This window comes from Seriola aureovittata, chromosome 11 (assembly GCF_021018895.1).
Source record: "Seriola aureovittata isolate HTS-2021-v1 ecotype China chromosome 11, ASM2101889v1, whole genome shotgun sequence".
Lineage (NCBI taxonomy): Eukaryota > Metazoa > Chordata > Actinopteri > Carangiformes > Carangidae > Seriola > Seriola aureovittata.
In genome coordinates, this window is record NC_079374.1 from 27,308,779 (window position 1) to 27,436,602 (window position 127,824).

Genomic DNA, 127,824 nt, shown 5'->3' on the forward strand with positions numbered 1-127,824 from the left:
TTGTGATCCCGAGTAAGAGCAGTGTGCGAGATATTCTTCTTTTCAAATATAAAGAGAATTCAATTAAACTAAATTTACTGTATCTGCCTTTATAATATAATAATGCCTTAATATTTTTTTTTCAAGCAGCTCCTCTATGTGCATCTAAATCTAACACTCTGAAAATCGTAATTTCATGCAGGCTGTTACCGACTGGCTCTAGGCCGGCAACAAAAAGGAAAATTGCTAAATTGCCAGCACCACTAAGTAGGAAACCTCCCTAAAGGGCTTTAAGTGTTGATGACCACTGGTCTTATAATGCAAGTCATCTACAATGTGACAATGTTGAAATTATTTAGTTGTTTAGGTTTTTATTATTATTTAAAAATTACACCGATTTTCATGTTCTTTTTATTTTTAAAATCCTATTAACGTGAACATCTGGAATTTAAAAAATATCTGTATATTCATACATTTGGTTGGTGTCAGATTATTTATTAGGGGAGAACAGGGATAGTTGTAACATGAGGAATCACCTGACTATCTCTATACCTGCTCAATTCAGTCCTTACTCCATATGTGACGAAGTAGCTCAATGTGACAGACACAGACAGTGTTTTTTTTCATTCATGTTTGTAACAGCACTGTCTGTCGGTAGTGAAACTCTTCAAACTTATGTCATGTTTATCGTGTGTCTATGTAGTGTTGAATAAAAAGCTTTCAATATCAAGTTTTTGTCATAATCCTTATGTTATACAGTTACATTTCACCCCAGGATATGTTACAACTCAATTGGACTATGAGGTGAATTGTAACATTTCACTGCTGGTGTTTGAGACTAAAACACAGACATGTTCTATAACACCTCCACCGTTTAACAGCAGACACACGCAACTAGTTTCTATCACATTTTGAACACACTGCAGTGAAAGATACAGACAGAAATGTCAAAACTGTTAACTACCATCCCTGGTCTCCCTAGGTGATGAACACTGATTGGAGGGGCCCTTGGCTATTTGTTTGCCCAGGGGCCCAGTGGACTCTGGAATGGCCACTGAATATGAGCTTCCTGCATCAATAATCCAAAAAAACACATGATAAAACTGTCAATGGTTTCTTCTCTGTGACGGATAAATGCAGCGGTACTCATCTTCCTCATGCAGATGTTAATTGTCTCCAGTTGTTTTCCTCCAGCTCCATTATCAGACCGGAGGTAGGGCCGCCGGAGCCACCGCCCACAGGACCGTCCCGGCCAATGAGAAGCGGGCTGAGCGACGACCACTGATAGGAGCGGAGCCGCACTTCACCTCCGTCTCCTTCCCTCAATGGAAAAAGGTTTTCCTCCTTGAGTGTGACCGAGCCGATCCGCCAATGGGACAATAATCCTGAGAGACAACAAACAGAGAGCGAAGAGACTTTCTGCAGCGCCTCGGGACCTGAGCCGCTCTGACAGCTGGAACCTCTCTGCTCAAGTAAGTGCTTTGATTTGAGCTGCAGCCGGAGCGCGGTCAGGGATCAGCCCGGCTTCTGAAGGAGAGTCTCAGTGGACAATGGTCCAATAGAAATCTCTTCTAAAATCATTGTGTTCAAACACCCGCAGCACCAGTGCAGGCAGGGGGGGGGGGGCTGCTCTGTGTGACCCATTTTGACCTCCTCACCAGCTCCATCACATCCACACCGAGCTCTCAACATGAATAAATCATTCAGTGGCAGCAACAAAATCCAACACAGCCCATCTATATTTCTTTCTTTCTTTCTTTCTTTCTTTCTTTCTTTCTTTCTTTCTTTCTTTCTTTCTTTCTTTGCAGAAAAGAACCTCAAAGGATTTGAAGCTTTTATTTAATAACTGATTTTTGTGATGAAGCCTCACAGACAAAGAGGGATCCTGCTCATGAATCACAGTCTCTCTGAATGTGTTTACTTGTATTCAATGATTATAATGCGAGAGCATCAGTGTTGATCTGCTCTGTCTCTGAATGTTTCCATGAAGCTTCAGTTTCACGTTTGGACAATTTTCGAGTGCTTGAACACGGTGTCTGTGTGTGTGTGTGTGTGTGTGTGTGTGTGTGTGTGTGTGTGTGTGTGTGTGTGTGTGTGTGTGTGTGTGTGTGATAATGAGTAGCAGGCGGATCATCGCCTCACCTGGTATAACGTGTGTCATGAGGCCATATAGAAGATGTTTTGGGGGTGGGTGCCATCAGAGGCGACACCTCCACACTACGGCGGCTTTGTTTTGCAGGCTCAGTCTTTCTATCAGTGTTCGTGTATTTGTGTGGGAGCAGTGTGTGTGTGTGTGTGTGTGTGTGTGTGTGTGTGTGAGTGTGTCACTTAGTGTCCTGCTGCCCTGCATGGAGCTCCTGTCTCTCTGCCCTCTGTCACTGCAGCTCAGTGTGTGGATGAGGGCTGAGGATCAGAGTCCAGTCCTGAAACACGGCGTCACATTCATGAACTTGTTCTTTGATCATTTGGATCCTGCTGGAGAGGAAAACTGCGTCCGTTTCAGACAGCTGTAGTGAAGCTTGAAGTGAGTGATCCTGTTGGTGTCAGGACATAGGCTCACACATATCATCTGTGTTAGTGTCTTGAATGTTTGAGACAGGCTGGAGCCAATCACAGAGAGGCGGGGTACCAGTAGTCTATCACAGGGCTGACATATGGACCATTCACACACACATTCACACCTATACAGACAGTTCAGAGTCACCAGTTAACCTGCGTGTGTGTGGACTGTGGGAGGAAGCTGACGCACCTGGAGAGAACCCTCACAGGTACAGGGAGATCCGAAAATCACTACACTGATGGAATTAAACATTAAGCTGAAAAGCAATTCTGAAACTGCATGTGATGTTTTAAAGGTCACTTCATGAAAACTATGAGGTGATGTAGTAAATTAGTAACAGCATCATTAAGTTATAATATTCTACATGATATTATATCTATATATAACTATATATTAGTTATATTATAAACAATCAGCCACCTTTAAATGGACTTGGTTGCATTTTTCTTTTCACACTCAGTTTGTAAATTTACCATTGACCTGATATCAGTTCATGTTTGTTGCCTTCAGGCTCAGACTGAATTATATTATTACTAATGATAAAGATATTTTTGTCCCTGTAAATGCTGGATGATCAAAGTGGTGTCATACTGTTTTCATCTGATTATTACTGAATTTACCAAATCAAAAATATATCAGTGAAAGTTTTTCAACACACGTGAATCATTTTATCTCTTATAACAACCTTTCTTAGTTCACACTTTGTTTTGTCTTAAACTGATTTTTTCATTACAGATAAATAGATGCCTAAATAAAAAGTCATTAATATTCATTAAATGCACCACAAATAATATTGAAAATAAATACAGATATTTATTCATTAATAAAATGTGATGAACTGATAGTTTTAATTTTCTTAATTTATTTAGCTTTGTATTAATTCCCCTACTTATTTACTTTCCCATTTGAATTTTTATTTTATTTATTTATTTGTTTATTATTTATTTATCTATCCATTTATTATTTTTGCATTTGTGTTTTCCCCCTACTTATTTCCCACCAACTTATTTATTTCTGTATTTTCTTTTTTACATGCATTTCTGCTTCATTATGCAAATGAGGGGAAAATAATAAATGGATAGAGAAATAGATTGTAAATAAATCAATAAACAAATAAATAACTGAAATGTTAATTTAAGTGAGAAAGTAAATAAGTAGGGGAATTAATACAAAGCTAAATAAATAAAGAAGTACATTAAAACAGAAATGAGTTTATTACTTACTTTTTTATATTAATATTATGTTTGGTCAATTTAATGGCATTTTAATTTATTTATTGAGTCATTTCTTTATTTATATTTGATTTGAGCAGCTTCAGTCCTCCATATCGCAAAACGTTTACTGTAACAATAGATGATGCGTGTGTGTGTGTGTGTGTGTGTGTGTGTGTGTTGCCAGCCTCAGACCTCACTTCTGAACCTTGTGTCTTGTGTGAAGAGGCTGTAATTTGCTGTGAAGTGAAGTTCTCTGTGTCTCTGTTCGATCAGCATCACAATAAAGTTTCAAAATGGAGACTATGAACAGCTCTGCTGTGGCTCCAGGTCCGGGTCCAGCTAGCCCCCACTGCGGGGCCCCATCCAGCTGATGGGCGTTCTTTAAGGATTAATTCAGATGAAGCTGTGTACCCTGTGTACTGGATCAGGACTGTAACACCTGCAGGCTTTACTGTGTGACTTACTGCTGTATTTTGTTTGTGGTTAAAAAGCAAAGCAAGAAGAAACTTAGAACCAAACCAAGACATTTTTAATTCATTTCTAGTTGTCTCGTGTTTTCTGGTATGTGAAGCTGGCTGTAGGTCACTATGGTAACCTGCTCTGGAGCAGGTTCATTTCAGAGGATCAACAGCCTGCCTACTGACCAATCAGATCACTAGAAACACATAGTCATTATTCAGAGAGGATCGAGTTTACTATAGAGACATTAGTAATACAGAGTATAGAAACACTGCACCATGATAGAAACAGGACTTCACCAGGTCTCTATCAGTTCAACTATTCAATGGGGATTTTATTTAAATTTAATTTTGAATGCGCCATAAACGTAATCCTCCTCTGTTGTATTGTGGAGGCAGAAATCTACATCTTTATTTGTATGAATATCTGTTTATCTCACCATCATTTACATCCAGTCCCTGCTGCTTGTGGCTCTGTGAGGCTGATGGCTCTGTGTATAAATTGTGTTAGTGTAGCAGTAGTGATGGATGGGGCCTGGGAGCCACCAGCCCTGCTGTGTGATGGATGAAGGCTGGAGCTCTGACACTGACAGGGCTGAGAAATGGGCCGTGGCCTGTTAGGGAAACTGTTCACACTCATTAGAGCAGACACTTTCCATTATGGAGCCTTGTGATGGGGGAAACCCACATCTGTGGCTGCCCGCTGTGGGAGGGGCTGCTCCCAGGTGTGTGATGAAAAGGTGATGAAGGCCATTTTCCTCAGTCAGTGCAGGAGCACATGATGCCTGTGATATTCAGACTGTGCTGGTTTCAAGACTATTATACATGCTGACACCCCCTCCTCATTAGCTCTGACCTCTGTGTGTCAGAGCTGATTCTCATCTGAACACTCTGTAGACTGATGTGGAAGTCTACATTGGGTCTGTGTTTGAGTACAGTTAGTTTAATGTCAGAGACGTGGTTAACATGGAGGAGTCCAGTTATTTACTTGAGCTGTGCAGTAATAACAGAGTTAGAGGTGGGAGCTGAACCCTGCTCCTGAAATTCATTATCAGTAACCCAAAGAGGTCTGGAACCTGAACTCTGGTCCACACATCACAGATCAACTTTAGTTAAAACATTTTCATCATGTGAGTTGTAATGTAGTTCAGTTGCATGTTTGTCAATGGTCAGGATCATGTCATTTGTTTTTGCTCCAGAAGCAACAACCTGCAGGAGCTCAGGACAGTTGGAGTGTCTTCAAAGCAGCAGGTGTGTATCAGTGTGAGTGAGCAGACAGAGGGTGAAGCAATCGGTCAAAGACTAAAACACAAAATAACTTTGTCAGTCAGCTATACATGATGATCATGCTTTTGAGCGACCAGATGTGTGTGTGTCCGTCCTTCGAGCAGATCCAGCTGCTGGCGGAGGTGTGCAGTCCAGAGAGTCATTGACGTTCTGAAATAAAGTGGAATTTAGCAGTTTCTGTTTCCTCTTGAAACTGCATGGCACACAGCAAAATGAACCGGTTCCAGCAGCCAACTACATCTACAGCAGATGGACAGGACTTGGTTATCTTCAATAAACTGGGTCCAGTGGTAATGTAAGGAAACAGGTGCTGTGTTCTGCAGAGCAGAGAGAGGTCACTGTGAGCCGTGGCTCAATGAAGATTACATCACAGGTCACCAGGTTACCCAGAGTGCTAATTATACAGTGACAATCAGTGGGGTCAACTATTTCTCCAGGGTGAAAGGGAGCTCAGTTGTTGGGCACACATGGATTTTAATGTTGTTCAATGACCCAACCGGTAAAACCCCTGAATTCCTGAGTGAAAACAATGATGGACACAGCCACACAAAGACTACTAACAGGAAGTAACAAACTCCTGAAACACGCTATCTGCTAGCTAACTTTTGTTAGGTAAACTGTAACTTAAGGCAAAAGTTAGAAACTCGCTAACATTAACATTCATCCATAGATACTTGACACAAGTCACTGATGGAGTGAAGCAGAAATGCTACAGTCCACTTCCAGAAGATCCTTTCACAAGATTCTTTCAGACATGAACATGGGAAATATATTGTAATATTTACAATTACAGGTAAGAGGATTATATAAATGTTTCAACAGGTCAGACATGACTCTGTTGTTGTACTCATGAATTACTGCTTCAGAAAAGTACATTAGACTCAATATATCAGGAGGTAACATGGAGGAAGTGTGGCGTAAAGAAAACATGTTCCTGTCAGCTGTGAAACGTGTCACTGATCCCTCTGGTTCACGGAGGACGCTTGACAGAGAGAAACAGATTCTGATGCAGCGTCACGTGTTTCCTCTGTGACAGCCTTGTCACCACTGAGATGTTTAATGGCTCATGACAGTTTGAGGGTCACTGATTGGTGGCTGAGGTGAGCTGTTCCAAACCAGTCCAAATGAGTCTAACCCTGACCCTGACACCAGATACATGGGGGGTAATTCGGGGTTCAGTATCTTCTGTACCATGCTGTACTACAACAGTTTAAATCAGCTGGCTGCTGCCAGGCTACTGTCAGGAAACATGTTCATAGTTTTTTGTTCTGAGCATTTGCTTTAATGGGAGCAAATAACAAAGTGAAAGAGACTGACACAGAGCAGTAGTAGCATCCAGAGTGCTAAGCTCCAATAATACTTAACCATGAGGGTCATGTGACAGAAATGTGGTCATCACCTCAATGCATCATTTCACGCTCTCTTCATGCCACTGTGATCACATACTGGAGGTTGTGTCAGCAGCCACTTTATATTGTATATGTTGTTTCTGTGTGAATACTCGTCAGACATATACATCTGTATCTATATCTACACCATGTCTGACTGTTGATTCATTTATTCACAAAGTAGCAGCAACACATCATCACGTCACTGAACCCAGTCTTTCACAATATATTTGCACAATTCATCTATAATAGTGAAAATATTGTAAAGTATATCACGTGTATAGCTTTTGATTTAATTTATTCAAATCTGTTATCTGTTGTCTGACGCCTCAGCCTGTTTCAGCACAAAGTACAAAAACAACTAAACAACAAAAATGACCCCCACCTCCATGGATCATCATTTATGTGTTAGGTTGTTATCGGTGTATATAAATGTAGGACTGTGGATCCTGTTGGCAGGATGTTGGTCTGGTTCATGTGCAGTGATGGACAGTAGCACAAGCCACTGAGTGAATGTGATGTATGAGAGAAGCACAGATGACTGTATGTGATGTGTCCACACAGCAGGACACATGCTCGTCCATGTCCCACAGTCTGGACCCTGCTGCCAGCCGTCTGCTGCTCTGCTCTCATGTCAGGCCTGAAAGCTTCATTTACACAATCTCTTATAACATTTAGTTCTCATACCGAGCTTTTTCTTGCTCTTAGTTCACATGTTTGAGATTGTGTTGACCCACAGACATGGGAGGAAAGATAAAAACCTTTCAGAGGCTCTGAGGAAAATTTTGAGTTATATTTTTCTTCAAATGTTCACATGTAGATGAAATCCGATTGTACTTCATAACTTTTTTCGTATGATGACAGAAGGTAAAATACTCTCTATCTCTGTCTGTGTCCTTCCTCAGTGTTAAAATCCTGACATGGATTAACATGTGTGTAGTGACCTCCTCTGTGTTAGCATTCAGACGAGGCCTCAGCCTCCGAGAGTCAGGAGTCTCTGGAGACTTCTGCTTTGAAGTTTTGCACTTTACAACATGTGTAATTCATGTCTGAGTCAAACCAGTAGAGGTTGTAGTAGGAACATGGAAAAGATGAGTGTGTGTTTCTAACACACAGGTCTGCCTTAGTGTTTCCGAGGAGTAAATGTCTTAAGATGTATTTTATATTACCACTCAGTCACACTGAATGTTTCTAACTAAAAGTTTTCTCCTAAATCCTCTTCACAAAGCTTTTACTAACAGCTTTTACTAGCAACTCTGTTGCTATGGCTGACGTCAATTCTCATGGACGAGCTTGTTTACAAGAACCACAGTGATTGGTTGATGAAAGACCGGTGTGTGCTAGTGAAAACACACTCGCAACATCCTGCAGTAATAATAAAATAAACACTGAGAAATAAACAAATACAAACGAAATAATAAGGGATTATGTGCTGTTTACAAAAGTAGTGCATTCTCCAAAATGCATCTGTATGATAAATTAAATCAAATTTATTTATAAAGCACATTCAAGAACAGCAAACAGCTGACCAAAGTGCTGTACAACACCAGGAAAACACAAACAACACAGAAACAACAACATCAACAGACAATAACAACAGCATGACAGAACAAGCAAGCAGACTGAAACTAGGGAGACAACTGATCTTGGCTCGAATGTTTATGGGTATAAAAATGTTTTGAGCTATGATTTGAAAGAGTGGATGGATGGAGCAGATCTGATGGATATGGGCAAGCTATTTCAAAGTGTGGGGGCTATGACTGAGAACGCCTGATCACCTCTGTGTTTAAGGTTAGTACGAGGGACAGTGAGGGGGCCCATGACAGATGATCTGAGGGGCCTGGCTGTAGTGTAGGGGTTAAAAGGTCTGTGATTGAGGGGGGAGCTCATCCATTGAGGGCCTTAAAAACAAACAATAGAACCTTGAAATCAATTCTAAAGTGAGTTGGGAGCCAATGGAGAGGCCAGGATAGGGGTCATGTGATCCCTCCAACTGGAACCAGTCAGAAGCTGAGCTGCAGCACTCAGGACCAGTTGCAGGCGAGACAAGGACAACTAAAAGAGACTACCTAACTAACCTATTAGCCACCTGTGTGAGAAGCCATGCCTTACATGGATATCCACTGTCCTCCACCAGGTGACATCCAGCTGGAATATGATCCTTTCATCAGGTCACTCTCTATTCAGATCCATGAATCCCGTGTAGCTCCTGGACACTGTACAACAACGTCTACAGCTGTACAGGCAGCATCCAACAAATACCTCCTCGTCCTCTGATGGTGCAATCGTTTTTACATCTATCTCTGGCACCGTTCACAGCGGGTAGACCGACCATGAAGCTGCTTTATTTCTCTTTAGTTGTTGAACATCTAAAGGAAATGGTATTGTTCTATGATGTCGGGTCGGAGCGCATTTGCTGTTGGTGAGTAGATCGGCCTACAGATGGCTGGTAGATCTCCAAGTTGTCTGCATTGTAAAGTTGCGTTTTCACTGTTGCCAAGTAACGCATCGTTGCCAAACACTTAATTTCTGCACTGAGGTTGTTTCAGTTGGTAGGAGATGTTATTGCATCCCTCACAAACTCCACAGTGACCATTATTCTCTCCTGATTGAGTCGTTTCTTTTAAGTGATTCAGCATCATTTAAGGTTTCCAAAACACTGCGATGTAGAATGACGGCATCTCTTTAAGATTGGTCTTCGTGCGTGAGTCCTATCAACTGGCACAGGACTGACACACCCATTATTTTTAGGAGTTCCTCCAAAATTAGCAAGTTAGGAGCTACTTTTAGTCTTAAGATGGAGGAGGATCTGACAGAATTGCTGGTGGAACAGACCAAAAGCACTCTGAGAGGGCAGCTCTGGGAGTTTGAACTGGAAGATTTCGATGATGCTGATGCCAGGCCTCTTCTAACGCTGGTGTGGGAGGTGAACACCAGCATGAAGATGAGAGACATTGGATTTGAAGCCATGAATCTGCTCAACTCTCCAGAGGCCATGCCTCCATGTTTCCAGCATCCGCAGATTCTTAAAGGGGCTGAGGATTACACCAGGATCCTGACAGAGCAGCAGCAGGAGGCGCCCAGCAACAAGCTGCCTGGCCCACGGGACGTGGTGATCCATGTGTTTTCCAGAGTCCTGCAGGACTTCCAGGTCCCTCCTCAAAGCACCTACTTAAATATTCCCTCCCACCGGCTCAGTGACATGGCTGTCAGCATTACGAATGCTGTTCTGGACCAGGTCTCCGCTGCTTTGTCCACTATGCTCCAACAAATCAGCTTCTCCCCCCCAACCAGGGACTAACCTGGTCCTGTCTATCAGCACCAAGGTGAGACAGGCTCACGCTGACGATGTCAGACCCCCCCCCCCCCCCCCCCCCCCGGATCAACGTGCTGTCATCACTGCAGTGCAGGATGATGCGACCACCAGCCAGGGTGACACAGAACAGCAGAAAGAGGTGGAGAAAACCTTCAACGCCACAAGAGAGGTGAAGAAAAGGAGTCGAATCCGACGTGTCTATGCCTGGCTTCAAAGAACAGTCCAGCATGCTCGAGGAAGAACACACTGACATTCATTCTGGTTGTCTATACTTTAGATTTTTTGTTTTAACAAACAATTTCCATTGTTTGTTTCATTATTTCATTCATTATTTAATTATTTAGTTATAGTATAATTATTATTTTATTCATTATTTCATTTTTTTGTCATTCATTATTTCATTATTATTTCGTTATTATTTTATTCATTATTTCATTAATTGTTTCATAAGTATTTCATATATTTTTTCATTATTATTTCATTCATTATTTCATTAAAATATTATTATTTTATTAATTATTTCATTAGTATTTAATTGATTGTTTCACTATTATTTCATTAATTATTTCAATATTATTTCGTTATTATTAAATGTATTATTTAATTAATGGTTTCATTAGTGTTTTATTAATTACTTCATTATTATTTTATTCGTTATTTTATTCATTTTTTTATTTATTATTTCATTGTTATTTCATTATTATTTCATTATTATTTCATTTTTATTTCATTATTATTTCATTCATTATTTCATTGTTATTTCATTCATTATTTCATTGTTATTTCATTTATTACATCATTTATTATTTCCAAACATATGAATAATAAATTTGTTGTTTCATTGCAAAAAGGTTTGATATTATTGTTGCATGAGTTCGTGTAGAATGAAGAAAGTAAATCCACCAACAAGGCTCAGAGTTTCTGCTAATGGATAACAGGAGATATGGAGGATAAAGTGTCCACTACAGTAAAAAACAAATACATTCTGTTTTATGATGTATTTATATCAGAGCAGATGACTCTTTTAACGAATAAACTTTTTAAAACTTTTATCATATGGTCTGGAAAATAGAAAATATTCAACTCATTAATATATACTTACCTCCATATACACTGTTGCCCATAAAGTTGTAATAATTTTGTTTTCAGACACAGTCCTCTGTTTATTCCTATTTAAATGCATCAGTAATCACTTTGGAAGAGATTGACTACTAAAGTTTTGAGAAGATATACACTTTATCTGTCAAGAATAAATCACATTGCCACAATCATTTCATGTAAAGAGGTAAAAAATATTTTATTCCAACTTTATGAGCAACAGTTTATATATAGTGAAAAAGTACATAATACAGTATATGCATATATATATACATATGTATATACAGCTTAATTCTAATAAAACGTAGACTAATATTACATAAGCCAAAAACAAACAAAATGCCTGTATTCACAAAGTATTTTATCTTAGCACTAAGAGTACTCCTTGAACTAAAAGTTTTCTAAATCCTCTTCACAAAGATGCTGAGAACAACTTTTACTAGGGAAAAGTGAAAAGTCCTGAGCTAAGAGTGCGACTCTGCTGCTATGGCTGACGTCAATTCTCATGGATGAGGTCATTTACAAGAACAACAGTGATTGGTTGATGAAAGACTGTCTGTGCCAGTGAAAACACATGCTTAACAAATAAACAAATACAAATAAATAATAACGGATTAGCCGCTGTTTACAAAAGTAGTGCATTTTCCAAAATGCATCTGTATGATAAGGTTTGTGTTGACCTGGGAGAATTCAATTTTAATAAAGAAACTTACATTCAATTCTCTCAACGGAAAAAAAATATCTGATGATAATAGCATCAGGGGCAGTTTGGGGGTCAGTGATTTGCTCAAGGGTACTTTGACAGGAGGGTATACTCACTAGAGCACTGGATGTGGATTAATCCGCTGCTGAAAATAGTTCCAACAGATGCTCTGTTTCCTCCTGTCTGAGTGACGTTTGACAAAAACCTTTTATGAAATTCATTTTAATTTTACTTTTAAGTGAATCTACAGTTTCTAAAAGTTTGGGCACCTGGAGTCAAATTTCATGTTTAGTTGATTGTTGAAGTGAAAGGAAGAAAATCCACATTAGAAATAAACCTTCTTCTTCTTCTTCTTCTTCTTCTTCTTCTTTTTGCTTCTTATTTCATGAACTTAAAAATAATAAAAAAATTAAATGTGGTTTTATGAACCAGATAAAGTAAACAACACTTTTCCATGTTGCTATGGATACTGGCTGTAGTGATGGTTGCCTTCAGTATGGCTTGGCATCATGTCAGAACCGTATGGAGACAACATGGACTGAGTGTGTCCACACATTGTCCTGGTCTGCCTCAGATCAGTGAGGAGGCTGGGCCTTCGGCTGCGGTTGTCAGACTTACTTTCTGTCCTCAGCCTTGAATCTGTCTGAGAACATGCTAATTGGATTTGTTAACAGACAAAAGATGTGCGTCCTGTGTGGATTTCTGGAGCTTTTCAATGCAGCCTGAATGTTGGCCACATAATCTGAAGTGATCTGAGTGTATCACAGTTGCTGTAATCTGTGTTCAGTGAACTGTCTCCTCTACTGCAGATACACCAGACTGATGTGAGCCTGATAAACACACTGTGATGGATCAGACGACGTCCGCTCTACATTGTCATTCTAAAACTGTTATTTTAGCTCTGTATCAGAAATAATTTACTACTTAAATACATGCGCCCTTAATCATCACATTTCGGTCTTGTTTTTATAAATCATCTGAGTCTAGTGTCACATGCATCGAATCTATTGGGACATAACTAGTTTTCTTTGTCTAGAAAAAGTAGGTGATGAGGTTATAAAGGTTCTGTAAATGATCGTCACTGCCACTGGCTGTCACACTAGACCACCGGCATCTCAGACAACAAAAATGCTTCATCGGTCACACCTCCCCCTCCGCTCTCGTCACTGTCTCAGTCAGCAAGGTGTTATGAAGCTCAGTGAAATAATATATATGTAATAAACACAACAAGAAGCTCAACTGAATAAAATGACCCTGTGAACATGAGAGCCAACCATAAACAATCCAGCTACAACCATTAGCACACGCTAGCATTGCTGCAATATGCTCCAAAGCAATGCTGACAGTTAGCCAGCTAGCGATAGCAATATTTACCAAACACATAAATAATAAGGATAACAGCAGGTTAGCTTATGTTATCATGTCTGCTGTAGCTGTCACTAATGAAAACAGACATGTAACATTATGAACCACCAAGTTACTGACACATGGAGGAGAAGAAAAGACTGAGTCCAGCTGGACCCTTTAGTAGCTCGCAGGGTTCTTCTCTCAGTAAACCCAGACCAGTATCAGCACCACGGTAGGACTAAGACAGAAATTCAGCCTTGGACTGATCCACTGATGGAGCCGGTAAAAACTTAAAAACTTTATGGGTGTTTTGACGGTCCACTGGCCTACCAGGATTTGAGCTGGTAGTCCTCATGTCCAGTCCTCCTGTGCTCTGCTCTCATCTCTTCCTTTGCTTTAGATGTTCTCAGATGAAAACAAGGTTTCTTGTTCCTTGGAGGAAATTCTGGAAGGTCACTCTGACCTGAACGCTGCACTGTGACATCTGACCTGTGGGCAGAGCCTGTGTGTTTATAAAGGTGGGGAGAACCAACGGTTTAACAGGAGGGACTCATATGCACTAACATGCACATATACATGCACTAACATGAAACATAGAACGGAGAAATTCAGATTACAACACACACACACACAGAGGGTGTGACTTTGTCCTCTGCTCAGGACACCATAACTCCACTATGTCTTTATATAGAAAATAGTTGTTTGCTGCTGTATTATTGTTTAAAAGCACGTTTGCAGATTTTTATTTTATGACAAATAACCCCTTCTGATGGAAATCAAGTGTTTGACCTTGTTAATATCCATATACTTATATAAGACATGATTAGTGAAATAATCAACACCATGACTGAGTGTTTCCACCTTGAACTGCAGTGAACCAATGAGAGTCTCATAGACACAGATTCAGACAGCCAGGGTTTCATACATCACAAACCTAAGGAACCAATCCTGTCAACTTGTGGGAACGGGGGCAGGGCGAAATACACCCAAAACCATGTAAGTACAGAGAGAGAGTTAGCATTAGCACAACCACTAACACTGTGTCAGCCGCTGCCAGTTACAAGCTAACAAACAACATAACCAAATAAAAGATGCTAACTACGCTAACTGTTCTGATACGTCTGCTGGTCTCAACAGACTCCTCATCTGAGTCTGGGTCTGACTGAGGCTCAAACATGTGGCTGAGTCTCTCTGATGTTTCCTCCTCTAACCATCTTGATGCTCTCTGCTCTTTCACCTGTCCACCTGGAGCAAGCAGGCGGTGGGCGGGGCTAAAGGCCTAATCCAGGTTTCTCAATCAGGAAGTAAGAGGAGATGAGCTTCACACCCATGTGTGAAAACCATGTTAAACTAAATATGAATCATAACAGAGGATTTTTAAGGAGTTAAAAAAAATGGAGAGGAACCTTAAATATACACACAGCTCCATTGCTTCACATCGTGTCAAACAAATACCAACCTTAACTGACTAAGGTCAGATCACTCAGGGTTGACAACGTGACTGGTCAGTGAGCACAGTCCCAGCACACACCTGTCAGACACCGACATGGACCAAAGAAACTTTATAGATTTTTTTCATGACCCACCAGTCCATTGTGCTGTAGATCCCTTTTTTTTTTTTTGATAAATTACCATCAGTCTACACTCGATAACTCTCTATGACAAAGTGAAAACATGTTTAGAAATCTCTGTAAATTCCAGTGTTGGCTGTTTGCTTCAAGTCATTGTGGAGCTGAAAGGTGAACCTGGACTCTGTATCAGGTTTTCTTCTGTATTTGGCTGCATTCATCCTACCCTCAGTTTTGAGCAGTCCCCCCATCCCTGCTGCTGAGAAACCCCCCTATAGCATGATACTGACCCCCAATACTTCACTGTAGGGATGTTATTATCCAGGCCACTCTGTCAGTCCATCACTCAGCTCTGTATATGTACTTTGTGCCCTGATCCTAGAGTGAACACACTGGAGACCTCAGATAAAGATCTTAGGTAGGAAACACGATGCAGCGGGGTCAGAGTCCAGCATGGCTGCAGACTGACCTGCTGCTTTATGCACAGGTCAGAAGGTAGTGTGTTACAAGAGACTGTGACTCTGCAGCCTGTGGCTCTGTGGCTGTTCTTGTGACTGATCACTTTTCACCACCACAGGATACTGGCATCAACTTTCGTGACACGATGTTAGCTCTGACCTGCAGTGTGTTGTATTGAGACGAGGCAGAAAAGCCTGAAGAGAGCAGAAGCTAAAGAAAAAGTCAGAGGGCACAAGCTTCGTCTTCTTTCCAGCTTTGTTATAAACTAATAGACACAGCTGTTTCAGGAGCTTCTTTCAACACATTCTCTCAGATAACAAGTTGAATTCATGAGTATTACATGAACCCTTCTTAAGCACACTGTGTTTCCAGGTGTTGGGGTGTATAAAAAAGCCAACAGTGTCTCCAGAGGGCTTCACTTGAATCAGCGTTGGTCTGAAGACACAGGTTTGAAAAGTAAAGAATGTGATGGTGTATAAATGATATTTCTCAAAAATATGACATCCTTCATAAAAAAAACTAGATCAAATAAATTATGTTAGATAAATATATCCTTTACGTAAAATGAAGAACGAATAATCTACAGCTGCCAGTTACTAATGTAAACTGTTCCAGTGCAGGGTCAGTAAAGAAGCCGGGCTGAACACGTCACTTCAATGTCGAGTCGGCATAGTCCAGTCTTCTTGTGTTGTTGCCATGCTCTGACCTGTGCAGCTCCCAGTAAACTACAGCCAGTTTGAGGACCTTTGCAGCTGTAGCCATCTTCCAGGTCCTTCATAATGATCCATAGTATCCTGCCTCATGTCTCTACCATAGACTGTAAATAAAGATGGACTGAGCCTCTTTGAGGTCACCCACAGGTTTCTGAAGGCCGATTTTGAAGCTCAGAGTGAGCTGCTCCACCGTCACCATCTTGGCAGTGCCTGACTCCGCCCCTAACTCCCAAAAATGGGCAAAGAGGAGGGGCATGTGTGGAGCTGGAGTTGTCACTCAAGAGGCCACCCCCCATTTATATATACCCCCACCTCCATCCCCTGTACAGTCTGTCGTGAAGGAGGAAATTAGCTTCAGAGACCAAAACTGTTTTTGTACCAGGCTGTAAACATGTTTATCTCTGCTGTAAAGTTGGACATTTTAACATGGGAGTTTATGGGGATTGACTCAGGACATGGGGACATTCTTTTCTCATACTTGAGCTTTCTCATAGCTCCTGTGTCCTAACGGCCTTCGGCCTGTCAGACCTGTGGAGCTGTGTGGATGCTGGATGTTTTTAAATAAATATCTATATGGAGCTATACAGTGCTCTGATCCAGTCAGGGAGTTCCAGAGATGAATGGGTGGCTGACTGTGTGTGTGAGACAGAGTATGAACCTGTGTGGAGTCTTTGTGAGCTGCTCATTGACTCAGCTCATTGATAATGAGCCCGTCCAGTTTTCAGCAGGGCCTTCAATGCATCTGTCTGTGCTGGAGAAAAGTGCACAAAGGGCCGGAGTCAAGTGCATGTGACAAATGTTCAGATGGCTCCATTTGTTTTCTTCCATGTCAAAGCAGTGTGTTGTCTATAGGACAGGCTTTCCCATGTATCCTGGCTGTTGAATAAGCCAGTGTTCACAGAGGACCCGGTCTGGCCTGACTTTACCTGCAGGGTGATGGATGAACCTGGTCCCAGTCACTGCTCTGTTGGCTGGAGTAAACAAGGATGAAGCCTCCTCCCATCTTCCCATGGGAACCTCCTCAATCTTTAATTTATCCTCAAATTATTATGTCAACAGATAATAGAGGCTAACACTGATGAAACACAACCAACAGTAACTGTGCTGCCGCTGCCCCCACCTCCACCCCACCCACCATCCGCTGTTCTGCCTCTGACTGTCAAATAAAAGCAAAAACTGACAAAGAAGAATCTTAATGTACCTGTGAGTTAGCTGTCAATATCCAAAAGGACAATAAAGTTAGTGCCAGGGTGGGGGTCTGATGGCACGACTACACAGAGAGCGTGTCAGCCATGTTTTTCAGTCATCTGTGTTTGATATAACAGATTTACTGCTCTTTTAATCAACCCACCATCTACAAAGGTTGTGTACTGGGTCATGTTTTACTGGTTCTGATATGTCTTTTAAAATGACAGTGATTGTGTGTTGGGCTCTGAGCACTGCTAAAACGCAGTTGACCTATTGTCCCTACTGTATCTGAACGTCTCATGTATGACTGATGGAGAACTCATGGCGTCCTGCCCACGCTACGCCTGACCGCTGTTTTCATTGGTAAAATGACATCACGGGTCACCAGGTAACCAACGGCACACTGTAAATACTGAGCTCAGTTGGAGCTCAGGTTGGAATCTGATAAGTGGAGTATTGTGGGAATCAATGAGTCAGTGTGGAGGCATGTGATGCCCCTACATTGGCTTTATGCTGCACTCGTACACTGTCAGCAGGTCACAAGGAACAGGAACAGATGGTGACTGCACCGCTAACGTTTTATCACACTTGATCAACAGCCTAAATGATCTGTGTTTATTGTGTCACACTAGCTTTGTATAGCTTTAGTTCAGTGAATGGACTGAATTAGACTTAAAGTTGGATTGTATTATAGTTGTATTTATTTTAGTTTAGTTTATTTGGATGTGACTGTGAGTGACGGAGGCTCTGCAGCTTGTTCTTTCCAGTGTTCTTAAGCACTGGGTGATATAAACATACCTAAAAACAACGTTGAAAGACAAACAAAATGTGAACAAAGGTGGTTGTGTGACTGGAAACACAACGACACCCTCTTAAAATAATGGCATAAGTCATTTTTTCAGGGAACACAAAAAACTTAACAAAATATTGAATATATAACATTTATTAATGATTTCACTCAAAAAGGTCATTACAACAGATGACTGTTGACATACTAATAACAGTGTATGCCAATTATGTAACACAAGAGCAATAAATGACTTAGGCAAATTTTTGAACATGCCTTTGTGACTTAGGCAAAATAACCTTTAACTCTGTCAACAATAAAGCTCAACTAACAAAGCAAGTAAGAATTATGCTGAGGAGACATGCACATTTCCTCACTCCTCCCTCTAGCCCCACTTTTCTGGAATCTCTACTGATTAATGTGGCAAATTGTCTAAGAAGTGATGACACTCCACTGGCATCACATGTTTCGTTGACTGGAAGTCCTGGAACTTTCTCTTCTTAATTGGCAGAGCACACGGAAACATTCTTATCCATGATATTGGTTCATTTGGCATCGCTACCCTCTGTGGCAATGCTTCCCACGCAGAGTCCTCTTAGAAGGACAGCTTGAACTGGATCCTGCCTTCACTGCTGAACTGAAGAGCCCGCAACTCATGCACAGTTGGATCTCCAGCTCTTTTGCCTGGTCTGATGCTACTGAAGTAAGATCCACTCATTTTCAGAAACGCATCATGCTTGAGCACCTTCACATGGTAAGGTGATGGCTTGATTCTTGCAGTCTGAAGTATGACGACGTAGTCTCTCGGGGTGAAGATATCTGCAACTATTTTGCGTTCAAGGGTACAATGCATGCTATCACACTCCATTTGTGTGTGCCCTGCAACAAGGTATTTCTGTATTATTAGTACCCCATATTTCCTTGCAAGCTCAGAGAATGCATTTGACACACACATATTGTGGTTCTGATAACCACAGCCATCACTCCACGTGATGATCTCCTTGAGTTCTGGATGGTTTTGGATCACACCTTCAAAATGGCAGTATTGAAGGTGGGCAAATACCTCACTACTCAGGTTGCCCTTCGTTTCATCCCAAATGTAGCAGTACCCTTCCTTTGATCTCAGGTTGAAGAAGGTAAAGTTATGGACCTGCAGTTTTGTTTCGTAATATAGGCTGCTGGCTTGAGTTCTTGGACACAGCAGCACAGCTTGCAAGTCCATTGACTGACCAAACTGACTTCTCATCATTTGCAGAATTCTTGTCACGGGACTTCTCTTGCCTGTCTTCATCTTTCTGGATGATATGTGCATCATATTCAGCCTTACCTATATTTCTGTGCTTGAATGAAACACAAACATCACACTGATCTTTTCGTGGAATGAATACAGAATAGTTCTCTTCGTGGAACACATCTGTAAAATGTCGTATCCCAACGGCCCTCAATCCAGCAGTTGCAGCTGCCTGTTGATATTCCCGATGTAGTTGGGAGATGGTTGTGCTTGGGTGAAGGAACTTCATGTTCAGGGGCAGAGGACTCATCACAAGGAGGTGTATAGTCTGGATCGATGACGACATCATCACCATTATCATCATCACTGTCATCATCATATATGTCCTCTTCAAGGTGTGTCAGCTTGACATCTTCAACAACTTTATCAGGAGTGTTTAAGGTATTGTCTGCACCTTCAGTAACAGAGTCTTGGTCTGTAATATGCTGCTCCATCTCTTCAACAACAGTCTCGTCAGTTTCAGTAAATGAGGCCTGATTAGTGTCAGCATTGTCAAGTGCATCTCCTACCAAAAAGATGTAGCTACTTTGCTAACAAAAATGCTGACTAAAAGACTGAATTAAAATACTAAATAACTGCAAAATTTAAAGCGTAGCCTAATTTGTAGTAATCCTCATCACTTACCAGTAGGGGATGAGCCCTGAATGATCGAAATAACTTCAGTGGCTGAGTACCGTTTCATTTTTTTTGAAGCAGTCGCCATTTTGAAAAGCTTGTAAAATTGCCTAAATCACATTGTCCTTTGAGTTAGGCAAAAATAATACGGCCTAAGTCACACTTTTGACATAGGCCATTATACAACAGGGGTAGAATTGCATGTTCCCCTCAACTGAGGATTCAGGCGATTTTACCAGAGGTGGCCAGCTTCATGAGGGGGTGATTTAGGCAGAAAATGACTTAGGCCATTATTTTAGGAAGGTGACGACAAGTTACATGAAACATTAAATCCTGATTCTTCCATTTCTGTGTAGGAATACAAGTCCAGACTCCAGAGTGGTCCAGGTCTTTCAGTTTGATCCATCAATGACAACTGCAGAAACAAGCAGTTCTTGTAGGTTTCCTTCACACAATTGAGAAATATAAACCACAACAATAACAGAGCAGGTCCTGTGTCACCCTGTGTTCATACTGTGCCTTTAATGATGAATATAAGTGGAGCTCAGATGATGGAAACGCTCATCACTACTACTCTACTGATGTTTTCAGACATTTGAAAACTTGAATTGTTAGTTCTTTGCTGTGGTCAAAGTGGGATTTAAACACAGGAATAAAAGGATATTGCTATATTTATGAGCATTGGTTATTGATAAGGGCAGTAACAGGGAGGAAGAACAGTTAAATAATGTGTTAATCATGAGCAACAACAGAGACAGTACTGGTTACCATGTTTGTTAAAACACCAGAGCAACGACCAGATACACCACAGATCAATATCAGATCAATATCAGATCAATATCAGATCAATATCCAAACTAGAAATCACCACAGACTATTGGAAATTAAATAACGCAGTTTTTGTTTTATTTCAAGACCATTAACCTAGAGATCTCTGTGTTTTACAGGTGTGTGGTTGATCTTGACCAATCAGAGAGCTGCATGAGGGAAACCAGGAAGCAGCCATGGAGCCCTGGTCTGCAGTGGCCTGGGTCCTGCTGCTGACCATCATGGTGGATCTTCTGAAGAGCACCAACACCAGAGACTTCACTGAACAAGATATTGTATCCCTCCACCCCTCCAGTGAGTGTCCTCTTCACACTGACTGTGTGTTTCAGCCCACGGCAGTGTTACACACATCAGTGTCAGTCAGTCAGAGCTGATTAAAGGCTGAAGAGCTGCTCCTCTCATAACTGGTTATTGTAACATTAGTTATTGTCTCTCTTCATTTATTGATCAGTTATTGTTGCCCTGTATTGATTAAGATGCTGTTAAGCCTACAGGTGTCTGTTCCACTCATTAGTTGGATTGTGTTCTGTTTTATAAACTGTTGGGACTTTTCTTTATAAGCCATCATCACTGTGGAAAAAAACTTTAGACACTGAAGAGTTCTTCATTTTCCTACAACACAGCAGTATGTGGAGTTAACATGAGATGTTCAGTGGCAGTTAAAGGAAGTAAAAAACAAACAATAATCATAATAAAGATGGACCAGTTTGATATCTGGCTGAAGGCCAGATTTACCTCAGTCTTACTGGAGATGTGTATCATTCTATTCTGGTGTATCGTGTTGTATTGTGGTGTATTGTGGTCCAATCACACACATGTACCCAGCTTGGGTAGAGAGTTGTTGCCCTGGCTCACACACACACACTTGTAACACTTGTTAGTCTGTAGTAAGGAGCTGTGGTGAGATATGCTGGGAGTTGAGGGAAGGGACTGTGGTCTTGCAGGCGTTATGGATGAAGTGTTGTCTGACCTGTTGACCTCCCGCTGTCACATGGGAGGAGGTGGGGTACAGAGGAGGGGCCAATCAGAGGTCTGGTCTCGAGCCAAATGGGGAAACAAACATGCAGCCTTTAGATCCCAGCAGATGGTCAACAAGGACGCTCTCCTCCCTGGTCTTCTTCTTTGAGCACGTTCTCCTCCTGCTTCAGTTCTTCCTCTTCCTCTTCCTCTACCTCCACCTCGGCCTCTACCTCTGGCACGGCCTCCACCTCTTCCTCTTCCTCTACCTCCTTCTCCTCCGCCATAGATTCCCCCTCTCACCCTCACTCTTCTTCTTCTGACTCTTTCCATTTTGGTTGAAGACAGGTGAACTCAAGTGCTGCATTTTTATAGTGCTTAAACCTGATTGGTGTGTCTACAATTAAGCAATTATGTGTTTGCGCACCTGATGGTTGTGTTTTACCAACTGGCTCACAGGTGTGGTAATTTAACAGTCAGTGTTTTGGAATTGCAAGGAAGTGACATCATGATATACTTCTGTGTCTAATGTATACAAGTGTGTTTAGTGTTTTTCAAATCACTGTGTGTATTGTTTTGCAAAAAGAGGCTGACATTGTGCTTATATTGGTGCAAATCTGGGCCAATGTTTTGTTCCATGAGTGTAAGGTTTTGATAATTGTGTAATACTTTTGATTTTAGTGTTTATGCAATCGAAAAAATCTGTAATGGTTTGATTTGGTCTTTTCACAGGTACTCCATTTCCTGGTGGATTCAAGTGCTTCACCTGTGAAGATGCACAAGACAACTTTGAGTGCAACCGTTGGGCTCCAGATGTGTACTGTCCTCGTGGTGAGACCACATTAGACGTGAAATCACACGCTGTATATCACTGATATAACCTGTAGCGTACTGTGGCTAATGTTAGCAAACTTGTAGATGCTGCTGTAACTAACTTCACTGACTTTGTCCTCTCTAGTTCATTAAAACCCTGAGACATTTTAGATTGTATATGGCTGATACGACCCAGTTCACCCACCCTCTCAGTATATAAAGCAGGAAATTACCAGTGCTGTTGTTATCTTCATCTTGTGCTTGAATTTTTCCATGTGTTTCAGAAGCTAAATACTGTTACACTCGCCACACAGTAGACGTGGAGGGTGACAGCGTGTCAGTGACAAAGCGCTGTGTGGCTCCAGAGGCATGTCTCTCCACAGGATGCACTGACATGGACCATGAAGGAATAAAGGTGGGGAGCAAATCATTTACTGATTACTTATTAGTTAGCAGGGTCAGAATAACCTAGAAACATCAGGATGTTTAAGTTTAGAGAAACATTGAATACACACACACATCATCTTGTTTCAAACCTTCACTTGATTCAGCTTCATGATAGAAAGGGAATAACACAAAGTTATAATGTAGATTATAATATGACGTAACGCTCGTAAATATAAATGTAAATGTAAATATAAGTATAAGTATAAAGGTAAATCTAGTGTAAATGTAAATATAGATGTAATCCTAGTGATTTTGATAGAGTCCCTAATAAAAGGTCAGCTGCTCCAATCAATGGAGCCATGCCTACATGCTACTTGAGCATGTTAGCACTGTGTTGAGACGTTTGTCTTCCTGTCCAGGTGTGCACAGCCTGCTGTGAGGGAAATATCTGTAACTTACCGGTGCCATGGAACGAAACAGACGCCATCTTCTCCATCACCTCACCTCTCAGCAGCACTGCTGGACATCCACCCACACTGACCTTTTCAATCATCATCACTTCCTTCATCATCTCAAGTGCTGTTTAAAAAGTGGAGTCAAAGTCAAGGTCATCTAGGTGTACTGACGGGACCAGGTGAACCTGTCAGTGGACCACATGACTTCTGGTTGGACTCTTATATGAGGCAGTTTAGTCTAAATTTGACAGAAAATAAATAAATTCATCAAAAACTCAATAGGTTGTACATGTATAGAGAATGTGGCCCCTGCATCAGTTATCACATAAAGAATAATGGTTTTGTTCTTATTTAGAATGATGTTTAATTTTCCCATCATACATTATGTTTCTGTACAGTCGGCCAACCAGCAGGGCAACAGTTAGTAACATTGATGTACCATTGTTACACAAAAGTAAAATTTGTAGGAAACAATAGTTATAAGCTCATCAAAAGTTTCAAAGGGCTGGACTCAAGGTTCTGCATGTATGTTTGTGCTGTTTCTACGACAACGTTAAACACCTTAAAGGGAAGTGTGCAGATGACAGTACTGATATGGCTGATCAGGCATGTTCAATATTAACAGTAGTCTACCAGCAGGCTCACTGAGAGTTATCCTCCAGCTGTTTTACCTCCGTCAGCTCAGCACGCTCATCATCCCAGTAGCAGCTGTTTTACTCACTGACCTGTCGATGATGATCATTTGGAGTTTGCTGATGTGTAAATGTAAAAAGCTCATGTCCCCGTTTTTAAAGTTTGTAATTAAAAACAGAGGTCTAGTGTTACACGTGTTTTGGTCAACAGAGGGGGCTGGGTGCTAACTAAAGCAGATTCAGAAGTGAAGCTAAGACCATCAAAATAGACTTATCCAATCAGATTTGTTGTTGTTGTCTCCAGGCAGAGAAAAGGTTAGCTGGCTCACTCATTGGTTAGGAGTTCATAACCAGGCAGTAAACTAACAAAAACAAGCATACCCAAAGCCCCCAGCCAGAACTTAAAAGAAATGCTTTTAGGTTGGAAGAATTGAAGAAGAAGAAGTTGCCCGGCTTTCTGCAATGGACTTCACGCCACAATATTCATAACCTTTTATGAAAAATGCTTTTAAAGCTTGTAATCTGTGGACCCTTGCGAATTAAAGGAATATAAATAACTGAGAAATAGATACACAATAGGACTTCATGACTGCTTCAAAGGTAGGAAGTCGTCATTTGATTAGACAACCTCCACAATAAATACATGACTGTACCCCTTTTGTATTTCATAGGTAAAATTTTTAACGGTATATATTGAACACCATCTGGTCACCTAAGTAAAGAGGCTTCATCTTGTTTAAATATTCAATAATATTGTATGTCTTTGGATGCATGTACATATATATAGTATTTATTTTTATATCAAGTGTTGTGAGAAAAGTGAGTGTGTGAGTTTGATGATTCAAAATGTCTATGTCATGATGAACCAACCATGAATTGATTTGTTTTTAGGTTCTTGTTGAATCATGTGGTGGAAGAGTTTGTAAAGAAGAGTAGAAATTCCAGTGATACTTCAGAACACAGATTACACAAAACACAAACATGGGACAATCCACTGTTTTAATGGAAATGAAATACTCTCACACACCACACAACCAGAATATCCTTTGAAAACTCTGTCATTGTGATGTGGCTATAAAACATTATGTATGTGCAGGTCCTTGTCCACTGTCATATTTCAGTGTACATAGACCCCTGAGGCCATTTACAAGTGATCAGCTGCAGCATCACTGTGTGCCATGATCCAGCACTCTGCAGCCAGAGTTCAGCTTTGACCTTGTTGTGAAACCTTTAAAGGGGGAGTGAGTGAGACTGAGGCTGTAGTCGAAAAAGTCTTTTTTTCTTAGGAAGGTTGAAAGTGAGTGAAATGAGCTGAAGTATCTGAGCAGCAGCCATGATCAGAGCCGGTCCACTTCTCTAAATGATAAGGAAAGAAGCTTCAATGCTTCCTATCTTATCTCCTTTAGCATAGGAAACACTGGACCTTCCTCTATGGAATGAAAGGAGAAATGCCGTCCCGCAATTCTTTGCTGCAGCAACATTTAAAGGAACACACCATTGTAGTTTCACCACGGCAGACCCACATAAATGTAGAAACATCAGAGCAGCTGTTTTATGTTTGTGACTTGATCCAGAACTGATGGAAATCCTTGTTTGATCGACTGAAGCCCAAATCCATAAATATAGATTTATTCTCTTGAAATCAGTCAGGAGTCATGAAGAACAAACAGATTGAATTTATAGTTAATAATAACATGGTCATAACAAAATACTATAGTCTATACATGTTGTTGTTTCACTACATCCCCTCCCATTGTGGAATGCATAAGGAACAATGGCTTCTGTGTATGAAAATGTCAAAAGTGTTTATGTCAGGAAAATATGTACTTATATCTGAATATAATTTATTCTGATCTCTTGTTCAGTTCCATATTTTCATTGAAATATTATTTTAATGGCTCAACTTTCTCTACATGTATATTTCTTTATATTTATCTTATTTCAACATTTCAGTCCTGTTTGTTTTGTGTTTGGAAACTTATCATCTATGTGTTATAAATAAAGTTAGTTAGAGAAAAAAAATCATAGTGGAAGTGCAGTCAGTACTTTTGAACTCTCCTTCACATCTTTCCTTGACCTAATGACATTTTCCATCAAGGTCGAGGAGAAGTGGTTAGAGAGGAGATTATTTGGACTTTTCGACTGCAGCCTGATATAACTCTGACTCTTTGTTGGTGCTGACAGAAACCTGCGCTACACTGTCTCTGTAGTAACCATGGTTGAGACTGTCACAGGGCTGAAGGGTCTGGTGTGGACAGATTACTTGTTGATGACAGTGACTTCAGTCTGTCACTATGAAACTGTAGCTCTGATGTGACGGAACAGCTCTGAGAGTCAGTCGTTTAACATTCTCTGCCTTAACACCAGACGATGCAAATGCTGACAGAAGATATAGTAGGAGCTTTACCTGGGTTATGGCTGGGGTTAACTCCAACCTGGTCTGGTTTGTCCAGATGATGATGATGCCTGATGTTTTTTTACTGAGTGTTTTACTGTGTTTTCTAAGAAGCTTCCTTTACTACATGTACCAAGGCTGTTAAAGAGAATCATGTTTCCATTGTGACTGAAGTCTGATCAATATGTTTTGAGGTTGCACTGTCTTTCCGACAATGCAATGAAACAACATGTACACAGGAAGTAGTAGTAACATGAAGTGAAGCTGATGTATGTAGATCCCACTTCCTATGTTTAGTCACCTCTGACATGTCTCTCATCCATCTCTCAGTGACAAGATGCTGTGTTAGCATGTGCAGTGTACTGGAGGCTGTAGAGTCTCTTACTTCTTGTCTTTTGTATTTTAGAAGTTTTTGATCTTGTGTCAGATAACATTGTTCAGGCTTTTGTTTTAACTCAATTACAAGTGAAACTCAAACTGTTGCATGCCAGTTTTGTGCCAACTTGTGTTACATTTGTTGATGCGCCACTTGTATGTAAATATACATTTATACATGTCTGTAGAGGTGTGAAATCTTAACCTTTCATGTTACAGATGATTTCTCAATGTGAACATTAACAGAAATCATTCACTTCATGAAAGAGTCACCAGCAGTTCATGTGGTGTCGTTACAGTGTTTGTGAGTATGGAGCCAATAAAGGTGCATGTGTAGTGACTGGAGATGTCTGAGTGGTTCATCTGAACACTGTCACAGGACAATAAGACACTGTACAGTACAATAAAATACAATATGACAAAGTAAAGAACAACACAGTACACTACGCCAAACTACAATACAACACAGTTCAATACAACAAAATACAATGCAACACAGTACAATACAGCACAGTAAAATAGAGAAAAGTACAATATGACAAAGTAATGTACAACACAGTACAATATACTACAAAACAATACAACACAGTACAACACAGTATTATAGAGCACAGTACAATAGAACAAAGTGCAATATGATGCAGCACAATACAACATAGTACAATATAAAAAATACAAAAAATTACAGTAGATCACAGTACAATACTAAAAAGTACAATACAAAGCGCAATACGAAAAAGTACAATGCGACAGTACAACACGACACACTACAATACGACACAGTAAAATATGACAAAGTACAATACATCACAGTACAATACAACAAAGTACAATCCAAAACAGTACAATACAACAAAGTATACTACAACAAAGTATAATATGGCACAGTTCAATACAACCAAGTACAATACGACCCAATACAATACAACAAACTGCAATACAGCACAGTACAATATCACACAGCATAATATCACACAATGTAATACAACACAGTACAATACAACACAGTACACTACTACAAAGCACAATACAACAAAGTACAATAAGTACAATACATCACAATACAATACAACAAAGTATAATATAACAAAGTACAATACAACAAATTACAGTACAACACAGTACAATAGTACAAAGCACAATACAAAACAGTACAATAGGTCAAAGTATAATACGACAAAGAATACGACAAAATACAATACGACAAAATACAGTACAACACAGTACAATGCAAGAAAGTACAATAGACAGTGCAATACGACAAAGTAAAATACGATGCAGTACAATGGAGCACGGTACAGGGGGTGCCAGGACACCACAGCTGTCTGCCGCGTGGGCCCCCGACTGTGGCACTGGGTGGTTGGACTGGGGCCCCCTCGTCTGCTCCTCTGGCGTTCTGGAACGGCCTCTCCCCCACCCTCACTACATGAATATTATAACTACCACCCAGATTGTCATTATTAAATAGTATTACATTATCATTGCACAGTATTCAGTACAATATGACTAAGTACAATACAACACAGTAGAACTCAGTTAATTGTTCAAGTTTGGACTGACTGGTTGACTCTGGGTCACAGGTTAATATCTGTCACTCCTTTCTCTGTTCTGAGGTGGACAAAATGAAGTGGACTTTTTCTGAGCAGAGGGATTTGGTTTCACAGTGTGTTGGGGTGACCAGCCACCTCACTGCTGAGCTAATGTCCTGGTTTGGAAATCACCTCAAAAACAGAGAGAAAAGCTTCTCCCCTCCTCTTTTGCCTTCTCCTCTTTCAGGACGGCCTGCAGCTTTCTCAGGCTTTCTAACCTCAAGTGTAATCTCTAATCCTTTTTCTGAGAAGGGATTAGCTTCCCGCCATGACCTTAGGACCTGTCATGGTGTTCATGTAACAGTGACCAGCTCGCTGATCCATGAGCTACTTGTGCCTTCATGTTCTCTGGAAGCACTTTCAAAGGGAGCTTTAAGGGGAAGGTTACAGCTGCACTGCTGACAAATAACCATTGTCTGGGATTTATACTTATTGAAATCAATCATTATTAATTTGGTTGACCGGTCCAGAAAAGGTTTAAAAGGTTTATATTCTAATTTTGACATTTCATTTAGTTTACTTTGCTGAGAATGAGATCATATTTGATTTATTTTTCATTTCACTTCAGACTTGATTCTTGTTTGTTTTGTTTTGGTGTCATCAGCTAACATCAGGTGTTATCATGTATCATCAGGAACATTAGGTAACATCAGGCATCATCACTGGAACAACACTGCACTGAGATTCAACAGGTGACACTAAGACCACTCCAAAACAGACAAAGAAAACAACAACAATGAAAGCAGGTTGAACAGTAGAAGTGATCATTATAGGCCATGAAGTGTGTGACTGCAGTGAAAGAGCACCACTCTGTTTTAGGGTTAGTAGTAGCACACACTGTTCCCCTTCTCCTGATGCAGACATGTGAATTATGCTGCACATGTGCAGAGTTGTGAAGGAAACACAGGAGTTTAGTCTCTCTCTCTGGAAACATAGCAAAGAATCCCAGTGTAGTGTGATCTCTGAAACAGTGATACAATTAATCCGCTGCAGCTGGAGAAGTGGAGCGACTATGAAATGCTTAGTGTTAAAGGCTGATTTCATGCAGAAAGGGGAGGTGGGGGTGTTATCCTGTTTCTGGAGTCAGCTGTGCCCCCTCTCCTGTTATCCCACTGGAATGTCAGGGGAAAGGGATTAGGAGGGTCAGGGGCCAGGTGAGATTACACAGGCCTCTGACAGTGAGGGACCATCATACACACTGTACTGTGTGTGGGTGCAAGGTGTCCTTTAAAGGTCCCTTATTTTACATATGTCCCATCTTTTCATCCAAAAGGAGATATATTTGGTTTTAAGAACAAAAAACAATCTCAATGTAGTTTTACATCTCTTCTCTCAAGCTTCAGCCAATCAGAACATCAGAGGATCTAAGCCTCTGTTCTGATAAGTTAATGTCATGAGGTGAAACTGTACTTTAAAAAGTGAATTGCTTGCCTGGTGCATACACAGGATTTATGTTGGCCATTGAATATGTGCATTAGTGTTACTCCCATCATGGCTCTGGGCAATGAGAATGACCTGGACCTGGTGCTGCGAGTTGATGGATGCTATGCTAGCAGGCTTCATGGATGTATAAGAATACTTCTTCCCTTGGGACTTGAAACCATGGATTTGAAGAAACAAGAACAACAACCAACAATAAAGATAATGTTCTGAAAGGTAAGATATTAAAGCATTAAACACTAAAACATTATTGTTAATTCGTGTTGAGTTAATTTATTTGTGATGTTCCAGACACAAGTCATCATTCGAGGCTTCAGAGACTATATCACTTTGGAAAAAAACGTAAGAGAAAGAATATCACAATCGTCATGATGCAGGATGAAAGAAAAAAGGCCATTAAACATATATCCAATCCAACAATGGTTTATTATAATTATTTCAACATGAAAAAGGAAGACACACATGGGCTGCGGGTTCTGAAACGACAATAAAGAATAAAGATTAAATTTAACACACCAAATCAAAATAGTCTCATTATGTACTTATGTACTCTCCGAGATGTGAATTGCCGAAGGGCCATGAGGAAACAATCAGTATCCATGTTATTGAGGAGGTCAAGATGCACACATTGGCCCTCATTTATCAATCTTGCGTGAAAACAGGCGCAGATCTGAGCGCAGAATTGGTCGTACGATAGGATACACGTGTGATTCATGAAACTTTCGTATCTGAGCAATCTCAGCGTACGAATGATCGGCTCTTGATCAATGCGGCGGCTGAATTCGATCGTCATTAACATGTTACGCCCTTAAATATTCCTGGTTCGGAGGCCTCGCCCACTAAGGTCAAACATGGAGAGAAGAGTTACTGGCAAAAAACGAAACTTTTCAGAGATGGAGATCGACATCCTGACATCCGAGGTGGCGCAAAATAAGGATGTGCTTTTTGGCAGTCTGAAGAGTGGGATCAAAGGAGCTCATAAAACCGCTGTGTGGAAGAGGGTGACGGAGATGACTTTGGTTCTGCAGTGCCGCCTCCTGCAGCCACGTGCCAACACAGCTGTTTTGAAAAATAAAAGAATCGTGTGTCCCCCGGCCACCTGGCCACCACGTTTAAAAGTGATAGCTTGGCATCACAAATCACCTGTACATTTATAGAGTGGTAGTTTTTGCGATTGATGAATGCGTAATCATTCATGGATGGTTCCTTCAGACGCACGAGTGCAATCAATTACTCCAACCAAATTTGGAAACCCAGCAATCTGGAGATCCCTGCGGTCTCTGAAAACATGCTCACGTCTGACACGCGTGTATTGTTCCTCCAAAACGAGTAAATCTGCCATCGTTATGATTTGATAACTGTCAAAGCATCTGTTTAAATAAGGGAGTGAGTAAACATCTGACCAACCACAGTGCAACAATGATTATCTCACTAGATGCTTTTAATTGTTGTTCCAGTTGTGTCACACCCATCGGAAAAAACAAAAAACAATTACACAATTTTGCCATGAGTTAATTTGCAAACACACATTTCTGCTTGTATTTATTATTATTCCAAATTTTAATGTGCAATAATTAGATGTCATGTTAGGCTATTTAGCCTCTCATATTGTTTTATTGTACAAAAAAGTGGTATCAGTAAAAAACGTGGGCTTTTTTAAAATTCAAATTTTTTTTATCTTGTTTTATTCGTTTTAAGAATCCGTTTTGATCTGTTCTAAATATGTGACTGTTTATGTTGAGGTTTGTTTAATAATTATTTTCAGACTCAGCCAGATTTTGCTGCTGCACCGCAAATCCAGACTCAGATTTGCGTACACGAGCTCAGACCTGACGTGAGATCTGATCGTAGCGTCCGCTCACGTCCAAATTGATAAATGCCGAAGCTTGCGTGGAAATGGTCGTACGCACGGTTTTCTGCCGTACGTTCGTTTGATAAATGAGGGCCAGTGTGTTGTGAGACATTTAAATATGATCCTCCACCTTTGCTTTGATCGGGGCCAATTATGACATCATGCAGTCCAAAACAGTCCATTCCTGTGGAGTAAAAGGGAGGTTTGAGTAACCTGAGACCGGCAGCAGGCAACTCAGCCATCTGTGGGTTGGTTGGTTTCACTCTTCACTTTTGACACTTACGCTGATGTCGGCATACCTTTTAAAATCCAGAATTTCCGACGTATTTCAGCAAAGAGTCTTTCTGAGCCAGTTTGATGCAATTTTCCAACATAATCCTGAATGACCAATTTTGTCGCATTATGAGCACGACCAAGTACATTTGGATCGACCTCCAATGTGAATAAGTCCAGAGGTACTACACAACTCTGGGGATAAGAAGAGTAAGCAACTGTGTGGGGGAAGTGGTTTATGTGATGTGAGTCAGGCTAGGTCCTCACTAAGGCTATCTGTGCTTGTCAGAGGATTTCCTGTTCTGCTTTCAGATAGTCAGTTGCACAAGGATTGCCACTGGTTAGATTGGAGAGAGAACGGGCAGTGACATCCAGAAGGTCTCTTGTAACTGTTTGTGTTTGATACATTAGCAATGGTATTGATGGTACCACAGAAGTAAGACTTTCTCAAATCTGGTTGATCATCATGAGGTTCAGCTGATTGAAGTTTAGGCCAGGTATCAGGATATCCATACAAGAATGGTGGGCCAGTGGTCCATCTAGTTGGATTGAGGAGATTTGGCAAGAATTTGCCTCTTGTAACATCATCAGCAGTGTTATTAGCTGAGTCCATATATCTCCAATCTTGACTGTGAGATTTTGGATTTCTGATCCTCTTGCTCCTGCAAATACTTTAAAGTGGCAAGAGTCTGCTTTAAGCCAGTGGAGTACAGTTGTAGAATCCACCCAAAGTGTAGTGTCTCTGATTGGCAGGCTAAGTTCATTCCTGATTAGGTCACACAGGCGTGAACCGGATAGTGCTGCACATAACTCCAATCTTGGTACTGATAGCTGTCGTTTTAAGGAGACTCATGAACGAGCTAGAATGAAACTCAGCTCTACTTGGCCTTTGTTATCTTTTGATCTCAAGTATGCAACAGTACCATAGGCATATTCAGAAGCATCACAATAGATATGGATGTCTCGAACTGTGCTGTACTTCTCCTTGGAAGTATAACAGCAAGGGATAGTGACTTGAGGAAGGTAATGGAGTTCTTCTTCCTGGGATTTCCAAGCTGTTAGGTGGAAGAAGGGGATCATCCCATTCTTGTTCCTTTCTCAATAGCCGTTGAACCAGAATTTTCGCATGAGTTGTGAAAGGTAGGAGGTACCCTAATGGGTCAGAGATAAGCAAGAACTCTGTAGATGTGTTGCTTTGTTATGGCATGTGCTTCCAAAATTCTGGTTTTGTACCTGAGAAGGTCAGATTTTCAGTTCCATAACAGTCCCAGTGTGTGCTCTTGGGGATCACTGTCTTCAGAGAACCAGAGTTCAATGCTTTCAGGCTTTGCTTCAGATGGTAGATGGCTGATCACAGAGGGATCATTGGTCGTTCAAAGCTCCCTGCTGAGAGAGTAGCTCTCAGTTTGTCAAGGTGTGTTAGAGCTGTCACTGATGAGAGAAGGCTTTGTAAGCAATTGTCAACATAGAAACACTGGGTTACTGAATACTGCACATCTTCATCAGGTTGGTTGTTGTTCACATGTTTTTACAGAGCATAAATTGCACAGCAGGGACTACAAGTGGTACCAAAGGGAAGGACCTGCCATTGGAATGTCTCCTCTCTTCTTTGTTCATTGAAAAAGAGGAATTGAAAAAGAGGTTTATTATGAGGTAGGAGACAGACTTGGTGGAACATGCCTTTAATATCACCAATTATTGCAACAGCATGTTGCCTGAAGCGAAGCAGCAGCATGCCAAGGAGTGATGGCCCAAGGACTTGTCCTGGTAATAGGTACTTATTAAGGCATTGTCTTTGGAAAGTGAATGAGCAGTCGAATACTGTGCGATCATTGTTGTTATGCATTACGATATGATGGGGAATCTACTAAGATTATTTGGTGCTGTGATCCTCTTCAGATGTCATGAATCATTGAGATTCAATGTTTTGGAGTCGTGACATCACTGCAGACTGAGGAATGTTCATGTGGGAAGGATAGTAATGGATGACTGCTTTCTCACTGCGTACAGGTAGAGCACAGAGTTTCCAAAGTTTTTCAACATGGTGGCACAATACATCTGTAGGGGAACTGAAAGATGTAAACAAACACTGGACAAGCGCAGAGGAAGTCTTTGAAAGTCTCTGATAGGGCCTTGGAGTGTCCATCCTAGAAGCGTTTTCACAGCTGCTATATAATAACAGTGATAAGATGAATGTGATCTGAGCCTATAAGCAGCAGTGGTGATGCTTTATTGATGGATTGTAAGGGAATGTACCCTATAGATGCTTGTATTTTCTTTGAAGGGACATTACAGGATAAGAGTGGTCTAACTGGCTCCAATAAAGGCATGATTGATCTTGAAAGTCTTTTCAACTGACCAATGAACCACGAAGAGTTTCGACATCTTGGCGACGGTTCTGAGTGATAATTTCTCAGCTTTATCATTCAGGTGAAGATACTAAGCAACTGACTGCAGAAGAATGGTACATCGTGAAGCATCATCAAGGACTGCATATGTTTTATAGGTTTGCTTCCCATTATGGAGAAGTACTTTTACAACTTTCAGAAGTACACCATTGCAGTCACTTGGTCCATCAAGATATAATGTCCTCACAGCAGGACTAGCAAGTTTGTTGGATTTTTGGTGTACTTCACACAGTATTTGCAGATGTCTTCTTTTGCAGGTGTCACAAGATTTCTTCAGATCACACTTAGGCCAAGCTTGATGTGTCTGAGCACAGTGCCAACAACGTTTGTTCTCCTTTATCTAGTGTACTTTTTCATCCTTTGTCATATCAGTGAACTCAGGACATTTGTTGATATGATGTTGAGGTGAACTGCAATATGCACAGGTTGCTCTGGACCTTGGGAAGAATTCTGAAGATGGAGTGGGTTCACTTGGTTTGTTTGCTCCATGTAGAATTGTTGTCAGAGCAGGTATGGACTTTCTGGGATGTCTATACTGATTTGAAGATGGGATGGAAATCTCCTTTCTGGGATAACACCAAGCTTCAGTTTGCAATCATGCTGAGAACATGAACAAATCATATTTCATGACACCTTGATTCCTATAAACATGCCATTTAAGGTGCCTGGTGAGTTCTGGGCAACTTCTCAAGAGAATATCCACATGAGAGCAACAAAGAAGTTCTGCTTGTCCTTGAGCTAAGAAGACCAACAAGTGTTTCTACACGAAGGGCAAAGGTGTCAAGAGCATGACTCTCACCTACTCTGATAGAGGGAAGATCCATGATTTTCCTGAGCTCCTTCAATGCAAGTTGTCTAGGTTGCCAATAACATTCATCAAGAGCTGCAATGGCTTGGTTGTATGAGTCAGAAGCATAGGAGAAGGTAAGAGCTAGTCGCTGGGCTTGGTCAACTTTCAGATGATCAAGGAGAATGTGATATTTAAAATGCTCTGTCTCAGGGACTGAGGTCTTAGAGGAGAACACTGCTCCTGCTGGGAGGAGGACGAAACAAGAGACTGAGTAGGGTTTTCAGCTGGAGGATTCAAAGGCTGACCACATTAGCTTTGTGGGTGGCCCTCTGGTGGTGCTGCAGCAAAACTTTAAGGTAGCAGGTCTTCTGAAGAAAGGATTGGTTTAGGAAGACCGGGTGAAGGAAGTGCAGCATCAAGGATTGACAAGTGGCTGACAACTGGTGGACAGGAGGATGATTGGTGTTGTGGTGTTTTAACACTTTGAAACTGAACAGCTTGCTGTTTGACATGAAGCACCTTCAACTCTAGGATATTGAACTCCATAATTTTCTAGATGAGTAGGGGGTCAAGTGTCAGGACCAGATCATCAAAGAGTTTCATCTAATGGCTGTGAATCTGTGACAATAGTAGAATCCTGCTCAAAAGACCATGTCAAGTAGGAGGTTCAGAAATGACTCATTATCACTATGGGCATCTCCATATCCAGTCCAACAAAGGTTTATTTTCAAGACACACATGGGCTGCAGGTTCAGAAACTGCCACCCCATGTGAAGGTGAAGAAGCGTGAATGAGTGGAGTGAAGCTCTTAAATAATCTTTTAGTGCCCAGGTAAACTCTATCAGATAAATTAGGCATGGAGTGAGAAAACAAGAGCCAATCGGTGACAAGGAAAGGAAAGGAAGTCGGTAGGTGAAGAAAGGCAGATGAAAATGAAAGAAAATAGGGATATTTACCAGTTTGGTTAAGGTTTGGTTAAAGTTTGGTTAATGTTTGGTTTTGTGGCAGCAGGACGGTGTGTGTGTGTGTGTGTGTGTGTGTGTGTGTGTGTGTGTGTGTTCATAGTAATGAAGGAACATGTAACACAGTGAAACTCACTAATGTGTTTTAACAGTCATATTATTGTTGTCAATAGATTATAAATATTGATAGATAGTGTTAGTAGATACATTCACTGATGGTTTGAATCTGTGCATGTTGATAAGAAGAATCTCAGTTACACACAAGACAATAAAATCAGAGTAGATTAAATGATAAAGTGAATGATGACTGATGGCTGTCACACCTGACACCTGTCCTGTCCTGTCATAATAGCAACACGTGCTTCTCATAATGTCTGTCCTGTCAGTCTAAACCTGACATTAAATGGAAGCTGAACATCTAGAGACGGCTGGACAGGAATGTCCTGCTAACATCCTCTCAGACTTCATGTACACCAGTGCAGAAAGTCCCAGCATTCCCTGCTTCCCCCACCTGCACTCTGCAGCCTGGTTGTTCTGCCTCATTCCAAACCTCAGGCTAGTCTGAGTCAAGACTGAATGGAATTCCTGGTGTGAAGGTCTAACAGGATTAGTGGATGTGGAGAGCTCCCAGCATGGTCCACCAGGGGATTACACAGTGAGAACACGGCACTGAGGCTGCAGGCAGTCACCACCAACACACACATTCACACCTTCACACATTTCACCTGCACTGTGTTCCACATTAACCAGTACTAACAGTTCAGCAGATGTGACAAAGTTGTACAGTGTTCTCATTCTGACTCATACTGAGTGTAAAGATGCACTATCACATGATGATATCAGTTGTGTCTCAATGGAACGTGATGAAAGGCTCTGCTATTTCTCTGAGTGTATACTGACATGCTGAGAGACAGTAATTTGTGTGATTATTCTGCGTCAAGATGGCTGCCATGAAAAAGGACTTAATTTGGATTTGATCCATGCAGTTACACTTAATGATGTTACTTTAAGCTCCTAAGACCCGAACTCTTGCATGGCGTGCATTTTTAATTTCTCTTTGCTATTTAGGCTGATTGGGACCTGAGAAAAATGATGTCCACATATGAGGACATTAGTTTTAAATTTCGATTACTGAGTGGCAGTATAATATCCTCATATGTGCTCACCAGGCCCTTGTTGAGAAAAAGTTAGTATTGTGGTCTAGAGAACCCAAAATATGAGGTCCACATATGTGGAAGCCAGGTCCTAGGAGGTTAAAGGTTCTGTAAGCGATGGTCACTGCCATTAGATGTCACACTAACCCACCAACATCAGACCTTAACAAATGCTTCGTCAGCCACACTTCCAGCCCTCTTCCCCCCTTCTCAGTCAACAAGAGTTCTGCTGCCCATTGATATCATCCATTAAACACAACAAGAAGCTCAACTGTATAAAGTTACCCTGTGTACACACACAAAAACAATCTAACCACAACCATTAGCCCACACTAGCACTGATATGCTCCACAGCAATGCTGACAGTTAGCTATACTCCACAGTAACTGACAGTGGACCCAGGACACAGTGGTCCTTCACAACAACCATGAAGCTTATGATACACACTGTTAATAACCGAGACAGACAGTTGCTGCTATACTGTTTCCTGCCACTAGGCGGCTGCAGTGCACTTCATCTGTGATTTTCCTTCTTATGTTCCATTAACTTTTTAACATGTTTCTATGTTCATTCAGTGTTTGCCATTAATTACCTATATGGTGGCCCAAAGTCTAATCTGATTGTCAGACTCAAACCTGTGCCACTGCAGTTCGGACTTACATCTCGAGGGTACGCGCTATACCCCCTCATCACTTTTTGTTTCTCCTGGAAACACTTCTGTTGTGTTGTGAGTATTTGCAGCTCATGTGTTGTTGAACTGATGAAGATGTTTTTTGAATTTGTGTTTTGTCTGTTTGCATGTGTTTACTTAAGATGTTGAGCTCTCAGGGCCAACATACTAATCTGTCCACCACAGTTTCATTTTTCATAATCACACTTCTCAAAACAATATCAAAGATATCTGACATGTTTGTGCTGTTTCTTCACTGTGGAGCTGTGAGGTGATTCACTCAGTCCCTCCTTGCCCTGCTCTTGAACTGTCAAATTGTGAATGCCATCTTCAGGATACTGTATCACCGCTGAACACTTTCATGTCCTTGATGAAATCTTGCATCCCTCTGCAAGCAGTAAGAAAAATCAGCAGGTGCTGCAAAGCTGTCTCCTTCAGATCCAGAACAGCTGTTTACTCAACCTGCGAGTGAAAGACTTGAAGCCTAGGCTCAAACATTTGAGCAAGATGCTCCTCTTCATCAACTAGTCACAGCTGTGGGAGGAACGACTGTACATAGGACAAAGCAGGGAGGAGCAGAGCAGAGTGAGTCAGCTGTCAATGGAATTTGAGCTACTTGTACTACTTGTACTAGTATTAACAGTATCATTTTACTTCTACCACTCTACATTTAAGAGCCAGATATTGTTACTCATGACTGTTTTATAATTACAAACATATAAGCTGATAAAATTCAACATTGTTAAAGTAGAACCTGTTGGTTCCCAGTCTGATTGGCTTGTTTCCCCATAAATATTAAAAAACCTGTGTACTTGGGGCCCTCTGTCTTGTTTAAGATGGTTTCATTTCAATAACATAAAATATAATATCCAATATTTCACTAAAAAAGCAAATAGCAGGTAAAATGACTTCTACTTTCTTCTCTTAATAATGATGTCACGGCCCATCAGACTGATCCCTTTGGAGGGGCTGGACCACGAGGCTGGGAACCACCAGCCTGAACTATCTATATGAACTGGAGCAGCTACAACAGAACCACATCCAACATAACTGATCTGAACACGTCCTGCACGCCCGCCTCCATCACACTGAAATATACAGGCAGTTGTAACATAGAACAAAAGTGACCAACCAATCACAGAGCAGCTTTAAATGACAAGATACACCAGCTGATGAACATTCACCAGGCATTAGACGTGTGGAGAGGCCACTGTGTCCTTCTATTGTCGCTAAGAGCATGTTACCCAGCATGGCCACTAGGGGGCTGTATGCTCACTGGACACTGCTGTACAGATCTGTTTGTTGTAGAATGGGTGTGAAGGGGTCATAATAGATCAGCGACCAGTTTCACAAAGACAGACTTTGTCAGAGGAGTCACAGTTCAGATAGACTGAGTCTAAATTGATCTGCTGCACAAAGCAGTTCAAATGCACTCTGGGAAATTCAACACAAAATAACTGAAGCCATAAAAACCACAAACACTGTGGCCTCACAGCAAACAGCCACCTGCTCTCCTGTGGGTAACCCCACAACTGTTAACAGTCCCTCACTACTGAGAGGACCTCATGATGTAAACCTGTCTCCACTGACACTGAGCAGCTGAAAACATCAACAGATAACAGACAACAAGCCTGTAAAAAAAGATAAATCACATCTCACAACCAATAATCAATAATCAAAACCTGAGGAATCAATGGAAACATTTGACTCAAGTACGAATGATATAATACAGACAGTGATAATGTGTTGGAACAGGACTGGAGGAGCTTTTTCACACACCTCTGTGTGTAAGAACATCGCACTGTAACGCAGCTTCACTTCAACAGTCCATGAGCGCAGCTTGGACTCTGGTCTTTGTAGGGACCTGGAGTCTGCAGAGGCCTCATCACAGACTCCTTCATCTCCCACTGCTGCACAATGTTCAGGTGACCACGCCACCTGCTGGTGGTTGTTGGTGTTGCTTCAGCAGCCTGCAGACAGCTTCGTGTCCTGCTGTGTCACAGAGACTGAGAGTGTGTGAGCAAACACAGGAGTCAGCAACACTCACAGATCAGTGATGACGGAGCAGTTCAGACTGACAGTGTTTATTCTTCCTGGGGTCATCTTCAACAATTCTTCAATGACAACAGATGGATAAATACACATCCAGATCAAAACACATTCATATCATTCATACTCACAGTGAGACTCACAATACACATCAATCTGATAAATACAAGAACTACTTAATGATTTCATTTCTTAATAACTGAGAAAAGAAACTTTTCACAATTCAATCATCTAAGTCACAAAAAAAGATAAATAAAAATAAATAAGCGGGATGAAATAGCTCCTGTATCCATTTCCAGTTCAGAAAACTTACACCTTGTGTAAACAAATGCAATATGAACTTGTTTTAAAACATATTGTACTATTTTCTGATGTCAAGAAACGTGGGAATGAATTCATGCCACCATTACTCGATATTTAACCGTTCTCTGTATTAAACTACTTCTACATGGTGGCAACAGAAAATGACCCTCTGATACCTGCCTAGTGAAATAATGATGTCAATCTGCGATGAATGATAAGTTACTTTAAGTATTTGTGGGGTTTTAGTTATGATGATATTCCTGATAAAGCGACTAGAGAGTAGTGCAACCTGCTTTTTACACTTCACCAAGCCAGACGATGATTCATCATGCTGACTCTTGTTGGATATGAGCAGTGGAGAGCCATTCATGCTGCTTTATTCTGTGCTGCCTGTAATCTGTTCACCATACTATCTGTTGTGTTGGACCAGATCACTGAACAATAATCTAACTGTGATAACACTAATGTTTGCATGTAGCTACTGGGTAACTTTACCAGTGTATCTGATACAGAAACACAGACAGACATATACACGTATGGAAAACATGTCAAGCTACTGTCTCCTGTGAAGAGTTCTGGTGGACACCAGTGCCCCCCTGTGTAGCAGGTGTCATAAAAATGGCTGACGTTCTGTAGCAGCATGTGTGACGGGGAACCAGGGACCTGTGTTTCATCCTGTAGTAGCTCTTCACTGAATTGTGATGTTGACACTGTGAATGATCACAGCCAAGAGGCTTGATGTATCTGGAGTTCTGTGGGTCTGAACCTCAACGACCATACATGTGGTTTGTCCCGACACTCTGATACAACCCACAGGAGCAGGCGCACTGAACCTTTGTTGTCATGGTTACTGGTTGGTATAACAGACATCACATTCATTTACTGAAGTCAGTGGAGTTTCTTCCTGATCATGTGGTTCGGTTTGAGGAACGGTCAGTCTGCTGGTTTAGGAACAAACACAACGTGGTCTCGTTTAGGAGAGGGTTGTGGTTTTTTCTTCCTTCAGGTCAGAGAACTTTTGTCACCATGGTTACTATAACAATAACCACTTCTATTCATGAGGATTTTTAGAAAGGAGCCCTGGCTCTTGTCCACTTGAGGTTGTGTTTTTACTGTAGTTCCCCCACCTGTCCAGCAGAGGTCCTCCTTGGCTGCAGAACAGCACAGCTGGCTCTGGATCAGTAGGTCTGTCTCCACCACAAACACTCAGCAGAGCACAGGTACAGGCAACCACCTGTACCACCAGCCTTAATTAGATTTAATTAGTATTGATGATGTATTAATATAAAGTGTCTGTTAAACCTGTTTGTTTATTGAAGCAGCTTGATGTGTTACTGACTGATGACTTTATACCCACAGTTCCTAATGTGAGCAGCTTCACATTCATTATCTTCAACAGAGACAAATTCACTTATTCTACAAGTCTCTATGTTTTTGATGAGAGGAGACATTAGCCCAAACACATAAACAGTGTCACAGTGTGATCAAAACAAAAACTAATTTAAAACTGAGACTGAAGTTCATGCAAATTTATTTTTTTGTTTTTATTTATAAGTAACGTTAACTTCATTCAAGATCTGTAAAAATCATATACAAGACATTTTAAGGTCTTAAACTCAGACTATTGGATTTAAGACTTTTTAAGATCTGTGGAAACCCTCAAGTTCCAATAGTCAGTGTGACCACTCCATCAAAACCACCTCCAAGCCCAGGAATCAGTTAGGTCACAGGTCACATGGGCGCTGAGGGCGGAGCCGGACCCACTGCAAGAAGCAGAGACTCTGCAGGATGAGCCCGCTGAAGGTATTGCAGCAAAACCTGGACTCTCATTTCAATGTTGAAAAGAGATGCTCCACCTGAGATTCAGACCCGTCACCCAGTCCCCAGACAGGACCGTAACCAGTACTCTGTACTAACACACTGGTTTCCATGGTAATGGGCTGATTTGAGACCATCACTGATTCACTGCTACATAAACCTTGAGTTAGTTAGAACTGAAGATGCTGCTGCAGAGCACAGGTTTCTTCATACTGTTTGTTTGTTAGTTTTATTAGCCGTCTGGATCCTAGAAGCAGTTCAGCTGCAGGTCCTGGTCAGTCAGTTTGAAGCTGCTGTAGATTCTCCTCCTGCTGACGTCAGTTTTACACTACTCTGAATCAAAGCACCATTTCAGTGAAGAAACACTTTATTGTGATTACAGCATGTTTCAGCCTGTGACATCTGGATCTATAAATATAAATCACTATCAGATAATAAGATACAAACTCTGAGGAGTCCGATAACGATGAACCACTGTCTGAGCAGGTTCTCACACAGTTGTGTTCATCAGCTTCTTCATGATAAGGCTGCTGGCCGGTGCGTCTGTGAATATTGTCCCAACAAAAACGTGTGTACCCCACACAGTGTGTCGGATCACTCTGCAGCAGCCCAGGTCCTCGATCTGGAACCCAAGGTGACGATACCTGTCGTCCGTCTCAAACAGGGTGTTGTTGGTGTAGGAGCCAAAGAACTGGAGAGGAATATACACTGTTATCATCCAGTTTCTCCAGAGGAACAGCAGCAAACTAGTACACTGAGCTGTAGACCACTACACTGAGCTGTAGACCACTACACTGAGCTGTAGACCACTACACTGAGCTGTAGTGTCTGTAAACATGACCTGAGAGTTTGTTATACTCAAGTTTGCGTAGTACATGTATGCGTTTGGCCATGAACAGCTGATGTTCTCTGAATGGTTGCTGGACATTTTACTGGAGGACAGTGTAACAGTACCATGACGTCCATATATGAACAAACACAGGGAGCTTCTGTTCACATCTGCCTCATGACTCCGGAGGTGATCATGGCTCCTCTACACTGAATATCAAACTGGATGCTGGGACTTTGTTTCACAGTAAGTGGACACTACAACTCAGTCAGACAGTGATCTCTGTGCAGGCTGATGAAACAGATGTGTGGAAGGTCATGGAAGCCATGGTCACATGGTCACTGTAGCATTCACTCTTGAATTGTTCATCATGTTGTGTATGTGTGTGTGTGTGACAGTTACACTGAGAGTGGTATCTTACCGCCAGGCCTGAGGAGGGATCGATGAAGTCAGCCCAGAACCCGTCTCTCTGCAGAGCGTAGCAGATCTCTTTGGCTCCATCAACAAACTGCACAGTGGAGGAACAACTGTTATCAATCTGATCCTGCCCCGATCTCTCTCTCTCTCTCTCTTCTCTCCCCCATTCCTCCCCTCTCAACCCCACCCCAAATCTCTATTGATGAACACATTTCTACTGTTACATGGTGTACACCATCATATCACCCAACGCTGTTCAAATCTTCTGACTGGCATCATGTCTTTCACTACCCCTCCCTCCCCCGCAGAGATGTGAGGAACCTGCAGTGTATGTGAGGGCAAAACTAAAAACAAACAGTATGAAGTGTGAGACAGGAGAAACATCTGCTCTGCAGCAGCATCTTTAGTTCTAACTAACTCCAGCTCACCTTCCCAAGCATCTGCTCCCTCTCCTCCTCCACCTCAGCACACCATGCTGTCATATCCTTTTGGGTCTTCTGGGTCACTGTCACCACCATCATACCAGCGGAGGGAGCCTCTGGAAACATGGACTGGAAATCTGTTGATCATGCAATCAGGAGAGAACGAGTCAGACAGAAACACTGCTTCTCATCTGGAGGAGCAACATCCACAGAGTCAAACACCTCGGAGTTATCAGGGAGAGACAGTGACACTCCAGTCTGTAAAAACAGCTTTTACCTGGTTCTTAATAACAAAGAGAAAGAAGCTGGATGTTATTGATGAAAGTGTGACGAGTATGAGCTGTACCTCTCTGTAGTAGCTCAGGACAGGGTTGTACGGCACACTCCACACTGGAGCTGTCAAAGTATTGTTCAGCCCTACTGACTCTCTGAGAGGAGGCTGGGTCGTCATTCTCCTGACACACACAGACACAGACACACACACACACACACACACACACACACAGAAGAACACAGCAGTGATTGAGGAGCTGTTGGCTGTTGGTTCATCCACACAGTTCAGATCTGAGCTGTCTGTAGGAGTCTGCGTGCATCACTTAGTGTGTAGGTCTTACATTGTGTTCCTTGATTGTAAATGAACCAGTGATTGGTCCATGTTTGACATTACAGCTGATATACTGATGTGTGTAGCTTGACTTCATGAGGTTTACATGGCAACACAAGTCTTGACACAGGAGAAGTTATGTACTGAACTGTTGTGACTATAAGACAAAATCAAGTGAGCTCCATAAACGAGGCCTCGTTGTATCACACGTGTGTCAGGGGCGTGTTAAGGTGGTACCGACAGAGATCAGAGCCACAGACTGACGAGTGGAACCAGATCAAGTCTGTAGTGCTGAGTTCTGGATGGGAACTGTTCAAGTGACATCGGCAAGAAGACCCATGAAGCAGACTCCATCTATCCAGTGTACATATCAGTATATATCTGTGTGTGTCTGTAAAAACGAAATAAAAGGAATAATCATTGTTGGAGAAGCTACGTTAAATACACAGCTTTACAAGTTTACAGCTGCTTTGCACTGGAGGAAGTTGAGCTACAGTGAAGTGACACTGTGGAGAAGGTTTATTGAACAAAGCTACTTCAGAGTACTTTGTAAAAATGATCACAGTGTGCATGTGATATGAGATTATTAAAAAACTTCACATGCTGGCAAAAGTCCAAGTGAATGTTTGTATCAAATTTGAGAAAGAGGTTCTGTCACGGTGTTATTGAGATATCGTGTAAACGAGAACGGGACAGACAGACGGACAACCTGAAAACAACATGCCTGGCTCTGACTGTCTCCAGCAAAGAGGAATAAAATATAAAATACCCACTGCTCATGGGAAATCAGCAAGAATCAGCTGTTTATGTCTCTGTCTTGTTGACTGTCCCTTCACTTCCCTGTTAGAACCCTTCTATTTACAACCATGAACAGCAGCAGCTGAGAAGACAAACTAAGTGACATGTTTAATCACAACGCAGCACCTACACACACAGAGCTTCAATGACAGTCAGCTGGTAGCAGTGTGTGTGTGTGTGTGTGTGTGTGTGTGTGTGTGTGTGTGTGTGTGTGTGGCAGGACAAATTAAATATAAATTCAATACTACAATAAAAATAACAATAACAATAATATCACATAGATCACAGCCTCTGACTTTAGACTGAAAAGCGGTCTGAGGGATCCTGGTGTAATTAATTACATCAGAAATTAATATAAAGACTGACCACTGTCAACACAATGTATTTCCTAAGTCTTTCTGTTCTCATGTTAACATCATCACACTTACATAGAAGTCTCCGATGAACTGCGCCAGTATGAAGTCGTGTCTCTCACTACTGGACGGAGCCGACAGTACGTCAGGGACCATCTTATGTGGCAGGCTCCTCTTCTTCTCTGCTAGTCCTTCTAGGTGGCACTCAAAACCCACATTACCTGGCAGCTGGAAGCGTTGGTCCTGGGGCCCAAAAGGCCCCATGCTCTCATCAGGCCAAACTGTCCGCAGTCCTTAAAGTACACGATGTGTGAAAATTCAGGTTTCACACAAAATCCAGGTTTTTGACACACACTATATCACCCATACCAGCTTCATTTTACATCTTATAATCCACTCCAACTACTTCATGTTAAACTGTAAAATAAAAACATGCATGACATACCCATGTCAGGTGGATTGAGGGCTACATGGGGCTCATCAGAGCCTGAGGATCCAGCAGTGAAGGCTCTAGCTCCAGCCACACGATGCACCAACACATGAAGTCCAGGGAGATAAGTGACCAGCCTGGCTCTGCGGCACAGCACCTGAACACAGCACAACACAACACACACATCACACAACTACATAATCTTTGCTGAGTGTCATGTATTCACAGTGGAACAAAACAAGTCAGTGAAGCAGATTGACACACTTTGTGTTCAAAAGTCTAAACGGTGAAAAACAAGTTGTTCTAATCAGGGATGTTCCTAATGACTAATTAGGAAATTTACATTGAGACTTTTTTATGGTAAAGGAACACAATCTGTCACCACCCAGACGTACACTCAGTGATCACTTTATTAAGAACACCACACTAACACTGGGTACACACTTGACTCACACTGGCCATCCTGGTGTGTGTTTGTCAGTCTGCCCGTCAGCAGGGTCCAGTTATTCTGTAGGAGAGGACAAGACGGCAGTCAAGAGTCCAGTCTACTGAAACATCAGAGCCTCAACCTAGAGAGAGACAGAGAGAGAGAGAGAGAGAGAGAGAGAGAGAGAGAGAGAGAGAGAGAGAGAGAGAGAGAGAGAGAGAGAGAGAGAGAGAGAGAGAGAGAGAGAGAGAGAGAGCGCACAACGCATGGCAGTTAAGTAATATCGGTCGGTGTTACGACCCGAAAAGTCTGCACTGTACTTTACTTGTATCGTCACGGAAGCTGTAACTACAGAGGAGCAATAACCTACCTGGTGCCAGGTGGTTCACAGTGACTGACTGTGGGACACAGACGTCCGTGACCCTTTACTCTTCGTACAGGTGTTTACACAGTTCGGGCACAGTCGCGGCTAACGTTAGCACAACAGCAGCTCATTCGCAGCTAACGGTAGCACAACGTTAGCACAACAGCTGCCGCTAAACTTAGAAATTCTCTGATGAAACCAAAGATCCTCTACACAGTCTCTCTACTGTCTCTGATGAAACTCACCTTCAGTTCGCGCATGCGCTGTTGCGCGGCAAAAAGCCAGGGCGCGCATTACCGCCCCCGCTGGTCCGGAGGGCCGAGGGGCCCATCTTCTGCGGTCTCTGATGTTGCCCAGACGCTGTCACTACCTGATGAGGTATCTGACTGGTCAAACATCAGTGTTTGCTGCTGCGACACCTCCTGGCACCTCATGTATTTCCATGTATGTCAGTCAAAGTCCATCCAGACTGTTGTGCAACATACGACAGAGACATAAACAGCAGAGTTGTTATAAGGCAACACCAAGTAAGTGTCACTTCGCCAGGATAGAGCTATGTCAAAGTTTAGACAACTGGTTATTGTGTTGTAAACTTCACCTTCACACTTGCTCTAATATTAAAGGGTCACCACCCTAATTTTACCTGGAAGAAGGTTAACAGTTATGGTCATAAGTGTCATTTACACTGGCTAACTGGGGACGTGTCCCCACCACTTTATGAACTGGCTGATTTAGTCCACATCACTTCTGTTAAACACTTTGTGAAATGTTTGCACCAAGAAATGTTAACTGAGAACACACTGAGACAGATTTATTTAATAAGAAAATACAAAAGTCCCCCCGACTACTGATTCTAAAACAACCCAAATACACACATGTACTGATCAGTAACTTTAATTTCTTCCACAGTTTTCCATTCTGTCTGTGTGAACATGACCAACACACAACAGCACCAGGTTTATATGTAAAAGGTTTAACATATACATACATATAAATGTCATGTTTACAATGAGTCATGATTGGTTGAGCTTGAACTCTAGAGACCTATGTTTCTCTAACATTAAAAGTCTGCAGCATATTGAAACAACAAGTTTAACTTAAGGTCTAAAGGGAAGGTTGATGTATTATCTTTAGACTGACTGCATGAACCTCAGCTTCCTCTGTCCTGGTCTGGGTTGTGTCTGATGCAACATGGCTCCACATGGTGAGGAGCTGCCTGAGTAAGAAACCAGTAAGAAACCAGTTTGTGAGACTTCATAAAGATGGAGCGGGACCAGGACTATCAACAGATCCTGAACCTGAGCTGAACCAGCTGCAGCAGAGGTGAGGAGGAACAGGAAGAGCCAGACAACATAGTTTACTTTATACACAACCTGGTACTGAAGAACACGGTGAAAGCTGATCAGACTCTGTGAAGGAGACTGCATGAAGTCCAAGAAGAAAAACACAGTTCACAGACCAGCAGATTAAAGAACATGAAGAGAAGCTGATGGATGTCGGCATCTCCTTCTCTGCTCAAACCCAAATCCATGAGTCTGGATCATATGTAGTACAGCAAGGAGGTTTACAACAGGACACAGATCCACACACACTGAGGAAAAATCACACACACAAATGAAGGTGAACTGAGTTTTGTTTAATATGGACCTCTCTTGCTAGCTGAATTAGTTGTTTCTGTTTTTCTTTATTCTTCTGGGACTTTGGTGAAAACAAAATTGTATTAAATGGAAGGATTTATAATGACTTCACACTTTAGTGACCATAGGACTTTACTGAAGCAGGATCTGAGGTTATCGAGGTAACTTCAGGTTTAACTCTTGTGTTTTAAGTCCTATGACGGTGGTTTACTTGTTACCAGGGTAAATCACCATGGTAACTGATGCTGAACTCCTCACTTACTCCAGATCAGATCAAAACCTGTCAACAGCCAAACTGCTGAACAATCAGATCACTGAAAAACTGAGTCATGATTCCTACAGGATCCTGACAGGGAAATAAGAGTTTACAATTAAGTGATCAATAATAAAGATCAGTATATTTGTATAGATCAGTGGGTGTTTCGCTGTTTGAGTCTTTCCATGTGCTACTCTGGTTTTAAAACAGAGCCTCTAACAAACAGAGGAGGGTTTATTACATTAGGCAGTTCGCCTACAAGGAACATGTTGGAGTGGATGATGCCGTCCTTTACATCCTGCACCCATTCTTACTTGGATGAGCCAGGTGGTTACATGAGGATTATGTTCTTTCATTTTTCAAGTGCATTTAACACCATCCAGCCCCCCATCCTTAAAGACAAGCTGGAAGGGGATGGGGGTGGATCCCTGCTTCACGTCCTGGATTGTGGATTACCTGACAAGACGACCACAGTACGTCAGGCTGGGTGACTGTGTCTCAGGGACAGTGATGAGCAGCACTGGGGCTCCACAGGGAACTGTTCTGGCTCAGTTCCTGTTCACCCTGTATACAGCAGACTTTAAATACAACTCTGAGTCCTGCCACATCCAGAAATACTCGGATGACACAGCTATTGTGGCGCGTATCAGGAACGGGCAGGAAGAGGAGTACAGGGATCTGACGATGGCCTTCAGTGAATGGAGCGACAAGAACTGCCTCCTTCTGAACACCTCCAAGACCAAGGAGATGGTCATGGACTTTTGGAGGTCTAGGCCCACCCTATAGCCAGTCAGCATTAGAGGGAAGGACATTGAGGTGTTGCACACTTATAAATACCTAGGTGTGCACCTGGACAGTAAACTGGACTGGTCCCTGAACACAGATGCCATCTACCTGAAGGAGCAGAGCTGGTTCTTTTCCCTCAGGAAGCTCAGGTCCTTTGACATCTGCAGTGAAATGCTGCACATGTTTTATCAGTCAGTGGTGGCCAGTGTAACTCTTTAATGCTTCAGTCTGCTGGGGCAGCAGCATGTCTGACACGAACACAAGGAGACTGGACAAGCTGGTCAAGGCTGGGTCTGTGCTTGGCAGGAGTCTGGACTCACTCAGGACTGTTGTGGAGAGACGCAGGCAATGTAAGATGGAGGCCATCTTAGACAATACCAACCATCCTGTCCACAACATTCTGGCAGGACAGAGAAGCAGCTACAGCAGCAAACGTCCCGTTTATTTATTATTAACTGTTATTATTGTTATTATTAATATTATTATTATTATTATTATCAACAATGAGCTAACGGACACATGAATTTCCGCTAGGGGATAAATAAAGTATCTATCTATCTATTAAATAACTACAATATAACTATTGGAACTTCATTTGAACAGAACACAGATTCTTTAATCCGACAGGATTCCTGACAGTGATGAAGCTTTTACTCTCTTCTTCATCACTGCAGCTCAGAACAACATGAGGAGAAATAAAAACTAAACCAACAATGATCCACACACTGATCAATATTTCCATCATTATGAATGAACATTTCAGTCAGACTGACTCTTCAGACATCAGCGACTTCTCTCCTCTTCTTTCTCTCCTCTTTTCTTTCTCTCTGCAGCAGAAACAGTCTGACATTAACATTAACTTTTATCTGCTTCACATGTTCATGACAGTTTGTTCATCATCAGACTGGAGAGCAAAAATATTCAGTGAGAAACTTAATGATAATTCATGCTCTTATTTTCAAAATATCCTTAGTGTGACTTTAATAATTACAATTATTTCTAGTTTCTTTTTTATTCCAGTATTGTGATCACATTGTTTACATTTCACCTTGTTGAATTTCACTTTATGACATCACTATAACTGAACTTACCTGCAGGTATCAGTGTCTCTGCTCATATCATATTACTACTTTATTCATGGTTCTGACGATGTTGCTTATAATTAACGACTCTGCCTCGTTCTCATGACGTGCTCGTACCTGGACAGGTAAACCCAGAGTTAACTGACCCAGTAGATAACCAGCTTCATAGGACAGGTGATCAGGACAATGTTAGGTTCAGTTTAACTAGATAATGAAAAGTTATCCTGGTCATGTTGGACTTACTTTGTAGTACAGACCTCTGGGCTGTTACTCTGTTGTGTACCATATGTCCTTTGATGTCAGAGCAAACCAAACTAAATGAGACACCACCTTATCACATATTCAAACACTGACTTTATTTAAACTCAACGGAACAACATTGATCTAAATCCCTGGACGTTATGTTGACTTCACTGATCTGAGGTCTGTATTTATTTTCATTAAAAAAACCTTCATCTTGCCACAATGAGATAATGAAAAATATTTTGTGTTCAGTGAATGGAGGTTCATACAGTTACAAAATACACAATCATACACAGAGGATGGTGGGTGGATATCTTGGGACACAACTGCCATAAATCCTTTAGTGTGGGCAGCTCCACTGGGGCATGTCATGCTCCTTCAGTTACATAGTGTGTCACCATGAGCAACACGAAGACTGAAGAGCACAGAGATGACATCACCTGGCTGAGCTCTCAGTCCTGTAGCTCCACGTCTCTGTGCCTCTTCACAGTAACAATAATAATAATGGACAGCTGCAGAATCTTGTCTGAATCTTTCACTGTTTCTCAGTGTCTATGCTGATCATGTCTTCTACCCCCCCCACTGAGACATCAGCCTGTTTGCTGCACGAAGTCCTTGCTACCTCCAGAGGGCCCCCTTCTTCCACAGTCCTGTGGTCTGTGATGACACTGATCTGGTGGTAGATCTCCTCTGGTGGGTGGGAGTTCCTCATGGCCTGGTAGATGGTGGGGTCAGGGGGCGTCAGCAGATACTGAGGTCAGGAATGAGGCAGATGGATTCAGGTTTGTGTTAAAAGAACAAAGAAAACACCTGAACAAATAATCCAGGTAAAGGGTCCATTTCAGAACTGAACACACATACAGCTGAACATACATGCAGATACATATAAACACACACACCTCTTTGAAGTGCTGAGGCAGGGCATCTTTGGGACAAAAAAGGTGGGAGATACTTTCCCGGTACACAACCCCAACCACCAACAGAGCCACTGCCACCGCCATGAGGACGAATGTGAGGACGGCTGCCATCCATGGAGCTTCATCTACAGAGAAACAGACCAAGAGCAGGAGTTATCAGTATATTTACATTCTTAAATTACTGTTGTCATTGTCTGGAGCATTACGATTTTTATCACAGCAAAACGCCACACGAGTCAGAGAGTGAGAATCACTTTGATTGCTTCTTATTGTACAGGTGTTCCCAATAAACTGGTAACAACATAGTAGAGCAGTTTTTTTTTTCAATTCAATTCAACAGGTTTTATTGGCATGACATTTTCATTTTGTTGCCAAAACACAATTACAATCATTCAATGGAATTAAATTAAAAAAATGTCAACAACGATATTTATATAATAAAATACAATAGAATTATTAATAGAATTAATGAAATAAATGTATAATGAAATAAATAACAGGAGAAAAAGCAATAAAATTATGTACATATACATACACACATATACCTGCACATATATATAGTACATATGCAAATATACACATACATAAACATATACGTACACATATGTAAAAGCAGTTGTTAAATAAATAAAGAAAAAGGAGACTGGTAGTAAATACATTTGATTTCTATATTTCTGTATACAGCAGTCTTATGTTGTGACAGGAAGTGACATGTTTAGTAGCCAACATTGCAGTCGATCCTTTCCCCCAGGACAGAGGAAACTTTTAAATTCGGGGTATTTTTGATCAAACTTTGGGAAGAATTCCTACCTAATATTTCTGCATTTTCGACAAGGTGTTGCTTTGACTCAGCACTGCCCCTTACTTTTTAATTTACCAGAAACTGTCACAATGATACATTTCTGTTCAGCCAGATCACAGAAAATCAAACTGGTTTAAGCTCCTACACTGGACTGGACCAGAGCAGACCAGACCAGACTGAATCAGACTGGCAAAACTGGAAATTGACTCAACTCTCTTGAGAAGGAGATGAAAGTCTGAACCAGTTTTCCTCCCAATCCATCCAATTGTTGTCTAGACATTTCAATAAGAACCAAATAGGCAGCCAGGGGAGCACCAGAGTCTGGCTTGTCCAGGAACCATAATTTCATGTAGGACCAGTAGTGGACTAACTGACCGACCAGCTGACACTGCCATCCCCACAGCCCCTCCACTAGACTGGCTACAGGCCTGTCTCTTCTTGTAATCAGAATATAGGAATGACCTGCAGATCAAACCCCTGCAGGCTGTGTTGAAAGTTGCAGGTGGATCAGCACCAATCCAGCCCCTGATTATTCCACTAATAAATCAATAATTGAAAATTCAGCTTACCTGTGGTGGTACTCTCACAGACAACTTCACTGAGCTTGCTGGGGTGGGGGTTGCTCTCTGTGTTGATTTGGACTTGGACACAGTACCTGGTCTCTGGGTCCAGGTCAATCAGAACCACCCGGTTTTGCTGTATGTCGCTGATATGTTGGGCCTGTAGGAAAACACAGAGAGGTTGTCAGTGTGTGAGCAGCTGCAGCACCACAGGGACAGTGAGGACAGCAGCTTAGTTAATAACTTTATTGTCTAATGGAAAACAAGACACATTCAGCTCCTTTAAAATGAGCTGGAAATTATGTAAATACCGGCAGTGGTGGCTCTGCAGCCACTCTCCCAGCAGTCTGTGGACATGTCTGCAGTGGTGGAGGACGTATTCACATCTACAGTACTAATACAAAGATGTGCACACACAAGTAACATCAGTAAAATGTAGTGAAGGCATTAAAGTCCTGGTCTGATCTCTCTGAACAACATGATTATATCTGGCATCATTAATACTGAAGCCTCAGTGATCAGCAGCTGTAGCTGCTGCAGGTGAAGCTGGTTTAACAGTATATACAGTTTAATAAACAGGGACACAGGTAAATCTGAGTCACATGATTCACAAGATCCACTAATCTGTCAGTTTTTCAGTTTTTTTCTCTGATCTTTGATTATTGGTGAGATATTGGATCATCTGAACATTTATTGAGCTGAAACCATATGAGAAGTTTAGAGGAAACATCCCTGTTTGGTGAAGCTGTTAACATCTGAGCCGTGACCTGACCACATTCTGATGTTTGAGAGGGAAGGAGACAAAAGGTCACAAACCACTGGTTGTGCCAAAACCTACAGTTCCTCTAATGACCACTAGAGTCTGGCTCCAACAGTGAGTCAATCTCCATAGACTCCCATGTTAAAATGTCCAACTTTACAGCAGAAATAACTGGTGCAAAAGCATGTTTTGGTCTCGAGAGCTAATTTCCTCCTTCATGACAGCTGTTTATATAACTCACCTGTTTACATTTTATCATGGTTTAAAGTTATGTCTAATTGAGGGCGTGACCTCTTTGAGTGACAGGTGTCTAGCAGCTAGCTGTCTGCTCGGCGTGTCCTCAGCTAACTCAGTCAGTGAACGTGACCTCTCTGTTTGTGGTGTTGGCTCTTCATGTAAATATCAGAAGGATAACATGACTTGTTGTTGACTGACTAATAGAACATGAGGAAGTCTCTGCTCCTGTTTTTACTTGTGAGTCAAATTCTACAATTATTTTATTTATGTTGGCACTAATTAGCAGGTATCTGTGCCTACACTCATCATACCTCAGTGTACCTTGTTAGCTTAGCTCGTTAGCTAGCTAATTAGCCAGTGAATTAGCCTTTGAGCAAGAAGCCCAGCTGTGCTAACGATGCTAATGAGCGTATATATTTTCCAGTTATTAAACCAGCTCCACACCCACGCTCCTACTCTTTGCACATGTTTGGATTAGCCGGGAGTTAGAGGTGGAATTACACACTGCCAAGATGGCAATCTGTAGACTTTAAAACAGCTGGGCATGAACTTCACTTTAAAACTGTGATGTCAATAGTTATATTTATCTGATTAAAAATAATCTGACATCAGCTAACCTTTGGTACATGACCAGTTTCTACACTCTGTGCTCCAGACAAATGATACCCAAAAATAAATACTATATTTACTACTATAAATAACTTAGTGTTTTTTTATTCTTCTTGTGAGATAATATTCTTTAGATCAATAAGATGTTTCTGTCATGGTGGCCAAACTTAATGGTTCCTCCCAGTATCCCACACAAGAACCATAATTGTGAGGTAAAAACCAGTGCATCCACCTTCTCCTTCTGGCCATCCTTCCAGTAGCTGACGTTGTATGTGGCAGAGATGTAGATGTTCCTAAGCGCCGACACTTTAAACTCCGGGTCCTTAATGCTGACCTCAATGGTCGCCCCGTTTGAGAGGAGAGTGACGCCGGGTGAACCAACGATGGCTGAGGAAGACGAAGAGGAGAGGAGAGTGGGAAGGACAGCAGCAAAAACCACATTGACAGTTGTAAGTGTTTGACTTGATTTGATATAACTACAGAGATATCTAACAGTTTGTAGTCATTGTTTAGTCATCCCTCTGTTAATTCACCACCTGGGAGAGATTTTTTAACACTCCACTTCTTTGTGTGTCTGAAAGGTAAAACCAAAACAACAAAATGAAGATGTATTTAACACAAGAGTTTCAGGTGACAGCCACAATGGGTGTGTTCATTCTTTGAGGTCCAGCCGGGCCAGAACACCACAGCAGCAGTCAAAAGTTTGGATCTGGAGTTACAGTATAACGATGCCAACGCCACGGCTCAATCAGTACTCTACTAAACGTCAGATTAATGAGTGATGTATGAACAGCCATGATGAACAGTGTGTGTCCAGCAGTGTGTGAACTGTTAATCTGGGATATTATAGATAAACTGTTCTGGGTGGAACTGTGGATTCAACTTCTACACTATAAAATACATTCAAGCACATTTGAGCTCAACCCAGGTCTTTGAAAGAGATTCTGATATAAAATAATAGGCAACACTAACAGTTACCATGATAATTTGAAACAAAGCCACACTGCATCATTAATCAATTTTTCTTTACAACAAGCTACACATCACTCACACATTTGACATATCATCACCATAAAAACTCATATGCTAACATGTTAGCAGTCACAGAGCTATTAGCATGCGTCCAGTGTTCCCTCTCTCTTTAGTTCTTAGGGAAATATCATAGCTGCTAAACGCTCCACTACGTTCACCAGCTGCTCTCTGACTGAGGCTGTGGTCCAAAAGTCTTTTTTTCTTAGGAAGGTTGAAACTGATGGAAATGAACTGAAGTATCTGAGCAGCAGCCATGATCACAGCTGCTCCACTTCCCTAAATGATGAGGAAAGGAGCCTCAATGTTTCCTATCTTATCTCCTTTAGTATAGGAAACACTGGACCTTCCTTTACGAAAGGAAAGGAGAAATGCCATCCCACAATTGCGTGCTGCAGCAACTTTTAAACCGTTGTTTCACTACAGTGCAGACCCACATAAATGTAGAAACATCAGAGCAGCTGTTTTATGTTTGTGACTTGATCCAGAACTGATGGAAATCGTTGTCTGATCGACTGAAGCCCTAATCCATAAATATAGATTAATTCTCTTTAAATCAGTCAGGAGTCGTCATGAAGAACAAACAGATTGAATTTATAGTTAATAATAACATCATCATAACAAAATACTATAGTCTATACATGTTGTTGTTTCACTACATGTTGTTGTTTCACTACTCAGTTCCTTATTTCTATTGAATTATTATTTTAATGGCTCATATTTCTATACATGTATATTCCTTCATCTTTATCTTATATCAACATTTCAGTCCTGTTTTGTGTTTGTGGTTAGGAAAGGAGGATTTATCATCCATGTGTGATAAATTAATAAATAAAAAAGATTAGTGGAAGTGCAGTCAGATTCTTTTCCTAAGTCCTGATGAACTCTCCTTCACATCTTTCCTTGACCTCATGACGTCTTCCATCACAGTCGAGAAGTCGTTAGAGAGGAAGATATTTAGACTTTTGCACCGCAGCCTGTGTGTCTGCTGTTTGCTGTGAGCAGGTAGAGGACAGCGGCTCTTTACAGGTATTTAGAGCTGTTTGCAGCTGCAGTAAGACTGAACCAGAACTGTGAAACTTCAGTTCATTAAACCAAAACAATGAGCTGAGAGACAATAAAATGCTCTGAGGGGAATAGCAGAGGTAAATAATCATTTCCTCTGAGTTTGTCACCTTTTAAATCACACAATCATTTGACCCAATCTTCATATAAACATTCAGATGTTTTTGTTAGAACAATCAATTATCTGATCGGTAATCAAATCAAAACTCAGCTGATGAGTCAGCTGACTACAACATACTAAAATCATCTTTTTGAGATCAGATCACCTGTATGTCAGGTACAGTACTTTTATTATGACACACAGAGTGTGTACTCACTGTCTTTGTCCGGGGTGATGTGGTTACTCTCCACCCAGGCCGAGCTCTCTGACCCCAGCTGCGCCCGCACTCTGCCGGTATACTTTCCATACTCCACGATGGGACGAGTGAGATTACTCAATTCACATACACAGTCGGAGATGTTCACACAGCCGACTGTGTAGGGTATGACTGTAGTGCTGTGGACAAAAATCAGCCAGGACTTATTTCAGTTTCAAGTGTGCTATGATGACAATGTACAAAGAGCATGCTGGGAAAACCCACGATGTTCAACTGAGGGCAAGAGAGTGTGTGTGTAGAATAGAAAAGGCAGCAGTGTGTCAAACTAACAGATAATCTATGGAAGAGGATTAGGGCCAAATGAGAAAAAATTATTTGGGGTATAAATTCAAGAATTCAGAGAGAAAATCTGAGGATTCAGAAATTAAAGTCAGGATTCACACAGTAATCCCACAGTGAAGGTGAATGGAATTTAAAACAACAACAGAATCTCTTTTGTGAAAGTCTCATTGTTTCTCCTGATAATCCACATCCACAGAACACAGTGTCAAAGAAACAATGGACAGCATGATCCCACTCAACCACTCAACTTCTCTGGTCGAGTGCCGGCAGATGTCAAGCTAAGCTAACCGGCTAGGTTATGAGAACACATCCAAGCTAGCTTTCATTTCCAGCTGCACACCTGTCCAGGTTAAACAGACTGACTGTGTAAATGCAGCACAGACAAAGAAACTGTCAGAAGAGTGAATGATGAATGGATTCACTGAGCAGCTCAGAGGCCACTGGCAGTAGGGCTGCATGAGATGCAAAAACAAAAGAATATTTCGGCAGATATTGTGATTTCAGTAGGAATGATCGTTTTTGCATTTAATTTCCACTGAAAGATTTTAAATGATGATGTGATTTTTGTCGGTGTTGTACCAAACAAACATGTTCCTTTACGTAGGCCAAGGCGTCTCTGTAGCACCACAAGTCTTATGATGCTAACAATGAAGAACAATGTGACACTTTTACCTTTATCAAAAAGAAATGCAGCTCCTGTGATTTGGGTTTGCAAGAGGCAATATTGCAATTTTAAATATATTTTGATTCCGCCACTCCGGCTACTTTTAAGGTGGAATGTCTTCTTGTTACTCAATGCATCAGCTGATGTGAATCAATCAGTACACCTAAAATGTCAACATGACGTCTTTGACCATTCAGTTTGTTTTATTGGCTCTTTCATGACAGACACTTCAGTGATGATCAGATTTTCAAGCATATAAAAGATGTATATGAATATGAATTCAAACTGAGAACTAGAAAATTTCTATTCAGTTTGCGAAAAGTAAAATCACCTCCTCGTGGTTGTCTGCCTCCTCTACTCAGACTATTTTCAGATTAGATCCCTGTTTATCCAGAGTCATAGAAAATATGAAATATTTGTGTGAAATTTTCATAGTCAGCCATAATTGCTGTGTGAAGTCTTGAGTTATGGCTAAAAAGTGTCTTGTGAGGTCACCATTACCTTACCTTTGACGACCAAAATCTAATCAGTTTGTCCTTGAGTCCGAGTGACTGTTTGTGCCAAATTGTGATTGTGATTGATTGTTCCTTTAAGGCGTTACAGAGATATCGTGTCCACGAGAACGAGATTGACACGATATCTCTTCAGATGTGTTGCTGAATGCAACCACGTAGACGGGGATGGAGAACAAAAATACTGGGACAATGAGTGATTGATAAACTGATTGTCATTTTGATCAATTTTAGATTCAGAAATGAAACATGACACCTGTATGTAGAAATATTTCATCATGGTGATGTTAGACCACCTAAACCTTGTGTTTCTCCATGCTCTTAACAGTGTGTGTCAAATTTATATTCACTGGTACCTGCTGCTGGATGCAGGTCCCCATATTCACTTTAATAAATGACTGCAAAGGTTTTTTTTGGTTTTTTTTTTTACTTTTAATACCTGCTGACCCTCAACCCCTAATTCTTGAGTGACAAGTATGTGACTGAGTAACCTTTGACTTGTAGAGAAATGTAAACCAGTGAAGCTGAAATGATCAGTTGATTAATAAGGTCCAGTTTTTCAGATGTGACATCTGTTGGTTATTTGATAGGAAGCTGAACAGCTCTCAGCTTTGGACTGTCGGCTGGATACAACAATCTGAATGTGAAAACGATGGGATCTTTTTAATCACTCTCTGCCATTTATAGACTAAATGATTGTTCTCTGAATCAGTAATGAAAATAATGTGTTGTGGCAGCTGTGGGTTTAACACAGACAGGTCATGGCTGTGCAGCAAAACCACAGAGGGTTTATTAGTTTAGTGTTATTTGATCAGTGTGGACTCACTTGTACTCAACTGTGTAGACCAGGTTGCTGCTGACTGCCCCTTTAGGTGGACTCCACCTCAGCACCAGATCCATGTTGTAGGAAGTCAGGCTGACATTTGTGGGTGTTCTGAGGATCCCTGATCCCACTGCACAGGCCATATACAAACACAATGTGACACAAAGTTAGTGTCATCACAGTAACACTCTCTATACTTTACACACTGACATTACTAACACCTGTAATTATCCCATCAGCCAATCATGTGGCAGCAGCAGATCCAGGTGAGGAGCTTCTGTTGATGAGGGAAAATGTGACTCAGTGACTTTGACAGTGACATGACTGCTGGTCTGAGTTTTTGTCAAACTGCTGATCTCCTGGATTTTCACACTCAACAGTCTCTAGAGTTTTTACTCAGAATTGAGCAACAACAAAAGCATCCAGTGAGCAGCAGCTCAGTGTTGATGACAGAGGTCAGTGGTCTACGGCTACGGTCACTCAGATAACCACTCTGTACAACTGTACTGAGCAGAGAAGCTTCAGAGTGAACAACACGTCCAGCCTACAACAGCAGAGACCACATCAGGTTCCACTTCCTGTCACCAAGACCAGAAACCTGAGGCTGCAGTGGACACAGACTCACCACCTGATGGATCTGGATTTGTGCTGAGTCAGCAGATGGTAGAGTCAGAGTCTGAATCCATGGAGACAACCTGCCTTGTGTCAACAGTCCAGGCTGGTGGTGGTGGTGTGATGGTGTGGGGAACGTACCAATCAATCATGGTCTGATTGTCTCAGTCTATCTGAGTATTGTTGCTGAATATGTTCATCCCTTCATGGCCACAGTTCACCATCTTCTAATGGCTCCTTCCAGCAGGATCATGCTCCATGTCACAAACTGGTGTCATCAACATGACAGTGAGTTCAGTTGACCCCCCAGTCTCCAGACCTGAATCCAGTAGAACACCTTTGGGATGTGGCAGCACAGGAGAGTGGCAGCATGAATGTGCAGCTGATGAATCAGCAGAAATGATGTGATCCATCATGTCAACATGGAGCAGAGTCTCAGAGGAAAGTTTCAACATCTGCTGGATCCATGACATGAAGAACTGAGGAACTACCCAGTGTGTTCCCTCTCCACTGTCAAAAGTGTTCATGAACGTTTGGTCTCTGGAAATGTGAAAGAGACACTGGACCTGTTCTATCTGGTGTTCCTAATAAATGCTCCGTGAGTGGACGACTTGTGACAACACAACAAGGTAATGTCACAGTCTTAGCTTACTGTAACCCAGAGTGATACTAAGTCAAAGTTAATTTCACTTACAGAATCCCACCTGGGATTTTAGAAAAACAAACTTAATACAAATGATCTGACTGCCTCATTTTACACAGCTGATCTTGCTTTTCTACAGAACACATTTCTGATTCATTAAGTTCAGTCACAAAGTGTCAGGACACAGTCACAGCGACTTCACTGTTGGCTGGATTCACAATGATTCCTATCCACTCCAGTTCCAGTAACATACACATAAACAAACTGTGACACACACACACACACACACACACACACACACACACACACACACACAAAACAGACAGATGTTACCTGAGGATCCACATAGTGTTGAAAACGTCAGGATGAAGGTGCGGATGGTGGCAGACATGTTGTCCTCTCAGTTTAAAGTATCGTCCAGCTGACGGTCTGTTTCATTTATGACTCCAACATTTCCTGGTACCATGAGTAAAATAAGGCGGGGAACTCCGCGGAAACGAAACTCCTCTCTGCGCAGAAACGTCTGAGGCTTCGTGTAACCCGCCTATCGGTGTGTGCGCTGTAAATACTGTCAGCCATGTTGACAGAAGTGTAACAGAGGAGGAGGCGCAGCCCGCATGTTTTCATTTACTGAGCTGCCGTTGGCGGTAAATGATCAGACAGGACTTGTTTTGCAGACTGTCTGTGAACGCACCACACACTGTTACTGTGTCATGTCAAAGCACTCTCTACTCACTGTACAGTCCGCTGTGTTACAGTAACCTCACCGTCCTGCAGTGTGGTGATAAAGTGAAATAAATAAAGTGATAAAGTGTTCGCCTTGGTGACGTCACCGCGTCACATGATTTTAATGCTTCTGGAAGCACCTATGTGACGACAGAGCTCTGTCCTGACTGCCACACAGGAAGTGCTGTTTCTATAAGAACTAAGAACTTCAGAGCTGCACTTTCCTTAAACGAATGTTCTGGATTTATGTAGCCGATTCCCCCGAAATTAAAGTGAGTATTTGAATAGTTATGCTTGATGCAATGCTGTATTTTAAGATACGATTGAAAGCACATGTTGTAGTACAACTTTTTGTTTTTGGAAAATCCGTATTTATAAGAAAAAATGGGCAAGAACCAAGCCAACTTTCCTGCACTTTGTTAATGCTATAAACAAAAAAGCTATTAAGACCTTGAACGGTTGAATGAAGTTAATATGCTGCATATAACACCAACTCTGGCTTTGTTACACATACAAATATGTTCTTTTATTATTTATTTATTTCAATTTATTTACTGATTTGTTATTGTCTTTTCTTTGATTGTTTTATTGTATATGTCTATGTTTGCACCTTTGTATATTATGAACAATAAAGAAAGTGAGAAAAAGATCTGTTCTCTCCTGATTCTCTCAGTTGGACTCAAAGATGAACTGATTTGATAATGGAGGTCAAAGGTAAAGGTCACAGTGAGTGTTCTTGTGAATGCAATATATCAGGAACGCCTGGAGAGAAGTTCATCACTTCTGACACATTATGATCTCACAAAACACATTTTTGGCCACAACTCACAAATTCATACACTAATTATGACACAATCTAAAATTAAGTGATGACATTTTTATCCAAATGGTCAATGGTCAACTTCACTGTGACATCATAATAACTATTAAGTAGTAGTAACTCAGAAAGGAGAGACTGTAGCCATATTTCTTGCAACCTGGCTGGTTGGAGGAGGAGTCAACCAGGAGGAGATAATTCTAGTTTTACCCACAGTGGCCCTAAGCCCAGAGAGACGGGAAATACATGAATCACACTTGAATTAAAGTTAAAATGTATGTGGAAATTTATAACAAGACCAAAGAGAACAGGATGATCATAGATAGATACTTTACTTATTCCCTAGGGGAAATTCATGTGTCCATTAACTCATTGTTGATAATAATAATAATAATAATAATAATAAAAACTGTTGATAATAAATAAACAATAATAATTAGATTAGTCCACTTCCTTTGGCTGAGGTGTTGTATATCCTGAGAGCAGTGGGAACAATGGATCTCCTGAACCTCTCTGTTCTGCAGCGCAGTGAGATGAGACATTTGCTGCACCTGTAGCATAGTCGACTTTAATAACAGATGGTCAACTCTGAGAACAAAGATATAATAAACCTGATAAATATCTGTTGATTTCAGTTTTATTCATTGGGAAATTAAAGTGAAAGAATTACAGTTACATTAAAAGGCTTTCCAGTTTAACCATGCACATACAGCAAGATGTAGACCAGTGTTAGCTTCAACGCTGACATTTACACAACTCCCACAACTCTTCTCCAGACATCATACACACATCAGTGTCAAGCTGTTATGACATGATTATTTTTATGTTATAAAAATATGAATAGTATCAGTAACCGTATTATTTGTGTAATAATAAGGAAGGGTTCTTGTTAAAAATGTATACATTTGTGAAACCATCGTTATTATGTCAAAAACATCTTATTGTGTAACTTTTAATGTCACAGTGTGCTACTGAGCAGTTTTTCATGGCAGAAATAAGCCTCCACAAGAAACACTGACATAAGGAAAGTTTTATAACAGTTTATAAAGACATCTCACTCTGATACTGAACCATGAACATTACCCTGAACTTCCTCTAAGGCCCTATCAGGTCTACCTAAACCAGCTCCCCTGGTCTCGAGCCTCAGTCCTGTCCCTCTCCAACACTTTACATTTTTAATCTGGGAGTCAGTTCAGTCTTCACAGTCGTCCTCTCCCCCCGCAGAGCAGCTCCTCAGTGGGGGAGTCGGGCTGTGGGCAGTCAGGAGCCAGTTGGTAGAGTCTTCATTCTGTAGCTGTGTATGATTGGAGATAAGAGAGATATAGGTTCTATATAAAACAATGAGCTTTCATATGGGGCTGAAATATATGATTTAGGGCTGTTTTCAATGAAGCGATAAATTAGTCTATAAAGGAGAACACTGGGCCAGTCTGTGTACACAGAGAAGGAGATGAGACTAACATGTCACTGACTAACACTAACAAAAATCTAATGACTACAATTTGACTAAAAGTAGATGAAAATCCGGAGTGAAAACCAGCATTCCTCTTCAGGTCCCAGCACAGAGCTGGATCACTTACCAGAGTTCTGGATGAGCTCAGCCAACCGCCATGAACCATCAGTCCAATGAAGAAGAGCACCAACATACAGGAAGCCCCCAGCAGGCCGAAGACCAAATACGCTGCAAAACAAGGGGAGAGTAACTCACATAAGACCCTGAACCTCTGCTGTTTTCACTGCCAATTAGCATGTGGCTAACTGTGATCACACTTCAGTGTTAAACTGTTAAATCCTGTGTTCTCAGAGAGGAACCGTTATATTCAAATCAAGTTCCCTCTTTCAGCATTTTAGCCCAGAGCTAAAACACTGGAGGGCGACAGGTACCTGTTCAGACACACAGGATCAGTTTCAATACATTCTACCCTCATGAAGGCGTCACACAAGTTTTTAATACTAAAGGATACAGCACACACTGTCCAGGGAAATACAAAGAACTACAGTGAGGACCATGTTCAGCCTCAGATTCATTTCGGATTAACTCAGTATGGGAACTGTGGATTCTGTTCCCATCACTTAAAAAACAGAAAGTTCATTGCTGTAGTTTTAAGTCAGAATCAGTCTGACACAGTCCGAAACAGACGATGTATAGTCAGAAAACATAACTGATAAAAACCTGTGAGGGTGGACCAAGGATGTGTCTGGTCTTTAAAGAGTAACTTAATGAGTGTACTGGAACTTTCCTACACTGTCGGTATACACAGCGCTGTACCTGAGGTTGTGGGTGGAGGGGGGCTGGTGAAGGCGCAGTAAGGTCGACTGGACACGGAGTTGGAGCTGAAGTATGTGGTCACGGTGATGGTCACACAGTACTCCACACCTGGCTGCAGGTACGTGATCACAGTCTCCTCTTTGTAAGGCAGACTCAATCTGAACTGAAACACAACACAAGCCAGAAGATACAGTAGTGACACATGTCAAGAAAAGAAATGACATCATTCACGGAGCAGGGTGAGGTGGTAATGAAGTTTCTGTAGGTGGGAACAAATTATGATCAAATCTCACAGTTTGGTTGACAACAAAATTTCCTTTCACAAAGTGTTGTGTTCTCTTCATACAGTCAGTAAAACTCATCCTGGTATTTAAATGGAAAATGAACAACGCTCCACGTCAAAAAGACAAACAACTTCCCTTTTTGTTTGGAGGCTCAGATCTAGGGGAGGATACGGAAACATTTCTGCTCAGAGAACAGTGGTCTCCATCATTCTGACATGAAGAAGTCTGGAACAACCAGGACTCTTCTAGAGCTGGACCTGGACTAACTGAGACATCAGGGAGAAGAGAGGAGACCAAGAACCTGATGGTCTCTCTGAGATCCACAGATCCTGTGTCCAGTGTTTCCTCCAGACATGAAGCTTAGACCTGAGACCAAACAGCTGCTTCTTTACTGTCAGTGAGTTGAAGCGTCTTCTGGCCGCTCTGACATGAAGCCCCAATCACTGGAGAGCTGCAGTGATGGTTTCCTTCTGGAAGTTTCTCCACCTCAGTTACATACAGAAAACTGTTTTCAAGTTCTCCCTTTGAATGATATAATATTGCATAACAGAGGTTTGCAGTTACACATCTCTCTGTGTGTGATATTCGGGGGACCTCAGGCCCCGGCCTGATCAGGACTACTACCACTGTGGTGTCTGATCTCACCATCACCTGTGACCCAGCTGTGGGGCAAAGTGATGCAACACCTTCTGAACTGCCCTCAGGTCCCGCAGGTGGATGCAGTGGATCTATTCTGACCACCATGTTTTGATCTATCATTCACCCCCTGATCTTTACACCTTGGAACAGCATGTAGTTCATGTTGGGAGATAAACTTTATAAAAGTTGAACTGTAGATAAAATACAATTTCTGACTATTCTGTATCATATTGATGGAGTAATGTTCATGATGTGAGCAGCATGTTAATGTTTTAGTCTGTTGAGTTGCAGCTAATTTGCATAGAGTGTATGTAAAATCTTATTGTATAAAGAAACTATTAAAGCTATAATCTGGAACTTTTCCTCATTAAAATGTCTAAAAACTTCTAGGCCTATGTTCTATATGTTGTTGAGTTATGGTCTTACATTCTCCCAAATGTTTCCATCAATTCTCAAACCAAAGAAATGTGTGATTTTAATCATGGTAACTTTTTATTGGTTGTCTGTCAATGACATCATATCCTCTATGATCATGTGTCAGTGTGTTTAGAAATGTTAGACAGCTCAGCTCCTGTGTCACTGAATAGCGTCAGTGAATCTCTGATCATTAAAGGTAAACTGCTGCGTTTCAATCCCCTGGTGTGTTTGTTAAGGAGAGGAGGAAACCTCTGTGGATAATTCAGCTGCTGGTAAAAACCTGTGTCTTGTCTCTCCACAGAAAACTGTTGTTGTTTCTGCAGTAACAGTCTCACTTCCTGTGCCACAGTGTTGAACAACAAAGAGCTGCCACACACCAGGTGTTCACAACAGGAAACACAACAACACACAGACTGGATCACTACCAACGTTTCCTGGATGTAACACCTCAAACTGCTTTACTAAGGAAGCCTGTTCTGCCCAGACTGAAACTGCAGATGTGATGATGAATTCTCTGTGTTCTTCTCATCAGACTCTGTGTTTCCTTGAACACAGGAACACGAGCTGGTGAGAGGAGACGAGGGTAAAACCACACATCCTTAAAAACATCGGAGGGAAACCAGCCTCTAAGTCTGATTGGCTGTAAACGAGTCTGTCACAGACATGAAGCAGAGCTGCAGTTACAGTTAAACTTCGGATTTCTCAGTATTTCATACTGCTTCGAGTTTCATTTACAGTTGTTTGTACAGTTGCTTACACACTTATTTCAGAATTTGCCTCACTCCGTCAAAACCCCACACACAAGCGAAATAAGACAGAACAGTTGGAACTGAAGATCTCACTTCTACGTCGAAATGAAACTGCAATCACAACACGTGCACCATCTGAATGACTCTTTCAAAGCAGCAACAACACACTGATGAACTTAACCCAAAACATTGCTGTCTTTACAACTTTATATATCTTTTTGTCATTTAGGCTTCACACAACACAGAAATAGAAAATATTCAAAAACAGCTGATTTTACCAGAACAGGTCAGTAGGTCAGTATAATGTATGCTGCTGCATCAAAGTCCAGGACTCTGGAACAGACGCATGTTTACACACTGCTTTTTCTGAACAACACCACATGATCTACTGCCATTACTTCAGTGATACGTCCACATATTCATAGTGACTCTCACTCTGTTCCTCTCTAATAAACCCTGTACTGCTGCGTCATTGTAAGTTGGTGTTTGTGTGCTGAAAGCTACAGTCTAGTAGAACGATGAAGACATGTTCTCCAGTCTAGATGTCTGTATTATGGATGCTACTGTGTACAGACTGAGGACTGGTCTCTGTGCTCAGCCTCCCTCAGGGTCAGACCATGATTTACAGTTTTTTAAACTGCTTACACACAAAATATTTATACATCACAATTTCCTGTCGCTCAAAGAACAAAAACACTCACCAAATCTGCAAAACAGTGAGTTAATATTCTCAGCCTCTGACTCAGTTTTCTGTGTCATAAAACACTTTTTGCAAAACACTACACGCAGCTCTCTACCAATAAAATCACTCGCTTACCTTTTCTGAACACAACCAATCATAATGCTGCATATATTCACACACATCCACTCTGCACATGAGCAAACACTAATTGTTTAACTGATCATAAACCGATCACTGCTTTAGAATAGTCCAATAAATAGGCCAAAGGTCAAACAATGGATGAAAACACACCTATGAGAAAGGCTGGGCAGAGTCCAACACAACATGAGTCAACAGTGGCTCCAAAGTAGAAAATAAATACAAAAATACATATTCTTGCACTGTGTTAGCCACCCATTTACTGCACTGCATTGTGGGAATGAATGGTTATTATTCTGCACAATACAGCCAACTTAAAAAAAAAAAATAGGTAGATTAATTCTGTAATAGTAGAAGGGCAGAGTTACATGTCACATGTTTACGGAGGAACAGGAAGTGGACACTTTAAATATGGTTTTTACACGTGTGTACGGTTTTTGTACAAATTCCCATATGGTTTTGTTTTCTTGTACAACACTCTACTACATTTACAACATCAATGTTTTGGATGACTAAAAATCTTCAGTTTCAACATCGCCAGGTGTTTATTTTATTTGAACCCCTCTCCACAGATCACTGTACTGTCACTTTACAACATTGTATGGAAAGGTATATACAAGCCTTTGGAAGATTATTTACTATAATGAGAAAAGTGTTTGGCATTTGATACAAATACTTGATTCTGAGATGCTTTTAGGATATTTTCAATGCAGTGTTTCATTTTGCAGCAGATATGTGGCACTTTGCATTTTGTGTGAGCAATTTTTGGATTAGAGTTCAAGTTTAGAAAACGGGTGAAAGTTGTTGTAAAAAACGATATGACATGGTCCATCGCCCTAATGTCAGCTGAAATGTGTCTGTCTATTGCCTGGTCTTCTTTGTTGTTCTCCACCTCCTCTACCTCTCACTGCTTTACTGTTTGCAAAGTTCTCACAAAAACTAAGCTGAGGTCCATGTGTAGCACTAAGGCTCAGACTGCTGCTTCCTGCATCCTGGTCATGGCCTGTTTGAACGGCTGCCCTCTGGTAAGCACTACAGGTCTGTCAACACACACCTCAAGACTCAGAAACAGTTTCCTCTCCTAGGCCATTAGCACATTAAACGCAAAGTAAGCATCGAGAAACTGCTTTACTCTTGTGCATTACTGTCATTCTGCAAGAATCACCAAATCAACTGCTATTCATCTCACACTGCAATTTGATATGTATTTGTGCTATATTATTATGTTATTTATTATTATTTATTATTGTGCAATATAATACAACTTGAATTTTATGTGACTGTTTTGTACATATGTTCTTTTTTTATATTATTTATCTTCTTTTATTAGAAATCATCTGTCTTTTTGTTACTATGCACCAATTGAGGAGCAGAACTCCTAATATCGTTGTGTGCAGAACTTCCAATGACAATAAAGGCTTTCTAATTCTAATCGAAGATTATAAAAAGAGCACATGACAATTTTTTGCTAAAAATCCATCTTAAAACAGGTTATGTAACAGCTGCCTGCTGCTGGACACACTGTTGGTGAGAGTCCAGCGATAATTATCTGTGGGTCACTTTATACACAGTCAACTGATACGTTAGGAAGATTAAAACATGGTTTAGAGCTGCTGTCAGTCCGACACATACCTGTGTCTCGTCCCTGGTCCTTTGCACATGCAGCTCCACTGTTCTGTAGAGGTTCTCCAGCTGCAGGTTCTGCTGCCCCCCCCTTGTAACAGGAAGTCTGAGCTGCAGGATCAAACAGTTCCCACAGCCAGACACAGACACACCAGGAGGTCCCAACACAGCTGCAGGGAGAAATCAACTGACATTCACTCAACTGGGAGGAGAGCAATCACAAAACAAATAACTATAGTTTAAAAACAATGAAACAAAGATGGCTGCCAGTGTAGTGATGGTGAAGGAGATATTTCACTCCATTTCTCTGAGAAATGTGTGTAACTTTTAAACTGTGTGTGTGTGTGTGAATGTGTCGGTTGTCTCACTGTCTGACAGAGGCTGGAACCATCCTGACACAGTCCAGTTGGATGCCTGGGTGGCTGTGAAGGCCTGGACCCGGGCTCGGTACTGAGTGTATGGGTCCTTGAATGCTGTGGTTAGATTACACATCTGTGCAGCCTTCAGCTCCAAACAACCCACCACTGGTCTCCATGAGGACTTCCTCCAAAGTAAAAGACAAGACAAAAAAAGTAGAACAAAGACAAAGTAGAACATGTGTGTCTGAGTGGAGGTGTGAAGTTGTAGAAATATCAAAGTATTTCAGTGACTGTACAGTTTATTATTCTCCAACACTGGATTATCATACAGGAAATGTATGTATGTGTGACATGAACATCTGGCAACATCTGTCTCACTGAGACCCCCCACCCCCACGCTTGTGTCCGCTGGAAACACTTCCATTGTGCTGTAGGACTGAATTTGTGTCTTTGCATGTGTTTTCTTAAGATGCAGTGCATTGAGCTCTCACAGCCACCGTACATTTCCTCTGGGTCCATCATCAGAGCTTGTGTCTACGGTAAAACTAATGACCTCCCCATCATCCTCAGCTGTACTGTGAGTTCAGTGCTAATTACTAAATGTCATTATTAAGGTATTATTATATTATTACTTGGTAAAACACTAATAAAAGATCACAAAGCCTGATTACATTATGGATGGAGGAACCTAATGATAAATAAGAAAATGTAAAATCATCATCAACAAAATCAAGATGGAGTAAAGAGTTTTATAAAAATAAATATATTTGACTGAACTTGTCCTTGAAGACTTTTTATTTATTTATTTATATATTTATATTTTATTTTGCTGTTTGTTATTTGTCAGTATTATGACTAAGTCTTTGTTCCTATTGTGTGATCAGTAAAGAGATCAGTTATTTGAAAACACCAGTAATACTAAACACCTTATTAGAGCCCAACTCATGATCATGCTGGGCTGATACTGAGAAAGTATTCAGACTCCTTCATTATGTTGTACATTTCATTGCAAATTCCTCATCATTCTACACTTTTTATTACGAGAATCCATGTACCCATCATGTCAAACTATATAAGTCTAAATGTCCCAAGCATATGTCCTTCCTCTTTATCTGACCTTAATGTTGCCAGTCGAGAGAATACCTCTGGCGGATGATTTGGACACTGAAGTGGGTGTTGGAGGGCGTCCGAGCACCTGGGAGGAAGCTGAGTGTATGCTCCATGTTGAAGGAAGAGATGGAGACGTTGGAAGGTGCTGGGAGTGAGACAGCAACATCTGCAGAGGGTGAGAGAGTAAGAACATAAACACACATCTGTATACATATCAACATCCATATACACACATCTATATACACGTCATCCATATACATACATCTACATATTGTACATATGTCATCCATATACACACATCTTTATACATTTGTCATCCATATACACACATCTACATACATGTCATTTATATACACATATCTATATACACATCAACATCCATTTACACACATCTATATACACATCAACATCTATATAAACGTCATTCGTATACACATCTACATACACATCATTCGTATTCACAGATCTATAAACACGTCATCTATACACACATCTACATACACTCATCATCTATATACTGTACACACATCTATATACACTTTAACATTCATATACGCACATCTACATACATGTCATCTATAAACACACATCCATATACACATGAACATTATACACACATCTATATACGCATGTCACCCATATACACACGTCTATCTACACATCAACATCCATACACACATGTACTGTATATACACGTCATCCGTATACACACGTCTACACACACCTTGTCACAGTAAAATCTATAAATCCAAGTTTAAAGGAGGAAAAACAACAGTTACAAAGCTCACCAGTACAGCAGCAGCTCTTTGCTCACACATTGATCATAAACCTCTTACTTTCTCCCACCTTCAATCCATGGAGCATTAGCAAGTTGCAAATGCAGAAGAAGAAGCATCCACAGCTCCATTGTTCTTCCATGGACTGTTAGAGCTCGCAGATAAAGGTCTTACATAAGATATTAAGGTTCTTGTTTTTGGGTTGGAGCACACAACATATATGTGTGGGGGATGGGAAACTAACACTGGCTGTTATCATGTACACGGCTGAGTTTCTATTTCCACAGAAGTCCCTCCCTGTGCATTGAACTCAGTGAGCAGTCACAGCTGATGGAGTCGTTCACACTGGAGTCAGTAAACTTGGCTTCACCTTCACTTTGTTTTTGATTTGTCCGAGTTTTCTTCATTGTTTTATCATGATAAACACGTCTGTATTGTATAAAGTGGGATTCAACGAGTCATGGAAGATTAGCTGATGTCTGTGTAACAATACAACTGACAGAACATGATTTGTTGTTTCAATGTTACTTTATTATTGTTGTGTTTATGGCTGAACACTGAGTAAAATGAGACCTTGAATAACTTGATAATGAGGTAATACATGATTTTACAGTCAGTATAAAAATACAAATGTGTCACAATTATGGGATTTGATTATATTGATTATATCGTTGCTGCATAGTGAAACTTGTAATAATAAATGTATGAATGACATAACATAACATAAGTGCATTGTCAATATGATTGAACACTGGCCTAGTGAACAAATAGAGAAAAGTATGAACATCAACACATGTATGAATCATGTACTGTACAAATACTGGGCAAATGACTCTAAATTAATCAAAGTATCAAAAACGGCAGTTGATTCATTTTCTTTTGATGAACAAACGACTGAAGCAGCGAACAGTTTCAGCTCAGGTTTACAGGAACTCCTCATCCAGTGGACCTGTTTGACAAACTACTGTTTCCTATTCCAGTTTTCAGCTCATGTTGAGGGAGAATGTTTAAAGATAAAATACCATTTAAGACACAGTCACACTGGTGAACATCATCAATGACATTCAGAGCAACACAGCTGATGAAATGAATTGTTGCTACTTTCCCTCCATTCAGATTTCTTCTACCTCAGTTCATGATTACTGCTCCAGCTGTATGTGAGTTATCTCTCATTGATGTCATATAAAATATATCAAATATATCTGCTCCCTGCTCTGCAGAAAAGCAAAACAGAAACTGCACAATTAAACAATAAAAGCCATTCATTGCTGCTGTTTTTTTAGCTGAATTCATATGAAATCTAAAGCAAAATTAAAAATGTGTGGAATATCAAGTGTTCCCTTATCAGGTTAGTCCTCCAGCTGCTGATGGAACTGTGGTGTGTCTGGCATCCTGGACACAGCAGTGAGGATCCTTTACTCCAAGCTGTGACTCATCTGGCTGATGAGGCTGCAGGATTTACAGTAAACTATAAGAGGAGGAACTGGTCTCAAAGAAGAACTTCACTCTCTCATCCTAAACCTCTCTCTCTGTTTTCTGAGGTTCGTTTGTATTTCAAGTCAGAGTCACCAAACTGTCTGTTAACACTGTTATCAACAGTCATGGTTTGACAGTGTTTCAGTTTCTTTCTAAATCAAAGTGGAGCATGATTGAGATGGACTCAGTCAGAGCGGTGGCACAGTCACAGAGACACTGTGGGAATGATGGAGGATGTGACTCTGTGGAATGAAAGCTGCCATGGCAAAAAGAAAATAAAACCATAAAAAATATCAAATTAATACATCCATTAAAAAAGTCTTCATCAAAAAACATCCCAGTAAATAAAAAGCTGTGATGCTTTGAAAAATGTTGTGAACAGAGAAAATGTAAACCAGGGGTCTCCAACAGGCGGCTCGTGAGCTCCCAGTGGGGCGGGGTGGGTGGGGGGGTGGGGTAATATCAGACATGAGGAGCTCTCAGCCACTTTTATTTTGGCAAAGTAGCTCTCAGAGTGAAAAAGGTTGGAGACCCCTGGTGTAAATGTAGCAGAACATTTCACTTGTGAGTCACACCGGTTCAGGGCTTGTACAACATGTCTGGACCACTCCAGAAAAACACACTGAACACAACACATGTGAAGAACGTAACAAGCTTAAATCAGTGATACGTCTGCTTCCAACATGACGAGCTTCGACCCTTTAGACGACTGCTCTGATAAGATCTGACTCTTTATCAGAAACAATAAGAAAAGTTCACTGGTTTCAAACTGTAGTCCCAGACATCGACGCTGTGTGAGGAGCAGCTCAGCGTCAGTGTCATGATCAGCTGTGGTGGATCGAGCTGATCTGACAACATCACTATAATAAATTCTTTAAAACATTAGTACATGGACGCCCCATATATCCAGACTCCTCCTCCTCATCATCATCATTATCATCAGCAGAGCAGGAGACGGTCTCTATGGTAACTTCCTGGTCATCCCAGGTTTGTGAAGGTTGAACTGGTGTGATTTTGACCTCCTCTGAGGCTGAATGAGACTCTGGCTCGGCCACACCTAGATGCTCCTCCTCCTCTTCCTCATGGCTGCCAAAGGTTAATGTGAGGAGGTTAACGTCCTGGTTGTCCTCCCCCTCCTTACCTGTGTGGATTGTTACAACAGTCACACTGTGTGTGTCTGTGTGTGTGCTCAGTGTGTGGTCCACTTCAACACTGGGATGTGTCTCTGTTAAAACAGGAACTTCAGTCTGAAGTGGACTGAAGAGGTCTGATGTTTGGTTTGAGGAGCAGCCGGGCTGTGGTTCAGGCTCTGGGGATAAAGGAGCTGATAAAGATGATGAAGATGAAGAAGAGGAGGACAAGAGGTTAGTGCCCCCCCGCAGTTTATAACCTCTTCTGCTGTCTCCGTTACTCTCTGTCCCACTCTGTCCATCACTCTCCTCTGACGAAGAGCAGCTGCTCCTCCTCTCACCTGCAGAGGGCAGTGTGGCTTTAACATTCAGGAGGGAGGATAGAGACGTTCTGGATGGAGTGACGACCAGGACCACGTCTACGTGATGGATGGAGGTCTGAGACACAGAGAGACAGAGAAGACAAAGACAAAGATGTTTAACAGAGACAGCACATGTTCTCTCATACAACTGGAAACTAAGGACACTGTGAATCCATGAGTGGGACTGAGACATCACTGAGGGCTCCCACATGTGATCGATGAATGACTGAATAATGATCATCCTTCATCGAATCAAATGACTCGACGTGTCCTTGCTTCTGACAGTGAACATTTTCCTTTGGTTCAGTGTCATTATTTTAACTCACTATGGGATTTTATTAATTAAAAGCTGATAATAAGATTGTTTTGGTCTATAATTGATTGAACAGATACTCTGTTTAATTCTTACATTTGCGAAGCTGAAATATAGTTTGATAAATGACTTTGATGATTAATAGATGATCTCTCATTATCAGTCATCTGATTGATTGACTACGGCAGCTCTGTGAGTTGTTTCTCAAGCTGAGGTTTTAGTGAAATTGGTGAAAATGTATAAATTCAATCACATGTTTAATGTAGTTTCAACAGGAAACTTCAAGGTCAGACCTCCTCAAGGTTCAGGTTTAAAAAAGTCACTTCAGGTGGTTTGACTGTAGAGTTTCAATGATTGTGCACTCAGACCTCCACCCTGTGTCCTCCTCCATCAGATGTGAGTGAAACTCAGTGTGTGTGTTCAGGAGGTACTGTAGGTTTAATCAGGATTGACCAAAAGCATCTTGAGTAAGGAGCCAATCGGTGATAGGCCACGCCCACTTGTACCAATCAGATTTTGGTTAATACTGGATCCAAAGCATGGACACCAGCTTTGGTGAAACTTTTCCCACCAGGTTTTCAGTTATGTACCAAGATCTGTGATGAATGGTTCATGAGTTACAGCCAATATTCTCCAAGTTTCTTCATCTCCACACAGGATCTCTGGAGCTCAAAGAAACCACCAGGGTCCTGGTGTCCCCTCTTCTCCCTGATGTTAGTCCAGGTCCAGCTCTAGAAGAGTCCAGGTTGCTCCAGACTTCTTCATGTCAGAATGAGGGAGATCACTGTTCTTCACCTCGACACAATCCTGTATCTGAGCTCTGCAGCAGTTTCTTCCTCCTCATGGTTTCTGCTCTGCTCTGCATCGTCAGCTGTGAGATCTGATATAGACAGGTGTGTGTCTGTCCACATCATGTCCAATCAGAGTTTATCACAGGTGAACTTCAGTCAAGGTGTAGAAACATCTCAGAGATGATCCAGAGAAATGGAGGAACCTGAGCTCAACTTCTAGTGTCATAGTAAAGTGTCTGAATACTTAATTCAATGTGAGATTTCAATCTTTACTTTTTGATATGTTTGTAATAAATGATAAAATTGAGGTACTGAGAGGAGAATAATAAGGGAAAATTAATTTAAATGATTTTATCAGAAAACTACAACATAACATGCAAACAGTTCAGGCTGTAACACTGTCTGACTGTGGTATAGTGTTGTGTAGTGTGAACTGCTTGTTCTGATATTTAACAGGAAGAAGCTGTTTTTTCCATGAACAACCAACAATGTGGAAATATCACTGAATCATATTAAAGAACCGGTTGGGAGCTCGCTGTGTTTCAGAAAATAAAGTGTGGGTGAACCACCACCAGCCTCATGTTCTCTCCAAACCTCACATCTCATATATGGGCCACATCCGAGGCCTGTATGAGGGGAACCCCCCCCCCCCATCTACATCTCACTGACACTCTGGGTGACTTTTGGCCATTAATAATGGAACATGAAACTGCACCATATTTCATAGAAAAGTGAGTTAAAATCCCCCTCACATGAGACCAACACCACAAATATAAAAGGTTAACAACAACCGACGCCCACACTCACAACAGTTCTCATGTCACAGCGAGCTGCAGTGAAATAAAGCAGGTTTCAGAAGCTGCTGGTGACGGACACCTGAGTGAAGCTCTGTTACCTGTGTACTCATGTGTACTGACACAGCTCTCAGTCATTCATCTGAACACAGCTGATTTTTAAAATACTATAATTTATCACACGTGACAACAGGATTTGTGTAGAGTTAAGTGACACCATTTAAAAATTCTATACTTTATATCTGTGTATCTACACTGAACCCCTGCTCATTCACTCAATTCTCTTACAAAAATGTTTAAACATCCACTCAACAAGTTTTTAGGAGTTTAGCACATCTAAAAACTCTTTAAATTATAGTTCATGTTTTTTTCCATAAAAAGTTCAACTGTCTTGTTAAAATTTCAGCCATTTTGACTTCAGTGAAAAACACATTTTAAACAGTAGCTCAGTTTTCTGTGGCTCTTCATTGGACCTTGGACCCCTGGATCTTTTTTTTTAGATATTGACCAATTAACTTTCCATGGGGTGGAGCTTAGTGGGAAATTGGCCATAACTAATGAATGATTTCTCAAATGATCATAAATGTTGTCAGATATTTTCAGTCCCTGTTTAGGTCCAGATCTACCAGAGTACCAGAACATGTACGTCAAACCTGGTGGACAGAATCTCACCTGATTTAGTGAACATGATCTGGAGGCCAGTATTAACCAAAACCAGAGTGACTTATTGACTGATGAAAGTGGGCGTGGCCTTCTAATCAATATCTGCCATCTTGTGTCTGTTCAGCTTAAAGGTGCAATCCTAGCACCCTCAAACAACTGCTCCCATTAGCACTATGTGTACGTCACTACCACCACAGTTAAATGTAACTGTTACTTACCAGGACCTGTGGTAGTGGTCTCCTCTTCAGACAGATGAAACCAGTGGAGATCAGCACGCCAAAGACCACCACACCGAAAATCACCAATAAGCAGAGCAAGGCTGAGATCCATGGGTCTGCAGAGGGGAGAGGGGGTAAGGGCATGTTGGGGTCACGAGAAAAAAAAAAGTTGAGGTTTTGAAAAAAAAGAAAAGAAAAAAATATTCAAAAAAAAAAAAGCCACATGAAGCAGTGGGCAGCGTCTAATTCCTCTGAAGAAGGAAGCAGCTCAGGAAGCAGCAAACGGCAGCGAGTGAATTCCAAGCAAAACTGAGCTGTGGTGTTTTCACATGTTGAAAGTTCAGCAGTTTTACGTCATTTTCAAAAGGTGCAGATTTGCAATTTTCTCTCTAAGAACTGACTGACAGCTACACAAACATAACTTTTCTGTCATGGACAATTCAACTGTATGGTCATAATAAAACACTGACTGTTAATTATGAAATATCTAGGTGAAGGCCTCTCTCTCTCTCTCTCTCTCTCTCGTTACAACTCTTCACATAACGGATGATTATTACTGTTTTTCTCAATGGCTTTGATGCAATTCACTCATCAGAAACATCATCCTCACAACTCAAAATGCAGTTCTCAGAACACTAAATCACCAGATCAAAACCGTGTTCATGTGTCGAAACGTTCAGTCAGTCATTGTCGCTAATGATTTAAACCTTTTCACCAGAGCTTCAACACTTAGACTCCAAATGTTTTGATGTTTTGATAAAAAACCTGACTAAGTTTAGAAAAAAAGAGCTGCAAAAAAAAAAAAATAGAGAGAAAAAATGATCAGACACAAACTGAACTATAGTTACAATAATAACATGTTGGAAAAATAAATATATTCTGTTTCAACATTGCATTGGTGTTTATTGTACTGTGAACATTTCAACCTCTAAACAGATCTGTCCTGTCACTTTACAACACTGTATGGACATGTATATACAAGCCTGTGGAAAACAGAAGAGCTTTAGATTTAGAACATGGTGTATCCAAAAATTTACTATAATAAAAAAAGTGTTTGGCATTTGATGCAAATACTTGATTTTTAGATGTTTTTACTGTTTTTACTGTATAGTATTTTCGATGCATTTTGAAGCAGATTTGTGGCACTTTGCATTTTGTGTGCAATTTTTGGATTTGTGTGAAGAGTTTTGAAAAAATGAGACCTAGTTTAGAAAATGTGTGAAAGCAGTGGGAAAAAAACTGTATCTGTAAATTCACACAATATAACTGCTGTAACTGAGGAAAGCAACTATTCAAAGGAAGGAAAGGAACTATGCATTCCAAAGTAGAAAAATATGCAATCAAACTTAGAACATAGCATCAATTATAGTACAGTAAATTCATACCGTATATATATATATATATATATATATATATATATATATTTGTGTGTGTGAGACTGGCCTTGCTCTCTCATACATATTTGAAGAAAGTTTAAAGTGATTTGATTGAAAACACTGATGCTGCAGGACGGTATCAAGGCGAGTGAGAAGTCTGTCATTCTATCTGATGAAGGTACAAACTGTTTTCATGAGTCAGTCAGATATAGAGAAAACGTCTTTAGTAGTGAACTGTGTGTGGATACAAGGGAAGTTTGTGCTAATACAATGAGAAATGCTAATGTGTGTGAGGAAATGATGAACTGTTTAGAGAACTGCATTAAGAAAGGTGAGAGTGATGTTTCTGATGTCAGAATTGGATCGAAGCGATTGAGAAAACCCTTAATACTGATTATTATTCAAGGCTCAGCAGTAACACTGGTGGTGTGGACACGTGTACAAGCTACAGCAGTTCAGCAGGTAGCCGTCATGCACAGGTGAGGTCAGAGGTGGGTGTGGCTCAAGTTGTAGTCTCTCAGTGGTTGATGATGATTAAGAGTCTGATGAAGTTTTATGTTCTGACTGTTTCTTCCTCCTTCTTTACTTTGACCTCACATGATTCTGTTTTAACAAATGCTGCTAAATTTACTATAATTAATAATAATTATTATTAGATTTCATTATTACTTATATCAGTAGGAGCATTACACTTCCCATTACATTACTATTGTTATTGTTGCTACTATCAATTATTAATATCACCGTCATTGCATGCTGGTCTTTTCCTCTCCGCACTCGCTCTCTCTCCCAACCAAGAGGTTGCTGCCTCTGTAAAGGAAGTCTTTCCTTGCCACTGTCACCTAGTGAAGCTTTTTTGGGAATTGTTGGGTCTCTGTAAATAATATTATAAAGAGAAGGTCTAGACCTGCTCTATTTGTAAAGTGCCTTGAAAGAACTTCTGTTGTGAATTGGCGTCGTACAAATAAAATGGCAGGCTTGACTTGACAGGTTTTACAGACTGTTAGTTTTATGACTTCCACGCTGGCATGTGTGTGTGTGTGTGTGTGTGTGTGTGTGTGTGTGTGTGTGTGTGTGTGTGTGTGTGTGTGTGTGTGTGTGTGTGTGTAGCTGTGTCTGTGCTCTTGTGTGAACATGAACCATCATGTGGAACATGACTGTAAATTTGAGCAGCACAAGATCAATTATCTGACTGATCTGCCGATCACTGTTCACAGCTGATCACACTGAAAACCAGCTGTTTCCTGTAACCAGCTGATTGATCAGTGATCTCTGGTGTGAAAGGAGTGTGACCTCCAAGTTAAAACCTCAAACAATCATGGCAGAGACTGAGGAACTAGCTGTTGATGACAAATGATTAGAGGCAGAATCAGCAGGGTAATTGAAAGCACCTGTGTGAGGGTGTTAGTACCTGCAGCATAGAGGCGAGAGGTGAAAGCACACACAGGCTGGCTGTAGTTGGAGTTCTTGGACTCCAAGCTATCTGAGAAGCAGACTGAGACACAGTACTGTCTTCCAGGGGCCAGATCCTCCAGAATCTGTCCTCTCAGAGACTTGGTTTCCTTGAAGAACTGCACACAGAGACCACAGACCAACGTTAGGACACAGCATTAGTCCAATTGATTAAACCACAGGAAGCCATGAGACTGTATGTACATCATTGTTACACCAGTTCTACACCAACTAACCTTAAATGCATTACATGATCTTTTTTTCATGTCACACTTCCATTGTATACACAGACATCTGGCAGTGAGTGGACACTGGGCTTCAGAGAAGAATAAAAGTGCACTATGTGACACCATTAGATTTAATTATAGCACCCCCATATATAAAAAAATCCCCTCACAGTTGACAGTTTTTAGATCAGCTGTGTTTTGTCTGATGAGCCTTAAAACTTCTCAAACTCAGACTTCCTGGGTGGCATCTTCTCACCTGTACCTGCAGCAGCACTCCCACTTCAATAAAGCTGTTGCATTTTTTAAGCAGTGCTATTTTGAATGCCCACTTAAACTTGCCAGTCATGATGGCACAACTGCATAAACTGGTGTTGTTAAAACAATGTGACAGTACCTGGGCTCTGTCTGCACTGTTGCTCTGGATCTTGAGTTTGTAATCAAGTGTCTCATAGGCCTCTCTAAGATGTTCCAAGGGCGGCTGAAGGTCCACACACAGGTTTCTGCCACAGGGAATCACAGTCAGCAGGGGCAGGTCCATGTGAGCTGGAGGACACAGACACATTAGAGATACTTTAGTTAGATAAACTCACATGACATCACATGACATCACACACAGGTTTGTCATGTTGTACCATCGGGTGAACATAAAGCCAGCGTGAACATAATAAGTATCAATCATTAATAAGTTACCTCACTGAGACTGTTGTGTTAAGTGGGCTGCAGTTATTTCAATGTGTCAAACAGATTTAATAAACATTTAAGTGAATCTATCAGATCAGACTCAGTATCAGCAGACACAATATGAAAGTCCAAAAAAACCTGATCAGTGCATCCCGACACACTTTAGTCAGTCATTACAAATAATTCATTGAAAAGGAGGTAAGATATAAATATATGGTGGACGGAAAGTCTCTCACCACTTTCCCATTCAAGTGAATGGGAAATATACAGACAACTCCCATAAGAAACAGTACAGCATGTTACTGGAGCTCATGAATGTCATTTTATTAACTGCTCTTAGTCTGGCCCCTCCGTTAGGACTAATCTGACTTGAGAGATCCTTCCAGGAGCTATTACCCCCAACAACATAGCCCCCAGGATCAGTGGGACACACAAACCCCTCCACCACATCAAAGTGGCAATTCTCGGACGGGGATCATTGATGGAGCTGTAGCACCTCGTCCAGAAAAGGGAAACTGGGGCACCCTGCAGGGGCAACACCTGGAACGGGAGCTAGCAGGCACACGTGTGGCAGCCAGGCCTTGAGTTATGGGGCCCAAAAAGTGACATGCAGCACCCGCCCTGGGGGGCCACGCGCAGGCATAGGCATTAAGGGACGAGTGCTTTGCGAGCCAGGTGGTAGGCAAAGGAACTTGAGCTGGTACAGGAGTCGGAGCGGTACCAACTAAATATGGTTGAGTTCACCTCTATACATGGCAGAGGTTCTGGACTTTCCTTTTGCGGAGTTGCACAGGGTGATAGGCACCAGACGGGCATGGGGATACTCACAAGCCCCCAGCTGAGTGCTGCTGCCCTCACAAGAGGGTCATGTGTGTGTGCTTATGCACTGAACAACAAGTAATAGGCCTTCCTGGAGTCTCTGGTGGTGTCCTAGAAAGCTTTTGGCCCAATGCTCATGTGGACAACAATGGAGAAACCAGGTGGGGTGTTATTAGGAGGAACATCCTCCCTGATCTGAACCTAAGCAGTGTTTTGTTATTGGACTTCTATGCTAGTCATGGATTGGCCATAACAAACACCATGTTTCAGCATAAAGTGGTTCTTAAGTGTACCTGATACCAGAGCATCTTTTTGGTCTAAGGTGCTCTGGTATCAGGTACATCGATGAGTGACTTTGTGGTTGTGTCCCGCGGGTCTATGGTGGTGAGTTGGATCAGATGGTGGGGAAAGCTGCCAGACAGCCCTGGGAAACCCAAATGTGTAGTGAGGGTGAACTGTTTAATTTGCCATGAGTGTGGGTTTTAGTTTTATGTGTAATAGGAATACAGGGAACTGTATGAAGAGATAATAAATAACAGTAAAAAGAGATGAAAAAAAAAAAGAAATTTACGAGCTGGCAGGCGCCTCCAGCTCTCGATAAATCTCTGACGAGTGTCTTTACTATTTTCAAGCGAACATTTCACTGTAAATGTGACTCTGTCATTAATAGTGTCGCTGCATTGTAATCAGTGAAAGGCACAGCACAGGAAGAAAAGAGCCACAACTTTACTCAACTTCTTAAAAAAGTTTCCTAAATCTACATTTCATCCCAATCAGTGATGACTTTAAGGCGAGTTCACGAGGAGGGGAATCATGAGAGCAGGTGAAACAGAGTAATAATTCATGTTACTGATGAGATGTGGTAAGTCTGTCAGGTATGGGAGTAGCACAACCAGTGATCAGAGTACAACAGGATGAGGGGTCAGTGTGAGGGTATTCAGATTTCTCATTCAGAAAGATTACTTTCATTCTTGATTGATCCGTTGATTTTTTTGTCAACTAATCATTTAATTTATTCTTGTATTTATTTTGCTTGTAAAAGGTGTTTTAGCCAGTTGAAGGCACAGTACACATGATCAGGACGGTATCACCTCCACCTCATGTTGAACCAGGACACACCCTGGACAGAATGAGATGATTCAAAGGAAAGAAGTGGACTGTTTGGAAGAGCAGAATCAAGTTAAGACATGTCCATTAAGGTTCCCTTTCATTCAACATCATCCAGTGTCAGTCGAGAGCCACTTACTGTCTTTGATGGGAATAAATCCTGGGTGAGTCAGCGGTTGTGAGGCCTGTCCTTCCAGCCATGCTGTCACCTGGACTAAGTAGACTTGTCTCAGTTCAGGGAAGACATCTGAGACGTTGCAAACCAGTGGGTGCTGGACACGCTCGCAGCCAGGCACTGGCACCCAGTATTTTCCCCTGCAGGACCGGAGAGGTGGGAAACAGATTTCAGGAGGTGAAAAGAACCAATGAGTTGTTTTTAATCCTCTGTATTAAAATGAACAGAGGATTTTAATCAGACAGAGGAGGACTGTGATGACTGAGTCACATTAAAGAAATACCACTTCCTACACGTTAAAATGAGACACATCTCCGATCTCCGATCTGTCTCAGACTGACCTGATGACATGGTGGTTTGTGCATTAAACATAAGCACTACATGGATAGAGAGACTTCAACTCAGTACACTCTCTGACTTGACTGACATTTTTGGGTGTGTGTGTGTGTGTGTGTGTGTGTGTGTGTGTGTGTGTGTGTGTGTGTGTGTGTGTGTGTGTGTGTGTGTGTGTGTGTGTGTGTGTGTGTGTGTGTGTGTGTGTGTGTGTAGCAGTTGGTTCACAGATAAACCCACTTGTCTGTGTTGACAGTGACATTGTAGTAGACTCCAGGAGGGGTCTCTGGTCCAGGCTGCCATTTCAACATGTGAATGAGGTGGATGGAGGTCAGGTTGAGGTTGACAGGCTGGGGCACTTTACTCATAGCTGGAATACAAACAAACAGGACATTTCATGGAAATGCATACATAAATTTCATATGCACCTAACTCATGTTTATCTTTGCCTCCAGGAAAAACCATGAGAGAATCATCTGAGCTGAGTTACTTTGAGTCATCACCTCAGCTCTGACGTTCCAACACTGGCTTCTGATTCAATTTAGGATTCAACTCAAGATCCTGCTCCTCTTCTATAAGACCTGGAATAACCCTGGTCCACAGTATAGCAGTGAAATATAAATGTCTTCTACCTCTGCCCCTCAGCTCCTCTGAACAAGGCCTACATGTTGTACCTCACTCAGACTGAAAACTCTGGGGGGTTGTGTGTTTGTCCAGGGTCCCAGACTGTGGACCAGTCTCCCCCTGAGAGTCCAGTCAGCAAACTGGGTTTTCATGTCAAAGCTGAAGACCCAAAGTGTTATTGTTCTGGGTTATTATGACACTTACAAGGTATTTAAATAAAGATTTACAAATAAAATGTACTAAATCATTTGACTTGTTAATAACAGTCCTGTAAGTATTTACTGCTCCATGCTGGCAGGTTGTGTAGTCCAGAGATATACCAAGGTGAACTCCACCCAACTGTATACAGGTGGGGAGAACTGCTGCATACACTCAGCTGTCAGTTTATAAGGAACACCCAGCTAAAGCTAAAACTAAAGCAGCCTAATCCAACAGTGCTGCAATAAATCCTCCGTCATGAAGTTTGTGTGTTCAGTCTTCTGTTGAAACTGTTGATTTACCTGTGTGATCATTCTGGAGGCTGCAGTGTGGTGCTGATGAACCATAGTGCATTACAGGGACAGATTACAGGACCACCTGTCTGTATAACAGTTAAACAGCACCACACACCACATCTACAAAAACCATCACACACCTGAATCAGCAACTTCACAACAACTTCAGTGAACACTGGACATTAGGGCTCACTACAGGACTGCTGTGCTGGACTACATCAGTCTCAGCTGTGTGTCAAAGGGAGCTGCACAGAATCTGACCAACCAAAGTGATGTCACCTGAGTCAGCGTCAGGTGGGTCTGAAGACAACATGTTAGAAAAAACTGTGGGGTTGTGAAGCTGGCTACATTAGCCGCTACTAGCATAACACACCCAAATCTCCAGCTGAACTGGCGTCAGTTATTATTATCATTGCTGCTGTTATTTTTGATAACGTGCAGCTACAGCTGAAGACAAATGTAGAATGTAGTAAAACCTACAGCAGTGTGTCAGATATTAAGTGGAGCAGAAGTACAACAACATCATAAAATGGAAATAAAGTAAAGTGCACACATCTTGAATTTCAGATTCACACTTTTAAGTTATTTTTTGCTTTAATTCCGTTAGTGACAGAAAAAAAGAAAGAGGGAGAGAGAGAGAGAGGGGGGGGGGGGGGGGGGAATGATATGAAGCAAAGAGCAAGAGTGTCACTGCGGTTAGGACTACGTCTTCATGATACCTGCTCTACCAGGTGAGCTTTTCTGAATTTGCAGTTCGTTTGAGTATTTGGTTGTTGTGAGTGTTTGCAATTCATGTGTTGTCAAACTGATGAAGATGTTTTCTGAATCTGTTTGTGTTTTGTCTGTTGGCACGTGGATCTGTTGCAGTGGATTGAGCTCTCAGGACCACCATACAAACACCTTCTGTACATACGTGTTTACTTAAAATGACTAAACGTGCCGTCCTCAGAAGTGACACGCATCACCTGACTGTACTCACCTGACAGCACCTGAGGGAGCCATATGAGCATCCAAAAGAGAGAAGTCATGACATCCATCACCGACGCAATGCCACCACGCCTCTCCGGACTCTTTCACTTTCCATATTAACTCAGTGTGTAAGTACCTGCAGTTAGATCACGTTTTACTGTTATTACTAGTCAGATACATGTAAAACATCAAACTCCAGTTATTTCCCTCTGTAGTTATTTCTACTGTAAACTGAGGCAACTTCAATCTATACTTCATAACACTACCTTAACTTTTATAGGCACTGGCGGTCAGCGGGCTTCACTTGGTCTCTTTATGTCAGTTAGCTCAACAACACGTTCAGGTTACCGTTCGTTTCATTAAGAAACAAATCAAATCACCCTGCGACAGACACCGCTGTCTGTCTCTGTCTCTACATGCCCACTCACCGGAAACACATCGCTAGCTAGCTAACGGATTAGTTTTTCAGCTGTCAGCGTGCGGACTGGCAGCTTCCATAATAAGTCAGAGGCTATAGACTGTTCGTCACGTACCGGTGTGTGTTTGAAGAGGCTGTTTCCTGACCCGAGGAGAAGCATTTCTGCTGCAGACACACTGCAGACAGCCGGACTTTAGCCCACAGCTGCTCCTGCTACCTTCAAAGACCTGTAGGATAACTGATTAACCAGAGCAGCACCGGACACTGACACATAAGAAACTGACAACAGTAACAGAATAGAACCCACTTTATTTTACAAATCCGGCGGTAAAGAGCGGGTAATTAATGTGTTTTGTTGACAAAAAAATTAACTGTAGAAATATACAACTAAAAAAGAGGACGTGCGACAAAGCAGTCTGTTGTGATGGTTACATTACAAATATAAATATAAATATAAATATAAAAAATGAACAGCTTTCTCATGCTTGTGTCTCTAAAACTATCATGCTTATGCTTTGCTTTTTTTGTTTTGTTTTGTTTTCGCTCTTTCAAATTGGCTGTAGAGGAAATTTTAATTTGTCTGGAGGTTCCTGAAGGCATCATCAGTGGAGGTTGTTGACAGAAAATCACATGACCTAAGAGAAGTAGAGGAGCCTGTCAGCACGAGAGGCTGCTCGGTGTGTGTGCCGAGCTGCGCTGTACTGAGACGTCAGTGATGTACATGAAATGTTGACGTCATGACAGCGTCATGTACTCAGCACGTTGATGTCAGAGCTTTAAAGTTAGACTCCTCTAGGTCAAGTCCTTCATTTTACTGTGTTCCATACACAATCAATGTATTGTAATTATATTACACTGCTTACATAATTAAAATCCACATACTTTACAGGATACTATACAACACGTTCACCAACAAGTCAAACTGCCTTTGGAGTGTAATTCTGCACCTGTGAATGGTGCCTCCATTTCTACTTCCTACAGATGTGCACAGCATTCTGGGACTTATATCTACGTCAACATCACGTGTTTCAGTATGTAGACATTACAAACTCAGAGCCAGGCTAGAAATAGTGTCAAGTATAGAGTTGTAACACAGGTCTTTTCTTAATTCCCCACAATGTCAAAATGCCCCTCACCCTTCCTGTACTTCCCCTGCTATAACAAGTCAAAATGGCTGCTGTGTGAAAGGCCTGTATTAAATGTGGATTTATTTACATTTTGCATTTTCGTCTGACTCTTCAGGCATTTCTGTATCATTAGGTCCCATATATGCAAGCTCTTATTATGGATGAACATGAATGTAAATGGTTACAAGGACAAGGATGTGATGAGTTTGCTGCCTTCAGGACCTACTGATGTGTACAAGGTTACAGTGGTGTTGTAACTGCAGGGGAAATGGAATGATGCATTATGTCCTCGTCAGACCTCCAAAACAAAATCCACCTCTTTAACCATATCAAAGATTTCTCCTTTATAAAAAAGGAAGGCCCACTGTGAAGAAATGGTCCTCACAACACACATCATGACCCGACCTGTAAAGTGCCGTCAGATAATATGTGTTGTTATTTATAAAAAATAGTTAACACACATCAGAGCTAAATATCATGTATGTGCCATATATCCGGAGAATGTTTCCTCCTCCTCCTCCTCCTCCTCTTCATGTTGTGTCTCACAGGTTCTGATGTAGCCTGCACCATGTGTGTTCTGATAATCAGTTTGTGAGTCTGTGTGTTGGACTGTGAGCTGTCCAGCCTCTAGATCACCTAGTCTCAGAAGGTCTGTCAGAGAGTCTCTTGCATTCTGCTCCTCTTCCTCTTTCTCGCCCGCATCCAGTGCGGCCAGGGTGACTGAGAATAGGTTGATGTTGCCGGAGCTGTCAAACACCTCCTGCTTCATCTCCTCCTCCTTCTCCTCCTCCTCCTCTTTCTCACCTGTGACATGTCCCTGGACTCCAGTCTGACTGTCCTCAGGCATGACAGAAACCTTTGCTTTGGTCTCATCTTCATCAAGTCCCCGATGTGGGATCCCAACTTCATGCTGTGCGTCTGGTACCTCCATCTCAGCTGACAACGTCTTTGTCAGACTCCCACAATCCACTGGTGCACCTAGCTCGCTGTTCATCGGCACATTACCAGAGCCCCAGGGCAAACTTTCCCCTGAGGAAAGCTGTGCGTCTCTGTCCATGTAGACGTTTAGCCCCTCCTCTTCCTCCTCATCTTCATCCTCATTAGGATGTGGCATTGTGGGACTGGTGTGGTTCCTCTGTTTGTCCTTCTCTGAGCTAATGGAGACTGAGTCTGGGATGGTCCTGTTTGGTGTCAGGGTGTAGCCTTGGTTAAGAACCATCTAGAGTGGAAAAAAGGGAACAACAATTTTGATTAAAGACTAGACATCATGTCAGTGAGGGAATATATTGTTGTAATTTGGCTTAACAGAGTCAAAGTTCAAATCTTCAAAGGCATAGTTCAAAATTCTGTTTTTCAAATCTGTGTAGATGGATGGATGATTCTTACGATTATTGCTCTGGGCAACGTTGCCTTCACTTTACAAATGAGTCCAGTGTACTGGAGGCAAAACACAGAGGTCATCAGGAGGCCCAGAAGTATAATCAGAAGAGCAGCAACTATACCTATAACAAAGGGGCCTGAACACACACACACACACACACACACACACACACACACACACACACACACACACACACACACACACACACACACACAGTGTGACCAACACATAGGTCTTTTATTTTAATGCAGGTGCAGGGTGTGTGAGCTCAGGTTATTTCCCACCACTTCTGGTAATACAGTGGTATCTAACTCCAGACGGTATCAGAACCCTTTAATGTATGATAATGAATTCCTTCTGATTCCACTACATATCCAAGTACACCAAGAACCCATAAGACCAGGATTTGGTGATAAGCAAGGATATGAATTTGTAACTAATGTCTATAAGCAGCTGAGTAAATGAAGCATTAATGATGAACACATTACAAAGAGGTCAGAATCAAACAGATGAATAAAGCTGATCTCTGAATGACAAACTGATGACAGTGAAATTGAGCATGTGGTTCAGAGTTACACGGGGGATGATCAACTTCTCTAGGACTTTAAATTAATCCGACATCCACCCTTATCACGGACAGCAGCGTTGACTCAGACCAAACCCTGTTCAGTTGGTCACAAAGCTTCACTTGCGACTCTCCCAGCCAGTTCACGCCCCCAATCTGGGATTGTACTGGAATTGACCTGGGATTGATCTGGGACTGATCTGGGATTGACCTGGAATTAATCTTGGAGTGATCTGGGATTGATGTGGGATTGACCTAGGATTGATCTGGGATTAATTTAGAATTGACGTGGGATTGATCCAGGAGCGATCTGGGATTGATCTGGGAGAGAGGTCTGTGTCCTAACTACACTGCACTTCACACCATGCCCCTTTAGAAACAGTTTCGGTCTCTTAACGTTATATCATAACAATGATGAGCTCTGAAGGCTCAGCTCACCTCTGTGCTCCACAGGTCCCGTAAGGATGCATTCCCAGGTGGAGGGCTGAGTGTTTCCATTCAAACGGATATGTGTGTGCACCTGTACACAGTACTCCATGCCCTCCTGTAGGTTATCAAGAGTAAAACTCTTGTTTCTTGTCTCCAGAGACATCTGCAGTTAGAGGAGAAAAAATATAATTCAAATAATTTCCATTCATCTGTGTTCCCAGCACTCTGAACTGAAACAATGAGAGAGGAGCTGGAAAATATCTGGTTAACCCGTTGTGTTTCAGTTACATACACATGTTTAAAGGTAATGCATTTAATTCAGTACTCCACGTGAACATTCACCCTTTGAGCACTTTATTAGGAACACCTGGTCACCTGCTTATTCATGTAATTATCTAACCAGCCAATCATGTGGCAGCAGCAGATCCAGGTGAGGAGCTTCTGTTGATGAGGGAAAATGTGACTCAGTGACTTTGACAGTGACATGACTGCTGGTCTGAATTTTTGTCAAACTGCTGATCTCCTGGATTTTCACACTCAACAGTCTCTAGAGTTTTTACTCAGAATTGAGCAACAACAAAATCATCCAGTGAGCAGCAGCTCAGTGTTGATGACAGAGGTCAGTGGTCTACGGCTACGGTCACTCAGATAACCACTCTGTACAACTGTACTGAGCAGAGAAGCTTCAGAGTGAACAACACATCCAACCTACAACAGCAGAGACCACATCAGGTTCCACTTCCTGTCACCAAGACCAGAAACCTGAGGCTGCAGTGGACACAGACTCACCACCTGATGGATCTGGATTTGTGCTGAGTCAGCAGATGGTCAAGTCAGAGTCTGAATCCATGGAGACAACCTGCCTTGTGTCAACAGTCCAGGCTGGTGGTGGTGGTGTGATGGTGTGGGGAACGTACCAATCAATCATGGTCTGATTGTCTCAGTCTATCTGAGTATTGTTGCTGACTATGTTCATCCCTTCATGGCCACAGTTCACCATCTTCTAATGGCTCCTTCCAGCAGGATCATGCTCCATGTCACTGTTACATGCCATGGTGTTGTGTGTGCCCTCTGTCCTCCCCTCTTCTCCAACAGGTGACTCAGCACAGCTATCCCTAGTTCCCAATCAGGAGCTGGAGTTGGAAGACGGAGTGGGGAGGCTTGGCCCTCCTTGAGAGAGAGCTGCGTGGAGCTTCAGTGGTTGGTCATTCTGATAGTGATCTTTTCCTTTTTTTGTGGTTATTCTTAGTAAGGATTATCTCCTTTCTCTGTTAGTTTGAGTTACCCAGTGCTACTGCCGGTTTTTCATAATAGTTTTTTTTTGTGAATAAAATCTCAGCTGATGCAGCTGATGAATCAGGGTGGCTGTGGCTCAGGAGGTAGAGTGGGTCCTGCACTAATTAGAGGGTCAGTGGTTCCTTCCTTGGCTCCTCCAGGCCGCATGTTGAAGTATCCTTGGGCAAGATACTGAACCCCACATTGCCCCTGATGGCTGTTCCATCAGTGTTTGAGTGTGATGTATGAGTGTGAGTGAATGGGTGAATGTGGCAATAATTATAAAAGGCTTTGAGTGTTCAGAAAGACTAGGAAAGCGCTATACAAGGGCAAGGAAAGTTTCAACATCTGGTGGATCCAAGAACTGAGGAACTACCCAGTGTTAGTGTGCTGTTCCTAATAAAGTGATCACTGAGTGTAATATTCATACACAATACAGTTGAGAATCAGCAGAAGAAATTTGAGGTGTAACAAAGAGACAAAATAGAGTTTTTACCACTGAATGTCCCTCCCTCCTCCACTTGACAGTGAAATGAACGTCATAGTACTTGTTGATGTCCTCGATCCCTGTGCTACTGTCGGGCTCCAGCAGGGACATGTTCATTTTGATGCAGTTTCCACAACCGGCCAGAGACACTTCTGGAGGACCTATTTTGGCTGGTCACAAGAAAAAAAGCACATTATTTTTTAATTCGGGCAAGTTCTGATTCATTAGACATTTCAGTGTGAAAATCTTTGGTCATAGTGATCCAAGAAAAGGTGAATCAAGGGCAACAGGCCTTGCTGTAGATACTAGAAGACGTTTCATGTCTCATCCCAGAGTCTTCTTCAGCTCTGACTGACTGGTGAGGAGACCGGGTATTTAACTTCTGTGGGCTCATTATCAAGGCCCCTGAATGATGTCACTTGTTTCGTTAGTGCTCCATTGTAGGTGGGGAATAAGTGGTGTCACAGACATCCCCCTCTGCTGAGGGATAGTATTTAGGATGATGTTTCAGACAGGGAGGACAGGTGGTTTAAAAAAAGTGAAGGTCAGAGGAGGAGGTCTACAACACTTATCTCCACCTGCAACACCTTGATAACAAGCCCACGGAAGTTAAATACCTGGTCAGTCAGAACTGAAAAAGACTCTGGGATGAGACATGAAGCTTCTTCCAAATTCTAGAGGGCAAGTCCTGTTGCCCTCAATTCACCTTTTCTTGGATAACTATGACTGTGAGTCCACACAGACAACATGTCATTCAAGACAACGTGCCACTCAGAAGATGCTAATGTTGACATACTGTCTTTGTACGGGGTGAAGCAGATGTTGTGGGACTCTGGAGACAGGGTTTGGTTGTAGGATGCCTGGACACTCAGGTAATACGTCCTTTCATTGTGTAGTTTCAGCTTTAATGATGCTGTTGTTGAGTTCAGAACCTTTCTCCGTTTCTTCCCCTGCAACCTGCAAAGTGAGAAACAGAGGTCAAATTTCATGCTTGTTGTCAGAAGCTGGAGCTCACGTTCAACAAGTGTGATGGCATGTTAAAACTACCCATGAAAAGAAAAGTGAAGTTAACAGTGAATTTGAGACGACTGAGAAATACTCAGTCTTAGAGAAGCAGTAGAGAAATGTGCATGATTTTCAACAAAGAAGAGTTATGAGCCGTTACAACACCAGACAGGCCTGTGCTCTCAGAGTAAAGACCCACAAAATAAAACCATTGCAAACCATTCTATGATGCTACCAGAAATGTGACTGGACAACAAGACTGTGCAGTCAATGAGCATTTTCACCTCCAGCAAGTCTTTACACCCACATATAAGGACTTCATTACACAACAAAAAGGTGTAATTTCACCCATTAAAAGCTGCAGTGAGGAACTTTTACAAATAAATGAACGTCCATCACATCCAAGCTCACTCAGTGCTGGCTCCGCCTCTCAGCTCTAGGTAAATCCCTATGTAATTTTCGGTGACTTTCCCGCACTATGCACTGTTAGTGATGCATTTTGGGATGGGAGGAACCATAGCAACGGAGGCGGAGTAGCAACAGCAGCTGGGTGTATGGAGGAGTTTATGGTGGAATCACCTTGGAAGCATCCAAGAACAGTTTCAGATGCTCTAGATTAAAAAGAAACTCAGTGTTCAGAGGAAGGACTACAGTCTGAACAAGGAAGTGGTGAAGAGATGGACGTGGCTGGTAAAAACTGCAAAAACTTCCACCAGCCAGCTAATGTAGCGGACCACCAGGACAAACAGAGTCGCACTGGTATTAGAGAGCCTGACAGAGAAGGGACTGGACACGGATGTCTCCTTCCTGCTCTTGGACAGGTTGGCATTTGTGAAATATTTGGAATTATACCTAAATAATGAATTGTTGTGTTGGAACCTTCTCTGTTCAACAGTGCTATGTAATTACTCTGACTGCCAGGAGGGGGAGACAAAAGATCCTCACTGCAGATTTAATATAGACCTCTGTACTGTGTGCATGGTCCCGGACTTGATTCATCTAACCTGCCCAGACCCATGACTCTGTGGACCTCTACAGCTAATCTAAGGGTACACCTGTTTTATAAGTTATACCACTGTTTTTACATTCAGAAACACCCATCATTCAGATGACTTCCACATCACTGATTTCCAGATTCCTTCATAAACATGTAGTTTGTGTTATTTTACTTTTTCCAATCACAAACAATGTGCCACATTTTACTCCAGAAGTTCATTACTCATTGCAGTTCAGTAGTTTGACTTGTATACAGACATATTCATAAAGACATGACAGACAGACAGATCCAGTGTACATGAAATAAAAATATCTTCAGATCAAATGTTTGAGACCATATTAATTACCTCTTTCCAAACCCCCTTGTATCAGTGTTGAGGCTGTATACAGATACTGTTAGTCCACATATGTGCAGATGACAAACATGTATAACTGAGTCTGACTGAGAAGTACAGTAGTAATGTACTCGCAAACAGCCTGAGGCAATGTGTCCAAACAACATTTCTTCTATTGTTCCCAGTTAGGAGAGAGTGTCTGTGGCTTCCTCTCCGTGCTTCATGTTGAAAACCTCTGAACTGTTCAGAAAGGTGCTAGTGTCGTCACTGCAGCTCATTTTCAAGCAACCAAGCAGACGGATGGGACTCGTCACCCTGGTAACCAGGACAATGGAGGAGAAGCTTGTTCTGGCTGTTCTTGTTTATGGGATAAAAACAACCACAACAGAGACAGAGCTGATGGACCAGACTCTGACTGCTGCTGTCTGATCCTGTCACCAAAACACACACACAGCAAACCGTGTCCCAGCACTTAGATCTTCCTCAGTCCTACCTTCATTCAACATATTGAAGTTTCTGATTGAACTAACTCCATTAGGAGTAAATGAACTTCATTCTGGTGTACTTTCCTATAGGCCACTAGGCCAGGTCTGACACGCCTGTTTGTTTAGGTCCAGATTGAACATCCTCAGTCTCAGTTTCAATATGTGTCAATATTTGAAATCAGACAAGGAAAGAAAATATTTAAATAAACCACTGCAGTGGTTATAAACTGTGTAAATTAGGGAACTACGGTTGGCAGTGATGTCCCTCCCCTCTAATCAAGATTTTCATCTGAACGATGCAGCGAGTGAGTCAGTGTTCAGTCAAAGGTTCTCAGTTATAGTCAAAATATGAGTAAACCTGCAAAAGCAGATGTGTTTCTTACAGGAACACAAACAAACTTTAAACTGACATATTATCAAGTAGTTTACATGATGAAGTTGGCAGTACACAGTTGCTAAATCATATTCACTACCTCTGTCAGAAAGCTGTTGGTGCTGAGCAAGTAGAGCATAACAGCAGCTCACACATGTAGTTTAATTTTCCTAAAGTCCTAAAACAGCAGGACCTGGAGTTTTCAGCAAATGTAACTCAAACTGGAGGATATAGAGCATTTGTTCACGACTATTTTTAGCAGAAAATTAATCCACATCTGCTGTCACCTGGTGCAACAGTGAAGCTCTGTGGCTCAGAGGAGTAAGACCAGACTTAGACACACACATTACTTATTAGTGGATAGTGACAGTGAAGATGTGACCAACACTTTAGAAACATTATCATATTATTGTTTCAAGTCAAATCCAGTCATGAAATAAGTCATGTGTATTCATTTCTGTCAGTGTAGGCAGTGTGATTAATGAGTTGTGAAACTTCACAATGACAAAACAAAGACTGGATCATGTGGAACTGAAAGTCAAATAAGTGCATCTCAATCCCTGGTTCCTCTAAAAGCATTAGCCGGCCTCTCTGTGGTCACAGCTGCTTCACACACACTGGATGGAAACAAACAACACTGTGACACGACGCCTCAGCCACAGTCAGATCTTCCATCAAAGCAGGCTCTCAGGTCAACCACAGATTATAACACAGACCCAGTTCTGACTGTGAACGTGACCATCAAAGGATGCTGTCGATCCTGGGGTTCAGACAGGCTGATATGATCATGTGAATTCGCACTGATGTATATCAAATATATTCATTTTACATGTTTGTTTATATAGGAAAAATATCCAGATAGATCTTTGTAAACTTAAGTGTGTAACTGCACAGGTGTGATATCCAGTGGACTGCAGAGTAACACCAAGGATAAGAAGTTAAAATGAGATGGTTTAGCTTTTATCAGCATTTTTCTACATGACTACATGAAATGTGGCAGGAATAGCCTGTAATCCCCCACAAGTACAGAACAAAAACTATCTGTACTCATGGTCCACTTACTCATTGTTCTAGAGCTATAGACCATATCACAGGGTCTTCATCAGCAGATTAAGTTTGCTCAGTTGATCTAAACCAGGGATGGCCGGACCCGGCCCGATTGAACATCACATCCGGCCCGTGGGTTGATATGGGAGAGCATCTTTTTTTAAATTTAATTTAATGTTTTATTTTTTTATTTTATTTTATTTTTAAATCTAATGTTTTATTTTTATTTAAATCTAATGTTTTATTTTTATTTAAATCTAATGTTTTATTCTTTATTTTAATTTTCGTTGAACCCGTCAGTTGCATAGACTGCCTGGTGTCACTCTGAGCCCGGAGCGGGAGACAAACAGCGCAGACAGGTCAGACAGATTAGCTTTAGCTGAAAACAGTGAAAGTGAACTCATCTGACGTACTGCCTCTTCTGTCACTGCACAGGAAATGGTTAGAGATGAAACAGGAAGTTGCTCTTTATACTGTTTATAAGACAGCCAGGGTGATGACTCTGTGCTTTGAATTAATTTCATTTAAAGTTCATCACTCTACATGTGAAGGTTTGGTTAATTATCATTCATGCTCCCTGAGAGGACCGGCTCATTACATAACCTGTAGTTAACAAACACCTTACAGAAATAATGAGCAGGTTGTATTGACCTCCTCTCATCCTCTATATTATGTTGGTTTATTTTCATCTTTCATGTTTTTGTGGTTGATTTATTCTTTTTTAACCTTATTTATCTCAAGGAACAAGGAGTGAGTTCATTTATTTTGATGGTTTATTTCTTATTGTCATCTGTGCTTTGCCAAAATAACTCTGTCTGAAAATGACAAGAGATATTGTTTAATAAAAAAAAATAGTTTTCTAATGTTAATGTCAAAATGCAAGAACTCTGCCTGAATAAAATAAAATAAGTAAAAAACATCAGTTAAATTTAATATTATTATCTATTCGTTTTGACCATAAATTCTGTATTTGACAGTTTGTATGTTGGGTGCTTAGAAATGTACAGAATGTACAGACTCCACAGACTGACGGAACAGAGAGAAAATGGCATCAGGCTCAGAGTTGTGGTAGAAAGTGAGACAGATAACAAGATGGTGGAGAGGGAAAGTACCTCTTGAAGATATTGTACTCTGTTCCTGGTGGGGTGCCTGGTGCAGGGTCCCAGCGCAGTACATGCTGGAAGTTGACAGAGTTGACAGTCACATTGACTGGAGCAGGAAGGGAACCGAGCACTGTGTGAGCAACAAGGTAACAGGTCATCAGTACAAAGACACACCTGGCAGGGCAGCCGCAGCAGTGAGGTGTGTTCAGGAGAATAGTATCTGAGCTATTCAGCTGCCCAATAAACACTGAACCTGTTCACTCACCAGAGTGAAGCAGCGACATCAGGAACAGACCCGGGGGGAAACAGTTCATCCTGTCGCAGTGACACCGCTCCAGCTTCAGTCTGTTCACTGTCTGCAAACAGAGAGCAGTGGTGTCCACTGTGAACTTTATAAAATAATAATATAAATAATAACAAAAATATTAATAATTGTATCAAATTCCTACGTGTTGTGTTAAACTGTTGTACCTGATCACTAAATGTATGAGACATGTAGAGTTAGAGTACAGAGGTCGGTGTCCTGAGCTCACTGTCAGCAGGTTTACAGTCAGTCAGCCTGTTGCTCCCTGACAGGACGTTACTTTGTAACTCAGACTCAGGCTTTATCAGAAACATGAACACACGTCCTTCAACATGATGTCAACAGTTCATGGACTCACCGACTCTCACAGCCCGCGACAGTCGCTCCAGTGTCCGGGAAACAAAACCGAAATACTCTTTTCAGTATTCGGTTTTCAGTGGCTCGAAGTCGGAGACGACTGTTGATCTGTCAACACTCGGGATAAGAATGTGACGTTACAGCATACGCAATATACCGCTACTTCCTGTGTCACCTTCAAAGTAAAAGTCTTACTGTCGAACAGATTTTAATAGTGTCAGAGTGAAGTACAGGAGAAATTTATAGTAGTATGCCTTGGTTTATCTCAGTTATGAACTCATTCATGTACAGTCTTTGATTACTCTTGCTATGATTCAATAGCTTCCCTGATGGACCACTTTTAGTGATTGTAATTATCTGTAAATTTAATCCCATTCATGTCTGTGTTGAACAGGACAAAAACAGTAACTATGGGGCTGAATTACATGCATTATCAAATCATACTGCAATTATTTTTGGCAGATATTGCAATATGAGTCATGATTTCATTTCATTTTCACAACAAAACATAAAACATTTATGATTTTTGTTGAGTATTGTAGCAAACAACCAAAACTTCCTTTATGTCTGGAGAATATAATTTGTAGGCTGGACTCTCAGACTCTCACATTTTCAAAAGTCTCCTGGGTGACAGGCGCCGGGCGGTTACAGGGATACTGACAAGCCCCCGGTTGAGCTCCACTGTGTTGGAGTTCTCGCCGGGGAAGTAAGAGGGTCACCTAGGGGTAAGGCTCTGACTGTTGTGTGTGCTTATGCACCGAACAGCAGCTCAGGGTATCAGGCCTTTTTGGAGGCTCTGGCCGGTGTCCTATAAAGAGTTCCACCTGGGGACTCTATAGTTCTGCATGAGAACTTCAACAGTCGTGGGCAACGATGGAGCATCATGGATTGGCTTGATTGGGAGTGTTGGAGCTATTTGTTATTTTTGTAATATTTAATTACTAATTATTTATTAGTTATTTTTTTGTTGTTTAGTTTTGAGGAATACACCTTTAGTTTGCTTATAACATTTAGTATTATTTGAGTACTTATTAATGCTTTTATTTTGAAGGTACTGGGTAGCTGAGGCGCACTAGGTGAATTTACATATAGGGGTATGCAGGTATAGGTGAGCCAGGGACCTGGGAGGGTTTACGGTTTTTTACCAGGGCAAGAGAGGCGGCAAATGCCATTGTTCTTTGTTTGTTTGTTTGTTTGTTTGTTTGTTTGTTTGCCAATGGAGAAATAAACCAAAGAAACTTCATTTTTGCTTGGACAATGGATTTTGTTTTTTTTGTTTTTTCCTGCGTAAATTAATTTCCTAGGTGTCTCAGTGGCCGTTTGATTTGATTTTGTCTTATTTGAGGGTTTTTGATATTTAGATTTTTGATCATTAAATTGAGGACAAATAACCATTACATAAAGTAAAAAAAAACCCTAAAGTGAAGATTTTGTGGATGGACTTTGTGTAAGCTTGGATATTGGATCGCTTATACTGAAAGAGGCTGGATTGAAAAAGTACGTCGGAGTTGGAAAGTCTCTAGCCGACGGACACCGCACAAAACTACCCAACAGCATCGGTAAGCAAAGGATTTCTTTGAAGGCTGTATTGGAAAACGGCTTATCGGAGTGTTTGATTCATTGCTTTACTGGATGAATATTGGGAGTTTGAAAGTTTTTTGGACTTTGAATAACACGCCTATGTTGCGCAATACCTCAATGGTCAGCCACACCTACTTTCATTCATAAAAATCTCTGATGTGGAGTTGTACGTGTGTCACAAAACGATATCCCTGTATGTTCTGAGAAATTAAAGGATATTCAAAAGGATTTGATGCGGATAAAATGTCCGAGGTTGCAGCCAAAGCCAATGACTCTGTGTCCGTGCTCTCAAAACGCAGCATTAAGTTTACCTCAACGGGTCTGTCATTATATTTAAAAACGTGTCAACAAAAGAGGTCTTTGAAATGCAAACAAGTAAAGAGGAACATGGATCAAATGCGGGACTTGATGGAATCCACTGACAATGTGAACTCAGTGCAATCTGAGCTGAGTAAATGTATCAAGTGCTTTGAGGAAGCCAATGACATGCACGAAGCTATTCTGAATCTGAATTTGCCAGAGGATGAAGTGAAACGGCAAAATACATATTTTCATGCAAAAAAGTCCATGATTTCTGATTTCATTGAAAATGTAAAGGTTTGGTTATCTGATGCTGGTCACCCATATGTGCAATCTAATGGCAATGATATTGAACATGCTGATAACTTAAGTGAGGCTGCTGATGAAATTAATCCTGAAGACAGTGCTTCCAATGTTTCATGTCAAGAGGAGAAGCATTCCAGAACACATTCAAAGTTATCTAAAGCATCATCCACGTCATCTGCAAGAATAAAGACAGAAGCTGATAAAGCAGCACTTATTGAGCGCATGGCTGCATTAAAAAAACATCTATTGGAAGCAAAAGAGGAGGAGCTCAGAAAGGAAAAGGAACAGTTTGCTCTGGAAACTGAACTTGCTGCCGCCAATGCAAAACTACATGTGTTGGAAATCAATTCAAAGTGTGGCTCTATAGGATTGGATGGAATGAGCTCATATTTGGAAAGGAATCGGACTGGTGCTCAAGGAACAATACGGCTGAATCCCCATGCTGATGACTTTGTTCCAGAAAAGGAAGCTGCAAATAATATTCAGAGTAAAGCTCACAGTGAGGCTCAGGCTGTCACTGTCAGACCTAAACATGTGGCAATAACACAAACTGATATCAGACCATCACTAACAACTAATACCCAAGTGAATGTCAGGCCTGACAGCGGCCCAGTAGGCCTAATGAGTCAAACTCAAACAACACAAATGGTTCCTGATACTCTGAATCTAGCCAGCAACAGTAACCCCTGCAATGATATTGTGAACATCATGCAAAGACAGAATGACATCACCGCATTGTGGGTGCAGCAAAATTTAGCATCTGCTCTGTCAATGAGAAACATTCCTGTATTTGATGGCGACCCTCTTCAGTTTCAGTCCTTTATGAGATCCTTTGAAAATTGTGTAGAAGGAAAAACTAACAATTTCAGTGATTGCTTGTCTTTTTTGGAGCAGTACACCAGGGGGCAGCCCAGAGACCTTGTCAAGAGCTGTCAACATCTACCCCCAAGTATGGGATACCAAAGGGCCAAATCCCTTCTTGTGGAGCATTTTGGCAATGAACATAAAATTGCTTCAGCTTACATGGAAAAAATCCTGAACTGGCCTCCCATTAAAGCAGAGGATGTACAAGCATTGCAATCTTTTTCCCTGTTTCTTCGAGGTTGTTCCAATCTAACACAGCAGATAATGTACATGAAGGAGTTGGACATGTCCTGTTCTGAAGGCTGCATGACAGAGCAGGTGACATAGCCAGGTCCAACCACTAGGAGCGCTGTCGCGCTCAATAGGGCAGAGTGCCACCGCTTGTGAGAGGGAGAAAAGGAGACTGACGACGGTGAGACGTGTGTGGCCAGTAGAAGAAAGTTGTGTTGCTACTTTGTAACAGTTGATCTGCAGTTTGTGGTTCAGTGTGCGTCCAGAGAAACGTAAGTTACATTGTTTATTCGCTGGACGGATGTTGCATTGTTGTTATATTTATCTGTATATATCTGTTAACTGAGGTTATATTTGGGGCTCTAGTGTGTATTTCTAGCGGTGTTAGCTTCCATTGCTAACGTAAATGCTACTGACCGTTCCTTTGTCAGTCAGTTAAATGTGTGATGTTAGTAATTATATATATATATATATATGATTCCTTCTCTATAGGATGTTTCATATTCCCATGCTAAGGATAATTATATTATAGCATTACTGTGGATTGTGTGCTATAGTCAAGCTTATTGTGAGTTGTTTATTAATGGCTTTATTGTTTGGTTTATTTCAGAACCACACACACACCCCCACACACATCAACCACCCACCTTCAACACATCTGTATGCTGTCTACACCATTAAAGCACCATAAAGAGGATTGACTGTCTCCTGCTTCATTCTTCACCACTAAGTCTTGGGGGAACTTTATAGACTGCGTTCTAACAGACGCACACTCTGCGATTACAAACTAGAGAAGCCAGTCTACTAACTTAAGCCTCCGTCACATGCCATCCAATCTCAAAAAGATCATGATGAAGTTTCCTTATAAATTACGGGAAAAGTGGAGGAATGTTGCATGTGATCTGCAGGAGCAAAATGGATGCAGAGTAATGTTCACTGACCTTGTGACCTTTGTTGAGAAACAAGTCAAAATAGTCTCTGATCCACTTTTCGGTAATATTCAAGATCTGCCACCTGTTAGCCGCAGCAAAGCCCCCAATGCCAGTCACACAAAGCAAAGGAGATATGGAAGCACTTTTGCCACCAGTGTCACTGCAGTGAAAGAAAGAGATAAAATCTACATGGACAATAACATCAAGTCCTCTTCTGCCCAAAGCGACCTCAAATGCTGTTTATTTTGCAAACAAACCAGTCACTCTCTGGATGAATGCTCACAGTTCAAGTTGAAGATGCATCGGGACAAGATAAGTTTCATAAAAGAAAATGGAATTTATTTTGGTTGCTTGAAAGTTGGTCACACAAGCAAAGACTGTAGGAGTCGTTTGGTTTGTATTGTGTGTAACCAGAAGCATCCATCAGTCCTTCATATTCAGGAAAGGGATAAAGGTACATCCTTAAAACACGTGCAAGTATCTGTGAGCCCTCCACTGAGTGTTTCTCCTGGACCTTCTCAGACATGTGGAGCCATAGGGGCCGGTGATGAGGATGATGCTGTTTTTTTCCATTGTTGCAGTACAGGTTAAATGCCAGATGAGTGATGAAGTTGTGCAAACATATGCTTCTTTAGATCCTGGGAGTTCAGGTACATTCTGCACCATCAATCTGGCAAGGAGACTGGGCCTGAGAGGCAAACCAGCCAACATTTTATTGAGAACCATGGGTCAGAGGAAAATTGTGAGTACCACTGTACTGTCTGGCATGGACATGAATGATTTTATTGAGTTACCAAATGTTTTGACTCAGGAGACTATGCCAGTGTCAAGACTGAACATTCCACAGCAAGAGGATATAGTAAAATGGCCTTATCTGAGGAACATAAAACTTCACAATCTGGATGCAGAGGTTGATCTGCTCATTGGTACAGATGCTCCTAAAGTGATGGAACCTTGGGAGCTGATTAACAGCCAAGGTGAGGGACCATACGCAGTCCGAACAAGAGTTGGCTGGGTAATCAATGGACCACTTCGGGGTGGAAACAGCAGTGGAGTCAAGACAGGCTGTTCTGCTGTTACGACTAATCGTATCTCTGTGGAACATCTGGAAGAGATGCTTATCAGTCAATATAATCATGATTTTAATGAAAAAACATCAGTGGAGCAATTGGAAATGTCAAGAGAGGACATTAAATTCATGAATATAGTGCAAACTACAACAGAACTGAAAGGTGGACACTATTGTGTTGACTTACCCTTCAGAGAAGAAGCCACTGCCTTACCAAATAATCGCTGTGTGGCAGAGCAGCGGCTTGAAGGCCTGAAGAGGAAATTTGAGAGAGATGTCAAGTACAAGGAGGAGTACACTTCATTTCTCAGTGACATGTTGACTCAAGGTTATGCTGAAATGGTACCCACTGCTCAGTTGGAACAAAATGATGGAAAAGTGTGGTACATCCCCCATCATGGAGTACATCACCCTACCAAAGGAAAATTAAGAATTGTATTTGACTGTGGGGCCATATACAAAGGAACATCACTGAACCAGCAGCTTTTGCAGGGGCCAGATCTCACCAACTCTCTCATCGGAGTCCTCATTCGGTTCAGGAAGGAACCTGTTGCAGTCATGGCAGATATCCATGCCATGTTTCATCAGGTACGGGTACCTGATAAGCATGTGGATTTCCTCCGATTTCTTTGGTGGGCCCAGGGCAACTTTGACCAAGAACCAGCAGAATACCGCATGAGGGTACATTTGTTTGGAGCTGTATCGTCCCCAAGTTGCGCTAATTATGCCTTGAGGAGAACGGCAGAGGATAATGCATCTGAGTTTCCTCCTGAAACAATCAGCACAGTCAACCATAACTTTTATGTAGATGACTGCCTGAAGTCCACAGCCTCAGAAGGAGATGCCATTCAACTTGTGAAGAACTTGACTGCACTCTGTCACAAAGGTGGATTCAGTCTCCAAAAATGGGTGACGAACAGCCATTCTGTGTTGGTGTCAATCCCAAATGCCATCAGAGCGACAGAGATGAAGGACCTGGATTTGGACACAGATCAGCTTCCTGTCGAAAGAGCGCTTGGACTGAAATGGTTTGTGGAGTCTGATAAGTTTATGTTCAGGATTTCAGTGCAGGAACGGCCGCAGACCAGGAGAGGAATTTTGTCTGTGGTTAGCTCGCTGTATGATCCATTAGGATTTTTGGCTCCTTTCACTATGTCAGCCAAGTTAATGTTGCAGGAGCTCTGCAGAAGAAACCTGAAGTGGGATGAACAAATTTCCCCCTCCTTTTCCAAGCAATGGGCTGATTGGCTGAGTGACCCCCAAAGGATGAGTGCATTCCCAGTGGAACGCTGCATTAAACCTCATGACTTTGGAACATCTGTGACAGCACAAATCCATAATTTTTTTGATGCCAGTCAAGCTGGTTATGGTACAGTGTCTTACTTGAGACTGGAAGATGGTGATAATGTGCATGTGTTGTTTCTTGTGGGGAAAGCCAGAGTTGCTCCTCTGAAGCAAATCACCATTCCTCGTCTGGAGCTCACAGCAGCAGTTCTCGCTGTCAGAGTGGATGCAATGCTTCAAAAAGAGCTACAGTGGCAGCTGGAGAGGTCGGTGTTTTGGACTGATAGCACGACCGTCCTCAAGTACATTTGTAATGAATCTAGATGTTTCCATACCTTTGTTGCCAACAGAGTCTCTGTTATTAGAGAAGCTACAGATGTTGGCCAGTGGAAGTATGTGGGCACCAAGATCAATCCTGCAGATGAAGGATCACGTGGATTGAGAGCTGATGAATTTCTCACAAGTGGAAAATGGATTAAAGGCCCAGAATTCCTCTATTTGTCAGAGAGTGAGTGGCCTGTATGTGACTTGGAGCGAGCTGTGATTCCTGCTGATGACCCGGAGGTCAAAAGAGAATCAGCAGTGTATGCCATTGTCAAGCACCCAGAAGATCCCACAGATCGCCTCATTCACTACTTCTCATCATGGAGGAAACTTAAAACATCTGTTGCCTGGTTCCTCAAGCTTAAAAGAGTTCTTTTGCTTTTGAGCCTGTGGCAAGGGTAGGGTGGATGCTCGCACTCAGATGTCAAATATGTTTGAGAAATTTATATAGTTGCACAACAACGCCACCCTGGGAATTTCACCCAGGGAAATTCGGTTCTAACTACTAGACACACAGGTTCCTTCTATTCATTTGGCATGAGACATGGTTTGAGGTATAAAAATATATATTTTATTACAATTGGTTAAAATAATTAACAATCAAAATCATTCACACCAAAAAAAAAAGGCAACTAGTCAGGAGCAGAGGCTTACCAGGTGGACAGGTACTAGTGAATGGGGAGTGGTTCACCCAAAATAAATAAATAGAAATGAATCACCCACCCACACACACACACTTTGAAGTAACCACCACCGGGGAGCACAGCACATCAAATGAGGGGGACACCACCACCAGTCACCGACGCCACCACCACCGGCCTCTGACGACTGAAACAAAAATAAAATATTAGGAGAGTTGCAACTCAAAACAAAAGAAATTAACAATTAATGGGCAAGTTAAACCTAGAAAACAGATGTACAACTAACAAAGAAAACTTAAATGTCCAAATGATAACTGCCCAATAGAAATCGAAGCAAAACAATTCAAAGAAAGTACACAATTCAAAATATCGTTTAAGACAGGAAAAACAAAGGAAATCTAATTAACTAAATCAAAAGAAACACAAAGAAAAGAAACAAATTAACCTAAGCAATTAACCCAAATTCAAATCATACAAACCACACCTCACTCATACAATCAAATCGATAAAAGGGAAAATCCAGCTCGGCACAAGCATGCCATGCAGAGGTACTGTGGGGGAACCTCAAGGCTCCAGGTAGCCTGCAGCAACGAGTCTTATTTTGAAAAGCTGATAGCTTTAAAAAGGTCAGTCGAAAGCTGCAACCGCCAAAACGCCACCCAAGCAGCAAGTAAAACAGCAGCAAAGCAGGCAAAAGCAGGAAGCAAGCTGGAAGTAGAAGTGGAGACAAAGCAGCAGCCGTCCGATCTGTGGTTTCGCCTAACCAAAATATATTATTAGCACTGTTCAATTAACTGAGAATGATGCAGTTGCAACAGAGACAAACATACCTTCAGCAGAATGTGGATACTCATACAGGAGGGAGGACGAGAGGGACAAATCCGGACATCAGCATTTCCTACGACCACACTAGCATTAGCTGTCGGAATGCAAATACTATGATGCAGAGAGAGAGAACACTTACCACGCCAAACAGGAGCATACAGGAGCGACAGAGCAGCACACACAGCGGGACGCACGCCGTGGTAAAAAAAGGAAGCCGGCCTTCTACCGGAAGTGAATTGGAAAGCGAAAGAGCAGGGGAGAGGGCCGTCTTAAAAACGGGCCCCTGCTCACGGATAGGCTATCAGGCCATCAAGTTGCGTTCAAGGTGCATTAGGTGCAATGCATAGACTATGCTTCCACAAGCCAAAGGAGAAAAGAGCTCAAAGTTTCTGTTGAACAGAAACTTCAGAGCTTCAAAGCCACACTTGGAGGAAAGATTCTGACTCCAGAAAGTTATGATGAGGCAGAAAGTGCAATATTTCGTTTTGTTCAGAAGCACAGGTTTGAAAGGGAAATTGCTTCACTGACACGTGGCTCGGATAACATCTCCAAGGACAGTCCACTGTACAAGTTAGACCCTATACTAGAGGATGGTATTCTCAGAGTTGGAGGTCGCTTGCGTAAGTCGGCGTTACCATCTGAAATAAAGCATCCAGTTATTCTTTTAAAAGATCTGCATGTTTCCCAGCTTATTTTACATCATATCCATCAACAACTAGGACACGCTGGTAGAAATCACATGTTGCACAGGCTTCGACAGAGATATTGGATAATTAATGCCAATTCTGATACAAGAAGGACAATTACAGAATGCACAGTGTGTAGAAGGTACAGAGGAAAACTGGGAGAGCAGAAGATGGCAGACCTACCTCAGGAGAGGGTAATGCCAGACAAGGCTCCCTTTGTTGGAGTGGATTATTTTGGCCCCCTGGAGGTCAAGAGGGGAAGGAGCCTTTTAAAGAGGTATGGAGTGCTGTTCACTTGCCTCACCAGTCGTCAGTGCACTTAGAGGTGGCACATACCCTTGATACTCACTCTTGCATTAATGCTGTGCGGAGATTTGTTTGCAGAAGAGGTCCTGTATCAAGTTTGAGGTCTGACAATGGCACACATTTCACTGGAGCCAGCAAGGAGTTGAAGCAAAGTCTTGCTGCTTTGAATAATGGGAAAATTCAAGGTGCTTTGATTCAAGATGGCATTAAGTGGAGCTTTAATACACCAGCAGCCTCACATCAAGGTGGTATTTGGGAGCGTCTAATTCGTTCAGTAAAGAGCATGCTCTCTTCTGTTGTTGGACAGCAGGTGTTGGATGATGAGGGCCTGCAGACGCTGTTTTGTGAGGTGGAGGCCGTACTGGATGACAGACCGATCACAAATGTCTCCGATGACCCCAATGACCTTGAGGCCCTAACACCAAATCATATTCTTTGGCTAAAAGGAAAACCCATCTTTCCACCAGGACTCTTTGAGCAGAACGACCTGTATGCTAAGAGAAGATGGAAGCAAGTACAGTACATCGCAGAACTATTTTGGAAAAGATGGGTATCTGAGTACTTACTTGTGATGCAGGAAGGACAAAAGTGGACAAGGCCAAGAAGGAACTTCTCTCCAGGAGATATTGTCATCATTGCTGATGCTACGGCTCCAAGAGGATCCTGGATGATGGGCCGAATTCTGAGTACCAAATCTGATGCCAGAGGATTGGTCCGTTCTGTGTGCCTCCAAACTAAAACCAGTGTCTTGGAGAGGCCTGTAACGAAGATCTGCCTGCTCCTGGAGGCCACAGTGTAGGATCATGGACATTATTCTTTCTCTCTTACTATTCTGTCCTCTATCTGTGTTTTTTTTTTTTCTTTCCTAACAGCTTTCCGGAAGAAGACAGATAAATCTTTATCGTAGAGTTAGGGAGAGATAAAGAGAATAGCTCCCTTGTAGAAATAAATGTAATTGTGAGTTTATATTCTTCACAATTAGGGGCCGGGATGTTGGAGCTATTTGTTATTTTTGTAATATTTAATTACTAATTATTTAGTTATTTTTTGTTGTTTAGTTTTGAGGAATACACCTTTAGTTTGCTTATAACATTTAGTATTATTTGAGTACTTATTAATGCTTTTATTTTGAAGGTACTGGGTAGCTGAGGCGCACTAGGTGAATTTACATATAGGGGTATGCAGGTATAGGTGAGCCAGGGACCTGGGAGGGTTTATGGTTTTTTACCAGGGCAAGAGAGGCGGCAAATGCCATTGTTCTTTTTTTGTTTGTTTGTTTGTTTGTTTGTTTGCCAATGGAGAAATAAACCAAAGAAACTTCATTTTTGCTTGAACAATGGATTTTGTTTTTTTTGTTTTTTCCTGCGTAAATTAATTTCCTAGGTGTGGCCGTTTGATTTGATTTTGTCTTATTTGAGGGTTTTTGATATTTAGATTTTTGATCATTAAATTGAGGACAAATAGCCATTACAGGGAGGAACAACCTCCCTGATCTGAACCTGAGTGGTGCTTTGTTATTGGACTTCTGTGCTAGTCATAGTTTGGTACCTCATGAATATACTTACCAGAGCACCTTGGGCCAAAGATTGATGATCGACTTTGTGGTCATATTATCAGATCTGTATCAACATATGTGTTGGAAACTTGGCTGAAGAGAGTGGCAAAGCTGTCAACTGATCACCACCTGGTGGTGAATTGGATCAGATGCCGAGGGATGGCTGCTGGACAGACCAGGCAAACCCAAACATGTAGTGAGGGTGAACTGGGCCATGTTCAAAGCCTCCATTGCAGAGGCAGGTAGGTAGGGGCTGTGTTCTGAAGATCATCGGTCTGTCGAGGCGGCAACCTTAGACCAGCAGTGAAGGAAGCCTTCAAGCTGAAGAAGGAAGCCTTTTGGGCTTGATTGGCCCAGGGGTCTCTGAAACAGCAGGCAATGTGGGTGGAGCTCCAGGAGGCTATAGAGGATGACTTTAATGGAAGTTCTGGCAAACCATTCGGCAGCTCAGGAAGGGGAAACAGGGTACATGATGCTGTTAATATAAGTCAGTGATAGAAAGTGAAGTTAATTTCCTCAGGTTCTGTACTGTAGTACAGATCTGAGGTGTTTTTAGTTTATTCTTTTATCCTCTACATTTCAGAGAGAGTGTTGTACTTTTACGTAAGAACCTGTTTAACTGCAAATATGATGGTCACATTAACAATATCCAACAGTACATTAAGTAGTTAACATGAGCTCCACTACCACCTGCTTCTACATTACAATGCTACTAGCTTAAATTCATCAGTAATAAAATTCCACAATTATGAGATTCTAATAAAAAGTCACTCTGACAGGACTGTGATGGGCACAGAGCTGCTGCTTTAACCTCAGTTAAAGATCTGACTTCTTCTTCACCTCAGTCATTAATGACAGACTCATGTCTCACCTGCTCTAACACAAGGTCTCTCTCTGTTTACACTATTCTGAAGACAGTCATTCACTTCCTGTCAGTGGGCAGTTACCAAACCTCACTGACTGCTCTGACTGCTCAGTGGTAGACAGGCCACTAGAGGGCAGTCTTGAAACAGCTTTCTGTGACATTATATAAGCTGTAATATGACTCAGTGCCAATGAGAACATGTCTGCAGTGGTCCTGAGATACCAACACAGAAACAGATCTGTGATAGTAAGTTTTACTGATTCAATTCACTGAGTAGTTAAAAATCTATCGTTCTAAAAATGTCAATGTAATCAAAACTGTTGCTCATGTTAATGTGTTTGACACTTTGTATATCAGAAAACATTTTTGAAACATAACTCATAATACATGACACTGTTATTGTGGATGCAGTCTCACATTACACACATTGAGTGGAAGCAAATGCACTGATGATCTTCACACAAACTGATTTGAACACACTGAGTTTTATCAATCTTATCTTTCTGAGTGCACTGGAGGTGTGTGACACACACACAGGTGAGTACGTGTCCAGGCTGAGCTGCTGATTCCTTTACTGTTGTTATTTAACATCAGGTCCAACTGGTCGTCCTGTGGTGGGACACATTACAGTGTGCCATCTCACACAGTGGGGTTTCCTATTTAAAAACTTGGATTAATGTGGCTGTGGACAGAAGTTCACTGATGAAACACCATCCCTCAGTAGACAGAGGTCAGTCCTGCTCACTACAGTGCTCTGCTCAGTGACAGCTCTTCTCATCAGTCTAAGTGTGGAAGTGAACTGATACATCTCCTCAGAGATGCACTTGAGTGCAGTGCCTAGCTATTAGATCATTTCCATTTTATTCTACTTTATACTTTTACACCACCTCATTTATCTGACAGCTGTCGCTACTGGTTAATTTTATACATTAGAAACATGAGCTCGTTGGGAACCACTGAATTAAACTACTAAACTGTATAGCTCCACTTTATGACAGCATATTAAGCCCAATGAAGGTCAAAAAAATGATGGAGCTGGGGGCAAGGGGAAATATTCTGAGAAACTACAATCACCTCCTTGTGGTTGTCTGCCTCCTCCACTCAGACTAATTTCAGATTACATTCCTTTTTATCCAGAGTCACAGAAAATATGAACCATATGTGTGAAATGTCATAATTGCTGTGAAGTCTTGAGTTATGGCTAAAAAGTGTTTTGTGAGGTCACACTGACCTTGACCTTTGACCTTTGACCACCAAAATCTAATCAATTCATCCTTGAGTCCAAGAGAATGTTTGTTCCAAATTTGAAGATGTTACTTCACGGCAGTCATCAAAAAAGAAAAACATGCATTCAGAGCCACTCCGATGAGCAAAGTCATTTTCACATATATGGTGCTGAAGGAGATGAGCTGTTGAGACAGTTTGTTGCAGATGCACCTGCTCACAGAAAATACTGTAGTCATCAAATTCAGTAGGAGCCAAGTGGTTTTCTCTACTGGCTGATGAGATGGCTGATGTCAGTAACGTTGCCCTTGTAGTTGGGTATGTGGACTTTTCTGGCAGCTCCTCATTTTTTTCTACAGCTGACACTGCAGACGAGACCTTAACCCAGTTTTTGCTGAACAGCTCAGTCAGAGAGCGATCTCGTAACAACAGATTCTGACCTTGTCGCAAGATTTCAAGAAAGGCTCCCCAGATTTGAGCACCATCTTCAACATCAGATGGTAATATTCAGCCTACAGACAGATCAGGGAGAACCTTACATTTACCTGGAGACTCTCACCTCATGTAAAAATTATTTAATCAAAACTCAACCACAAAACCACTTTTTAAATCTTTTTATTCTCTCACTGTACAGAGGGAGAAGATCTGTGGACCGAAGACTAATCCACGTCGTCATGAGAGACAAATCAGCTCCAGGAATTTGCTTAAATAAGCCAAAGTATATACAAATCAAACACAAGCTCCATCCGAACACACACTGTTCTTTAACCTTGAGTCGCTGCGCTTGTCAAAGGTTGTAAAAATGCAGATCTGCAATGTAAGACACACACCTGTGGGTTACACACAATCTTAACAATCTGAATAATTACACTCCCTGATGAAAGTACATAAGGTGCTGAGATGCAGAGAAGAGAGGAGAAGAGAAGAGAAGAGGAGAAGAGAAGAGAAAGAGAGGAGATTTAACAGAGTCTTTGACAGGATATGAACTGGAACCAGAAAGACGCAGACAACATGAAAGCAGAAGAAGCTGTGACTTCTTTTTCACTTCCTTCAAACTGTCCAAATCTTGTCTTGGTTAAAGAGACTGAAAAACAACCAGAAGAAGAAATCTCTCTCACTCTCTCCCTCTCTCTCTCTCGCTCTCTCTCTCTCCCTCCCTCTCTCTCCCTCTCTCTCCCTCCTCCATGAATGTTGCCAACTTGGCCTGAGGCTGGTTAATAACTGCAGAACTTGTCCCGCTCCAGAGACTCAGAGTCCTTGTTTTGATCCAAACACACTGAGGTCTGTTGGATCTGGGCTCTGGGACTCTTGTTCACTGGGCGTCCATTTTAACCTGTTTCAAAACAACTTGTTTTATTAGGCCATCTGCACTCAATAAGAGCAGCTGGAAAAACGCAGCCTTCATAACAGGGAGCCCACTGCGCCTCCTCATTGCCTCTCACCACAGATATACTGTCTTCTGTCTGTTTGTCCTTTCACTATAATTTACTTTATTAAACAATTTCAACCTCTGTCCCAGACAACAACAGTGTGGTCCAGCCCTGACCCCCCTCGGATTCTCTGGACTGGGTCCAGTCATTGTTTGCTGCAGTCAGCTGCCACGGGACATCTTGTTTTCCCATGATGCTCCTTTGACCCTGAAGCATGTGGTGTTAGAATAATCTGAAAAATTAGTTTCCAAATGGGAAAATTTGTCCTTGTCCTCTTCCCCACAGAACCACTCAGACTGTACTGAGCCTATACAGAGCATGAGCAGGTACACACTGAGCACGTTTCAACAGCCATGGATGCATAAACATAGTTCAGAAATCTTAAACATACTGACTTTCCACCGATGTAGCCTGATTTTAATGTAAATGAGCAGACAGTCATTTAAACCCATTAATCCAGGGCTGTATGTGGGGGGGAACTGAGAAATTAAAGGTATAAAATCTAAGTTTTGACCCCAGGCCCCTCTGAGTACTCAAGAACACAGGAGCCACATCAGACCCTGTGTCATCTCAGTTTTGAATTGTGTTGCAGTGCTGATTCTTATCAAAGAAATGTGGATTTAATCAGATTACCACTTTATCTCGGTGGTCATCCAGCCTCATGAAAATCACTGCAATCTCTCTGTGTTGTTGTAGCAGTCACATACTCTCCTCTTCACTAAGAACAGACAGGTCTCGTCCTTTTCTTTTATGTAATAAGAGCAAACAACTGAAAAACAACAGAAAACAACCAGTTCACATTAGTAAAGTCGACACTACAGGGCCCCAAATATTGAAGTGTGTTCTGGTTTGACCAGAATCTGTGACTGACTGACAGAACTACTACAGTTCACTACTGACTGTTTAATTGTCATGATCTTTCCAAAAGATGGGTGACAAAGTCAAAAACTACACAAAGTGTCTCAGAAAGATGTTCATCACACAACAGCTTCAGTTGGAGCATGGAGTCTGTGATCAGTGTATGTCAGATGCTCTGGAGTCCAGGTCTGCTCACTATTTTGGTGTCACACTGCTGGAACCCACCTTTTTTTGGAATTAGATGTGGTTTTGGGCCGGGGGTCTGACTGTTGGTTAATGCTGTGACTACCTTTGTCCCCTGTCTCTATGGTGGGCAAGCAGACTTTATGGTGGATCAGCAGACTCTATGGTGGACCAGCAGACTCTATGGTGGACCAGCAGACTCTATGGTGGACCAGCAGACTCTATGGTGGACCAGCAGATATATGAGGTGAGTGGTCTGGGGTAATGGGTGGGTCCTTAAAGACTCTGGCTACATGTTGTCGTAAACTAGCTATGACAAGGGATGTTGCTGCTGCTCTCCTCTGAGCTGAACCCTGTCCTGATGTTAAGATGGGGTTAGGATTCTAGTGTCCACATGGATTCTCCAAGTCTCTGTCCTCAGATCTGCCAAAGTCTAGTTCACAGCCTCCTCACTAACGCCCCTGCTGATGTACCGATATGACATACTGTATCTGAACGACAGGAAATGTTTTCAGGCCAGATGTGGACACACAGTGATGTTACCATGGTAACCATCTACCCCTCCAACATTAGAGCTCTGAACCATGTCAACATGTCGTCTTATATTTTAACACTGACATGTTTTACCAACATTTACAACTGTGTAAAACTCCTGATCACTTTACCTCGACCTGTTACCTGTCCTGTTCCCTCATCAGTCAGCTGAGCTAACAAAGCTAATCTGTGCTGATCAGCTGACCCTGACACTGAAGCGTCACAGAAGCAGAATGTGATAGAACCCAAGTGTTGTGGGTTCTACACAGATCAGAGGATCTGTGTTCTGCTGCTGGACCCTCACCAGAGTAGACTGATGAGACAGATTTATATGACAGGATGTGGATCCAGGTCTCAGTCTTGGAACTGGAGCCACAATATCAATATCGCACCACGATCTCAAGACAGGAATATACACACACTCTGACCAGATCACCTGTCTGTGTGCAATTCAAATGAATGACCTGTTTGTTTGAAGTGATCTATGACCTATGACCTATGAGCTGTGAAGCTTCTTTATAGCGGGGGTGTTATTAAACTGAATTATTGGTAGTAGGTGATCAGAGTGTCTATGAGCCTGTAACACGCTGACCTGTATATAGACATTAAGGCTATGAGATAATATTAATGGATGTAAACAGTTAAGCCTGTGTACACGCCACAGACTGCAGCTGGTCTGAGCAGGACCCAGTCTTGGGTCGGTGTGGGTTATGGCTGTAGAGATATGTCAGCAGGGATGAAAACAGCAGCCCGAATGAAATCAGCGTCTCTTTGAAGAAAAAGCATCTGGAGACAGTTCAGAATAACATTCACACAAACTGTGATCTACTCCACAGAGAATGTGTGAGATGAGACGTGTCAGGGTAAAAACCTTCAGCTGTGTTGTATATGATCCCTGCGCACCAGCTGTCTCTCCTGCTACAGACCTGACTATGCTCCAGTGAGAACTTGTTGTCAGTAGACAAATGTGACGAGCAGTTTTTGCAGAGGCTCTGCAGCCTGATCTCCGGGGTCCACAGGGTCCACAGGGTCCACAGGGTCCCTGAGAGTGAGGGGACTGGCCAGGAGGGGGAAATGCTGGGAGAGGGTGGGAGCAGGTGGTCCCACAACACTGTACGCCTTCAGGGCAGAGCGTCCATTGAGCACGGCCACATCCAGGATGGTCAGGTGGAAGGAGGAGGAGAGGTCAAAGGACAGGGCCTCAAGCTCCACTGCAGCCCCCCCTGCAGGGAGGAGTGTGATTTCCTGGTTGCGATACGGAGCTTCTGCTGCTGCACTGTGGATCCTGAGGGTCTGCAGACCCAGCAGAGCAAGGTACTGACTGTGCATTGGTTTTATTCCACAGAAAGACAAGTGTAAATGGCCAACCATGCTTCTGTTCAGCAGCTCCTCCAGGACCCAGAGTTCCTTCACCCAGACAGTAAGCTGTCCAGGATCTCTGAGCCCAGCGAGGGGCAGAGCCGAGCGCAGGACAGTGTGACACCTGCACAGAGAGTTGGCCAGGGCTTCGTCACAGTCCAGCACAGGTGCAGAGCAGCTGCAGTTCCTCAAGCTGTAGCCTGGGGCGCCACTGTCGAACAACAATGTGGTATTGAAAGGCCGAGACGTGTCAGGTGTGGGGGCAGAGTCTGTCGTCCCGGTGATGGGGGTCAGGAGAAACAGCAACCACAAGGAGCGTAGCAACAAGGCAGAGGAAGCTGTGTCTGGAGACATCTCCATGGACTACAGACTACAGACTACATCTTCACCAGGTGGAGAGAGGAGACAGGTGGATGAAGCTGTGAACACACAGGAGAGGTGAAGTTACCATGGGTACAGACAGGTGTATGAAGTGATAACAGTCACAAGAGAAGAGAACAGACAGACTTTGATACCAACCCTGAGCAGCATCAGATTCTCTCAGCGCTCTGAGTCCAGAACCTTCTCTCTGTGTCCTACAGTAACCTCTGCAGTTACAACAGCCAGCTGAATTTAGCTTTTATTTCCAGTCTACACACACACATATACACACACACACATACACACATACACGCTGGCGTACAGCTGCTGTGGCCACATTAAATGAAACACTGGTCTCTTTATTTCCTCATCCAGAGGAGACGTGGCTCAGTGAACCACTGAGGGGGGGGGGGGTTACACATTTGGTACCAAACACACAGTGTGAGTGATTGCTGCAGTCAGACTGTCTCTATCCAGGTGGCAGGTGATGTAATTCAGTCAGATGATCCACCACAGACATACAGTGGATCTGATCTGATCTCCTGATCATCAGGACCCCCCCTCCCCCTCTCAGCCTGTTTACCAGTCACATGTTATTTATAGAAATGTTCCTGACTTCGCTCCAGATGTGCATGTGAGATCTTTTCCCAGACTGTGATGGAAACAGCAGATGACTCAGTGGAAAACCAACCAGTGGAGGATCGAAGTAAACCAGATCCACAATCTCAACCCAACACAGTGAATACACACAGATGCTGCAGCATTAATTACACAATAGCATCATCTTAAAACTCACAATACATTCATTTAAGACATTTGTACATTAGTACAATATACTGTACATCCTCCAGTACATTGAGGGGTGTCACTGCTCCACCCTGACTTGCTCTGGACCAGTAAGACTAAGTTGAGGAAAAGTCAGATCATAACTTTAAAGCTGTGTCCTGTGGGGGAGATGCTGTTACTGGCTCTACATTTAGCTACATGTGTGATTGACTGTCTCTACGAGTTGGAGGAGGGTATGCTAATGCTAATGTCAGTGAAAATCTTCAGTATTGAAGGTGGAACATTTTGATACACATATTATATCACCAGGCTCCATGGAGTCATTTTAACACTGTTGAAGCTTTTTCAGGGTTAAACTGTGATTTGGAATTAAAGTCTCATTTCTGGGATCATGACTGAGCTGCTATAAATACATGTGACTTCACTGTGGTTGGTTTACAGTAGCAGCTGCCCTCCACACACAGCCTGTCTCTCCATCCTCTGTCTTACCTCACTGCTAATGTTAGTCACTGTCAGTCCAGCTGTTTCAGCATCTGGCTCTCCCACACATTAGTCACTCTCTCTTTCTTTCCATCTGTCTGTCCACTCCCTTTTCATTTCCCTTCCTTTCCTCTTCTTCTCCCCTGTCCTCCATCTCTGTAATCCCTGCAACGGGCTCCAGCTGCAGGACCGGATGCTGAACGAAGATGAAAATTCACCACTGAAAACACATTCTCTGATACTCAGATGACAGTGTTGGGTTGATATCATTGATTCTGTGTGTAGATATTTGAATTATATTGACTTAAAGCATTTTTTTCTACAGTAAACACAATGGAAATGTACCACAGAATAAAAATGGTTTTAGTGTTTTGTTTGTGAGTGTTGTGTGAGGTGTCTGCTGCTCCACACAGCTCCAGCTCATTAAAGGAGAGGCTCGACACATTCCTCTGACATCATGCTCCGCTAAAGACACCCACCCTAAACTTCCCTTCCTCTCTCCACCTCCCTCAATTACAGCCCCTCTCGTCCCTCCCTCTCTCTCAGCAGCTGCAACTCCACACACAACTGCACGGACTAAACTCCAGAAAAACTTCTGAGATACAGAACTTACTGCAGATCCTTTTCTTAAACCTGCAATAATACATTTAATACATTTTTTGGCCAATTAGGGGCAAACAAACAAGTTATGAACTCAATATTAACATAGTATTATCATCTTTTAAGTTGATATGGCAAAGAGTTGCTTGTCTACACATTCAGAAGATATTATCATTAATTCAGTTTTAATTCTGTAACATATAATGAATCTTAGTCCAGTGCGCCCTCTCTTTTAGCTCTGTGTTTAGTCTCCACCAGCTCCTGAGGGAAATATCTGAATCTTACAATCTTATTGTAAAAACTGTTGATTATTGCAATTTTAGAAATTTAGCGTTTGTTTTAAACCTGCGTCACAGACACATCCCTGCAGACACACAGCTGTGTCAATGTCAGATCAACGTCTAACACCAACATTGATCTGACGAAAAACGCTGACAACAGTTAACGATGATACTGTATGTTGTGGTTGTAAAGTAACTCACAGATGTCTGATGTCAACATCATTATGACAAATAAAATCCAACATCTACTGAATGTCACGTCTGTCCTATCTTAGCATTGTTAGCATCTTTCTGACATTTCATTGACGTCTGGTGTCTGCAGGGATGATTTAACTTTTAAAGGGCACTCTAGCTTTAGCTAATGCTACTCCAACAGGAGGAAATATTGCCTTTGGTACTATTTAATTAATACACATCTAGTGCTCTGGTGGGTATCAGTGAGTTTTGGTGGCACCAGGACAGTGATAGAGGAATGTGATACACCACCACCACCACCAACTTGTTTAAGTTCAGGAAACATCATCTCACAACACACATAATTTCATTGTCTTGGTTACAGTAATAACCACCTGTTAGGTTAGAGGAGCTTCATCATCATGGTTACTACAATAAACCCTGTTAGGTAAGGGGAGCTTAATCGTCATGGTTACACCTCTATCTGTATTGGCGTCACTCACAGGTCAGTGAGTAATATTGTCGTTCACTTTGAGCCTTTTATATTCTGAACGTGTTATAGAACTTGTTTTATTGAGCCACAGATGATTTGTATCCAGGTGGAAAGAGTAGCAATCATAAGAACATCACTGTGCTGTTAAATAACCAGAGGGTTGTGCACACTGGTGCTGAAGAGCTAATGTGCCTGGTAAAACATGTTTTTACCTTGGGTGAACTGACCGTTAAAGTAAAATAAAAACATCAGTAAAATGAGTGGATGGTGATGTTCCAGGCAGTGGATTAACAGTTCATTTTCCCATCAGGCAGTTGGAACAGAATGAGGTTTTCAGATGACATCACGTCTCAGTCGTCTGAAGGTTTTTCTGTCATTTCAGCGATCCCACGTTTCTCATTATAGAACTATGAACTAAATCTATAGCTGCTTTGAAACATCACAACATGAAGTCTTTATATACATGAGGAGAGTGTGAGAAACCAGCAGCATGTGTCCTGTACATGTAGCAGAAAACATGCCTTCTGTTGGACAGCACATGTACATGAGAGTGCAGTGTACTTACGAGGACGGCTCAGTGCTGCTCAGGGTGGCATGCTGCTGCCATCTGGGTCCAGGCAGGTCGCTCCAGGTTTCTTGAGTGATGAGAGCAGCAGCAGCGTCCACATCTGTCTGCAGGTCGTCTGGAAAACCTCTGTTGGTCTGGAAGCAGAGAGATGGTCAGGATGGAAAGAGAGAGGGAGGGACAGAGGGGGGAGGGAGAGAAACAGAGAGCTCTTACTTCCTGGACTCTGGGTAGACAAACTTCTCTTCAGAAGAGACAGCATGGCAGAGTCAGACGCTATGTCCATTTTCCTCTCATCTTTTTTCCCGTTCCCTGTCTCCTCAGCCACACTCTCCTCCTACTTTGGGACCCTCCTCTCATCTTAAAGCCAGTAAACCCCCCCCCCGAACACTCAGTCTTGCTGTGTATACCTCCATCTTGTGGCTTGAAGTATTACTACACCACTAATCATTCTGCTAACACAAGCTGAACTGGAGCTGTAGCAGGTCTGTGTGCTTGCTGGGAGCTGTGTGTGAAGTGACGATGTTTGGACCCACATCACACAGGGACTCTGTGAGCCAGATCTTAGTTTCTCAGGGTCTTTGATTCACAGCCATTCATGCTCAGTAACCATTTAGATTACTGTAACTCACTATTTACCCCAGAAATCCGTCAGCAGCCTCCAACAGAGACCACAAGGATTGTCCTGTAGTGCTTTCAGTTCTCAGGGCCACCATACGTTTCCCTCTGTGCACCATTTAGTGTACAGTAGAGGTGAACTGATGAAGACAGCAGGCCTAACATGACCTCAGATGACCTCACGGTCCTGACATGGGCATAACATGAACAAGAAAAGAACATATTCAATAAGGTTTACAGCTTTGAATGTGTGTGTGTGTGTGTGTTCCCTCCTTATCAGAGCAGGATGCTGCTGTCTGTTTCAGACAGGGTTTGGGGGTTAAGGTAAGAGTCTGAGCTTAACCATTCGTTCATATCTGCACAGAAACAGCTGTTGTTGGTAGAAACACAGATCCCCAAAGAGAGGGAGAGCACAGCAGATGGAAACGCTGGCTCTTGTTTTTCTGAGGCAGTGAGATCACTTCCTGTTGAGTTCCCACATTGGCAAGGATAGACAAGATGGCAGCCAGGGTTGGAGCTGCTACACCAGAGCGCCCAGTATTTCCAGAACTACGATGCTGGGTGGAGGCACAGGGTGCAGCTGGTGCATCACACTCAGACATTCACATAATGTAAGTCAGACTGTCACTGGTTCTGTAGAGAACAGAGTGAGGCAAGTTTATTTATTTAGCACATTTCATACACATATGAAATTCAAAGCGTTTTACACAATAAAAAGAGCAGAGCATAGAGTAATAAATAATAATAAAAAGATTAATAAGTATATATTCATCAAAAAGAATAAAAACAACTAGAAGATTCCAGGGAAATTTTGAGTGCCACAGGGGCTACTACCGGGATGAGTACATGATTTATTTCCAGTGTTCAAAAGTCACCCTGATCATATTCTGGTTTTGAGAAATGTCTTGATATAAAAGACTCTGATATAAAACAATGTCACATCCCTCCATCATGTATTATGTGGGAAATATCTCATATTCTGTGTTGTTTTTTTTAATAAAACAAGAGGCAACATGTCTTCAAACTGGCATATAAAGGGTTAAAATCCTGAAAACTAATAAACATTTGATAGGTTTGAGCAGAACTGAAGTGGTTTAAGAGATGTATGCAAAAAAAAGCAGAAAGAAATATTGATATATGATGATTTTATAGCATTTTCTTTGTGTGTCCTTTTTTGGACGCGAGGAACCCCAGAGGGTACAAAATGTGTTACCAGTGTATAATAGACCTGTAACAGTGACTGACATTAGATTTTAAAAATATGTCAAAAAAGACACTTTCTTGCAGAAATCCATACCTTCAGCTGTAACAGCCAAAATGATCAGCAAATCAAAAAAGAAAAGTGAAGAAAATGTCCAAAAAAGGACAGAGGGACCCCTGAGGGTTAATAAATCCCATGAACCGCTATTTAAATTACCACTATTATGTTTTTTTCTGTGCTAAATTTAACATTACTGGGGAGGAGAGCAACGCGACTAGAAGTGACAGCGAGAGAGGGCTAGTAGCTTCTCCTCTCCTCTGTCTCAGCGGAGACCGTCACAACTTCATTCACTCTTTTAACAAAACAAAACAAAAAGCAACGAAGGAAGCAGTAAATGGACTTAAATATTTAAGACCTAATTAAATGTAATTTAAGACCTAACATGCGGCTAATGTAAAGCTAGCAGAGCTTGGAGAGTTGGTTATCTGGTTGCTAGGCGCATGCACGCATGCACACAGGTCAGGAGCTGCCGTTGCCATGGCAATGTGAAAATCTGCCCAGAATTTGGCTTCTACATGGCTTCAAACAACTGCAAATTATGAGAAAACCGTTACTTCTTTTCATAAACCGAAAAGACCGTGCCAGACACTGAAGCCAGAAGTTTCTACAGTCTCTATTTTATTCAGATATTCCTTAAAATGAGTGAGGAAGCTCAGTGCGAAGACAGAGTGAGATTCTTTTGAAAAAAAAAGACGATTACATTAGGTGTCAATGAGAGTGAGACAGGTATTGCTGCCGGACTCGGCAGCCCCGTTTAAATTTTGTGCAGACCCTGTCTGTCAAAGTTATTTTATGAATCCCAACAACTATGTCTACATTTTCAGAAATAATTATTTGTCTCCTTTTTACGGTTTGGCCGCGAGCTCGAGTTAAAAATAAAAATAAAGGTTATTTTTTACTGCTTCACGCACTCTAGCCAACTGACGCTTTCACTCTAACTTTGAAGAAAAAGTGATTTGCACTCCTCCTTTGAGTGCTCACAGTGTGAAAAGTTTACATGTTATGTAAAAACAGTTCCTGTCTTTTTGAGAGAGCAGAAGTTTTCCTACGTTTTATAGTTTGAATCACATTTCTACGTGCAGGTATGAGAGAGCTGGGTGACTCAGAAAAAAGGTGAAATTTTGTAGAAAAAAGGTGGGTTTCTAAAGAAAATTCCAATGCATTTCTAATGCATTATTTATTCCCAGTTTTTTGGGAATAACTTTTGGAAAAATTGGAATTTTAACACCAAAAGTCATAGCACCTCTTTCAGGATCAAGACGCACGTTTTGATGTATATATTACCGGGGTTTTCTCAAAGCTGCGGGACGAGTTATGCGCCAAAATTTGGCGGAAGAGAATGTTAATAGATGCCTCGGGGCTTGGCACTCCTCTACAGCTATTCTAGCTGTAGAGGAGTGTGCTCAGTTCCTCGGAGCTGAGCACCCGTGGCACTAATAACATTCAACACAGTGTGTTTAATAATATAAGACTGCAGCAGCAGTTAAATTGAGAGGTGAACATACAAGACTCTAACCTGTTTTTAGTCAGAGTCAGCCTAAGCTAAGCTCTGACAGACAATAGTGTTTATTTACATAAATGTATATTTTAACTGGACTATGAGGATATTCATAGAATCTAATTAAAACACTAAGAACACAACAACTAGTCACCACAGAGATCTTAGCTTTAACAAGTATACACAGTCTGTTGACTGGACGATAATCAACACTTAGCATAATGCTAACAACACATGAAAAGCATGAGGCTAACATCTTAAACATAACACATAAAACCACAGTAACCTGTGGTTATTACACCTGGGTCTGTGCATGGATGAAGCAATGAACAATGAAGCATATTGTGTCAGCGGGATGGTGGGTTAGCTTTAGATATAGCCTATCTGTTTCACATTGTTTCCAGTCTATGCAAAGCTAAGCTAACTGGCTGCTGGCTGCTGGCAGTGACTTCATATGAAACTGGTATCAATCTAATGGTCAGCTCTCTGTACAACCTGGTACCTAGCTCTCAGTCCGGACCTCTCTGCTGAAGAATGATGAGACGTTGCAATGATGTTCGTAATGTTTATTCCCATTCAGGCAGCAAACACAATTCCCGGCCAATCAACACTTTTATGCCGCTATCCTGAGCTTATCTAGACACTTTTGCTGACTACCTGTAGGTTCTCCAGCTGCACAGCATACGGCCCAGTCTGGCTCAACGACATACACATTGGAGAGCTCTACTTCCCAAAACACCTCAATCACTATGTCACACACAGGTTACCCACAAGGCCCCCGCCCTTAAAGGGGAGGGCTTGGTAATCTGTTTATATTGTAACCATGACAACTAACATTATAATGTTGAGGAAGTACTTATTTTAACCCAAAGAATGATCTTTTCCCAAAGCTAACCAAGTAGTTTTAGTGCCTAAACCTAACCAAGCCATGACCATTATTATAGTAACCATGGTGACAAAGGTAGGTACACCGTTCTCGTACAATCGCATGTTTATTATGGTAACCATGACAACCAAAGTCTGGCAAGCATGCTGCCATAGGAGCACTATTTCAGGACACACTCCTATGGGTCTTATCAGAGGGTTGAAAAAAATGACCTGTGTGGCTTTTCAGGTTGGAGGAGTGGTTGTGTTTCTGACTAAAACTTGGACAAAATGTCCGATCTGAGTTCTTCAATGTGTGCCACAGGGCTTTGTTTATATTTACATTAATAACATACCTCATCCTTAACTTTCTGTCATGTCCATCTATATGCAGATGACACTATTTTATATTGTTTTGTAGATTCAGTTCAATCAGCTGTTATAACTCTGCAAACTTCCTTTAATACTCTGCATGCTGTACTGTCTACTGTACATAGACTGATTCAGAATGGAGGAAGTTCTACAATGTAAATATGCGGCATGATGAAAGGCTTAAAGTTAAATGTCATAGGGACAAGTATGTGAACTGGTTTCCTGTACAGAGATAGATTCATCTGTAGAAAGAGCATCACTGAAGATGTTTTCCTGTCAGTGTTACATTATGTTGATGTGATTTATGCAGCTCTTTCTGTCCTCATACCTCTGGACTCAGCGTGTCATTCTGAACTCTGTTTTATTACTGGTGATGTTTATGGTTCTCATCATTGCAGCCTGGAGAAGGCTGGTTGGTCCATGACACATGGACACCTGGTACCTCATCTACAAAGCCCTTACTGGGAAATTACCATCTTAGATTACACTGAGTTCACACAGGCTTGTTTCTGAGAATTCTTGTTGTAGTCCCTCTACTTCTCAGAACTGGCAAGAGAGGAAACCACACACACACACATAGACATTGTATTGAGGCAAATACAATAAATAGATTATTAGCTGTAGTGTCACTGTGCTCAAACACCATGACCATCACTGCCTTGAGGTACTGAGGTACTTAGTACTGTACTTGAATATTTCCATGTTCTCCAGCTGTGTATGTCTACTGCTGGGTGGGAGTCTGTCCCCTCTGTTTCAGAGTTATTAATTTATCTGACAGCTTTTAACAGGTCAGTGTACATTCGGATCTTGGACCGGAGGATTAAGACTGGCTCAATTACAAGAAAATCAAATGCAACTTCAGACACAACATCTGTTGATATAAAAGCCTGATGTTAGCAGGGGTTTTGACCTGTGAAAAAGATGCTTCGGTGTACCAGAGTCAGGCAGTGGATCTGGTCCCTGCTAGGCTCTGGATGGTTCTCCTGGTTCCTGCTGCTGGTGGACATTGACTAAATGTTTTTGTTCTGATTTAGTCTCCAGCTAATTTCTTATTTCTGAACAGTCATGACATGAACGTGAATTGGTAGAACATGCAGAAAACAGTCATCACAGTCCAGCTCTCGGTTTGATAAGATATCAGCTTCATGTAGCCTGAGGATAATGAAGCCTGTTGTTTTACCTCCACTTGATACTAGTACTTGGATTAGTGTGTCCACTCCTATGGCCTGAAAGTTGTTCAACACTCAATGGGCTTTTCAATAACTCAAAATGCTGGATATATTTAGATGTTGGCAATTTTACATATAGAGTGGGCTGGTTTGGTTGTTAAATGATCTGAGTCATACATGAAACAAAGAGGACACACAGGGAAGCTCCACCTCACTTCCTCTATTCATTGCCTGGTGCTTTGCATCAAATATCTCCAGCATCAGTGTCTGACAACTGAAAATAAGGAAAGATTAACCTGCACTGAACCCTGTGGAGGAGATTCAGTTTGACACAGCAGCACAAGGGAATGTACTGAACATTAAAGACGGTGTCCATAAGTACATCAGAAAAAAATGAGTGAAGAATAAAATTATTTGGATAAAACATGAATGATAGATACACTGAAATAGAGTTCCGCTGCAGTGCTATAATGATGAACCTTGTTGTTTGTGGGAAGATTGGTGAAGTTCTGGTGGTCAGAATACATCAATTTATTTAAGATAAACACAAAGCTTGTGCTACAGAAAATGGACCAGACTCAGTGAATATCTCCCTAAGCTTAACATGTCCTATGATAACTATTAATTTAGCTGTACAGACTAATGAGCAGTGATAACTAACATGTCTTTGGGGTCATCAGGTGGGAACCTCCTTTCACCAGTGTTTCGTCTAGTTGGTCCCACAACACCTCCAGGAGGCTAGACAGTGATCACTGGCGTCCCAGAGTCACTCCCCTAATGCCAGCCATCACTGCTCCTCACACCACGACTATTTTCTTTATCTTGCCTATGCTACCACAAACAACACCATCATCAACTCTGACAAAACACACTAGCAGATTCAGCAAACAAACTCCCCTAAACAGTTGGAGAAAGTGGCGGCCATTTTGAAGGAGGCAGAGTCAAGGAGAGAAGCCTTTTTGAGCTAAACTCTCCCCTGCCGGATTAGGCTGTGCTCTTGCCCCCCCCACCCCCCCACTCTCCAAGACAATGAGGGATGTAGAGTCAGGGAGAGGGTCCTTTTTAGGCTGGCTCTCCCCCGCCGGATTAGGCTGTGCTCTACACCCCTCATACTCTAACACCACACCATGCAACTCACCTAAAACAACAAACTCACCTAAGCAGCCACAGACACACTACAAACCAATTCGATACAAGCAAACAATACAGGCCACCTCACCTGGACTAACCGCATGGTCTCAAAGAGGCTCACACAGGCCACACCCCCACTTAAAAACACTTCCTCTTCCTGGATTTCTTCCTTGCTTCTCCTAAGAGTCTATCTATCCTAAGTGCTCCCCCTGCTGGTCCCCAGCTACCATTACTCCTTCTCATCCAAATCCACTGACTGGATCTTGCTGCCTCATCTGACATGTCCTTTACAATTTTCCTCACACTCTGTCCACTTGCTCCTAACTCCCTTACCAAAGAGACAACAGACCTTGCTACAAATCCTCTACATCCTACTTCCACTGGACAAATCCTAACTTTCCATCCTCGCTGCTCTGCTTCTGCCCCTAACTCTGCATACCTGAGCTTTTTCCTTTCATATGCTTCCTCAACTAAGGCCTCCCACGGAACAGTCGGCTCTATGAAATATACTTTCATTCTACTCCTAGACCACAAGACTATATCAGGCCTTAGCTTTGTAATGGCTATTTCCTGGGGAACAAGAAGCTTTCCTCCTAAATCTACCTGCATTTCCCAATCACAAGCACCTTCTAAGCTGCCTTGCCTTCTTGTTGTCTTACCAACTTTCTCTCCCTCTTGAACAAACTTGATTGCACCTTTCTTTGTTTTAGGTCCTCCTAAATTTGCCTGCCTCCGTAACTCTTCAATTCCTGCAGCTAAGCTTTTTAGAACCTGGTTATGTCGCCACGTATACCTGCCTTGCGACAGACTAACCTTACACCCTGACAGAATGTGCTTTAAAGTTGCCGTACCTGAACACAATGAACATAGTGGGTCTCCATTTACCCAGAGTTTTAGGTTCTGGGGAGTTGGCAGTACATCATAAGTTGCCCCTATCAAGAATCTAATACTACTTTCCTCCATGCTCCAGAGTTCTTTCCAGCTAAGCTTTTTCTTATCTACACCTTCCCAATTCACCCACTGTCCCTGCTTAGCCTGGGCCACTGCCTTAGCACCCCTTAATAATTCCTCCTGTCTACGAACCTGCTCCACAACTAGCTTTCTCTTCTCCTTGGGACCTGCTCTACTCCATACCGGTTTGCCTGGGCCAAGCCCCAAGCCTCCCCGGCCTATTTGGACATTACCCACAATCTCTGTATGCCTAAGCGTTGCTTCTGCCTCCTGCACTGCGATTCTTGGATTCCACTTTCTCCCCTTGATTGGGTTTGGAACCACCTTACTAATTACCGCATCTTTGCTCCCAGATAACAGGAGCTCTGTCCTAACCTTGGTACATTTAAACTCCTCCACTAGACTAGTTACTGGGAGCTGAAGTATGCCTTTCCCATACAGTGCCACTGTGCTTAAACATCTAGGAACACCTAGCCACTTCCTAATGTAAAAGCTAACTAATTTTTCCATTTTTTCTGCAGTGGATATTGGAATCTCATATACAGACAGTGGCCACATCAACCTGGGAAATAACCCAAACTGCAGACACCACAGTTTCAACTTTCCTGGCAGCCCTGATTTATCTATTCTATCCAGTCCCTCAGCAACATCCTTCCGAAACTGCACTACCTGTTCTCCGTCATTCAAGTCTGCCTTGTACCACCTACCTAGACTCTTTACTGATTTTTCCCTAATTATTGGAATTTCCTCTTCATCTATTACGAACTTCCTATCACTTAACTTCCCTCTGCTTATTGAGATACTTCTAGACTTACTAGGCTTGATTTTCATACTAGCCCACTTTAAGTTTTTATTAAGTCTCTCAAGTATTCTTTTCATACATGGCACCGTTGTAGTTATCAACGTCATGTCATCCATGTAGGCCCTAATTGGTGTAAGGCGCACTCCATCCTGCCGCCTCTCTCCACCTACAACCCACTTAGAAGCTCTAATGATTACCTCCATCGCCATTGTGAATGCCAATGGAGAAATCGTGCACCCTGCCATGATGCCTATTTCTAGCCTCTGCCATCCTGTTGTGAAGCCTGCTGTGCTTAAGCACAGCCTAATATCTTGGAAATACAATTTTACTAAATTAACCACTACTCCAGGTACTTTAAAATAATCAAATGCCTCCCAAATAAGGCTATGTGGCACTGAACCAAACGCGTTTGCTAAATCCAAAAATATGACATTCAAGTCTCTTTTCTCTGTCTTGGCTGCCTGAATCTGATGCCAAATCATGCTAGTGTGCTCTAAACATCCTGCGAACCCTGGTATAAAAGTATAAAACACGTTATGACTACACCTGAATATTGTTAGGTAGATGTCTTCGGGCTGGGACTGTCATCAAACATGTGAAGTTTGGGGCATATACGACAACATGTTTTTGAGTTATAACAACTTCCTGTTTCACGGTGTAACACAATCAAAATCGAATCAAAATTCACCTGTCGCCATGGACATTACATTGTTCAACGAAAACTCAAAAGCTTCACAATTTCGCATTGTGAAGGCATTTAGATTGGACTGACTACATGTCAATGTAATGGTGGATTATTGATGGATTTATAAATGTAGGTTTGTACCAGATAGTGGATGAAGAGTCCCTGTCTGGAGGAGCTGGACAGGAGAAGAGGTTTACAACAGGACACAAATCCAGACATACTGAAGAAAAAGCACACCAGAGTTTTTAAAGAGCCGGTCAAGTCAGTCCCTGAAACCAAAAGGAAACCTCTGGAGTTTTTACTGGTTTTCAACAGAGGGCAGAGCAGCAAGAGCCTCCAGCGAAGAAGAACATCTGTCCACAGGCTGATCCCGATCCAGGACTATCTCCTCTGCCATCACACATGAAGGTTGATCTACAGAGTATTAAAACATTAA

General features: G+C 41.8%; 7 protein-coding genes across 13 annotated transcripts; 1 reads left to right on the top strand and 6 right to left on the bottom strand.

Moving 5' to 3' along the window:
* Positions 1-1,295: 1,295 nt before the first annotated feature.
* lypd6 (LY6/PLAUR domain containing 6) lies at positions 1,296-27,154 on the top strand. Its single transcript, XM_056388610.1, has 5 exons — positions 1,296-1,451; positions 20,919-21,093; positions 22,489-22,587; positions 22,854-22,984; positions 23,376-27,154. The coding sequence occupies exons 2-5, from the start codon at positions 20,976-20,978 to the stop codon at positions 23,541-23,543; spliced, it is 516 nt and encodes a 171-aa protein (XP_056244585.1). The 5' UTR covers positions 1,296-1,451; positions 20,919-20,975; the 3' UTR covers positions 23,544-27,154.
* A 15,316-nt stretch (positions 27,155-42,470) lies between these two features.
* mmadhcb (metabolism of cobalamin associated Db) lies at positions 42,471-47,024 on the bottom strand. 4 transcript variants are annotated; one of them, XM_056388439.1, is made up of 8 exons: positions 46,772-47,024; positions 46,419-46,482; positions 45,990-46,131; positions 45,620-45,837; positions 44,136-44,244; positions 43,796-43,926; positions 43,372-43,458; positions 42,471-42,812 (listed from the first exon to the last, which is right to left on the bottom strand). In XM_056388439.1, exons 2-8 carry the CDS (start codon positions 46,434-46,436, stop codon positions 42,612-42,614), a joined length of 906 nt encoding a protein of 301 aa, XP_056244414.1. In that variant the 5' UTR covers positions 46,437-46,482; positions 46,772-47,024; the 3' UTR covers positions 42,471-42,611. The 4 variants fall into 4 exon arrangements, with proteins under 4 accessions (XP_056244414.1, XP_056244413.1, XP_056244416.1 ...); XM_056388438.1 differs by having other exon boundaries at positions 46,419-46,543; XM_056388441.1 differs by having other exon boundaries at positions 46,428-46,482; positions 46,772-47,023.
* A 3,833-nt stretch (positions 47,025-50,857) lies between these two features.
* On the bottom strand, positions 50,858-61,467 carry crfb4 (cytokine receptor family member b4). Of its 2 annotated transcripts, XM_056390180.1 has the most exons (7): positions 60,995-61,467; positions 59,410-59,536; positions 57,066-57,244; positions 54,887-55,041; positions 53,058-53,208; positions 51,669-51,811; positions 50,858-51,520 (listed from the first exon to the last, which is right to left on the bottom strand). In XM_056390180.1, the coding sequence occupies exons 1-7, from the start codon at positions 61,050-61,052 to the stop codon at positions 51,305-51,307; spliced, it is 1,029 nt and encodes a 342-aa protein (XP_056246155.1). In that variant the 5' UTR covers positions 61,053-61,467; the 3' UTR covers positions 50,858-51,304. The 2 variants fall into 2 exon arrangements, with proteins under 2 accessions (XP_056246155.1, XP_056246156.1); XM_056390181.1 differs by lacking the exon at positions 59,410-59,536.
* A 1,358-nt stretch (positions 61,468-62,825) lies between these two features.
* On the bottom strand, positions 62,826-71,523 carry LOC130177149 (interferon alpha/beta receptor 2-like). 2 transcript variants are annotated; one of them, XM_056388612.1, is made up of 7 exons: positions 71,311-71,523; positions 70,508-70,640; positions 69,374-69,545; positions 69,015-69,175; positions 64,474-64,636; positions 63,785-63,885; positions 62,826-63,498 (listed from the first exon to the last, which is right to left on the bottom strand). In XM_056388612.1, the coding sequence occupies exons 1-7, from the start codon at positions 71,379-71,381 to the stop codon at positions 63,397-63,399; spliced, it is 903 nt and encodes a 300-aa protein (XP_056244587.1). In that variant the 5' UTR covers positions 71,382-71,523; the 3' UTR covers positions 62,826-63,396. The 2 variants fall into 2 exon arrangements, with proteins under 2 accessions (XP_056244587.1, XP_056244588.1); XM_056388613.1 differs by having other exon boundaries at positions 69,374-69,549; positions 71,321-71,517.
* Positions 71,524-71,765: 242 nt separating this feature from the next.
* crfb2 (cytokine receptor family member b2) lies at positions 71,766-85,894 on the bottom strand. The gene is made up of 8 exons (XM_056389632.1): positions 85,788-85,894; positions 85,265-85,390; positions 83,408-83,537; positions 82,799-82,974; positions 80,447-80,595; positions 79,785-79,944; positions 76,998-77,113; positions 71,766-74,294 (listed from the first exon to the last, which is right to left on the bottom strand). The coding sequence occupies exons 2-8, from the start codon at positions 85,320-85,322 to the stop codon at positions 73,587-73,589; spliced, it is 1,497 nt and encodes a 498-aa protein (XP_056245607.1). The 5' UTR covers positions 85,323-85,390; positions 85,788-85,894; the 3' UTR covers positions 71,766-73,586.
* Positions 85,895-86,862: 968 nt separating this feature from the next.
* crfb1 (cytokine receptor family member b1) lies at positions 86,863-97,069 on the bottom strand. Of its 2 annotated transcripts, none has more exons than XM_056389631.1 (8): positions 96,943-97,069; positions 96,546-96,636; positions 96,290-96,410; positions 91,733-91,893; positions 90,946-91,106; positions 89,184-89,337; positions 88,186-88,316; positions 86,863-88,018 (listed from the first exon to the last, which is right to left on the bottom strand). In XM_056389631.1, the coding sequence occupies exons 2-8, from the start codon at positions 96,592-96,594 to the stop codon at positions 87,275-87,277; spliced, it is 1,521 nt and encodes a 506-aa protein (XP_056245606.1). In that variant the 5' UTR covers positions 96,595-96,636; positions 96,943-97,069; the 3' UTR covers positions 86,863-87,274. The 2 variants fall into 2 exon arrangements, with proteins under 2 accessions (XP_056245606.1, XP_056245605.1); XM_056389630.1 differs by lacking the exon at positions 96,943-97,069 and adding an exon at positions 96,752-96,915.
* Positions 97,070-110,533: 13,464 nt separating this feature from the next.
* Positions 110,534-118,372, bottom strand: LOC130178062 (uncharacterized protein C21orf62 homolog). Its single transcript, XM_056390157.1, has 3 exons — positions 118,254-118,372; positions 118,038-118,174; positions 110,534-114,717 (listed from the first exon to the last, which is right to left on the bottom strand). The coding sequence occupies exon 3, from the start codon at positions 114,656-114,658 to the stop codon at positions 113,894-113,896; it is 765 nt and encodes a 254-aa protein (XP_056246132.1). The 5' UTR covers positions 114,659-114,717; positions 118,038-118,174; positions 118,254-118,372; the 3' UTR covers positions 110,534-113,893.
* Positions 118,373-127,824: the final 9,452 nt, after the last annotated feature.

Coding starts and splice junctions, on each gene's coding strand:
- crfb1 (XM_056389630.1), bottom strand. CDS start 96,775: ATGTCTCATACATTTAGTGATCAG. Junction 91,894..96,289: donor GAGTACAATATCTTCAAGAG/GTACTTTCCCTC, acceptor CTCACTTTGCAG/GTTGCAGGGGAAGAAACGGA. Junction 89,338..90,945: donor GGAGGGAGGGACATTCAGTG/GTAAAAACTCTA, acceptor CTCTAACTGCAG/ATGTCTCTGGAGACAAGAAA.
- lypd6 (XM_056388610.1), top strand. CDS start 20,976: ATGGAGCCCTGGTCTGCAGTGGCCTGGGTCCTGCTGCTGACCATCATG. Junction 21,094..22,488: donor TGTATCCCTCCACCCCTCCA/GTGAGTGTCCTC, acceptor GTCTTTTCACAG/GTACTCCATTTCCTGGTGGA. Junction 22,588..22,853: donor AGATGTGTACTGTCCTCGTG/GTGAGACCACAT, acceptor CATGTGTTTCAG/AAGCTAAATACTGTTACACT.
- crfb4 (XM_056390180.1), bottom strand. CDS start 61,052: ATGTCTGCCACCATCCGCACCTTCATCCTGACGTTTTCAACACTATGT. Junction 59,537..60,994: donor AACACTATGTGGATCCTCAG/GTAACATCTGTC, acceptor TGGCCTGTGCAG/TGGGATCAGGGATCCTCAGA. Junction 51,812..53,057: donor CTGTGAGAGTACCACCACAG/GTAAGCTGAATT, acceptor GTTTCTCTGTAG/ATGAAGCTCCATGGATGGCA.
- LOC130178062 (XM_056390157.1), bottom strand. CDS start 114,658: ATGGAGATGTCTCCAGACACAGCTTCCTCTGCCTTGTTGCTACGCTCC.
- mmadhcb (XM_056388439.1), bottom strand. Junction 43,927..44,135: donor TCCTGAGCTACTACAGAGAG/GTACAGCTCATA, acceptor CATGATCAACAG/ATTTCCAGTCCATGTTTCCA. Junction 43,459..43,795: donor GGGAGCAGATGCTTGGGAAG/GTGAGCTGGAGT, acceptor TCCACTGTGCAG/TTTGTTGATGGAGCCAAAGA.
- crfb2 (XM_056389632.1), bottom strand. CDS start 85,322: ATGGATGTCATGACTTCTCTCTTTTGGATGCTCATATGGCTCCCTCAG. Junction 80,596..82,798: donor ATTTATTCCCATCAAAGACA/GTAAGTGGCTCT, acceptor TGTGTCCTCCAG/CTCACATGGACCTGCCCCTG. Junction 77,114..79,784: donor CTCTCGCCTCTATGCTGCAG/GTACTAACACCC, acceptor TCCCCTCTGCAG/ACCCATGGATCTCAGCCTTG.
- LOC130177149 (XM_056388612.1), bottom strand. CDS start 71,381: ATGGAGCTGTGGATGCTTCTTCTTCTGCATTTGCAACTTGCTAATGCT. Junction 70,641..71,310: donor TGGATTGAAGGTGGGAGAAA/GTAAGAGGTTTA, acceptor CACCCTCTGCAG/ATGTTGCTGTCTCACTCCCA. Junction 69,176..69,373: donor GTTCCAGCCTCTGTCAGACA/GTGAGACAACCG, acceptor TTCTCCCTGCAG/CTGTGTTGGGACCTCCTGGT.